The sequence below is a fragment of the Hippichthys cyanospilos genome, chromosome 20, assembly GCF_059441005.1.
Source record: "Hippichthys cyanospilos isolate Australia breed blue-spotted pipefish chromosome 20, RoL_Hcya_1.0, whole genome shotgun sequence".
Classification (NCBI taxonomy): Eukaryota; Metazoa; Chordata; class Actinopteri; order Syngnathiformes; family Syngnathidae; genus Hippichthys; species Hippichthys cyanospilos.
Genome location: NC_142388.1, coordinates 5,628,996 through 5,745,193, shown reverse-complemented (window position 1 = coordinate 5,745,193; position 116,198 = coordinate 5,628,996). Strand labels below are relative to the sequence as shown.

The following is a 116,198-nucleotide window of genomic DNA, read 5'->3' as shown; positions in this document are numbered from 1 at the left end:
AGAAGTAGTTTCAAGAAGTGACCTTCATTTTTTTTTTTTTTTTTTTTTTGCCTGAGCCAGCAAAGGCAGACTCATTTTTTTTTGTCATAGGAAAGTTGTGATTGTGAAGCCATATAAATCAGAAATACAGTTAATAACTGATTAATTGGCTACTAATCAATAAGAAAATCAATAGTAACTTTTGATGTCTGAAAAAAATCGCTTAGCAAAATACAGTTGTGCAAATCTTCTCATTTATTTAGTCCTATATGAAAGAAGACTATCATTGTGTTGAATCAAAATAAAAAAAATTACGTGTTTTAACGATATAATGCAAGGATCAATAACGTAGCTAATTTATGGGAAAAACTTAAAGAAAGAGCGAAAAGAAATAAAAAAAAAAAACATTGTTTTTAATCCTTTGGAAAAAAAATTGTCCTGATTTCAAATAAAGCGATAGGAAAAAAAGATGAATCAGTCTTTCAACAAAAATAATTGACAGATTATTTCGATGATTTTCAACCTTTAAAATGGTCGATTATGACCCATTGAGCATTAAACAAAATTAAGTTCTGTTTTCAAAAAACACTCTAGCTAATGAACACAAACTTTAGACAATGAGTAAAACAAACGGGCAACAATAAAATTGATTTACAGGTTTATTTGATTGATGATATGATGATGAGTATGATTAATTAATGGTAATCAAGTGGTACTGTGAAGAAAAAGGGCTGGAGTCCACTTCATGTTCCAATTAGTTTGCTCTCATTTTGGAAAAAAAATGCATTGAAGCATGTGTTTTAAGTTTAAAGTGAAATTGCTTTAAAATCAAAAGTCAACAATTATTATCTATTGTTCAAATTACAAGAATAATGTAATAATAAGAATGAAATCAAATTTGGCTTCGATTTGTTCAATTTGCTTTTTGCGGGTCGCATGACTTAATGCGGCCGGCCAGATCTGGCCCCCGAGCCTTAATTTAGCCACCGGCGTCCTTAAACTTGAACAAAATCAAAATGGAAGGGCGGAACGGCGTCATAACATGCATCAAAATCAATATTTTATTTTTATGTTTTGTTGTCAGCGCCAAAGCGGGGTAGGCCGAAAATAAAATTAAAGTGCACCTTTATTGGGTGAGTGAACATGTCGCTTTACAGTGTTTTTATTCTTAAGTGAAAACACATTTGAGGCAACCCTTCACCCCGACTTCTCGCTGAGAGCAAACGTCTGCGCACTCCCGCCTGCCCTCTCGCCAGGGACGGCAGGGTAATTACATCATTTGGAGCGGGAATGAAAGCACTTTACAAGGGAAAGGACGTGAAATGCTTTATTGCACGCGGAATTGCCAATTAAAGACAACACCTGGAATGCGCGGCCTTGCTTAATACAGCCAGGCCAGAAAACCAGTTAGTCCCCTGCTCCTGAGAGGCCTCTTGAGAATGTTTTTCTTTCCAGCACTTTTACTTTCTTTGCAAAAAGCCTGACAACGGTGCATCTTTAGATTACACGCTGGCTGGCGGTTTTAAGATTTTTTTTTTTAATGAAATATCTACCCCCTTTGTCAGCAATATAGGCATTCAACAGTACTCTATATAAAACACTGTAGTAAACGGTTGATTCATGTTACAATTGATTTGCTCTTAATTTAAAAAGATGCACAGTTCCTGTCACGAGATTTCTCAGATACCTGCCAAAAAACTGTTAAAATGTTGCATATTCTTTCACATGCATCCACGTACCACCAAGGGCACGACCGAATACAGTGGAGCCCTGCCATACCAAATTAATCCGTTCCGGAGTTTTGATTGTTCGGCGAAATTGTCCTATGGGGCACTATAGGAACCTATGGTAATTAGCTAATTCCTATATATCCCCTGGTAAAAACATCAAAATTGTACAAACATACTAAACATTTGTAAAAAAATAGTATAGTAAGTGCTACTTATATATAATGCACATGTATACAATTAAATAACATCGTAAATAAAAAACTATAGAGGAAAAATGAAATTTGATTTACCTTTGAGTGATATTGACTTGAGCTACTTAAGGCCATAATCCCTAGCCTAGCCTAGCCTAGCCTAGCCTAGCCGAGCCTTCTTCGTATTTCTTGATCTCCAGCTTCGTTTCTATACTAATCATCTTCATACTTCTTGAATTAAGCACTAAAATGCAAAATAAATAAAATAATGTAAGCACTCAAGCGAGATCAAGTCTTGAGCATGTCGGCATCTTAGTGACATCACCTTAGTGACGCCACAACGCCGACCAAGAGCAGATCAACATCTTATTGACGCGTTGCAGTACAGGCAGTTTGACGTGAATAGAAAATAACAGCAATTACCTAAAAACGCCTGAAGAGGGAGGCAAACAACATAAACACAGTCAAATCCACGGGTTGTTGATGCCGTAAAGCGGAAAAAAATCCGTAAAAAGGGGACGGAAAGATCAACATTGCCTAACATCATTGGCTAAGCAATTCATTTAATTATGAAGTAAAAAATACAAATAAATAACTGGAATTGAATGTCTGGATTCTTGAAAAACGTAAAAAATTGTCTTTGGGATTGAATGAGTTAGTTGGAAATCTGTGAGGGTTTTTTTTCTGCCCCCAAAAATCCTTGTACCCCCCAAATGAGAACCGCTGACGTAGACCATAAATCAGCAAGTCATAACATGCTCTTAACCCTATTAACAAAGGCCAGCGCATATGACACAGCTACATCAACCCACTCACAAGAAAAAAAAGCAGTTGTGATGCTTTCCAGTGCCACGTCTCTACCGTGAAAAGCAAACTCCAGCACCACACACCCAAGTCCAGTTCGCTCCTGATCCGTCCCAGATATGTTCCGAGCTCAATACGGCTTTCTGTGAAAAGAAGCGAAAATGTTTTTCTTATTTTAATTGCTAATTACCTCATTGGGTAAAGAGGTATTTCAATGACAATTCATCACGAAGAGCTACGCTAGCAAACGAGTGGCAGGCGTATGTTTTGACTTTGGTTGTTTTTATAAAAGCGGGGAAAGACTTCAGGAAAATCTTGACGGAACTTTTCTGAGCAGGCCTCCCATTTTTATGCATATAATTACTAGTAATTATTACGAAAATGTGAGCGTGGGATCACATTCAAAGCATGCGTTTGTTGTCAGACAAAGACCACCTCTCAAGGTCTCGCTCCGTTCGTTTTGGTATGCGGCCGAGCGTGATAACGCCGTTCACACCTGCCCAAACAAACTGCTTGAATTCAGCTAAACTAAATAAGACGGATGTGAAAAGCAAGGTTGTTCTTTTGCGAAAGCATGGTGAACCAGATAATAGCACGCTAAATGTAGCATTCATGGCATGGGGGAATGAATAGGTGTCACGTTTTTAGTGCCTGTTGAGTGATTTCACTCTAAACGGCAAAACCGTGTCAAGGAAAGTTTGGGGATATGTCAAATTCAGCAATCGTCATCTTTGAAACTCATTCATCATTCGGAATTTAGATGAGGATTGATGCTACTGTGTCGAAATAGAAGTTATAGAAACGCGGAAAGAAAAATGGTTGCAAACTCAACCAAGCGGAAATTCTACAATTTAAATCTTATCGCGACGGTGTGAGAAGTTCAAGGCGTGCATGCTCCTCCAAAATAAGCAACGCAGTAAAAATAATGGTTTATTTTCCAACTTTGACCGTATATCAGCCTGAATAACTGCTTCCCTTTTACTCCCTTTTGCTGACTTTCACTGTCAGGATTTTTCAGATTACATGAGAAAACAAAAGCTGACTGAAGTAATATTTTATTTAGTTTTACTTTCTTTCTTTTATTTCTGTCTTTAGTTGAGGAAAAACTGGAGCATTTTCTTCATATATATATATATATATATATATATATATATATATATATATATATATATATATATATATATCAAAGGCTTGTAAAACCTGTTCAGAATAGAGAGTGGGAAGAAAATGATTTTTTTTTTTTTATATTTTTATTTCCCAAAGTTTTAAAAGTTAAAGACATTTTGCAAGTTTGGTATTTTAGCCAGAAACTTCAAATGAACATTTCGTGGGCCACATAAAACGATGTGGCCGGCCAGCCTTGTTTTTGACGCTTGTTACCTGTCTCTTTTTAACATTATTATTATTTTTTTCTAAATAATTCTTTATATATAGTACAGACAGGAGTTTAATAGAAATCAAAATGGTTTTGTTAGAATAGTTGGGGGCACTTAGCACATTTTGCAAAAAAAAAAAAAGGGGGCTCCATAAAGATCAACGCACTGTGCAATTTGTCGTCTGTGGGTCTGCTATTGTTGTCAAATTAAATGATGTTTAAATTGCCACAGCACTAACAAAATTAACAGTCATTACTTTACCGTATGTCATTACTTTCAATAAAAGTAGCTGCTAATGTAAAATCTATCTTGCAAGTAACTTTCCCAGCACAATGACGGCATTCAATTTTCTTTACTGCCGCCATCTTAACTTTACCTAAACCCCGCTCCTGGTTTTCCATGACTTTTCACCGCCGCAAAGTGTTCTAACCACAACGGAGCGCCCACACGACCATGACAAAGCTGGTGACGTTCTCCTCAAGGAGTAGCGCATTAGCAGCGCATATTTGTGGCGTTTGACGGGAGGCCGTATTTACTTTGGAAATGTCTTTACCATAAGTGCCAGCCAATTAGACTGGAGTCTGACGGACACAGATGCATGGAATATCATTTATGCTTACTGGGTCAAAGCCTTACCAAAAGTGGATGGATATCAAAGGAGATGGATACTCCTTGATAACATGTTTCGCTCTAAATAAGAGAACAGAAATGAGTAAATCTTGCCCCCCTTTGTAGTCAAAGTGGGGCTTGGAAATCGGAAGCGTCCGAGGATAACGGCGCCTCTCAAATCTGAATTTAAATTGTGTGGGATAACACGGGCTTTAAAATTAGCCCTACCGCGTTTTTCTGAAAAATCACACGTAGCGCAGGGTGTATTTTTGGTCGTAAAATGTTGTCTTTCATGGAAACTGGGGGATGAAGCTGTTTGAAGTATGATTCATGTCAAACATTAGCGCGATGACTGGTTACAGACGTGTCTTGTAATTGCGGGAAGAGAAGGCTCAAATGAAACGGCGTTGTTATATTAGGAGATTACCTTCTGACATGCTATGTGATGTCTCTATTGACCATGGGATTCTGCTAGCATGTGATCTTCTAACAATGTGAGTTTTGCTAAGCTAGAATCACAATACGTGGCGTTCCGGGTAATCGGCCTTGCTGACAGATTTGGAATACGGTTAAACACACGAAATTGATTGAGAAAAATACAATCTGAAACAAATTTAAACGAAATTATGTACAGTAGAATGTTTATCGCTAAATCAGGCCTCCGAAGATGAGAACTGAAACATTGATATATTCTAATTTGAACATTTTGGGTGCTAGGAAATTAAACTCACAACATAAGTCTTTGAAAACGCATCACACATTTTATATATATATATATATATATATATATATATATATATATATATATATATATATATTAGGGCACCAAAATATGGCATTAATTATCACTTAATAGAAAACTTAATTTTCAGTTGACTTTCTGAAAAAAAAAATAGCTGACAGTGAAATTTTAACATTTGTTATTTTTTTAAACATTTCGGGTGCTGGGAAATTAAACTCACAACATAAGTCTTTGAAAACGCATCACACATTTTATATATATATATATATATATATATATATATATATATATATATATATATATATATATATATATATATATATATATATATATATGTATATATATATATAAATATATATTAGGGCACCAAAATATGGCATTAATTATCACTTAATAGAAAACTTAATTTTCAGTTGACTTTCTGAAAAAAAAAAAAAACTGACAGTGAAATTTTAACATTTGTTATTTTTTTAAATATAAGCGAGCTTGAAAAAATGGAGTAAACTATCAGGAGCAATTGATTTTTTTAGTTAGTTTTTTTTTTTTATAGCTTCCCGAAATATAAAAAAATATAACCAAGATATATGGTGTCTAAAGTGTATTTAAAAATATTATCTCTCTGTCTACAAATATTTTGTATCAATATCAGCCCTGAAAAAAAAAAAATCATGTTAATCCATGTAATTCCAATACTGTGTTGGAAACTCAATTACAATACAAAAATGTTTACATTACCAGTCCAAATGTTGGAAATATCATAATTCAATGATTAAACATTTTCTGTCCTGCAGATTAATACTTAAGTAATTGAAATTGTATAGATCTATCGATGGAATTATTTACATGAATAAATCAATTTTTTCATGGACTATGATGTGGACGATGTTTCATGAGCTGAAACCATTTACATTTCACAGCTGCGCAACAGCTGATCGTTTTGGAGACCTATTTTAAAGCGACGGTGTTTCCAAACTTTTGAAACTGTACACCGCATCCCCACTAAAGGACACTGTCTTTGTTGTTGCGTGGCAAAAATGTTTGACTGTAATTATGGCGTTTTCTTGACCTCGGCTGCCTTGATTGTCTGATTGCTGTTTGTGCTCATGTTACTTGCATTAACCAATTACTTCCATCAAGAGCACAAAAATAAGATAGGGGAAGAAAGGAGGAGCATTTAGCATGTCAAAAACAAAAAGGAAAGCCTTCCGGCTCTAGTTTTGTTGACTTGATCAGTTCCATGTCATGGTTTTAATTTTTTTCCGCCTACGGCTCCATTGCCTTATTGGTTTAAATCTCGTGTCATCGATCACATATTTGACATGTGGCGCATTGAGTTTCAAAATAGACGCTTATTTCCCATAGGGGAACAAATATTGGAACTGCTTTAATCAGGTGTCCAGAAAAGAAAAAAAAATGTCACCTTAAAGCTTCTCCCGCATCTCTTCCCTGAGAAGTTTTATACCATATGATTCACCGTATTTTCTTGGATTAAAAGCCGCAACTTTTTTTTCATGATTTCATGCAGTTTATAGTCCAGTGCTGTGGTTTTTTTGCCACCAGGAGATAATTTAGATATTATCTATAAAAATTGTATAGATATACCAAAAGTTGTATCCTTTATCATATTAACCAAAAAAAAAGGAATAAAAATAAACAATTGTTGTTTTTTTACAGTGTTTATACAGGTTACAGCTTAGTCTAAAACTGAAAAAAATAATCAAGTGCTTCAGATGCTTCATTGCAATTACACTTCACATGACAGAAACAAAGCCTTCTCCCTGAGGTCATCCCCCCCCCCCCCCCCCCATTTGAAAACCACTGGTATAAGGTGTCAGTTTGTGCAACAACTATGAAGTAGAACTGAAAAGATGTAACTCAATGGCTGTCCTAAATACAAGTTTTAAAAACAAAGTATTCAAAAATATCAAGAATGAAAAATTGAAGAAAATATAGCATAAAAGTTGATATAAAACTTGATATACTATATTACAGTATATATATATATATATATATATATATATATATATATATATATATATATATATATATATATATATATATATATATATATATATATATATATATATGATTGTACTTTATATGTGAATTATGTGCAATGTGTTTATATGTTCACTAAAATAAACAATTAAAGGGAGACAGAAGGAGACACTAAGTATCGATTTTGACTTGGTGTTTTTTTCTGCAGTATTCTGTCGGTGTCAGGTTGAAAATATCCATCCATCCATTTTTTATAATGATGCTAAAAATGCAGGTGTGTACAATATGGATATTGCTGCAAGCAGGCAATTAAAACAAAGTTTTAAATGAAAACGCAAAAAAATTAACTTCCATAAACCATCTTTGGTGCATAAACATATATATTTTTTGCCACCAATTTTTGCTGCTGCGGCTTATAGTCCCGAAAATACAGTATTTGAATGCAAATTGGCGCAGGGACATAATTACACGGGTTTACCGAGAGGTTACAGAAGAAACAAAACAGAGATGCGAAAAAAAAACAAACAAAATCCCAAATCTGACAGTCTGATTCATCACAGCGTGGCTTGGATGCTTTCCATCCACCTGGTACGTCCTGTTCAAATGTTTATCTCTTTTTTCATTTATTCAGCTGTCTCATCATCTCCACAGACTCTACTTAAACACACACCGTAAGGCAGCGCGCGGCGAGGGGAGCACGTCATTTGTCGGAACGGAAAGTAACCCCGGATAGCGCACGCAGCGGGCTGGGAAATTGTGCAAAACATAAAGGGAGTCGGGGATACACAACATTCCTTCTCAAGCGGGAGGATGACTGACACCGGGAAAAAACAACTTTGCGGAAAAATCCCCCTTCGTCAATGTATGAGTCGAAGAATCTGAAGCCGCGCTAGTAGGCAAGCGCGCGTCATTTTATGAGCTGCTCTGAGGATTAAAATGTTATCCGCTAAGCCTGTATGTCACACTCAAATCCTCAATTTTTAATACAGCGGAGCCCCTATGGACTGAAGTCCATCAAGTCGGGCATTTTAGGTACATTCATCGATTAATCGAAAGGCTTTGACAATCGGCCAGAACTAATTACACGATTTTTGCTGATTATTTTTATATTTTATCTTTTTGTACTCCAACCGTTTGCAGTAGTCGTATAACCAGTACCACAAGTGTTGTTTTCTGGTTTTCAACCATTTTTCAGTGATGTACCCCCTGTGAAATATATTTTTTTAGCAAGTACTGCTTAACCAGTGCAAAGCATTTTTGGGTTAAAAAAACATTTTGTCTGATTTTTTAAACTTTAGACCCTTTCAAACTTCATTTGTATTGGTCCACAAAAGAATAATTCACATAAAGTGTCCTCTTTTGGATCATATAAGAAATCTGTTATCAAAAAGAAATAAGTTCATTATTAGCACATATTTTTTTCACAAAAAAATAATCAATATGGTGTCACACCTGTTCTAAAAAAATATAACTACAATCATTATTTGTCCACAAAATAATATTAAATATAAAGCGTCCTGTTTTGGGGTTACAGTAGAGATCTGTTCACAAACAAATAAATAATTAGCTAAATTATTGATAAACGTTTTTCCACAAAAAATAATAAACATAAACTGTTCCCAAAAAGAAATTCCTATAAATAAACATTTGTCCACAGAAAAATATTAAACGTAAAGCGTCCCGTTTTGGGGTTACAGTAGAGATCTGTTCGAAATAATAAATCATTTGTCCACCAAAAAATAATCAACATAAAGTGTTAGACCTGTTATCAAAAAGAAATAATTATAAATAATCATTGTCCACAGAAAAATACTAAAAATAAAGCATATCGTTTTGGGGTTATAGCAGAGATGTGTTCACCAAAATGAATCATAAACTTAAATATTAATAAGGATTTGTCCACAAAAAAAAATCAACTTAAAGTGTCAACCTGTTCCATTTTGTTTTTAGACTTGTCCTTCTTGAAAGTCACTTCAGTTTAAAAATTGTTGGGTCAAATATAATTCAAGGGTTAAATAAAATGGCTTTTTTTAATTGCTTTGTGTAAAATACAGGTTAGGTGTCAACAGTTTTAAAAATGGAGGTCATTTGAAGAATCACATTTGCCTGATTTGAAAGTCATTTTGGATTTGTTGGGTCAAAAAAGAAAAAAATCCAAAAATAAAAACTAAATTTGTGACAAAACTGGGATGATTCACTACTTAGAATTTTTTGATCCAAAGATTAAGACTTTTTTGTTGGTTGGGTCCGTTTCGAATAAAACGCCCATTTTTTTTTTTATTGCTTTGTGCAAAAAAGTCCTTTTTGGGGCTCGTTTTCGACCCAATTTATGCCAGCGTGTACGCTCATGAGCAGAAGATGAGAGTGCATCATGTAGCATCTTTTCTTCATTATTCATTTTTTCCACACCGCAACGCACAGCAAACTCATGTCTGAAAAATGTGCAAGTGCTTTACTGCCTCACCTCACACATGCATACCTGGCCCAGAGGGAAAACTGCTCTGTAAACTAAAGCCAGCTTTTTCCTGTTCTGAAAAAAAAAAAAAAAAAAATCTGCATTACACAGTGGCTTGAATGCAGATGGGGCTCTTTAAGCTGCAGTTTAAATGTGATTTTAGGTCAGATCCACATCTCAGAAGAGCAATGCCTGTGAAGTGTTTTTTTTTTCTCGCAAACATTATTTTGCCATTTGGCAGCACGCCCGTCGTCCATAACGCTCCGTATCCCGCTCCCGTGTTTTCACGGCTCGATCGCCCCCCCCCCTTCCTGGTCCGCCCACCTCGAGCCTGGCACCACCAGCTGTTGAATCAGGCGCCAAAATGGCTCCTCAGCTGCTGCAATGGCACCGACGGAAAAGCCCGACAAGCCCAGCAGCTGCTGGCGCGAAAACCAACAAGGTCAGACGGAGTAAAATTTAGTGCTACCTGCATGGGGCGTTACTTGGCACCGGCTTGGATCCCTTCATCCAAGCCGTGACATATTTCAGGCTATCCTGGCACATATTTCCACGCGCAAATTCAATTTGGAGAATAACAATCGGTATTACCTTTCCAATAAACAACCGTCAGCCGCGGGGTGGTCAAATGTGTCACGATAAATGTCGCTCACTGTCTAACTCTAATGTAATTGCCACTTTATAAAAGGATTAGCGTAACGTCTAATGAGATCAGTGCGGAATTTGTGACTTAACAATCCTGTTAAGTGCAGATTTGAGAAGCGTCCGGCTGATTTAGTGTTTCTGATCCGACACGGTGAATGCCGCCCCGCGGCACGGGCGGGACGCGCTCGTCTTAGTCTCAAACGGGGGGACGGGTATTTCTGGGGTACGTGAAGGATTTCGGGGGTTGCGTGGGATTTTTAACAGAATTACGAATTCAATTCGATGCTTTTTATTGCATTGATAACTGTCCGTGTTTCAAATTGAGAACAAATGAATTAAAACAAGAAGCAACAAATTGCTGAATTCTTTTTTAGTGCTTTCCCTCCGTTTGTTTTGTTAAGTTTTATACGAATGTACACTATCAGTAGTAAAGCAATTTTCTGAAAGTTTCTGAACAAAATATAACTAGAAATATCATGATAAATAATGTTCCAAAATTTAAATAATTATCCACAGATGGCAAAGCATTTATTGTGATTTTGGATTCACTTTATAGTAAGGTACTGTTAAAAGAAAATTATAAAAATACATTCGATAATATATATATATATATATATATATATATATATATATATATATATATATATATATATATATATATATATATATATATATATATACACACAAAATGCTTCAATGACTAGATTCTTAAAAATATGCTAGTTTTATGAAAATTTATTTATTCAAACTGAATTGAGAAGCTGAAAGCTGACCTAAAAAAATTGAAATTACTCACAAATATTAAACTTTTTTAGATGTGTTCAGCAGTACTAATTAGTAAAGGTAGAACGAAAATGTATATTCATTACTAAAAAAAAAAAGATTCCACTTGCTGAGGCACAATTGGTCATTTTGTGAGCCTTCACCAGGTGTGATGAAATTATCAGTCGCAAGCAAATGGGAAAATATCTTTTTAAATGTATTGATTGTACATTAACACTAATTACCCAACTACTATTATTGAAAAAATATTGACTTTTTACTGCTGAAAATGGTAAATGGGTTTTGTATCACCAGTTAGGGTTATGCAAGGTAATCTTGCTTTAATACTTTTTTAAATGTACATTTAATGTATTTCTATATTATAAGGGAAACATGGGACTAATCAAAAACGCACACGCAGCATTGGACTGGGCCCCTTTTAATAAACACTAAAAGGCGTTTTTTTTTCCTACTTAGGCAGGACTATTATTGGGAAGCCATTCCCACCCACTCACTTCATCCCAGCGGCGCTAAAAGGGTGTTTCCTGACAAGTGAGGTCATTTTACGTCTATGTGTTAAGGTTTTAAGGCCGAGGCTTAGGTTGAAATTTTATTGGCAATTGTATAAAGTTTCATGCCGGAGCCGGGGAGACTTTGCCTCGTGTTTTGCCGTCGGGCCACCTTGAGGAAAAGCCGATGTATTTTGATAGCGGTGAGAGCTGAGGCCGTCAAAGTATCTGCCCGAGGGAAGCTCACCTTTTGCATTGCTGACTCATTGCGTAAACTCATGCCGCACAACAAAAGCGCTGCTGTGAAGTACGGTGCGCAGTCATTAACTCCGATGCTGCAATTACTGTTATTATACTATGTTGGGTTTTTTTTACCTCAGCGCCAATGTTGCTTTTTGTTATGCGGTAACCTCCCCAGTGGGGCAAAGTAGCAATTAATGAGGTGGTTGACTTGAGAGAATGTCTGCAGAAGCTCTGATGTTGACACTTTCAACTTAAGCCGGTGTGAGAAATTATTAAACGTTGAACCGGATCCAATCGCTTCAAGCTTTATGGTGTCATGGAATCCTCAATATACACGCTCTTTGTTGGAGCGAAAATATCATTAACAAGACTAATATATATATATATATATATATATATATATATATATATATATATATATATATATATACACCGTATTTTTCGGACTATAAGTCCCGACTTTTTTCTCATGATTTGAGCCCTGCGGCTTATAGTCCAGTGCGGCTTATCTGTGGTTTTTTATTTATTTTTTTTGCTAGCCACCAGCAAGCAAATGTTTGCATCTGTTCGAGGTTTCAATGTATGGAAAAACTGAAAAGATGTTCATCAATGGCTGTGCTCAAAGAGTTTTAAAAATATATATGAAAAAATTACATTTCTAAATTGAATAAGAGAATGGATAACATTTTGGATGAATTTGTGACAGGTAAATTTTATATACAGTACTCTTTATATATGATTTTATTTGCGTATTTATGATTGTACATATGAATTATGTGCAATGTCTTTTTATGTTCACTAAAATAATCTATCAAACAAAAGGAGATAAAATACTATTGAAGTATTGATTTCGATGTTGAACTGCTATTTAACTAACATTATTATGTAATAAATATCCATCCATCCATTTCCTGTAAATATGTTGGATCTATTATTATTATGATTCTATCAAAGAGAGGATGTTGCTGTTGGCAGACAATTACACACACACAAAAAAAAAAAAAAAAACAACTTTCACGTCCCATTTTTTGCGTAAATATCTCACTGGCTTATAGTCCAGTCCGGCTTATCTGTGACAAAAATCATTTTTTTGCTCATATTTTGTTGCTGCGGCTTATAAACAGGTGTCAGGAAAATACGGTATATATTATTGATGTGCTCTCTGGAGCGCACATTGCTTTGGATTTCCTCGAGTAAAATGATGTGATAATATTGCCAGGTCCAACTTCCTTCACGGCGCATCATTTACTATGCAAAAAGTAAAACGGCACGACTGAAATGGAGCCAATGTGTCAAATCCTCTGATCTTCGCAACTATATTTCACCCTAAACTGTTCACCCCTCCGCTAATGCTTTTTTTTTCTGACCTTATTTCCTATCACCTCCGAGTCACAACTCACAGTTTCCCATATCACGGATGGCAAATAAGTGCTGAGACATGTCGTAGCTGCCTGGGGGGGGGGGGGGGGGGGGGGGGGGGAAGTCGGGCTGCACACAGAGCAGTACAGAGAGGAGCATCATTACGGACCATTACGGTCAGTCACCCACCGTTTAGCACACGCGGCCCGTGCGTCCTTGTAGGATGTGCCGTTCCACCGTTACATATGTGGTGGAATCGTGCCAGCTGTGCACTGCCATGCCAAGAACTGGGTTGTAAATGCAAATGGGAATTTACAACTGTGTAATGACAGGAGGCTCATCATGGGTAGAAAAAGAAGTCAGTTGATTAAGGGATGTAGCTAGCATGCATATTACTCAAGTCTGTGGTCCTAGCGGTGTGATATGGGCTCTTTTCAAATGGCGTCATTATGTAAGGGCTCAAATGAGGTCAGCTGACTAATTGGCCATAAACAATAAAGAAATAAAGAAATAGTTACTGAAATGACAATTACTGATTTCTTGAAGTGAAATTCAGAATATTAAGAGGTCACAGAAATCAAGACTGAAACCCGACCCAAGATTCTTGTGTTTGTTTATATATATATATATATATATTCAGAATATGAAGAGGTCACAAAAATCAAGACCAAAACCCGACCCAAGATTCTTGTGTTTTTATTTTATATATATTTATATTTATTTATTTGACAACAGTTGTATCTGATACAAACTCATGAGACATCATAAGAAAGGCCAAAATGTCCCCTACTGAGCACACTAGGACTTTCTAGGTTAGCTTGAATATATATATATATATATATATATATATATATATATATAATTATAACTAGGGGTTTCTTGAAAATGTTGAGATTAAGTTAAGTGTTGAATAAAACAAAAAAAATGATTAGGGTAATACCAGTACCAAACATTTTAGCATTTTATAGCTTTTTAGTCATTAATTACAGTTTACCCGTTTTATTATACAGTAGGAAATGAGATCTTTTTCAGCCATTGGAATGCGTGGTTTCATTCGGGTCTGAATTACTCAAGGCATCGTCAAGTACAATTTGCAACCCACGCCTTCATTGCCCACAAGTCTGTTATTATCCCCAACGCCGTGGTGCTGTAGCCTACAGATAAAGCTAATATGATCCAATTACTTTGCACTTTCTTCTTGCAAGGTGAATGGCCCAATCATTCATGGTTAATTCCACCGGCCCTTCACGCCTGCCCTGTTGCCTGTGGGCGCCATCTTGATGTCGCCGTCACAAGCTCGCCATTGTTTTTTAACTGATGTCAGCAGTCAGTGGATAAGACTAATCAAATTCTTAAAAAAAAAAAAATTAAACAGCAAATGGCTCTCCTTCAGACTCAACGACAACAGCTGGGTACTAAGATAAAAATACAAGGTATGCAGACAGGCCTTGAAAAATAGGGCGACTTTACTATGCAGAGTCCATAGTGGGACGCAGAGGTTATAGCGTGGAGGGCGGAGTACTTGGCATGCTGAAAACACCGTTGAGCCCTTTCGAGACGTTGATGAAGCGGGGTGCCAACCTATTGACCCCGCTGATATAGCCTACTTACCCTCTCTTTGGCAAAGTGTACCTAGAGATTTCAACAGCTTTACTTCAATTCAATTTCATTTGGAAATAAGTATGCTTTTTGGCGGTGTTCACCGAATGGTAATCGTGATTTAAATTAGAAGAGGATACACTTAAAATTCTTTAGACAGGGTGACCCAAAAAACGGGAATTTTGAATTGCTCGACGTGAGAAAGCGGCAACGCTGCGAGACAGTGACCTTGAATAAGTAAATACTTTGACATTTTGGTAGTCATGAATCAGTGGAACGGACAAAAGCGGGCGCTAGCCATAAAAATGTTTTAAAAAATGGTGATAGTTTAACAGCTTTGCAGAGGGAGTTCTGATGTTTTTACAACTTAGTATGTATTGGTGCTGTTCGAGCAAAACATACAATAAAATGCGGTAAAAAAAGATAAAAATGCAATAAAATGTTGGATTCATAACTTTGAAGAGATTGGATATGCGCTAAAAAAAAAACAAAACAACAGGACAACTAAAAAAATACTCCACACGAGTTTGCCTTACAGAGCCCACAGCATTCAATTTTAAATTTTAATCTTTTTTTAAATTAAATTTGGAAATAAAAAAAAATAAAAAAACTTTTAAAAAGGTTGTTTGACTTCCTATTTTTTTTTTTTGAACTCCATTTTTGAACCTCCGTTTCACAACAAACCTTATCAGTTCAGTTTGATTCTGTATTTCACGCTTCTAAACAATGCATTTCATAGAAACCCACGTGAAAAATAAACTGGCATGGCTTTACTGACTTCGACTTAGCTTTTGGGTTTCATCCGTTTCTTGCACACCTGTAAAATTTGCATTTTTCATTCTGTTCAGACTTGCACTCCACACAATAGAGCAAATAATAAAGTAGGCAAGAAAAAAAATCTGCAATAAAGGGGAACATACAGTACGTTATGTTCTCAGATTGATTCATGGCTCTCGGCGTATGTACTGTACGTAATCCGTAATGTTTTGCTATTGCACGTATTATAACATTTTCTACGATTGATTTATCGTTTTCCGTGTAACTACTGCACGTATTATGCATTGTTCTCTGACTAGATTATCTCTACATGCTGCGTGTGTTCCTGCATCAGCGGGAAATGGTTCGACAGTCACACAATATCGTAAGGCATACCGTTGATTATTGAGAATTCAAATGCTTCACCTTATGGTGCAGAAAATTTCTCAATCAAATTTCACAAAGATGATAGAAGGGAGTCTACTATTTCTTGGACTCACTCACGGCCGTTGGCGGATAGCTCTATCAAAAGCATATAACTGCGAGCGCTGGCATCTATTTAATCAATTTCATGAGCGCTAGCGACACTCCCATCGCAAGCTACCGCTACCTCGTCATCTACTTAACGCAACCCCGTTGTCGAAGATATTTCATGAAATTCTTCAAAACGTAATTCCATCACGCCTCACCCAGTGTGACCTAAATCGTTAGCATGCTTTCAAGGGAAGAATGAACACGGCGAGGCATTAAAAAGAGGGACCAGGTGTAGCATTACATGCAGGAGTGCACATCATTATTTGCGGCACATTATGAGAGACAACGCTAGGCCATTGAAATGACTCTACGTTTTTTTCAATCCCTCTGCGGCACGGACATTTCTTCACAACTCTTGCCTGGCTTTTATCCAATGGCTGCAAGGAAAACGGCGTAGGCTGTCACCATGTGGCTGTTTTATGTCAATCAAAGCTAGGCACCCAAGGGTCAAGTGCAGGTTAACCTGTCAGTGCCTTTGCTTCGCTGTGTTTTCAGCGGCCGGTTGGGAAATTCCAAGTCACTTCAGGGTATGCTGATTTGGGTGAAATGGAATGACAACAATATAGAAAAGGCACCGTGGCTTTTCGAAAGAGAGGCATGGGAATGTCGCCGCAACCCAACGAGCGGGGAGGTCTTCAATTGAAATGTCTTGTCCATGAATTCATTGGAATAAAGAAGCAGACATTAGAAATTATTCAAACACTTAATCCCATTACCGATAATACGGTAAATCCAGGCTTTTTTTAAGGTTTTTAAAATGTTGGCAAGACCTACTGTAAGACTTGCTGTTATATATGATAATTTTGTTAAACACTGTACGTAAAAATATTTTTTTTTTGCGGATGTACATTTTTTCCCACACTTTTGCTAGAGACTTGAGTGCTTCAGAAAGCGACTGTGTTGAGCAAAATAGTCTTGAGTCATTTCATGGCATTAGTTTTGGTCTTAAGTGTAAAAGTGTAAAACTCCTAATGGGAGTATTTTTGATTACTTTATTTAAATTTAAAATTCAAAGTATTTCCTGTGAAGAAAGATCAGAAAGTACCACACTCATTCTTCCCTCTGCTTTTATTCAAGTCAGTTTTTTTTCTTTTGTGATGAAAACTATTCTACATAAAAACAGTCCCTGAGCAAAGCTAAAAACATTAAAAGTAATCCCAATTTCGTAAATAATCCTTGTGTAAATCTCAAAACTGTACTATGTGTTGCAAAATATTTATTGAACAAACAACATTGCCAATATTTCATTCATTTTTGAACTCAAAATCTCCACTACAGCTTTGAGTGTCCGGTTCAATGTTAACGTAGCTGCGGTACTGTTTTATGTCTAAATAATTATTTATTATGATACAAATTTTGGATCTTGGATGAATGTGGCCAGTTTAATTAGAAAAGTTGATTGTACACCAAATAACTACCTGACTTCTTTTCATACAAGCAATTAGCATGTTTAGCATCTCCTTGCTAGCGCTACTCATAGTAGGGTCATTTATTCATCAACACCGAGGAGAAAATACGAATCACGCGATTTTTGCTGCTGCCGCACATGGATTTGTATACAGCATAATGTATATGAAACTGCTCGTGTTGCTACCGAGCAAGTTAGCTTAGCCGCCAAAGAAATTGCTCTGAACTCCCTTTTTGAACCCCAGACCGATCACAGGCACAACCTCACAGTGGACTCCCCTCACTTTGACCCCCCCTAGCTTTAAGTATAAACCGAATTTCCCCTTGCGCGACCATTAAGGGATTTCTTCACCCCTACGACAAATACTTCTTCTCTACACAGTAAGAGCCACAAAGGCAGTTGGCGCTGCAAAGCAAGTGCATTGAGGTATAAAATTTATGTCAAGAACAACTCAAAAAATGTTCAACCTACAATATGGACCCAGTATGTCATAATTTGGAAGCTGCTCACTCAAACAAAACATTTAAGTTTCCATAATCTCTGTTTTGACTCCAATATCATTTGACTTCGGAGGGTACTAGACTTTAATACCCCACTGGTGCTGCGGTGTAATAATATGCTGCTTCTTATTGCAGACAGGTGCTTTTTGTTGCGCAGCGCGGTGAAACATACTGAACATTTTAAGCCGGGTGAATCAACATCAACTGTAGGGAAATGTGAGGAGCCTTAAGAGAAACGACAACAATGTCAGAAAGCAGTGGATAAAACCATGAGTCACAAATGGGCAAGACATGAGTTGCTGGAGGAAGCCCATTGATTAACACAAGGATCAGAGCTAACAAGTCCTGGTGGGGGACGAAAAATCAGCACGAGGGTTGAAAATGGGACAACGGAAAACATGATATGACATGAAACAACTACGATTAAATTAAGGCAACGTCAACAAAAAACATGAATCCAACTAACTATCAAGGGACGGCACCGATTTTACAGCGTTGTTGCACTGGAGCAGTCGATTAAAAACGCACAAGCTTTCATCAAAAGAAAAGATGACTTTGGTAATTGATTACTGATTACTTGATGAATCAAATTCATAAAAAACATGCTTTAATTTTGATTCCGGTCTTTAAAAAAAATGTGTTTCAAATTGATGTCACTTTCTTTTTGTCTATTATTTGATTGCTGGTTTGCTTTGTAATGTCAGAAATGTGGCAAAACATTGATCATTGTTTCAACAATGTAAAGGCAGATGTTTGTGAATGTCTTAGTTTTACTCAACGTTTATATAATCATTCATCCATCTCGCAGGACTGAAGAAATATGAAAATCCTGTTCAGGGACTCAAACTGAACATTTCTGGTCTCTAAATCGATAGAAAAAAAACAAACACTTCAAGAAACACGCTAAGAATATAACATCTTGAAAAATTGTTGAAAAAATAAACGCTTCAATAACACACTAAGAATATTACATCTTGAAAAATTGGTCAATGAGTAATAGATAAGACACAATAATACTTTCCCATAATATAAAATAAATGGTACGTAATTAGTCTAAAATTCACATCTATCTATCTATCTATCTATCTATCTATCTATCTATCTATCTATCTATCAAGATCGAGCATTAACACGCCGTTGGATCTATCTATCTATCTATCATTCTGTCTATCTATCAAGATCAAGCATTAACACGCCATTGGATCTATCTATCTATCTATCTATCTATCTATCTATCTATCTATCTATCTATCTATCTATCTATCTATCTATCTATCTATCTATCTATCTATCTATCTATCTATCTATCTATCTATCTATCTATCTATCTATCTATCTATCTATCTATCTATCTATCTATCTATCTATCCATCTATCTATCTATCTATCTATCTACACACATATACAATTAATTAATTAATTATATGTACAAATTGCTGTAAATTTGGCAATTTTTGAGCTACCTCCATGTATTATATATTATTTTGAAAGGAGTCAAGAGTTAGAAAAAAAATCGATGTCTCAATTTCAATTTTAAGACATAAGCCTGATGCACACACACACACCCCCCAACACACACACACACACATGCATATATATATATATATATATATATATATATATATATATATATATATATATATATATATATAATTTTACTTTGCATTTCTACACTATTTCTTCAAAATGACGAGGACACTCTGTCAATGGTAGAGGAAAGGAAAAAAAAGAAAATCACTTTAATCCATGTATTACTGAGCTACCCTCACGGATACATGAATAATTCCGAGTGAGGCCAGCAATTTGTCGGAGCGTCAAAACGTAAAAGTCAGAGGCATAAAAAACAGCTGTACAGTACATATCTCTCATGCTGCGTTATAAAATAGAACATCTTAAAATGCCGTGGGATCACTTCTGGTTACACATGGCTCTACATTCATCCTTTCTATGTGCTGGTTGCCTTTGTCTAGGCTCAAAAGCTTCCCAGTACTCAAGTCGCTAAGAACATAGAGCAAGAACAGGCAAAGTGCACGGAAGGTATCAACTTATGCATAAACCGCCGAGCAACAGCATGCTCGGATTATTTTAGATGTAACGCACATTTCCAGCTTTCCAATCGGATCTGTTGAGTTCTCTTTTATCCGCTGTACACAGACAAAAAAAAAACAACACACACAACAACACACAAACAGATGTATCACACCCCCCCAATCCCACGCTTGACTCAAACCACCAGGCACTTTGTAGACATAAGATAAAACAAGACCTTTTGAAAGTCAGAGTGTAACAGGTGACAGTATCTGGGCCTTAGAAATACAGCAGTCTTGTTTCAGCCCGTGTGTGATGCCTGGTCTTTTTTTTTTTTTTTTTTTTCCCTGAGGTGTTGTGATCCCTTCATCCTGCTCGGCCCCTATGCTGCGAATACTCCACCTGCACTCTGATCTTTATACGGCTGCCGTGCCTCCTTGAAAATGGAAGCTGCAACGGCGCTATTTGGCACACAGAAGCCTTCCCGCTGGTTGCGGCTCGCATTCCAAAATCGGGGTGTCAAAATAATAAGATAATTACAATCGATTAATTACAGTCATAGTAAAAGCGTTTTTTTTTTTAATCAGGTTAATTCAATTTTTAATCTATGCTTTCCGCATGCTGATTAGATCCAGTCTGATTGAATTTTTAGTTTGGTTTTTGGGATTGGAAAACTAAGGTCAATCACACGTTGAGGTGGACACCGATTGGCTGTTTTTGGCATAACATGTTAAGCTCTTGATGTGGATAGGAGGGCAGAAGGAAGACATGAGAGTGGAAGAGCGTGCAAGTTTTTTAAACTTGAATTTGAAAAAAATTGCCTCGAAATTACCTTTGTAAAGTTGAGTCTACCAAACGTGTCAAGCAAACGGTGTCCATGTTTTCCAGGTTCCTCTTCATAGAACACCTGATTTAAATGATTAACCCTTCAGCGAGGTCTGCAGGAGCGTAAAAAATGATCCAGATTATTTGTGTTTGGGAGATAAGCATCAAAATTGTGCAGGATATTGTCCACTGAGGACTGGACTTAACAAATATGGCCTACCGCATAAATGTAAAGCATCTAACAAAAAAGCTAACCTAGCAAAACTAAACTTGAGAACAACCTGCTTTTGAGCAGGTTTGTGATGGTCAGGACCATCAGTAAATGCTTCCAAATGTATGTTAAAAAAAAAAAAGACATAGGAGAAAAGGTTGACTTTTTTGTTGTTCTATATCAATCTATGGATTTACCGTTATAACACAATGTATCTCAATTAAAAAAAAAATAGGGTTTCTCTCTTTGCAGCACTACTCCAAATACTTAAGTTTGTGACATTTTCATCAACACACGTCGAGTAGCCGGATTCTTCTAAAATGTCAAGGTCGATGGCAAGTGAGCCTGAGCTTGAGTGAGTCATCAGCCGACAAGCAGATACTCGCTTTCTGGCTTTAGTTTCACATAAAAAGCTGTTTTGAAGGTTTGAAGTGCCAGGAGGATAACGTTTCACTAATGTGCATGCCCAAACTGCGCACAAAGTGTGTGAGTCTGCCACCGGAAAGGAGACGAGTCAACCGCACACGGTGCCTGAAACAGATTCACACCGCTCACTTTCTGTTACGTATTTGTTCAAAAACTAAATAATAGTTGAGTTTTTATAATTGTGATGTCTCTATTTTTTTATATCCCAGCCTATTCAAATGTGTCCACAGGAGTGGACATTTGTTTTGGATGTATACCGTATATTTTGAGGCGTTGTGTGCTAAGGTTATCTGTAATAAAAAGTGGTTAGAAAAAGTGTAAAAAATGCAAGAAATGCAGTCATACATTATTTAAAAACTTTTAAACGGAAAATAAAATGAAACAATTCAAAGGTTTTTGCTAAAGTGTGCACACCCTTTCATTCGCATGAGTTTAAATTGGATTTGTAAATTCTCAATATACCGGTTAAGAGTGTTTGCACTTGTATGCATTTATAGCTCCGTTTTTAAACAAAGTAATTGCATCTCTCTCTCTCTTAATAAATAAATATATATATAAATATATACTGTATATATATATATATATATATATATATATATATATATATATATATATATATATATATATATATATATATATATATTAATGAATAATGAATGAATGAATGAATGAATGAATGCTTTATTTTGAACATGCAATTATACAAAACAAAACAAAAAACAATCAATGGATTTTTTCTGCCAGTTTTGGTCCAATACTTACCAAAAAAAAAGATGAATACTATTAACTATATCTTCCATATTATCCTTTTTAATGTGTTATTTATGAAATACTGAGGGTATATAGAGTAAAAAACATTTTACAATCTCTGTCTGCCACCATGACAATTTGAGGGAACACCGCTGTCACCCTGGCCTGATTTTATTCAATTGTACAAGGAGATTTTCAAACCAATATAAATAATATGAGATGATAGATGATACTTCAGCAGATAAATGATATTTCCGTGGATGTGGGCCCATTGCAGTGCCACGTAGCGGAACTTAATACAATCTCCCTCTGTCATAACATAACTGAACAATCCCCATTACACCCAATTAAGAAAATATTACATGTCTGCCACCGCATGTGTTCCGAAGCAGGGGTATCTTAATGTCCTGAACTGCCACTTTTCTTTTTTTTCAATATATTTATCTTCTTTTTGGTAATGAGATGTTGTGAAACATTCACCAGATGGGACTAACGTGGTAGCATATGTGGGAGGAAGCGACGAGCAGAAAGGGCCGACGCGAAGCAAACATGAATGCCGAGAGGCCACAATAGAGATTCTGCGGGGAAAAATAACAAGCTCCTTTCATCTTTTGCGTCGTCTAACTCCCAGCCTCTTCTAGGTCATGTTTTCACCCCGTTTCCAAAACGTGACCTTGTAAAAATCATCATTTGCATATAGTCGTTGACCATCTAAGGTAGGTAGAGTCTACTAATCAAAGAAAACATCCCATAATGCATACTTTAAAATTCTAATATGTTTTTCATTATCTATTATGTTTCTGACGGCACATTTAGGGCAAGGTTGGAAGTAGCAAAAGTAGTGCATGGCAACATCTTCCATCTCCTCCCCGATGCTGAGTGATTAAAGAGCAAGTTCTCCTACTTAATAAGTGACTAATCCCTGTGCCCTTTTGCTCTGTCAGTCCAAACGGATGACCCAGTAAACCCGGGAGATTCATCAAGGTGTGATTGCTTTGCTTTTTCTTTTTGGTTCAACAAGAACTTCTCCAGAATTCTCTTGCACACGCAAATACAGTGTAACCTACATCACCTTGTCAAATAAATGCTGAATTTACTGAACTGACAGATTTAAAAAAATATGAAAAAAAAGCTATATATATATATATATATATATATATATATATATATATATATATATATATATATATATATATACTTATACCATATATATATATATATATATATATATATATACACACTTATACCATATATATATATATATATATATACATATATATACATATACATATATATATATATATATATATATACATATATATATACATATACATATATATATATATACATAAACATATATATATATATATATATATAATATTTATTCAAGACTTTTTATATATAATATTTATTCAAGACTTTTTAATCGCCCGCTTACAGCAACAGTGTCGACATATAAACACATTGCAAATAATTCATTTAAATGATCATATATCAAATTACAAGTCACAAATTGTTATCCAAGATCGTATTCATTTTATACATAATTTTTATCTTTTTAAATGCTATACATTGGTCAAAATGACAAATATTGGTGGGGATTGCCAATTATATATATTTTTTAAAATGTTCTTTTTTTATATTATATAATTCATTCAAATTTTCACCTATTTGGTAACTTTTTTTGGTGCAAGATAGGGTAAGTTTCTGTAGTTGTGTTTCACCATGGTTTTTTTAATGCAATTATAGTACCCAGGTCACAATTTTACTCCGCTATTTTCCACATTCGATGCTAGCGCTAAGTATGCGTTTACACGAATGGAGTCTACGAAAGAGCCCATTACTCCCGTGAGAAGTTGACAGACAATAACGATGGGTTTAAAAAAGGCAACCTAAGTGGGTCTTGATTGTCACAGCGATACAGTTTCATATATTTTGTTTCACTACATTGAGTGACCTCTCACACACCTAAAGCCCTCTCTTAAATCAGCCGCTGTGATATGGATCTCATTCTGGGCTGTTTACACTATCCCCCACGTCAGACGGTGCCACAAGCCTTTCACACCTGTCCTGTCACGTCCTCGACTAGAAACGCTGATACATTTTCCGAGAGCAACAGAGAGGCCTTTGTCTGTGAGTGAGGGAGCAGGGAGATTAATGCGCAGACATTGACACAAATTAAAAAAAAGAAAAAAAAAGTGCAAAGCCTGAGAGATGGCATTGGCCCACACATATTCACACAGACACACACTTAGCGAGCTCTCAATCCATCAGAGGTTTGGATTATGGAGCTGCTGAATGTGTCTGAACACAGAGGGGAACATTCCTTTGCTGTAAGGAGTGATAAATGAGGGACAAATGAGGAGGAGAAGCTCTTAGGACTTCAGACTCAACACTTTGGCAGTGGAGACACATATGTGCTGTCATCTGATTGCCGTGCTCGCTCTGGAAACTTTAGTGGTGGTAGTGTCGCAAAATGTTTGTCTCAAAAGCAAGTCCGTGTGAGTCGTTTCTCAATTACAACAGCAACAACGTAAGTACTATAAAATGAATAAAAAAAAAAATGTCCATTATGGATAGATGATCCGCTGTGCTGATCGGTGCTGATATTCAGCATTTTAACCAACATTGGTATCAGTCTGTTAAAATTTAGGACCAAGATCAATTGAAAACTGTAAACCACAGGGAATTATTTAAATTTCCAATAAACTGTATAAAAATGCTACTGACACAGTGTCAGTGGTGGGGCCTCAAGGCCAGCAAGGCCTTCTTTGCTGGCCTAAAATAACCTGACATTATTCTAATTATAATAAAAGTCCATTTCTTTTTAAATGTATTTTTCATATGTATAATTATTCTTCATATTCTGTTCCCTTCGTGTCATATTATATCCATTTGTTTACACTCATTCCGGTGTTGTAGTTTTAGGTTAGAGTTTTTTATCCAGTCAGGATTCAGGTAACTTGTGTCGCCAGGTTGAATGAAATCTGCCTGAGGCTTTCAGAATCATCAGTATGGATAGGCGATTGTAAGTGGACGGGAACAAATAGTTAATAGACAGTAGCGAAAGCGAATCAGATCACAAGTTGGTGGCAGTAAAGCCAGCTAGAAGGCCTCACGTTGGAAGCACTTTGTGATTGGATGGGAGGCAGCAGTACGCAGATCAACAAAGCTACAAGGTTTCTCAATAACCTTGTTTTGAGAAAAACATGTTAAAGTTTTAGCATCTTCATCTTTCAGTTGTGAGCCTTGGCATATTTTGGGTGGGCATTGTCTGAAATTTATGTTTTATCCTCAGGTCGTTTTGAAACGTCATCAAAGAGATGCTTCAAAAGAAAATTTCAGGGTTCTCACCGTGTTGAAATATAATTTTCAAGCCTGCGAAGGCGCATAGATTGTGCAAGGTCTCTGGAAATAATATGGTAATATAATGAAAATAAAATATATAATTAAAAAAAATACCAGCACCCTTTGGTGGACCAAATAATATATAATTAGCCTTTTTGGTCCAGCCATTCATCAAATGCTATTGTGTGTGATTGGTTCTTCTCTTCTGTTTTTTTTTTTTTTTTTCCCAGGCACTGGAATAGTTTTCATAGATATTCACTTGGCCCCACCTCTGAATAATCAACAGTTTTAAAGTGATGAAAAAATGATGAAGCCCAACTAATAAATCTTGAGTTGGCACACGAATCCAACATTTGGAAAGCTTTCATCGGGACTCGATTCCGTGAAACTCAGTCAAGCTTACTGACCCATTCATCAGTTTAGGGGAATAATATAACATTTGCAACGGACTGCGCATTCATGTCGACTTAACTTTTCATCTGGCACCTTTTGTGTATAAATTATGAATCAGGCTACATTTTTGGTCTGAGCCCACCGAGCCTGAGGGAATCATATACAAGCACGGACTTGACATACATGCTGGTTTTGAAGGCCAAACACAACATAGTTAATACACCCCAAAGCAACGGGTTTCATCGCAGGCTATGTTTACACGGACAGCAATTACCTAACCGGCCTGAATAGCCCGTACTTGCATTGGATTATTTACAGCAGTTGCTTAGGGAATATAACATGTATGATCCTCTTTACATGTTAGATAATGGTCAGCTTACAGCAACATTATGTCCTTATATTTGTGCTCGTTCTAATTTGGAGTTTTACTGCCTCAAAAGTGCTGTTTTTTTTTTTGTTTGTTTTCTGTTTTTGTTTTTTTTACTAAATAAGCTCATGTCGTGTCTTGCAGTGCTTATGTTCCTGTTGGATTTCTCTCCTGGGTTTAGGCGCCACATGTCTGCTTTGCCATTCAGCCTCTTTTTATTAAAAAAACAATACAAATCAACTTTCAACAACAGTTGATCATCATTTTACAGTGTGTATATGGGTTACAGCTTAGTGTAAAACTGAAAAAAAATAACCAACTTCATCAAAGTATCTGATACTGAAAAAAATATGAAAATTGAATTATTGTTTTGTTGCAATTACACTTCACATGACATAAATAAAGCCTGAGGTCATCCACGCCCCAAGCATCACACACCCACTAGACGTGCTGACTATAAATAAGATTATTATCTATGAAAATTGTATAAGTATACAAAAAAGAAAAAAGCAATAAACATCAACTTTCAACAACTGTTATTTTTTTACAGTGTTTATACGGGTTACAGCTTAGTCTGAAGCAGAAAAAAAATAACTCTAAAGTACATTTAAGTGCCAGAAACAAAAAAAAAGGAAAAAGGATAAACATTCCTTTTTAATTGCGATACTGAACTAGTATAGTACATTACTGTTGCTTTCTGGCCTCAATCTTGCGATGCATCTCATTTTGTGTCTCATCCCATTACACCCATACAAAATCGGCAAAAATTCCACTAAAATAGCCTCCATTCGCTGAAAAGATGTTCGTTTACTCTCCGAGTAATCTTTCATTTTACACATGTATCACATGTAAGAGTTACTTAACACTTGAATGCAAATTTGCTACTTAATGTGACACACCCATTAGCTTAGCCGCTTGATCATTTTCTGCCTCGGAATGACACGCACTCACTTAACAACTGTCCATTAAATCGCACACTTATTCATCGCTCGCCCACACGTATCAGCGCGGCCGCCTCGCCGCCAATCCATTTCTCATCGGCCCCACTCAACACCGGAATATTGGACTAATGGGTCTCATAGCACGCCCACCGCTATTGCGGGAATCGGCGAGTGCGGTGGAATAAAGGACGATGTGCCTGCCAGTACAGCAGGTAAAAACAGCAGGTGTAAGAGCAAAAGAAGAGCGATTGATGATATGAACATGCCGAGAGCTCCACAAGAGATGCTGGATAATGAGGGAGAAAAAAAACGGAACCTAAAACTGCTAGTCACATTGCGCCAGTTAGTTGTCAGCGCATCTGATGTATAATCAAAACATTCGCAGCTTTTGATTTGGACTGGGAGTTTTTTTTTTTTTTTCCACCATCTCATCATGCCTTTTGTTTGGCGCTCAAAGTAAGTAATGAAGGATGGAATGAAAGCAGCTGAGATGATCTTGAAAACAGTCTAAAAAAATGCACTTGTCTGGATGGACGTTAAAGTTAAAAAGGGTAAATTGCTTCGAGAGTAGCAGATTTAAAGCATTTATTTCTCGTATGTGAGTCAAACATTTAGGATAGCATTATTGTGCTTGATAGCCTGCTGTGATGTCATAGGTGAGGCTAAACTGGACTTAAAAAAAACAGTCACACAAAATTCGAATAATTTGATATCGATCATATTCACTGAAAAAGAATCAGTGTTTTGGACCAAGGATTTACGATTGAATGCAGGAGAATTAGTGTTTGAATTGCGTTGCTAATGTGAAATGGTGCATTGGGTTATAAAGATTGACAGTCTGCAGGTTTGATGATACAGTATTATGATGATGTTTCTTAAAAACAAAAACATTTCATCCACTCATGTCCGAAATGGTTTATTGTTCTAAAAAAATGACTGGTATAAGCGGTTGTGCCTCATGTATGGATGTCTGCTTTCCAGATTGTCGTTTATTCTAATACTTTTTTATTAACTTTCACCTTTTTGCTCTGAAAAATACATTACTTGACATCTGTCTACACATGACTGCATACAAAAATGCTCTCTCAATAAGGCTAAATTCAGATCTGACGTGTTTCACTAAATTTCTGTACTGTTATTATAACCCTTTAATGTTTGGTAATGTGTCTTATAACCTCATAATGTATCTAAAAACCCATTGTGCCTTATAACCCCTTGCACCTCCACCCTGATGCACTTTATAAGCAAGTGCACCTTCTAACTTTGTGTGCCTTATAACCCCTTGCACCTCTACCCTGATGCACTTTATAAGCAAGTGCACCTTCTAACTTTGTGCATCGTATAACCTGTTGCATCTTCTCACCTAGTGCGTCTTATATCCCGTTGCACCTTTTAACCGTTGCTGCTTTTAACCTGGTGGTGCCTTATACCATGTGCAACCTTATACTGTAACTCGTTGCAATTATTACCCCGATGCACTTTATAAGGTAGTGCACCTTCTAACTTTGAGTACCTTATGACCTGTTGTATCTTGTAACCTGGTATGCCTTCAACTTGGTGAATCTTATATCCCGTTGCACCTTATAACCGTTGCTGCTTATAACCTGGTGGAACCTAAACCATGTGGCACTTTAAAACCCGTTGCACCTTATTACCCTTTGAAGCTTATAACCCAATTCCTGGTGGCACCTTAGAACTTGTGGCACTTTATAACCTGTATCACCGTATAACCCGGGTGCACTGTTTCTATGTGAAATTCCCCAAAAATACCTATTAATTGAGAGAGCATCTTATAGTCTGGTGCGGCCTATGGTCAGAAAAATATGGCAATTAATCCGAGAGCTACCGTTTCTGCGTGAAATGACTATCTTTTATAGCTGTGTGAGACAAAACTCAATGGATTATCAACTGTCCGTTTTGCATGTATTAAAATGTATTTATGTACAAATGTAAAACAGGAAGAAAAAACCCCACAATCGAACCGATGCAAGCACCTAAAGCTGCTTATGAGCTTGATTTTGAAGGTTTACTAAAGAATAAGCGTCACAATAATGAAAAACTGTTTACTTTGATCCTACATCTGTCTTCGAAACAAATGCGTTTCATGGATGAATTATTGCTTGTATGCTCGACTTGATTGCTGAGGGCCAAACGATACACCATTTTTCCTTCTGACTCATTTAGATGTACACCTTCTTTTTCCAGCATAAAATAACCACTTCTATCAAATGCTTTAAAAGAATTAGACCTGAACTACAATTAACATTTCCTCAATCACAAATTACCTCTTGAAAATTGCAAAGGAATGTTTATGGAGCATTTTAATTCTATCAATATTACTTTCATATACTACTTGTAATGGGTTTATTTTTTCGGTTTACTAGCTGCAGTAAATATTGATGTCATATTAGTTTTTCTCATTTTCAGTGTAGACATTCTATATAATAGATTCAAAGGTTAGATTGCTGCGCAGTATGTTCCACTCGAGACTCTCCTTTAAATTGCTGGTATTCATCAACTTAAGTGATGAGTCTGCATGATGAATGGACCCTCATTAATATCATTATGCTATTAGGTTGCATCTCGCTCACTCCGCTCTATCAAGAATATATATGCAGACTGCCTTGGTAATACATTCATATTCTTTTTTTTTCCCTCTGCACATTTTTTACCGATAAAGATTTTGCCTCTCATTGTGTATTCCACTGTATCCTGGCAGTTTTGAACAAATAATTTTTTTAGCATACATAGCATCAAGATAATTCCGCATGCTAGCTGACTACAAATGTGTTTGGATTTTGAGGCAGGAAGTATTGGGGGAAAAAAAAAAAGATAAGAAATGTTTGAGATGTTTTTAGATAGGAAACGGTTCGATGATGTTTGCGCACAAAAGTGATGTATGGCTAAAGTATATGGCAAAACTAAACATAAAATGAATAAACACTTTGTCTATTTCAACACAGCCACATATTTTATCCTCCAAGTCAGTCTGCAAACTAAATGCTAATGCTAGCATCTGTGCTGTGTTGCTGTAACCTATTAAAATGACTGAACACAAACAGTGCGGCAACATACACTGTAAATATAATAGTGTTTGCAATAATATATTCTTTATCATCTGTGTAAAATGGCTAACAGTGCCGTATTATTGAGGTCTGCCTGTTTTATACTGCTTTCACTCATTTCATTATGTCATTACTGTTTGTTTTTGTAATGTGTAATGTGGTGTAGATTGCGCTAAAGCACATCAATATTTTTTTTCAAGATTTTTTTTTTTGTTGGGGGGGGGGGGGGGGGGGTCAGAAATTAATTTCCATTCAATTTAGTTAGAAAGATGATTTGCGATGAGAGTTTTAAGTCACAAGTTGTCTCGGGACAAATTAAACTTGTTTTTTCTCAAAGCACCACTGTAAAATCGATTAAACACAAAATTAGCGGTAACAATTGATTTGTCGACGACTACTCAATCAATATGATCATTTAGATTATTTTTTAAATTTAACAAGTCAAGTGCTTAGATTTTTAGAAGCCATCCAAATAAAAACATCCATCTTACTTTTGAGCCAAAATACATACATTTGCTTTTACTTTGAAAAACCACGAGCAACATTATTGCTTATTTCCTGACGTTACAGCAAACTGGATCAATTCAAATGTTTTAGTCTGTATCAGATTCATCTATTAATTGAGAAAATAATCGAATGATAAAACAACTGTTAGCTGCAGCCCCTCACAACATTTTGTCAACTATCGGTTAATTAGAACCACTTTGCTGGATTATTCACAGAAACCTAAAGAAAAAGCAAACCGTACAAGCATTCGGTGCATTCAAATTTTCACCGCATTTCCTGGAGGGAGCATTCGGACCTCTCCGGCCCCATCTTTCTGTCCTTAACAGCTGTTTTTTCAACCTTTGCAGACCACGGGCCGGAAGACGCCTAATAATTATGGATATAGACAGATTGTGCTCATGATACAAACTGCCATCATTGATAAATGGCCTCGAGGCGTGCTGCATAAAGTAGCGGAGCCATTATAGAAACCTCTCGGCCCCGCAGGGTCAATGGCACAAGCAAGGGTTTAATAGGGGGGCGTCTAACCGGGGCGTCCATCTGTCCACTTTCTCCAACAAGGCACACAAGGGTAAAATGTCCAAGACGGTTAAAAACCATTCTTCTTCTCCACGTCGCAGAGGCATTTAACTGCCGGTTTTTTTATACAATTTCATACATATGTAACATTTTATGAATAATCCTACTCCATTTATCCAGGCCGCAAAACGCCTTTGGATTATTTATGACTCGGAGGCCCTGTAAAGGAATGTGGTTACTGTTATACCAGGTACCAGCGAGATGATAAAATATGATCTAGACAGTTTAGCTCCGGTGAAAGATTGATAGTTTGAAGATGTACACATGCGGCAGATTTGTGCTTGATATATTGAGAAATTATACAGACAGACATGATGGACAATCAAGGAACGGTGACTTGTAAATATGCGTTTAGTTCATTCAAGTTCACCAGACAACAAGACGGATGCGGTCTAGGTCAAACATGAATCGCTAACGACTGGGCGGAGGGAACTAATAGACTTTGAAGCAAATGAGCGAGCGTGGTCATGATTCACTGCCCTCCACTGTCAATAAAGAAAGACGCAATGCCGACTCAGACATGCACTAATGTCTTTGTAGTGAAGGTGATTTTGCCAATTCCAGAATTCAAAATCGCGTATTATCACGGTAAGCCGTTGGTATGGTTTATAAGATATGTTTTGGTGGGCGTGTGCTACATCAGAGGCCGTTGCTGCTGGTAAACTAGATTTAGCTCATTCATGCTGTATGTTCTGAGAGTGTCCGCATCAAAACATGTTTACTATTTTGAACATGTGTATTGATTTGTAATCTATGTGCGCTACTCGTCCGACGTCGGCTCGGATAGGCTCCGGCTCACAACCATAAGAAGGATAGCCTCCTATTTTTTTTGTTGCTTTATAGTAGAATGTCGCTATTGAATGGTTTTAGGATCAATTACTCTACCGATTATTTCAATTAATTGGATAATCTGACAAAAAAAAAATGTTTTCATGAATATACTACAACCATAAAATCAATTTCCCCACCAATTTTGCTGTTTATTGAGCAATTATTGTTTGTCATTGCCATATAAACTAACTGGATTGATGTACACACCAATCATTGTCATTGTTTTCCAACGTAAACACAAATGTCTTATTTTAAACACATACAAAAAAAAGGTCACAAAGGCCTACAAAAATGAATTAATTATTCTTGCATGTCTGAAATCAAAGGATTTGAGCAAACTCAAGTGTAACAATTGCTCTAAACGATTACCCAATTGTTAAAATAGTTGTTGAGTGATTAAATAATCGATTAGTTGTAGATGAATCAATTCTTTTTGACAACTGTGCAACGATTTATCAATAACTGTATTAATAATCGATTTAATCCTTTTTGATCATCAATTTAGCATTTAGAGACCCAAAATTGCCTAAATCTTAAAATTTCAGCCACATTTTTTTTTTAATTATCCGATTTCTTTCATCCAAGGGACAGACGGACAATTATCATGTTGAATCAAAATTATTTACAATCGTAGCTCATTTCCGAAATGATGCATCGTTGACGGATCACCCGCCTTCTACGAACACTTCCGATTCCGGCATGTGTTTAAAGAAAATATACCTTGAAAAAAAATAAAAGGACTTAGTACCAGGGCCAGTAGAGATGGTCCTTCCTTTCGATTGGGCCATTGTTTGGCCAGCTCTGGAAAACAATCCAAATTTTGCCAATCTCCTGAGGTGAGGGACAGCTTCAGCTGTGTTGTACAGCGGTAATATGAGAATATGACTTAAAACGTGTTATTGCTGCAAATGGCAAAATATTACAACCCTAAGCCCAAACTAAGCTCTAAAGTTAGTCCCTGAATTTCTGAGACTATTACAGCAAAAAGCAACACCGTGTATCACCGACGTTCAATATCTATTGTAAAATGGGTTGCAAAGAGGGACGTTAGCGCAAATCATGCAAGGAGATGTAATGGATGAAATGTTGTTTGTAATAACGTCGCGGAAAATAGTATTTCCTTCCCTGAGTGTAGCATATGCGAAGCATTAAGAATTTGATCTCAAAAACCTTCAGGAGTCCAAAATGCATGTTATTTGAACATAACCATCAAGAAATGACAAAACCAATATACAACTTCATTTTAGAAAATAGAAATGAGGATCGCAGATGGTTTTGGGCCACGGTGGCAATTCTCCGGCTATAAACACTGCACACGTTCTGTCTGAAAGCAGTCTGGTCTTTAATATCCGAGCACGGTTTCAATGTCGCGCCGTCGTTTTCCCCCTCATCTAATATTCGAACTGAGGTTGTATGACATTCCTCAGGGCATGTGGCTGACATTTGGAAGTAGACTCCTATAGATAGAGTAATAATGTCAGAAGGGCTGTGGGAGTAGTTTTGCCTGTAAAATCTAGTGTAACAACAGATGGGCATGATCTAATGCGGTGAATGATATAATCTGCAGACAGAAATAACCTCAGACTTTATTGATTTTTCTGCCCACCTTAATTGCGAAATACTATGCATACATTAATAGGAAAGTCACCTGCAAAATGAGCAATGCCCTATGAACTGACAGGTATATTATTACATTATGGATTAATTATGGTACGGAAGGACCGAGCTGCCGATGTGCAAACTCATTCAAACTTCCTTGCAAGAGTGTTTGAATTTAATTAAATATATTCAAATGTGTTCCAATCGTTAAATGTTTGACCATCCCTGCATATACGATGTTCAAACGTACTTTGAGGCTAAATGCTAAAATCGTAGCATTTTTTTTTCCATAATGCCACAGGACTTTTGTATATGCATAACCACTTACAGGAGCATAACAGGAAACATGTTAAACAGACGTAATAATACACCCAGAAAAAATACTCAGTAATTATCTTTACTTACTTCATTTTTGAACATTTTTATATAAAGTAGGTTTGAACATATTTGCAAATAGATTTGAACATAAATGAAAGCACATTCAAACAAACATAAAGGCTAAATCCTAAAAAATGGGAATTGATTGCAATTGATGCATCTACAATGGAGCATCATAGAAAAATAGTCAAAGGGACATAAAACAATTACTACTAATAAACAAAGTTTACTTCTTTCATTTTTTACCGGATTGGCATAATGTTGGCCACACGCTAAAGATGTTACTTTTAACATTTTCAAAAATTGACCCTACACACACACACATTTATTATGTATTTTCCACACTATAAGGCGCACCCTCAATGAATTACATTTTAAAACTTTTTCCATATATAAGGCGCACCTGATTATAAGGCGCACCATCAGCTTTTTTTTAAAAAATGAGGCTTTTAGGTGTATATATAATATTCACCAAACTAGTTACCTTTGTGGGATCTTAGTAAATTAGGCCCCATGAAACTAATCAGATCATTTATTTAACCCTAAGATTTTATGCAAAATGATACATACAAATCATAACGCATTGTAAACCATTTCAACAGGAGATTTACTGCTGTGAGGGTTGTTTACCGTTGAGAATACAGAAACGCAGAAGATGCGGAAAACTCATGGTTTGTTGAATAAGATTGATTTTTTTTCCCTTTTTTCTGCGATATGTCTTCTGCAGGAATGCAACAATATTGAAGCACTGCGTATCAGTAGGAGTGTGCAAGGGGAGAATACTATTTGTGTACCGTGTGTTCGCAGTTCTGTGTGGGTGTTCTTGTGAGTATACGATATGCGTGTATATGCGTGTCTCTGATAACTGGCATCTGATAAAAATATGCATATGTTGCTGTCAGCGTCGGTTGATGGATTGGGTGAAAATATCGTTTATTGACATGTCTACATGTTTCAGACACCATCAGTCAGATACTATGCCCTTCTGCAGCTAGAGACATTTACAAGCCACACACGAACACACACGCACACACACGCTCGGTGCTTTTATATGTTTGCTCCCCATAGATGTGACCTTCATCCGTTCACTCACTGCCTTTTAGCCTAAATGAATACATGTACAGTACATATTTCAAAAGGACACCTCCCTATCATAGTCTGGAGAGAACATAAAAATGCCAAGAAAGTGTCCTGCCAGATAGCTTGTGATTGGAATACCGGAGAAGGTTATCAGTCTTGCCGTGGCCTTTTCATGAATGCCTCAAAATACTATCGTAATACTTTTGTATAGCCATTCAACCCGACGGTGATGATTATAATTCATTTAATCACCGTGATTGATTCAGACTCAAAATTCCACGCCGTCGTCAAATCGGGACCGCCATCTGCCATACTGTGTACGTCACATGTCCAAAGATGTCTCAATTTTGCTGGCTTGTTGAGACGAAATTGTCACAATAGTGGACAAATTAATAAGATGGGTTTCCAGGTCATGCACTATAAAAGGAGGAGAGAATCCAATTCTCGGTTGTAGTGTTGAGCTATTGGTTCAACAACATATAGCTCGCCTCAAAGTCTGCGTTAAACAAAGCAATATCCTTGACAGGTCCACTTTATTTTTAGCACAAAGTAGCTCAGTAGAAGAACGTTGTCCAATCCTTCGAGCTTTACGTCAAAGGGATTTCACACCAAAGGCAAATAAGACACTAAAGGGAGCTGAAATTTCACCCGGATGGTGACAACATATCAAAGTTCAACATGATGCGACCACTTAGTTACCACATTTTTAGGACAAAGTATCTCAATAGTAAAACTTTGTCCAATCCTTCGAGCTTGTCGTCAAAGAGATTTCAAATCAAAAAGGAAATAAGACACTAAAGGGAGCTGAAATTTCACCCGGATGTTGACAACATATCAAAGTTCAACATGGCACGACCACTTAGTTATCACTCTACCAAGGTTGTCTCATCCTTTAACTCTAAAATACTGCAAGTATTGCTTGAAAAAAATGACCCAAAATGGTTAAAATACTGCACAAGGGTCAGGGCGTTCTTTTTTATAAACAGCCTCCACGCTACACATGATTCTGGAGTAATAGCTCAAACCAGGGATCCAGCTAGGTCAGGAAATCATCTACTGAAGACACTAAGACTTAGCAGGGAAGCGCAAATGAGGAAGACCCCAAAAGACCAAAAATAAATGTCCATTATGTTCAAAAAAGTACAATACATACAAAAAAGTACCAGAGAAACTGCCCTCACAACACATGAATTTGTGCCCTTCTGGCAGTCGGTGAAAGATTAACAGTTAGTAGTCATTCACTTTTTTTTCTCTGGTGGCTTTGGGCTTATTTTCTTTGGCTCCCTACAGTCCCTCCAACTCTCATACTGTAAACAGCCAAGAACTGTTCCCCAGCCACAAACCCACCAACATTTCCAACAAAACAGCAGGACGGTTGCCTTGCAAGCGTGCTCATTTTGTCAGTGATACCAGGTGAATCCTTTATCAAAGAACTTTGGCAGTGCAGCGGATTAAAATTTTCCCCCTTTGCCCCTCCCTTATTCTAAAAAAAAACCTTGTCTTGATGATTTGCAGCTCATGTGTTTGTGAAGCACGCCACAGCAACATGATGGAATATTTTTTTGCTCCTCTTGCTGTTCCAGGAGGAGAAAAATGGAACAAAATGAGGCAGCGATGCAAAAACCGTGGAGGAAAAAAGGAGAAAGCTGTCATGTTTTAAAGCTGTCCTAGGCTTACCGTTTGGGCCTCCAGCTCTCGTCCTCGCCACGGTGTCCTCATTAGGGCTAATATGAGACTAGTGGCAGGGGGCTGTCTAGGGGTCTCAAGGGAGTAATGATGTGGGCCTGTGGGCAGGGGACCCCAAGGGGGAGTTTTGTTGGGGGTGATTCTGTGCTACTTATGTAGAAGCCTCAGAGGTCACGCACACATCTTTCTGCTTTGCCCTTGGGAGGGCAAATGCAAAGGTTGAGGAGCAAATGGGGAGCGTTTGCCTAGGCAGATTCCACACCCCATCCATCTCCAAGTCTAACCCCAATCCAGCTCACCCCACCACGACTACCTGCATCTCTCCCTCTCGCCACAAAGACACAATCATTTCTCCCTCCGCTCCGCACATCGGTTCTTCCATCCGCTCCCTCGGGTGCATCGGTCCAGTCTCGGTTCAGCGCAGATATAATCCTTTAATGCCTTTAAATGATCCAGAGGTTGAGTGCTCCTCCTGGTTGCCAATGGGACCTGCTGGGCTCACACCTGCTGAAGCAGGTTAAGATAAATGCCAGCGGCCACTCGGGCATCTGGCCCCGCATTAATATTTAACAGTCCGACTCTCATCTCTTCCACGCTGAAGGTGTGAAGGTGCCAAACCCCGAAGACATATCACAGCTTAATATGGATTTGTGCAAACGGGAAAGGAAATGGAAGAGCGGTGATAGCACAGCGAGAATTGAACTGCATTTTAAGTTTGAGGCTGTCGAGTCGTACCAAGGTGAACTTCATTTTTGGGGAGAAAAGAGCAAACTTGGATAACGTTGTGAAAAAAAAATACATTATTTGTCATAGGACAGAGGCAATGGGTGCCATTTATCAAAGTACAGTGGAACCTCTAAGACGGGACTGGTTGTTCAACACCATCTTGATTCTGGGACCTGTAATCCATTTTTTGGCACAGCTTTTCTGGTACACTATTGCTTCTACCTGTTTATGACACTCTTCTTTGCCTTTAATCAGTTTTCACCCTGGTCTGGTGCGCTGTACTGTCTTTGGGGTTTGTGCTAGACCCCCAGCCTCTTGAGCTTATGTTCTAGTGCCGTTATTAGTATCTCTGTGAGACGCTTTATTGATGTTGGCCACTCATTCAATATTACAGTGGTAACTGCCATGCAAGTGCTTGTCCTATGACAGCCCATCTGGCTCCTTCTCACTTCATTCAAAGTGCTGTCACTTGGTCAGGAGTAGAGCTTCCTCCATGTATCATTTTAAATGAAAGTAAGTAGGGAATTAGACAATATCAACATTTCAATTTTTGTTATCATGGATACAAGCCTGATTTTAGTCAAAACATCACAATTATACAACAAATAAATAAAACTAGGGCTGTTATTAAAATGTTTACTCATTTGATTACCACAAAATTTAGTTTGAATGCACATGTGCCTTTATCTTAACCAGATATGGTTATATTAAAAGGCTGCACAGGTTGCCATAAGGTTATAATACCTGTTTAATCACGAGTGAGGAGACTGGTATGCTCAATTGTGAATTCCAATTCAAAAACCACCCCGATGGGACTTAAGAAAAAAAAAAGAAGGTCATTTCCATATTGCAACTTGGTTTTTATTGAAGCATGACAAATTGAACATGCCACCCTTAAGCCAAACATGTTTTTGGGGCAATCGCTAGCCAGAATGCTAGCAGTGAACCGAAAACAAATTTAAAAATAATTAACACTTCGCTCGTAAAACTTGGCAGGCAATTTTTCATGTATTTTTTTTATGAAGCCTTTTTAATATATATATATATATATATATATATATATATATATATATATATATATATATATATATATATATATGTATGTATGTTACCTCCCAACAACCCTGAGAGGAATTAAGTAGCTTTTTGAGAACCTATTCAGATCTTATTTTATTAGCTTAGTGATGATACAAAAGGACGGCTCTGTCATGATGTGCCGAGTCTCATCTTCATGCTTTCCTTTTATGCAGTGTGGAGTTGTGTGACTGTCAGTCTCCCAAAGAGAACAAAAGATTCCCAGCCTATACAAGCCCTAAATGGACGATGTTAAGAATGCAATCTGACAGTTTCAACTTTCTTGAGGTCAGTTTGTCTCTCTGAATCACCATATTGCCTGACGTAGCAAATTGCCAGACAAGGCAGGAGGGATTTTAACCTCCAGAAGAGGGTTAAATGGTTCACATATTTACTTGAGAAGACTCATCTATATTTATAATGAAAAAATGGCAAGACCTGCTGTATATTGCAAATGGTATTTTCTATGAATGACAGTGATTATAATAAACGACCGTGCTTGTACAGAAAATGTCATTTCACCCAGAGTTGTCTGATTAAAGCGGATATTTTGTGGGTTTGGATTAAATTTAATAAAGTTCAAGGGGAGTCTGGATTGACGTATCTTGTTGTTTTTCCTTCAAAGACCACAAACAAAGAAATTAGGCAATTGTGTTGTAAGCGGGTGTCAGGTTCACCTGTAAGACATTTGTGAGAAACTATACATAAAGGAGAAAAGTCTTTTTTTTCTCATGCATGAGGAGAACGAAGAAGGACCGCACAAGTACAATTCTACTGTGCCCTGAAGGATTGGGGAAGACATTTTGCAACAATGTAAACAATTGGTTTATGTTGGTGTAGAATGCAGTTTAGAGTACATGCTGCTATCTTATTCTTCAGGAACATCAAGCGTAATTGTTCTGCTTTTGTTCTTTGTCGGGTCACAAAGCCGTCTCTTTCTTGCAACTGCTTGAGACGCTCAATTCCTCTTCTTCACAACCAACGGTAACAAAAAACATTATTTCTAATCTGCCAACATACTGATCACATAACAAACATACTAACTGACTGCATCAAACATACTAAGTGATTCCATCGCAAATATGGGATAACCTATTTGCAATTTTTCTAACAGCCAGGTAAAAAGCGGAAGCACAGGACTGACGGCGCATTCGAAGAGGCACCAATTCACCTCGTCACAAAGATCAGAGCATCCCAACTCCAAACCTGTTTTCAAACAGTTTATTTTTCATCATGCGTGCCCTTGAGTTGAAAAAGTGTTGAATAAAAAAGCACTCACAAACCCTTGAAACTTCATTGAAAAAGCATCGGCAAGTTGCTGATGTTTTGTCAGCTTCACGTGCAAAGACGGAGTTAAAAGTGTGTTTTATCTCCTCCAAGGAACAGCTTCAGCTTGTTGCTCTTAAGATAATCGTGTATACCTCAAGGGTGCCTTTTAGTGCCACTGTCTCCTTCTGCTGGTCTGTGGCCTGTCATGCAACAGCAATATCAGTTCGTCCCATGGTAATGGCTAAGCGCCTCGGAGACAGCTCAGATTGAGATCACTTTGAATTATTTATACGCATTCTCCGCAAAGGGCCAGGCGGGGCGCAGCTCCCTCTCGTCAACACAACCCAGTGTCCAGATTGTCACCGAGCCAGTGTCAACAGTCCCAGTCCCACAAACCGGGCTCTCCCGCACACATGCATTCATTCAGGGTGTGAATGTGTAACCTTCAGCAAAAAAAAAAAAAAAAGGACAACACGAATGCAAATATACTTCACCTTGTGTGTCCGAAGAGATACGGACATGAAATGGTACATTACGTAAAAATTATGATCAGGGATGTTGGACCAATCTTTCACATTTTTTTTCCTCCATATTAGGCGGATCTGATCGCCTTTATCATAATGGGTCATTACATGGAGAATCGGGGAATGGCTAGAACAAATATATATATATATATCAATACATGATCGGAAGAATAAATAGCCTCAAAACTCTAACTATGACTGTCTAATGCACACACACACACCTATATTATATATATATATATATATATATATATATATATATATATATATATATATATATATGTGTATATATATATATATATATATATATATATATATATATATATATATATATATATATATATATATATATATATATATATATATATATGAGTGTAAGGCAATGAAAACAATGAAGGCAACGTCGGTTGTTTTTTTTTTTGCATTATATACTATGAAATTCACTGTTTTTAGTGTGAAATACAGAATAAAAACTGTTTTAGAATAAGAGAGATTTTTCGCTGCAAAAGTGTGTTCTGTGTTTCTTAAAACGAGGTTTCTATTTCCCAGAGTCGCTGAATAAAATACGTCTCGAGATAGCGACACAAATGTCATGCGGAGTTTATTAAATCAAAAACGGATGGCATAGCAAATTGTTTTTCTGCCCATTTGTACTTGGCGTGTACTTGTAAAGACTGCTTGTGATGCAAACAAATTTTTCTATGTGGATTCAAGAGCCGTCTCCAAATCACTTTCACCACAGGACAATCCATTGCAAACCCTAAGCTGCGGCACTCCATGTCTCCAGCATGCAGAAGTCACGAGTCCCCGTCCTCCCCATCCGAGTGTCTCTATTGTCTCGCGGCGAGCCCGCTGCGTCTATATCATGTACGACAGCATGTTTTCCCAATGCGCCGCCCGCGTCAGCAACTCCGGAGGACGGCTCCAGTCGAGTCCGCCTGCTACTGCTGACTCCCCCTCTCGGGACGGCGTCAATGTCTTCACCTGGCAGGCGGCAATATGCTATACACTCAGCAGTCCTTCAATCAGCCACCCTTGCGCACCAGATGGTGCCCGCTGTGTGGCTCGGAGATTACCTGGAAAACTACCAGGGTGGGGGGGGGGCTATTAAAGCTTTTTTTCTTTTTCTTTTTTAAACTACATTTGCTTATGTAGGCATTGCTTTTAATAGCCGTGAATGCTCGGGAGCAATGAATTAAAATATTGTATTTCTCCATGTAGGTTAATTGTGCCGATTAGAGCGAACAAGGGCGACCGTTTTTTGGTGGTGCACAAGAGCTAGCAATACTTTTATTGCGGCTATATTTTCCAGAACATTAATTCAGAGCACCCCCTTCTTTTTTTTCTTTTTGTTTTACAGTATAACATGAAAGCAGAGCAGCACTGCGCTGTGTGAAAGTCATTTATTAATGAGAGATCATAAATAACCTGAAAAGGACGACTAAACATGATTTGGGGTTCGGGGTACATTTACGTAGCTTGGTGGCAGGAAATTGTTTTCCCCACAACGTCATTTTGATTCTTTGATTCCTACAGCCGCTTCTGTTTTTCTAATACTATTTTTCGGGGGGTTACATTTCATCATCATCCAGCGATAATAACTCATGGCCTGTTTGATTTAGTGGTTCCATTGCTTTTGGAGAACTGTGAAGCGCATTTAATATTTATTTTAGGGTGGGAAACACAGGCACCGCAGAAAGTAGACTTATAGTTGGAGTAAGAATGAACACACATGGGTTCTATTTGCATGTATGTATGCACTAAAAAGAACGAAACATGGCTGCGGAGGCTCAATTTTCGTCAGTCTTTTTGCCTTTTATTTTTGTAGATATTGCTGTAATAACTTTTACACTATGAATCTGCTTTTCAAATGTGAATATAAATACTTAAGTGTCGGTGAAACCACGTCAGGAGTAGGGATCACAAAATCTAATTAAATGCGTTTTGATGCTGTGGATGGAACTGTACATTTGCCTTTTTTAATTAAGAGCAAATGAGTTGGAACATGAAACTACTAATGACTTCTTTGGGAAGTATGGTCATTAAAGGGACTATGTGTAATAGACAGTTTTCATTGCGGACAGCAGGAGGTGCTGCAGTCATCGTTGCAGCTATAACAGACATGGCGGCCTCCGGAGGAGTGCCACCCCTCATGTAATGTAACTAGACCTACGTTTATATTTAAAAAAATGCTGTTGGTCGATAAGAACACATTTATTCGCTAGGTTTTTTTTTTATATAATCATTTCATGTATTCCTTTTTAATAAAACACGGTCTAAATCTTACACAGTGTCCCTTTAAGGTAATTGTTGAACAGCATTAAACAAGAAAAAGACAGAAAAGCAGTTTCACCCTCATCCCTTATTCTTATTTTCTATTCATATTGTCCTCGACAGGCAGGAAATGAGACATTATCTTTCTAACAGCCATTAAACGGCAACGTAAACCTCGTCGCCGTCATTGTCAATCATTGGCTGTTTGTAGTCGAGACGGTTTCCGTCAGCGCTTCAAGGATCAAACAATTTCCGCTCAGCAAGACAATTCTCCGTTAAAAAAAAAAAATTAAGCGGGCGCCACGCCTGCATAGGTCGTGTTGTGTTTGGCATCTATGAGACTTTCAAAGTTGTGATCACTGCTCAGGTATTTCCCCCGAGAGGTAATTAGACCCAACCCGTATGGAGGAGAAGACGATGCAGGACCTTTAAAAAAAAAAAGCAGCCAAGCCTTAAGAATGCTGTAAATGGCTTGTTTTGAGTAGACCCATTTTGCATCATATTATTTATTTTATTGACATTGAACGGTCATCATGCATTTGAATGTATCTCAGCTCCAGTATATTACAACGTATTTTAGACACTTTGCACTTATTTATGTTCTACTTGACGCTGGTGCCGGCCTCACAGTGAGCAGTCGCGTTTTGCAAATGGGTCTTAAAAAAAAAAAAAGATTTCTGTCTTCAAAACAAATACAGAGAGCAAGTCAAGTATGAAAAAAGCTGCGGTGTGTGACAAATAACTCCAAGTATACCAACACTATAATGATCCTAGTATTTTATTTTTATTTGTAGTATTTTTATTACTATAATAGAACAGATTTTTTTTAAATTCTAAAATGTAGTGATGTTATGCCTTAGATTAGAGCAGTGCTTCTCAATTATATTTTTTTCTATTTATGAATTATATTACCTTTCAACAACTTATTTTTACAGCGTTTGTATGGATTACAGCTTAGTCTAAATCAGAAAAAATTGCATCTAAATGCCTGCAACTAAAAAATTATTTTTAAAAAAAGATGAAAAAAAATATGATTCTATTGCATTTACACTTCACATGAAAATCTGATGACTGATTAAAAATAATTTAAAACTGACTTTTAGGGAATTCATTTTTCGACTTTTCAGTCAACTTTATAAGAGATTCTGCGGACTAAGGACACTCTGGAGGAGTCTTTTTTTGTTCAAAATGAAAACAAAGATAAGTAAAAGTCTGCATATAATTGAATTAGACCTACATAAATGTATTGAGCAAAACATGTGTTATTTAATTCATTATAATTTTCAATATTGACAAACCAAATGATCTGTATTTGTTTCTGACATAAATGGACATATCCATATCAGTCTGCTATAATTGGTATCAGTATCAGCCCAGATGGAAACATGTTTATATATTTGTAGCTTACAATGTGTATTGTTGATTGACTGATCATTTATTAATATTCTGTTAACTCATTTAAGCCCAAAGACGTATTTATCCGTCTTTTCGGAGTTGGGATATTCAAATCCAGGCACTTATTTACAGTAATTATTTTTCAAAACATTAGGGTAAAAAAAAATGTGTGAATAGCGCTGGCACTGAATGAGTTCATGTCTGTAATGTAAAACTTGACTGTTGTTATACTTATTATACTTAATATCATTACAAGTAAAGTTTGATGGTGACAGTTTGAACACCAGAGCAGACATTATTTTTCCGTCGGCGTATTCCCTGGAAAAAATAAAAACTAGAACTAGTAACACACACACTCACACACAAACACGAAATGTTTTAAAAAAAAATTGCCAGAGTAGATTGTATTTGACTTTTGACTTATTCGACTGCATGCTATACTTGGGGACAAAAAAAAAATAAATCTTAGAGAAATAGCTTGAAGGAAAGCAGATGGGTGGGTGGGTTCACAGGAAAATGAGATGGCGTCCGCTTGAGCAGAGAGGATATCAAAGTATTTTTGATCAGCATCCTGGACACACAACAGATCTATGCTTTGTGTTTGTGGGGGGTTTTGCACGAGGATGATTCCAGAAAAACAACCCTGGTAATCTTGACAGCTAATCCACATGATGGCCACGGGGCGCTGGAGCCTATCCCAGCTGAGCAAAGGAGCCAAAAACTGGTATTGTACTGACATTAAAATGAGCTAGAGAGCCCAAAAAAAAAAAAACATGTGTCAAGAGACCACACACAGTAAGACCCGTTCTTCCTACCAAATTGGTCACCTTGGGAAACCGGGTAACAGTTTCGCCTAGGTGAATTATTTACCACAAAAATTGATTGTCTGGATGTGTGTGGCTAAACACAAATTTTTTCCACCTTGACATGTTCTACTTTAACGAATAAATGAGATTGCTGTTCACTTGGCAGACCCGGTGAAAGATTTCTCCTTACCGACCCCGGAATGAAAACAGCAGTGAAAAACCTGAAAGTTTCCTCGGATGTGTTGGGCATGTACTGACTGACGCGTGGGCGTACAGAGGCGCTGTAGAGGCGGTACCAGGACCTTCATCCTTAATGCGACGTGACAAAAAGTGACAAGAACAAACGTCCCTTTTATCTTTCAGGCTGTGGCGGTGTTGAAAAGGCAGAAAAAGCAAGAAATTCTTAGAAGGAAAATAACACTTTCGGGGAGAAATTAACAATGTAACACGGTTAAAAGTTCCAAAAAGTTGAATTTCCATGATACAGGTCCTTTATTGTATGTTTCTTGGGAATAATCAAACCATCCTCGGTCAATTTGATCCAGGGTGACGTGTAATTAGCTAAAAATTTCAGAAACATGCATTTGCTAACCAACAAATCTTGTGATTCAGTTTTTTACCCTTAGAAACAGCAGTAATATAAATGGGTCATTTTGATCCAGGTTTTGCTTTTGTATCAAAAAATGTTGCAAAAAACGTGTATTCAAATTTGAAAAGGGATTCTCTCAAAAAGGTGTACGGGTATGTGGATTATACGCAAACCAAGCGTAAATCTTGAATGGAAACACGACATTCGACATTTTCAAATGGGTCAATTTGACCCTGGAACATAACCGGAGGGTTAAACCCTGCTTTCAATGGTCTATTTATTTTATTTTTTCTTGACAGCTATAGAAGCGTGTCAGGTTACGGCTGTTAAAAAAGCCATATTTCCTGATGATGCTCTGTAATGATGGAAACACTGCTGTGCAAAGCTAGCACACATGCCTGGAAAGGAAGCTTATGTTCCCATTATATGCCACATAAATCTGGGGACCATGGAAAGATTGGAAAAGGACCCCGCTTGAAGTAAAGGCACCTGCAAATGACTAAACTGCTTCTCAGCGCTCTGTTTATTCCCTAACGTTTGAAGGTCGTGGCTGGAGAGTAACATGAGCTCAAGCGATAGTCATATATCATGTCGCCCTCATAGATAATGTACACACTGAACAGGTTGTCTCTGTAACCTTGTAAAGGAGTTATAGAACATGAAAGTGCAGAAGAATCCATATGCTTGGGAGGAACTTACTGCCAGATGTTGTATTTGTAAGTGGGCTACAAATAACTTTGATCATCAATTATGTTGATTTTGTGAATCCATTATTTGGATATCTGGTTATTGTAGTTGATCACCACTTTTCCTTGTTTAACAGAGTGCTAAGGCCGAGTGATCTCACTTGATAACATCTTGGCCTTTACGATCTTATCTCATGGGTTGGTGTTGTATTATTTTTGTGTATTACCAAGACAAAATGGATACAATTGTGGAAAAAAAAATGGTTGGGTATCAAATGGACTGTCCATCTGGCTCCTTCTCCTTGGTGGGGACTGGATTTTCATGCTCCATTACAAGAAAAAAATCCGTAACTAACTATGATCAGAAAAAAAACGCAATCCCTGCTTTTTGCAGTTTTTGGTCTTTATCTTTGGACTCATTTGAGCTACCCTACTAAGCCCCAGTCAGTTCACTTGATAACGTCCTGGCCTTTCCAATGTTGTCTCATGGGTTTGTGTGGTATGACATTATCTTTGCTATCTTACTGAAACAAAATGGACAGTTGTGGAAAAAATTGTGTCTCAGATGGGCTGTCCATCTGGCTCCTTCTCATTACTGGGTACTGGATTTTCATGGTCCATTACAAGAAAAAAATGAGGTACCTTTAACTATGATCAGAAAAATTTGAGATTCCTGCTTTCGGCACAAAGTGGGTAAAAAATATCCTAAACCAGGTCATCTTATACAACTTCAATAACCTAACAAATGAAATTATAAATGACTCCAACAACTCAAGCGATCCCATTTTAAGAATGGAAAAAAAAAACAACCAAAGTCCTAAATTACAAAGGCGATAAGACACGCATGGCTGTGACACAGTTTTGGTGCTCTTGGTAGTCAGATCCTTAAAACAAAGAAATGAGCTTTCAGCGAGACCCAGCAAAGCGTCTAGCAGCCATTCATTCTGCTTGCCCCCAACGGTGGTTTGTCTGTCACCGCCTGTGTCCGTCTCATATCTCACGTCCTCAGACACCTCAATGATAAAACGCTTTTGTCCTCGCTGTCGGGTGTTGCGTGTCTTTGTGGGGAGACGGTGGAGAAGAATGGACGGACGAACGGATGGATGGGTTGGCGCTTGGGGTTTTCTCTTCAGCTAGCTTGATCGTACTTTAAGTGACATTTCAGCAAGGTACTTGATCAGCCAAATATCATTACGAGACCCTCACCCCCCATCCGCCCGAATCTATAATTCACCCGCAAGACAGTCAGCTAAGAATAGCCGTCCGACTGCGCCGTAGAACAAGAGACAAAGTGACAGAAGGAAGAGCGATGGCGAGATCGGTACAAAGCCGGTGTAGCGCCGTCTTTTTGGGACATACAGCAGCCCGCCATTATTCTTAATTACCCCACAAAGACAGCGGGCAGGCCGCGTTTTCCGTTTGAAATCGGCGAGAGCGTGTGCCAAGCGGCAGCCGTCTCCACCCTCTTTCCTGTTTCATTGTTTCAATCTGCACCCTTATCGTTCAGGAAACAACACTTTGTCAGATACGGATGAGTCAACCTCGTTGGTTTTTGTCCGCCGCTCATTGTTGCGTCCTTCCCCCCGTGTCGCTCAGCCAGACCAAAGTCTTGTGGCTCCGATGAGGCAAACCTCACACAACGGTCCATCTGCAGGATGTTTAGTGTACGCTAAAGTGTACAGAGGAACTGTTTATCTGCACAAATGTGTATTGTATCAAAAGGCCATGACACACACACACTAAGGCGAGAAGGATGAGACAGGGAAACACAGTTGAGTCAATCTGGGCCATTCTTTGTCTACACAGATGGTCCCTTTTTCCGGGGTAACAATACAGACTTATTTTGCCGTTTGAGAGGTCGGGCTCAGCGTGAATCGCGTTCCATTTCGAGACGGAAAATGTTTTGAGCCTCGCATTTTTTGTTGCTCAACTGAGAAACCCTTTGGCCTAATTGAGAATTTATTGTCGTTTAATTCCATTGACATACTTTTACGTTTTACGTTTTCCAAGAGTTCAGACTTTGAGTCCAATTCATCATGGATTCAACATCTTCGGAAATGTCACATTTCCCAAGCTATTATTTTTCCCATCGTATTCCCATGATTCCTCATTTTTACCCATTTTTTTCAGAATTTCAAAATAAAAGGCTAAGTGTAAATGTTTTGGGTTTTTCCACTTCTAATTTCTCTTTTTTTTATTGATTCTAAACATTCCAACCTCAAACAGTTCAGCATACTGTATGCCAGTGTAATATTTAATTTCAACAATTTCTCACGAGAAGCTAATTTTTGCCTGATTCAAACAGTTCCAACGGTAAATTGTTAAGCTCATGTTTACAAATATTTGCCGATAATGTCTTATAAACATTTCTTTATTATTCCATATAATTTATTTTCCATGCATGAGTCTACTATGTACAGTAAATAAATATTATTACATTAGAGATTACATCCATTACATATTACATTATTACTATTATTATATTCCGGCTTTCCAAAGCATTCCACATCTTTTCATGATTTTTCATTCAGCTTTTCACATTCACACAAAATTAATCCAGAAATTGATTTTTTTTTTTAACCTTAACGCTCTATATTTGTTGGCAAGTTATGAAGGAAACATTAACTTATTATCATAAAAGTTTATTCATGCTATCGCATAGTCAATTTGAATATAGCGATGCACATCTATTTTCATCATATTTGTTTTATCGCTTCATCAACAAAATAATCAATTATCGAAATAATAGTAGCTGCAGCCCTACTTGTAAGTTTCCATCCGACCAAATCGAAAGAGAAAGACGCCCACTGTTATTCTCACATTCCAGTCCAGCAAAAGCGTCATACTGTTCACTATGCAAATGATTCGGTCACAGGACAGGAAACTCATCTTCTGATGCAGTTGAGATAAAAACAACAACAAAAAAAAAAACGTGAAGGTTTTTGGAGACAATGAGGTCAAAGAGTCATCGCTTAATACATGCATACCAGGGACATAATGCAACAGTAATGCAATTTTGCGTGGGCCAAATGCCCAGTCGCACTTATCTAGACGTTACAGGCTTGATTTGCCTCCTTAGCCCTCGGGCCGCCATGCATTAAAGAGGCCCTCTCAAATACCTCGCCAACTTGGAGGACGCCGGTGCAATTATTAGATGTGACTGCATGATAATGAAATGGCGTAATGCCATGTCAGAGCGGTTGACACCACACAAAAGGCTCCGGCTGGTGAAATTCCTAATCAGCTCAAAATGTCAAGGGCCTCACCTTGGTCTGAATCACAGCCCGCAGGAAGATTAGTCGTCAAAGTTCACGTGAGCTTTCAAGGATGTGTTTTCTCTTTGGCTCAAAGTTTCCCCCACGCTGGACTAATCTCTCTTTAGCGCCTCCTTGACATTCTTGTCGGAGTGTTTGGAAGGTATGAAATAAGACGTATCATGGCTGATGTACTGTATAGTAACTCGTGAACAATCCATGTATTATTTTGATTTCACGGTATATTGAATCGAACGCTTTCACTTTAATATGACACGTCCTTGAAGGTAGACCGAGGCCTGGGTCCTGCTATAAAATCGAGTTTTGGACGGCAGCTACGGAAAAATACTATTTCACAAAAGATGAAAACTCTTTATTACACATGTATTAGGTGTAGTATATATAGATATAGATAGATAGATAGATAGATAGATAGATAGATAGATAGATAGATAGATAGATAGATAGATAGATAGATAGATAGATAGATAGATAGATAGATCTAACAGCCTGTTAATGCTCGATCTTGATAGATAGATAGATAGATAGATAGATAGATAGATAGATAGATAGATAGATAGATAGATAGATAGATAGATCTAACAGCCTGTTAATGCTCGATCTTGATAGATAGATAGATAGATAGATAGATAGATAGATAGATAGATAGATAGATAGATAGATAGATAGATAGATAGATAGATAGATAGATAGATAGATAGATAGATAGATAGATAGATAGATAGATAGATAGATAGATAGATAGGCCATATAGGCCATATTATTGCCTGCTCACTCAAGAGAATGATCTTGAATGTGTAAGAGACTACAATTGTGAACTTAACCAGAATATTAATTTAGTATAAACAACCATCCATCCATCCATCCGTTTTTGCTGGTTAGGGACGAAAAACCATTCACGCACACAATCACGCCTAAGCACAATTAAGAGTGTCTCCTACACCTACCATGCATGTTGTTGGAATGCGGGAGCAAGCAGGAGTCCCCGGAGAGAACCCACACGGGCACGGGGAGAACATGCAAACTGGAATTGAACTTGGGACTCTGATGTGTAAACTGTGTGCTTACCACTGCTCCACCATTTAAAAAAAAATCATTGCAGGCTAAATTAAACATACTTTTCCTTTTAGTGTTTTCTCAGTTTGAAGGATACGGGAAATGCCTTTTCTCTCTCACTCTCTCTCCCTCAGGACCATGTGTTTCCGTTTACAGTCCTACATTCCTTCCTGTCACCCTGATTGGCTGCCAGAGCATCATATCTCTACAACTGCGGGTATTTGCGCAGTATCCCATGAAGCCACAACAGATGAAACCTCCCATGCCTGTCCATAGGTACGTCTATTCGTCTGTCTAAAGAAGCTCCGTCGTTAACAGATGCTAATGTAATAAGATGACATCTTGACCCCGTAGAGTAGCTGCCAAGCAACAAAGTCTTCACACCGGATGATATGTTAAGTGTGTTCTGGACAGCTTGTCAACAAACACATAAGAGAAGCCAATAAATGGTCGGCGCTGCGGTTGATATAACCTCAGTAGGGCAAGCTACATTAATCACAGTTAAGGCAGAGACGATGATGAGGTGTTAGGCAAAAAACAACCATGCTCTGGATTGCGCAACATGCAATCCCACCGGACTGCGGTAACGGCGCAAGGTTCGGAGAACGGCTGGAGGGATATTGGATATTGTTTGGTTGCGATAAAGGCGACAATATGATTTATCTTCACGTTTCGCACTTTTGTGATATCTAAAGAATTCATGTGGTTGATTTCTGTCACCCCAAGGGGGCTTTTTTTGTCTGGCCTCGGTTAAAAAATAATCGGCGATTTTTATGGTTCCCGAAAACTAATGTATGCTCTTGCTAACCCATCTGCTTGCAAGATTAGATAATCAAAATCCCATGCATGTCTTGCATTTACTGTTCCATCTGCGACATGTCAAAATGATGTGCGGTGGATCATAAAAGGGACATTCCCGTAAAACTCGGAGAAAACTTTTGCGATCCTCAAAAGGAAACACCGACACTGGTCGGACTATAGAAACTATAGACCCCCTTACGAGGCGAGGTAGGTGCACCGCAAAACCGACACGCGTGGGTGATTGTTTTCGCAGCGGCTAGCAAACGCAGAACATGAGAGACGAGACGGGACATTAAAGTTGCAGTTCCGAAAGACAGGAGGAAGACGAGGTAGGGGGAGAGGAACAGGTGTCAGTTCTTCAAAGCTAGGGGGTTCTATGAATAATGGGAGATAATGTGCCTGCTGTCCATTACACGGGGTCCCACTGGCATTGGGTATCATTCTTTATGGACAGTATAATATACTTTTCCTTCTTTTTGAGGCCATAAATAATACAAAACTGCACACGGTCAGGGTAAAAATAACAGGGCTGCCTTGTTGGAATTTGTGGTTGAGGAGACGACTTCCCTTTGCCGTCTGAAATTAGGGAACACCAGTCAAGAGAAAGCCAATGAACATTGTCATTCCTATTCTATTTATGTGCAGTATTCCCCTACTATAACCGTTTGCGGTTTCTTTTTTTTTTTTTTTTTCACGCCTTTTCCGAACGGCATATGAACGGCATGTGCATTGTGTGAAAGAATCCTAATATATATATATATATATATATATATATATATATATGGGAATTTGCATACTGGCCCAGGATAATGATGAAAATAGGTGAATTGTATTGGCCTTTTTTGATAATTCCGGAAAGATGATTCTTTTAAACAAAGTTAGGAATTTTAAAAGGGTTCTTCAGCAAGAGAAATCTGAGAAAATGTGAAAGAAAATCACAACTCTGTGTGGAGAGGGCATTATCTTGCTGACAAACATATAATAAAAGAAAAATATATACACAAACAAAAAAAATGCAGTGTAAAAAAAAATATGCCATGTCAACCTGTATTTTAAGTCATTTTTTTTCTATGAGTTTAGTTTCTGAGTCTACTCCTTCCAGTTGGTTTGCATTGAATTTTTGAGTCTAAATATCTTCTACTTTTCCACTTGCGTGTCCTTTCTGCTTCTGGGTACAAAATCTTGTCGTCACGTGACAATAGCAGATATTTTTTTGTTTCTAGAACAGCACAATAATTCTACAAAGCTAATGTGGGCACTTGGATTTGGTCAACTATTTAATTTAAGAATGTTTCTTCTCAAAAATGTCTCTTTAAAAAATTGAGGTTTTGGCTCAATTATGGAACAATGATTATTCCATCCAGTCCAACACACACATTTCATCCATCCCTTACATCCTTGGAAGCAACAATCGTCAAATCAACTGGAACTGGTATAAAGCCTGGTTTTAAAATGGTTGGATTAAAGTAAACACTTATTTTCCTCCAAGAACCGCAAAGAATTGTTAAAAGTTGGCTCATACGCTCTTTTGTCATGTAATTCCACGTGATTTTTTGTAAAGTTTTGAGGGACATTTGCAGAAACCACTCTAGTGTTGATTTGCTGTTGAAATGTAAGAGGCCTCCTCCTCATGTTGTGTAGATTTTTTTTTTTTTTTTTTACTACAATGCATCGTTCTTTCTCGTCACAAGTCCCCCAGTCTAGACTTCTGTTGCAAAACCGCTCCACAGCAGGACACTGCCACCACCATGCTTTGCGGGAGGGGTGCGATTAGATGGCTAATGAGGTGTGCCAAGTCTCCGTCTGACAGCAAGCTTTTCTTATGGCTGGGCTGCTTTGTTTTTTTTTTTTAACTATTTTTCTTCTGTTGTCTTGAAGAGGCTGGCGTTAGCTTACTTGTTATCCTGCATTTTCATTTTGGACCATAAAAAGCAGCTGATTTTTGTCTCCATGAACAGGTCTACTTTGTTAGTCCATTTTGTCTCAGCAAGACAGCAACTTTAATTGCATCCATGAGGACAGGATGACCTCTAGTGAGCACAGTAAGAGTTAATAGGCTAGCTCAAATGGGTAAAAAATATAGAATAAATAAATAAATAAGTAATGGCAGAATAAGAGTAATGGGAGTCATAGGCGGAGTCAATGAAGGAGCCTGTTTGACCAATATTGAAATGAACTGGAATCGTCAACAAAGCAAAAAATGTGTCAAGAGAGCACTTGGCCATTTCATCCACTTAAACTTTGTAACTAATAAATAAAACGTTGCTGTTTCTCCAGGAAAACTCTCTCCTGCCTAACTCCGCAATGAAAACGAAAGTAAAAATGCTCCTCAGATAAGCCGGGCATGTATTTACTCTTGCGTGGGCAGTAGAGGGACAGTGCAGAGGTGCAATGAGAGCTCGGAATAAGCAAAGAATTCTGAAGGAAAATAACACTGGGGGGTTTGGGGTGTGAAATTAATATTGGAACACGTTCAAATGCTCCAGAAGTTGAATTTACTGCATCAGAGAGAAAATTTATTGTACTTCATTTCCAGATCCAGCCCAGTTAAGTTTGTGATTTTGCTGATATGTACCGTGATCATTTGAAGGCAGATGATGGAATGACAGTTAATGGATCAGTCAAATCAAACGACACACCTTGAAGGATCAAAAACAGGAAAAATATATCGAGATTCAACCAACCACCTTAAAGTTGGGAGATGATTAACCAAGCTTCACCTGCTTTTGCTACCTCCAAACGCAATCATCAAACAGTAATGTTAAATTCTTCTTACAGCGCCACTGTCTGCTCACTGAGACCACAACGCTTATTTCCATTTCATTCAAAGAACTTTGTTCAACCTAAACAGCAACGACTGCACTCTATTCCTTTCTGCTCTGTTTCCCTTTATATGCTTATTCAGAGATCTCCAACATGCACTTCCCATTCTCCTTCAGGAGTATTGAGAAGTTTAATTACAAAAACCAAGAGACCATGAAGAACAAGACCACCGGAGGATATGCGCATATGTTGTTTAATATGCGAAAGTGCCCGTGGAACCAAAGTTCAGCAAATGCGGTCAATGTAGGATTTAAATACTCAAGTATGCATATGATCATTTAAGTCTGAGCATGCATATGAATGAGTGAGAACAATTTTGACCAGCTTGTGGACTTACAGGTGTGATTTCACTTTTCCTGTCATAGCCTGGAAGATCGCTTGGGTTTTTTACCACCCGCCGGTTTATGATTCCCCAAACCTCCTTTCGGTGGATCAGTGTCAATGTGCGATATATCATCTGTGCCCGTGTTCTTCCATCATCTTATATCTGCTCCTAGTTCTTTTACTACTGCGCCCTAAATTTTATGTGCCAGAAGGTGTTTGTCTGTGTTTTTCGCACGTGGACAAAGACAAATTTTGTTCGTCTGTATGCAGGCGCGCGAGGACCAGTACAAAGGTGTTTGTTCACACACACACACACACACACGTCCATTAGTGTGGGAAAACCACAGAGGGAGACTGTGGAGCTTTTACAAGGTCGGCGTCCTGCAGAGCGGAACAGTTTGAGGGTGATAATAATAGCCAGGTCAACATTCAATTATTTGCCTAGGGATTAACCTTATGGGGTATTTTGCTCAGGTCAAAGGTTTCCGGCCTCTGCACAGATGCCTGTTACAAAGTTTTTTATTAAAGGTTAAGCTCCCTGATCCTAAAAGTGAAGCCGAGAAAAGATACTGTAGGTAAGAATGGCCGTTGGTAAACATCCCACAAATCTAATGACACCACCGCGTATGTCAGTGACAAATGAAGCATCCATGGCTAATCCACCATTGGAACCCTGCTAACAGCGAACATGAAAAAGATCATCTCGATTGGTCCTACCCACATGTCATAACGCACACAAGATATTGTTGAATCATCTTAAGGTGTTCCTTTTGTATTACATTGAATGGAAAGAAAACTGTTTTAAGCCGTCAAAGCATTTCTGGATAAATGGCAAATCATTTTGTGACAAAAAAAATGTTCAACCTAATTTCCCATGAGGATAAAAATCACACACACACAAAAGTAGCAACAGGAAAATGAGCAGATCAGTGCAGTTAATAAAATGTCATCTTAACAGGATCTTCAGAGTTGTTTATGGGTTGAGACCAAAAATTCCAATTTTTGCTAATGTTCATCTGTGAAGACACAGGTGTCAAACTCAAGGCCCGGAGGCCAGATCCGGCCCGCCACATCAATTTTTGTGGCCCGTGAGATCCTGATCAAACTTCAAGTTTCTGGTTAAAATACTAAATTTGCAAGTTGTCCTCAACATTTAAAAAATTGGGGGTAAAAATAACAAGCATTTTGTGTTCCCATGATCTCTTTTGAACAGTTTTTACCAGGCTCTTATTTCAAAACTAGTTAGAAGTGTGACAAACACACCTAAAATTGATTTGATTTCACAATCATACTGGCCCTCTGACAAAAATTATAACTACAATGCGGCCCCTGATAAATATGAGTTAGACACCCCTGTGTTAAGAGGTCAAACCTTCTCAGCCTTTAAAGGCTAAAAATCTCAGATGATTTTTTTGCTACTGAAATTTCAAGGAAATTAAGCGTAGAATTAGAATATGCTAATAACTCAATTCTTATTTTTGGACACATGGGGACCCGTTTATCAGAGCCCGACACATATTTCTTCTTTCCACATATTTTCTTAGTGGATTCCTAGCTAGTATTTTTTTTCTGCATTTAATCCAACCTTGAGCAGCGGTGGGTAGAAATCAACTGCAGATTTTGTATTGGTGCCTTATCAGCCTGCAGCATAACTCAGACGAAGTCACCTTCCATGGCAACCACACACTAAGTAGCTTTTAAAACTTTCATGCGCACGGCTCATTTACGCATTTTATTTCAAACAAAGCCTCACCATGTAAATATAGCATTTGTACACACTAACATTTCCAACTCCGATTCATCCCTCATCTCAATCCGCGCAGGGTCATGAGAACCAAAATCCCGCCCGCCATTTGGCAAGATCGCCCGTCGATCGTCCAGACGGCCAAGACTTAGACTGCGCACGGTTTATGTGAAACCCGCAAAAAACCCACATGCATTTTCACTTCATCGTTGATTTGACAACAACGAAAGCGAGCAATTCTGCTACATACATTAACACGCGCGTTTGCCAAGCGAGCTGTCAGGATCCAGCCCAAAGTCGCGTTCTCACTGAGTGCCGCGCGCTAGCACCCTGCTGGCATTACAACACAGTTTTGGGAGATGAAAGATGAGACAGAAAAGTGAACTTTACAAGAGAATTTAAATGGTGGGGGCCGGTTGACGTGTGAATTAATCATTAGTGACTACCCGCAGTACTTATGTGTGAACTCATAGCGGAAATCATGCGGCATGAGGCTGGAAATGAATGTGTTGATGAGCAATGTCCCGAATACGTAACAGGCCAAAATCCAGGACTGGAGGCTGTTCGACTACCTGCCCGTGTGATTTTATTTCTGTCTCCTTCCTGTCTCTCCGGCTTTAATTCTCACTCGCCCGAAGAAGTCTTGGCTGAGGGATGAATAGCAATCACGATGCCGTTTGATCCAGCTGCTGTTGTTTTGTCAAAAGAGCCTTCTCCCGATAATCAAAATATGCCGCATGGAATCAAAGCCAAATTTGTTACGTTTAACACAAATCTATTATAATGTCCGAGCGCAAAGTCTGGACACGATCACTCCATAAGCACAACAAAACTGACTGTCGTGTGCTTCTCTCGTTTCATTTTCCTGTCAGCTTTCTTCGTATTTCCCACAACAGATTTTTCAGTGAGGTGGCTTTGATCAAAAAGTTTTTGGAAGTATAACATTGTTGGGAGTAACATTCTTTCATATCCCACATTCTCACTTAACTCTTGTGCACACAATTTGCAAACTATGCACATTGCATTTTTTTTCCCAATTTTGTAAATGTTTTTAAAGGTGTTATAATTAAAGTTATTCATGATTTTTTTTTCTCACTTCAACCTCACAAGTTGTTCAGTGGCATCAGTATTATCCATACTCATTTTTATCCATACTTATGTAGGTTAAATTTATTAACACCCTCAAAAAAAAGAGAAATTTCTGTGGCATGATTAATGCACTTTAAGACATCGCCATTAAGTGGTCTTTTCCGCCACATACCGTCTTGAGGTGAAAGACAAGTCAACAAAGAATCTCCTCTTTGCTGACACAGTTTGACCGCCGCTCAACGGAACGTAACAAAAATTGTAGAAAAAAACGATGTCATAATTTCTATTAAAGTGCATCTCAAATATTGTAATTGTAATGGTTTTATATGGTCCAAAATTTGGACAATGACTATTTTTGTACACAAAATCTTGCAGGTCCAACTGCAGTCACACAGAAAAGTCAGAATTGTTGCATTTTGAAATTTTAGATGTTTTAATCATATGCTGGAATCATATGCTGGACATTTCAGCTCCCTAGTGTTTTTTTTTTTTTTTAAATCTTTACAAGTAATTCATTTTCTTTAAAACTTTATATGCAGTAAAATGCAAGTATCTTCAAAGAGCTGCTATTTCTGACTGGTCAAAAAAGGCGACGTGACCATTTGTTATTATATAAAAAAAACCTGGCACAGAAAAGCAGAAAGAGCTCCAGGGATTTTCATTATACTTGTACAACACTTTGGTTTTTCATTGTTCACCCTTGTTATGATTCACAAAAAAAGTAAAAGGCTTTGCGAAAACCAGAGTACAAAAAGGGCCAACAGTACAAGTTTCGCTATTTCACACTTGAGCTATACTTAAATGAATGCAATGCTGAGTGGGTTTGTATGAGAATGATGAGTGAAGTAGCTTTGTGGGTAAAGGAAAATGCAGAGGTGAAGTGAGGAGCTGCATTTTAAGTGTGTGCCAAGTAGCACATTGTATTTCAAGCTTACTGCGTTTTAGAACATTTGGATGGTACTTTTCAGAGATTGGTGCTCTTAACCATGAATCCTGTCTTGTTTCTAAAAAGCAAAATAGCTGCAATGTGCCTCATAATTGCTTCAATAACATCCCAGCATAATACACATGGATTTGTAAAAAAATAAAATAAAATACTATGACTACTACCACTACTACTACTAGTAATAATAATAATATTAGTCTAATAATATTAATAGCATTTATATATGTTTACTGGTACCTAGATGTCATAAAAAGGTGTAAGTTCATTCCAGCATTTTTTGTGTATGTAAAATATGTATGTAATATAAATGACCTTGTTTAAAAAAAAAAAATGCTTTGACTGTGGCTGAAACTAGTCAAGTCAATTGCGCATGCTATCAAAAATCTAACGCACAAAGTGGTGAGGTGAACTTCAAAATAAAAACATTCTAGTTAGAAATATGAGCACCTTGGTATGATTTTATTGTAAAGTTATTCCATAAAGTGGATCATACCATAATGGCCGACTTGACTTGTTTTACAAGTCACTGTAGTTTAGCTGCCAACGTATCAACCTCGACAAAATAGCTGTCTTGAAATCAAGTTCAACCGCTAGCTAAAGACACTAAAAAGCTGCTTAACGATGCTGACGTATTATATGGCGCTTGTCGCTAGCATCTAGAGTGTTCGCAGCTAGCAGCGCTCAAGGAGGCCAGCAAATCAGGGAGCAATATTATACACAAGTACCGAGAAAAAAAACCAACTGCTTTTTAAGGGTACAAATTTGTTGTAAACCGTTGCTAAAGAAACAGATGAAAAATTAGATAACACAATCGCTAGCAAAACCCATGTTCCCTTCAAAAACGTGAGTATGCTAACCACTTACTGTTCGGTTAAAAGTTATTAAAAAAAAAAGATTGTCACTCAATTACTGTATCTTCAAGTAATTTGCAAAAACAGAATAGAGTCATTGCAAGAAAACCAGGGTTTGAAACCAACCCTGAGCATTGTTAATGTCTTTTTATACGTGCTTCCCTTGGCTTGGACTGGTAAAAGAAAATCCGCTTCATCAGTTCCATTTTCATAGCTTTCATCAACTGGTGACTGGATTGTCACAAGCCAAACGGTAAAGATGTCAATTTGAGGAAGCAAACCCTGGAACCAGTCATGTGGCTGCACTTTGTTGAAACTGTAAAATGCCCTATAATTGTGTAATTTATGGTGCGCAATAATCATATATCATCTTGAAAACGCTGTGGAAGAAGTGACTCCGCCCAAGCAGCATACAATCTGCTTCCTGTCTGTTACCGAAGCGAACAACACCGTATAAAAATCCTTTAGTATCCCACAGGAACCCGACACAGCTCATCAGCCTCTTTCCTGTTTGACAAAGACGACTATGGGAGCTCGGGGAGCGCGCGTTTAAACGCGGCTACGATTAAACGGCACAAGTCTTTTTAATTCGCTAACCCGCTCTAACCTCACCGTGTCGGACAAATAAAATATGTCTACCCTTAATTCCAATTAAAGATTTAATGAACGCGTCGTTCGCTTGAATAATAAAGCTTCATGGGCGCCATGGACACGAAGTGGAAGTCACTTTAAATGTCTGCCATTTTCCTAATTAGTGATGGGCTACAAGTTTTGCCAAAGTAGTGACATTTAGGCCGTTTTGCTTCTTTAGTTAAATACATTAAATTTACATCTAAAACCAACTGTTGCTGCGTTCATAGAAGTAGACCAAAGCATTATTTTAAACACCATGTGTTTTAGGCAGCCCCATCATCATCATCATCATTGCAGGAAAGCTGCTAAATACATAATATTTTTCTTCCTCTTATGCACAGTTTCCTCTGGCACAATCTATTCTGTAATATGCTAAGAATATAAATCTATTCATTTATTAGTAGTTCATTATTACTGCCATTATTGCCCTCTTTTTTCTTTTTATTGCCTACCTTATTATTTGCTCGGTTATGGAATGTAGTCAAACGGGGGATTGTGTGGTATTAATATATATACAACAATAAAACTCTTGAATCTTGAATCAGTCCAAAAACTTTATTCTGAATTATATTGTGTTTATGACGATTAATTAAAAAGAACACCCTAACCCTAACTTTATATCTTTCAGGGCGCGGCCATTTTGCTACTTGCTGTCGACTGCAAATGACATCACAGTTGCTAAAGTCAATCGTGTCTCAGTTTGAGATTATAGTATTGTATCATAGTAAAAAAAAAACAATTACTGTAATTAGGTTCCTTTGTATGTTATGTTACTCCCAACACTGCTGATTGGTGTTTACCAAAGCAGAGTTGCAACGTTAGCAAACACGGCTTCATGAAATTGTTTCTTTACTACGGAGCGCTTCTCAAATGGGGGTAAGTGTTCCCCTGGGGGTACGTGACGACACTTCAGGGGTTATGTGCGATTTTAACAGGGATTCTGCACATATCAGCAGATATAATTTAATGTTTTTAATGCCGGTACAAGAAAAGGACATTCTATTTTTCAAATTAACCATTTTAGCGCCGAGGTAGAAAAATTTCTCATAGCAACATTTACACAGTATGCCTTTACCTGTAACTATTATCAAGCTACAACCTCCTCAAAAAGTGAGATAAAAATATATAGAAAAAAGATTCTGGCACCTAAAGCATTAAGAACAAATTAAATGGAATCTGAATACATTTTTTTTCTAAAATATTGCTAAATAGATGATAATACACAATCTACTGAGATTAATCTGCATCTGTAAAGCAGTCTTCCCATTAAAAAAAAAAAAAAAAAAAACTAAGGATAACTGACAATAAAACAATTCTGCCAAAATGTGCAGCCATCATCTGCTGAAAGAATTAGGAAACGGTTGGATATCTGTGAAAAATCCTCAATTTTCATATAGAAGTTCAGCAAGTGACATTTTCACAGCTGGGAAAGTCTAACTTGGTGAATGTCTCCTGTGCAATGAGAAAGGATAAAGGATGATCTCAAAATTTGCGATAGACATCATATACAAGATATAGGATATGTCTTTAACGTACATTTCTAAGCACCCTGTTGGCAATTGACCCGTGTGAATGACTTGCGCTGTTACGGGATCAAATAAAACTAACAGCTGGCATTATTGTCATATTCAATAACAGTCAGGCAGTCATCTATCCACTTTCCAACTGTGTACTTGGTAGCATATAATTCAATATTTAAACATTCTTTCCACCCGCAGAGTTTTCACATCCACTCCAGGGTCATGCAGAAGGAAGCGTTGGAATGGCATTGTGAGCTGCCTGACATGTCATTACCAACTTTTGCAGCAGCTCTGCTTCAAGTCGAAATGCAGCTGCTTCACAGTGTTTCTAGAACGCGGTAAAAACTGTGTGTGGGTTGTGTTAGTACTTGTGGTCGGATGTATGAAAAAGAAAAGAAAGAGTGAAAATACTGTTTGACTTTAAGGCCCGTATCATTTATTACAGCGGTTCTCTTATGGGGGTACATGAAGGAACCATGGGCCGAATTGAGATTTTGAAAGGATTCCTTCATGAATCACCATTTTTTTTTTCATGCAGTGAGAACATTCAAATAAGGAGCAAACACATAGGAACTTGGAGCATCTAATTGTTAAATTGTAAAAAAGTTCTATGGCTATATATATATATATATATATATATATATATATATATATATATATATATATATATATATATATATGCATGCTCATGAGAGTAGATTTTATGATCAGTTGGAAAAGTACACCCAAAAGTGAACACTGATTTGCCGTCATTGCGTTTGGCATAACCTGATAGGCTCCCATCGTATGTAGGAGGGCAGAAGGAAGGAATGAAAATAATGATGAGAATGATGGCACTTTTGGTAAAACATAGAGTAAGATGCTTTCTGTGTAAGTAGGAGATTGCTTATCATGGAAGCAGCTCAAGTTTAGCCTAACTCATAAATGCAAAGCACCTAGCAGTGAATGCAGTCACAGCTAATGATAGCAACAAAGATGGCAATGTATCGAGCCAGAGCAACATTAAAACGGAATTTGAGAACACCTAATTTGTATTTCGGCAAGTCTACAAAAAAGAGTGAGGAAGTTAGCACCATTTCAAAACTAAAGGCTGCATCCAACACTTGGAACTAGTCTCAAATAGCAAAATACAATTTGAGAACAAGTGCTGTATTGTATTGAAACATGAAGAAATCGCCTAGAAAATAATCAGGAAATTTAGACAACTACGCCATCGAGCTGACAGTTGAATACCTACGAAGCCAAACCGGATCAGTTCAAGGTCAAAGTGGAATTTCGTGCATCGTGAGATGAGACGTTCCCGGGTTCAGTTTAATACGATGGCCATATCATGCTGAGTTAGCCCTCAAAGCCAACCTCCTCGACTGATGAGAGACCACAGTCAAAAGCTTATGGAATGACCGAGTCAGCTGAAGTCAGTCTTTCCCGTTATAGCTTCATATACGATATAATTTAAATCTCGCATAAACAATCATTATCTCCACCCAGGGAGATTACCCTGCTTTTTGAAATGCGTGCGCCTTTGAGGTTAACACAGATTTTCCTACTGGCGTACCTCACAATCTTTACAGGAAAATAATTAATGCTAATTGGTTTGGGTGTCCCTGCTGTCTTGGAGTTTTGTTTTTTTTTCATTTTAAACATAACGAACACACATTGGTGGTGTTCTTAATGACTTTCAAAAAACCCACAGCTGTAAAAATATATCTGGAGAAAGGATACAAAGCTTGACCTCTGTCATTTAACAAATAAAACTGTTGCCAATGGATTTATATGACCTTTAAAGTAATATACCAAACTAAAAACGTTCCCCTGCAGAACATTGTCGCGTCCTTGCTTCCTTTCTAGCGCCGGTTAAAACTCGCCTTTCTTATCAAAACGGCAGCAGCTCGACTTTCTTCAGCTTGAAGGATTACGAACAGGAGAGGCCTCATTGAGCAAATGTTAAACAGGTTTTTAGAAGAGAAAGTCCAAAGCTTCTTAATTAACTTGCCAAAGCTTATTTGTTTATGCGTTTAGTGTACTTCAGCAACTGATTGAGTTCTCCTTTATTCATAAACCCATGAGGAAAAGCTTTTCCAATGCCTAGTCATTAATTTTCCAACAATGTGCAGGACTTGATTAATCATATTATTATTGTTATTTTTTTTTTTATAAGCTCAAGTATTTGATTCAAAATTACCTTCTTTTATTTCTACACAGGGTATTCGCGATCGTAGAAATGGAAAAGGAGATTTTGGGACTGCTAGATTGAGTACTGTCGTTAACCTTTAGATGTAATGCGTTGCCGAGTGCAGTATATATTTTTCTCAAAATGTGAAGGTCACGGTGTTGGCAGTTGCTGCTTTATGTTTTCGCTTAATCGACAGATTTCCTGAAAAAGCTGTTTTTGACCTGCTGAGCAAGAATCTTTGAGTAAAAGGTCCCTGAATTGCAAAACACACTACATTAGCACTCTTAAGTTTAGCCAGTTTACTCGTAAAGCCTTTAACAATAAATAACACACTCATTATATATATATATATATATATATATATATATATATATATATATATATATATATATATATATATATATATATATATATATATATATATATATATATATATTGATGCGTTTCAGTCAGCGGCAAGAAAGATACAGGGCCATGACCCAACCAATGGGAACACAGCTTCATGACCCGATCAAAGGGCAAAAGCAGAACGAGGCATGCTTGATTTTACATGGAAAGAATCCAGCAGCATGGACTCGAAATTGCATTCCTCACGACTATAAACGGATTGTTTACATTGTTACCAAATGTCTCCCCCGACCCTTCAGGGTAGCAGTGAATTTTGCAACCGGGGCCATACCAAATGAATAACAGAGAGATGGACAGAATTTGTAACCAGACAGGAAGGAGCTTTCAGAAGGTGAAGGTTTCTGTCCGCTCTCCTCGCAAGAAAGTTTGTTATCCTCTCTGCTTTGTTGCTTATTAAATTTGTTATGCCTCAATTCACAGGGGTATGATGCAATGTATTTATTATTTTTTATACATTTAAATGAACTTATCAATCGGGTTCCTTTTTACATTTCTAGCTGAGCCCCAGCCTATTAATTTGTGTCCACAGCTGTGTCCATTTTGTCTTAGCAATAGAAATTGTTAGGGTACCTCTAATAAGTGAATAGACCAGAAACTGATTTCCACGACAGTGGACAGCATTTTATGCACTCACATCCTTAAAAACAAACAAACAAACAAAAGATTTGCAGTTTCAAAATGTTTTTTGTAATATACATTGTGTTTGTGCATGCGTTTGTGTCAGTAGAAGAGCCTGAAAGTTCTACCTCCTGCACTACTTATAAAGACAAAATAGAGAGAGAGAGCTATTCAAAAGTACATGTAAGATCTCAAAGCATTATTATGATTATTATACATTTTACTGTAAATTTTGTAAAGAAAAAAAAAAAAACAAGGTACCAAACCCAGTATCAGGTGAGCGATTAATTTACACACCATAATGTCTCTTGGACACTTTTTGTAATAATCTAACTCAGTCTATTTATGATTATGACTGTCAGTTTTTTTTACCAAACCTAATTGATTTTTTTGTCTCAATAAGTATAATAAAAACAGTAAGACATTATAAAAACCTCATCCTTTAAAACCAATCATCCCGAAAATGTCTTTTCTAAAGCAAAGCCCGAAACATACGGGCTACACAGAGTGACAACCGCTGAAGATGAATATCGTCGAACGCCTCTGAACGGTTATCTCTTGCTATCTCTTTCTGTCCCGTGTGATCACGATTGCTCGATAAGCGCGGAATGCGGCGTAACAGGCCATCGTCTCTCGCTCTGCTCATCTGTTTCAGAGGAGCTGATTAAGGGCTTCACACAGTGATAGCGGGCTAAGAAGGCAAAACCAGTGTGCGGCTGGATGACGATTGATTTCAGAGACCATCTTTGTTTCATCCCGTCTCTGATACCCTATCTGTCTGTGTGTCAGCCTTCATAGAGCCATGTGAGATCAGGACGCCAGACGCAGAGCCGTGCTTTGAATCCGGACCGACGGGGCCTTTCAATCACACGCCGGATGGGAAGAATGCCCTTGTGGAGCGCTAAGACTCGTCGGCAATATTTATCCCCTTGAAGGAGCTATGCAAACTTTTTTGTTATTGTTGTAAGAAACTCTGGAGTTCACATCTTGGCTGCCTTTGTAGTTGCTACCAAAGCGTATTAGCCGAGAATACAGAGAACAGAGCAATAATGTCTAAATGCCACTAAAGGGAGTTCTGGGCGGAGGAATTGAATTTCCTCCTACTTAAAATGCTCAACAGAGAACGGAATCACTCACAATGAGTTGGAAAACCACCTGAATCAAAGTTTGAGCCAACAATGCCAGAGATTTAAATCAACAGTCCGGGTGCATTTGCGTCAAACAGAAACACGGTGATTGGAGTTAGAATGCGGCAACAATGTATTTGTATCAAAGAAAAGCACATTTTTTGTGTCCACTGAATTGGGAAATTTACCATGACAAAAAACATACATATGTGCGCACAATCACCAGCTTGTGGGCGGGAAACAGCATTTTAAATGCAAAAGATGTAATATGCATTTTTCGGTAACAAGTTTGGCCTAACACATCAGTGCAAAACACCCAACGGGGACTGCAGCCCCGGCTAACAATACATTAGCAAAGCGCTTTGCCAAACTAAACTGGAGAACGCCTAGTGTTTGAACAAGTCTGCAACAGGCATGATTGACAATGTTGTATTTTATTGTTATTTTCCAATGATTTGGCAATTGACGCGGGAAACCAGTACCATATTTCCTGATATTTGAAACTAAAGGCTACAGCCAGCACTTGGAACTGGTCTCAAAAACAGCAGAATGTACTTGTAAGATTGAGAAAAATAAATGGCTAACACCTCTGGATATGAATCTGTTCATCCATCACAATAATACAATAATTGCATTAAACACTGAATAATTAGATTAATTAAATATCTTGTTTATTTCTTTCAATTTTTAAAAATATCTCGACTGCACTTCTTACACATCCTCCGACCCAACCTACTCATTTTTGTCCGCTATTGTGGACATTTTGTTTTTGGTCTATAGTTTTTGACTCATTTGATCTTACCTACTAAGTCCTAGTGTTGTTTAGCATGCTAGCCTTTCAAAAGATATTTCAAAGGTTTGGATGGGATGCAATTAACTTTGCTGTCTTGCTGAGACAAAATGGACACCTAAGCGGACACAAGAAAAATCGACTGTGTCCCTGGAAGATATCAGAATTGTACTCGGGGCTTCATAGTTGAGCCTCACTCTCCAAAGCAACTTTGAAGTCACGTCAGGAATACTTACCCTCATGTTTAGTCAAACTGCAACAAAGTATTGCTTTGCCTATAAATGTCTTAACTTTCCGAGACATTTGGAATCACAGAGCAACGGCAGCAGCCCCCACCTGCCTAATGTGAAGTCGTGCGGGCCGATTTGGCAGGAAATCTTTGAAATGGTAATAAGGTCAGGACGAAGCGAAGTGGAGGTTTTGCTGAGCAGTTCTCTGGGTCACAAAGATGTAATGATAGGCTGCAGTGAGCAACTTTTTTTTTTTAAACATCTGTCATCCCTTTACACTTTGAGGCCAATGTTTAATTCCCCATGGAGCAGATTTGCTCCCATTGCTAATACGAAATTAGATTTTTTTTTTCTACAAGTGATCGCTTAAGTGTGTTTGTGTGTGTTCCTGGAACAAAATAGTTCCTTTTTTTCCTCAAAACATAGTATGTGCCTTAACTCCCCAGGAAAGTCAGTGTAATTATGAAAAAATGCGCATAAACAAGTCAACACCGGTGAAATTATGGAGAAAAATTGCTACGTTTTTAAGATTTAGTCAAAAAATACATTCAGATATTGTTGTAAGTACATTTAAATGTATTCACTAATTCTTGTAAACAAATACATTTACACATATTTGCAAACATCTTTCCAAAGATGTTTAAATGTACTTGCAAAAATGCTTTTAAAAGTTTATAGCACTAGCGCACAATAGTGCACAAATGTTTGTTTTTCTCTAAATAATTCGCAAACATGTTAAAATATTTTTGCAAGCACATTCAAGCATCATAATACCTTTTAAAATATGTTTTACAAGTATGTTCAAATGCATATATCAAATCTAATTTTCCGGGTAGGTTGAAAAGTTTTTTGAGAAGTATGTGTTCTGGCGGACTTTGACCCATTATGAAAAGGGAAATACGGCTTGCATTCTGCATTCAAGACAAAAATGGTTGAAGTGGGTTGAAAGGCATGTTGAAAAGTATGCGTCCCGGCAGACTTTGACCCATTATGAAAAAGAAAATGCGGCTTGCATTGTGCATTCATGACAAAAATGGTTGAAGTAGGTTGAAAGGTATGTTGAAAAGTATGCGTCCCGGCAGACTTTGACCCATTATGAAAAAGAAAAGGCGGCTTGCATTGTGCGTTCAAGACAAAATGCGAGCGCAGTGGCATGGCGCGCGTGGATGTGAGCAGGTGGGCGAAAAACACAGCGAAGCGCAAAGGTTCCACATGCTGATCTTGCCACAGTCCAAAGAAGGCTTCAGTGAGGCCACGGGTAGACTTTTGTGAAATTCACCCAAGGACGGGTGGCGTTATACACAAGTTCGACTTGTTCACAGAGAAATACAGTCAATCTAACGTGGCTGAACCTCTCCCTTTTCTACATTTTTTCTCATAGCATCATTAGAATCTGGAAGTCATCAGCTCACCTTCCTATCTCCGTGTGGCTAGATATGAAGTGAGCTCACATTCTAAACACCCAACCTCACCCTCCAAATAAGTCACACTGTTCAAACAAGCAAAGAGCGCTGCTCCACTGCCTCCAATTGTCTGACTCTGAGCTATTGACGCTGCACTTGACGATTTATTATAGGCACCTTTCCCGAGTGACCGATAAGCATTGTGATGGATGCATGATTTTTACCGTGCCAAAATAGCTTTATCTCTCCCCTCCAAGCTACTATCTCCACCGGGCTGATGAGCTGTGCTTATTCTCTCTTCTCTGACTTTTTCTTTTTTTTCCCCCCCTCGCTGTTTTTCCCCCCGCCGCTTCTCTCTGATGGCAACCACTCTGAACCCTTCCCTCCAAAGACCCAATTTCAGCAGGAACAAATGTATTCCATTATTTACTGACTTAGTTTTCTATGCGCTTTGTGGATTCTTTCATTCTGGCCATTTTATTTGCGACTCTTTATCTGGATGCGTCTGCAGCATTTGTCAGCATTTGCATGTACATTTACATGACTTGTCAAGCGAAGGCTTTTGTACACGTTGCTGTGCAGTCTCATGCTTTCATACACGTTTCACAAGAAATGTTTGTTTCCGTGAAAATTCTGATGAGAATTGTATGACGGACAAGAGAAATGGTTCAAAAATAATATAAAGCACCCCCTTTCTGCTTACAGAATCCATTGGAATTATGATGCTAGCGGTAACATTTCAAGAGTTACAGCATTTAAAAAACACGTCACATTTCTTGTCTGCAGGGACACAAGCTTAGCTAAAAGTATTTTCTTATATCGATTTTTGGACATTCTAATTTGCATCATACTAAACGGAAACCCCTACACACACATTTATATGTATATATATATATATGTATATATGTATATAGGGATTTGCGTTTAGTATGATATATATATATATATATATATATATATATATATATATATATATATATATATATATATATATATATATATATCCAAAAGGCTTACAGGGTGAAGTACAAATGTTGTATCTTTAATGTTAGCCTTGTTTGCATGGAAGTCCCACAATGCAGTGTTTTTACAGGCATGTGTGGAAAAAGTAGTTTTGAAGATAAGGAGGCTGCCATGAAATATTTACCTCATCTATTATTAAAAATGAAGCTCAGAGTGACGAATTTTCCATTTCACTTGATTTAATGTTGTTTTTCCCTTTAAAAAAAAAATAAATGATTTCATAGAGCTCTACCGATACTATTTTATAAATAACACTGAAGGCCCCCTTCTCAAATTCTAGTATTTCAACTCCTTTTTGTTAACCAGCCTCCAAATATCAAAAGGTTGCGAACGGTTCAACAAATGCTTAAGTGTGTCCCTGAATAAATCTGAATGGTGCCCCACATTTTTTTGACAGATTGTCCGCTTCACTCATCATGAAGTGCACAATCAAATCTAAAAGTTCCTTAGAAGGTCTCGGATGGGATCGCCTCAATTCTTCACTAGCATGCTGAACGCGTCTTTAGTACTACCAGTTGAGTTACATCAGAGAAATTCCGTTTGAAATATACTCAGGCTATAGTAAAGTTTATAGTCCCATCACACACAAAATCCAGAATCAGAAGAATTATTTCACATTCAGAACACTAATAACCGCAAAGGTCACAAATGCTTATTTTTTGTTCTGAATTACGGAGACCGTATATGAGGAAGTCATATATGTTGTGACGTGATTGTGAGGACCAATCCCGTATTTTTCAGCTCAAAAGGCACACCTGAGCATAAGGCGGAGTTCCAATGAGAATGTATATATTTACAGACTTCCATTTAATTTGAGAAGAAGACGTTTCAAGTTTCAGCACATTCATCTTTCGATGGTGTGCGTCGGGTACTAATCTTATCATTTCATACATTTCAATTACAATTTCAACCTTTTTGCCTACTGGAAATTAAAGTTGAACCCTTTATTAGGTTGTTTTTTTTTTTAGACGTTTCCAAATGAAAATCTGAGTGGAAAACTCAAAACTAATCTGTGGTGACCTAAATCTGGTTTTGTTAAAACACATCACATATACGGTGCACCCGGTTATAAGATGCACCGGTTTATAAGGTGCATCATCAAGATAGTTTTTTTACTAATAAGCAACCATTTCTTGACGGGAGTAAAGTATCGTAATATTCAGCTCATACGGTTAAAGTAAATACTAAAGAAATGTAAATTAACGATAAACTAAAAAGCACGGTTACCATTTATAAGGTGTACCTGATTAGGAGGCACACCGTAGACCGTATAATTTATTTATGTAAGGTAGCTTTAGGTGTTGCATTATTTGAAGAAACATATCTTAAATGTTGTATTTTTGTTTTAAATTGTCATCTGATGTACGTGGTTATCATAAAGACATATAAACACACCAATCGTGTAGTAATCCATCCATGTTTGTCCGTGCTTTCACTTATACACTCATCAAAGTCACGTTAAATATTTTTCATCTGCCAAATCCAGATGGAATTCACAGCTTAGATTCGAGATCATGCGGTGGTTTACGAAAAGACATGGTAAGAATTCTGTGTGATTGGCGAATGGCAACAAACTCGGATTACGATTCAATCTACCACGAGTCACCCAAAAATGGAAATAATTTTTTTGGGGGGGCATTTGAAAAAATATGGTACATAATTTTAAAATCACATGATAGAACTAGAATTAACTATGTATCATAGGTTAACTATCAGCAGTTATTTGTCACCACCATAAATCGCGTTTAACAATTTTAAGTACGCTGGTGAGGTCATAGCAATGCAGACTGGTCTTTTTATCAAAACTAAATTTAATACAAAAAAAAAAGTGTTTCCTTGGATGTCTAATCAAAGCAAGCTGAGCGAAGATAAGACTTCATTTATAATATGTTAGATTTGGTTGGAACGCTTCCTTACACGACTTCATCTACACTTTAAAATGAAAGTTGTGCAAGCAGGAAAGAACGGATTTCGTACCACTGTGTTGTCATGATAAGAATTCTCACAGCATACTTTTTTTCCCCTTTCTTTTATTTCATTGTTTATTTTGCTTGGAGATGAATACCACGCAACTCCCTCCAACCCAAGCCAAAGCTTTTCATACTCAGTTGTCAAAGATATGAGGTTCTGTATGGAATTACTCATAAAGGCAATATCTTTTTCACTACGGTGGAGTACACACAATCCGGTATGTCAGTTATGATTTTGTACAAGGCCTCAAATGATGTCCCAACCACTATTTTTTTTTGCATGAGTTTCAAGTCACCCGATTCTGAGGATTTGCCGACACCGAGTCAGGATTTGATACTTTGTACAATGTATTAAAGGGACACTGTGTCAGATTTAGACCATTTTTCATTAAAAAGGAATACATTAAATGATTATACATTACAAAAACTGGCAAATAAATGTCTTCTTATGTTTTAAACAGAATTGTAAGTCTAGTTATTATCATATTATATTACATTATACTATATGGGGTTGGCACTTCTCCGGAGGCTGCCATGTTTTTTATAGCTACAGACAATGGTATATGCAGCACTTCCTACTGTCCGTAGTGAAAAATTGTCAAATCTCACACAGTGTCTCTTTAAGGACATGTGTGTGTGTGTGTGTATATATATATATATATATATATATATATATATTACTAATATTTATCTTTTCCACTGTAATTGAACAAAGATAATTATTGTATTCTCTCTGTTAAAAAAAAAACAAAAAACTTTAGAGTGACTTTCTTTGGTGTCCCACACACCTTATCGTATCCTTTAATCCTCTCAACCTTTTTTTTTTTGTCTTAACCGGCCATAATCCTGAGCCCGATTTCCAATCACGTTATCAAGATGGAGACATCCCGACTCATTACACTTACTTATGCTAATGTTATCTTTATTTCAATTACTCCGGAGAAAATATCGATATCATCTTAATAAGGGCATGGCTGTAATCGGTGAAAAGTAATTTTCTAGTGAATTGCCACTCTTGCGCGTTAACTCACCAATGAGGTCATCTTTTATAGTAAATAAGTACATCTCCGCCTTAGTGTAATTACAAGAGTCAATGTGCGGGATCAGCTCATTTTGGACCTAAAAGGAGACTGATGTTTTGTTCAGTTGTAGTTCAATAGCAATAGTTCCTCGCTTGCGGGCCAAATAAAAGTGCAGCCATTGAGAAAACGATTGTTGTCATGCGCTTGAACAGCTCGGCTTACATTTATATTCATAAGACGCAAAAAAAAAAAAAAAAAAAGCTGAAAGTGCATCTCTGACTAAATGAGGGAATTGTTCTCCCGGTCTAACTTCCTTTTCGGTAGACGTCCACTTGAGCGTTTCTACCGTGCTGGAGTGTGCGGGTGCGGCGGCCGCTCCATGTGTGGTACGGCGCGGAGATAAACAGGACATGCTCCGAGAAGTGGGATGATGGCCAGTGGACACAGCTGAGGAGGCAGCTGTGAGGAGGACAAGCGGCGGTAGGAGGGGAAGATGAGAGAGGGAGGGAGGGAGGGAGAGATGGATGGATGGATGAGAGGAGAGAAGCACGCTGTGGAGGGCAGAGTGCCCTGACGGCCCGGAGTGCGAGCTCTCCAGGCTTGACAGATGGGCGGACAGAGCTACAGTTTCTGACTCCTGATGCCGGGGTGGCGGCACAAGCAAGTTCTCATAATCAAGACAGAAAACGGCGAGAAGAAGTTCCGAAAGTTTTCGGCACTTGAAGGAAGTACTCTTAAGGTCGCGATTTTCATCTGCCAGCTAAAATGTTCAAATTGCAATCGGGGTGTATGTAAAATAAGGGATTCGGAAATGATGCGCGTCATTAATATGGAGGACCAAAAGGGCCAAAATTCAATAATAACCATTCAATCATTCAATAAAAGTGTCATTATAACATGTAATGTTTCATTAATTAAGTGTTATTAAATAAAAAACATTAATTTAATGAAATATTTATTTAATTAATTAATTAAATGTTTCATTTAATTAATTAATTAAATGAAACATTTAATTAATTAATTAAATGAAACATTTAATTAAATAATGGAACATTTATTTGAGACGTTTAGTTATTTAACGACATATTGATTTAATTAATGACACACTGTTGCGGCGTTTCATGCATTTAGTTTTATTTATTTATCTGTCAACCTCGCTCGACAGCTTTGGATGGGCGGGTTCGAACACCTGATGGGTTACCCTGCTCTGTTTTGGTTTAAAGAGCAGGGTAACCTATCAGGTTTTAGGTCCCGCCTTGGTTTGAAGAGCGGGGTAACCAATCAGGTGTTAGAACCCGCCTATCAAACTTTGACGAGCAAGGCACTTTTGGTCCTCCGTACATTAAAACATTAATGTGCCAGAATTTTAAACCTGGGATTTTCACTAGGCAACATTTTAATTGCTGCAAATTTTCAAAAAACTCCTTGTATATAATTTTGAAAATATAACAGTGTGTTTAGGTTCCCGTTTCCATTCAGTTGTTTTCAGGTCTTTGTTGAACTTTTGCTGTCATAGTAGTTCTGTAGCCTGTTGTTCCTGTCATCTATTTTTGTTGTCTTCCTGCCAGTCTATTACGAGTTCTGTCTCTGAGGTTTTTGTAATTTATGAGTCCTGGTTTTTGATGTGTTACTTTGGTGAAGTTTGTCGACTGTTTAGTTAGCTGATCCTCGCCTCCTTAACGGAATACACATAGCCTACAGTATTTTACAAAGTCTATTGTATTTTGTGATGTTATTTTCAATGATTTTAGTTTTATGTTTTACTAATTACTAATAACCTCCTTTTGAGGTTTTGGGGCTTCAATTCTTGAATGGTAATGCTTATGCTTATACCAGGGATGTCCCGAGATGGGAAAATGGGCCTAATCACTTCATTTTCAGCTGAAAAAGATCGTGGCTTTGAACATTTCATTCCCTTTAATATTATATACATACAAAAAATTGGATTAGCAATGAATGATTCATGCCACTTAGTTTGAGTCACAACTTCAGTAGTCAATAATAAAAGGGGATGTCATATACTTTTAACACATACCCGGGACTCAGGATCGGTAGATCCTCAAAATCAGGTGAAGCGGACTCGGATCTGGGTGCCAAAGGATGTGATCGAGACATCCCTTTAATTCACAATACTATATGCTACATAAAAAGAGTTTAATTTTACTGAAAAGCCCAAATGATCCTTGGCTAACAGTATTATGTGGTAGCAGGCACAAACTTGATAACTTGGTGGAGTTGTCAACACAATGGCTGCTTCCACAAGTAATATAATGTTTGCATTGTTTTAATGGGAGCTCACTTTTTCTCCACACTCTGGGCTGCGCTTCCACAAATAGAATCCACTGCGGTCGCAATGTCAGGGTTCCGTCCCCGGTCGTCATGGTAACAAAAGCCAGACTCAGCCTGACATGAGACAGGGCGCTTTCAAAAAGGATTCATCTCTGTGAGACAAGAACTATGGCGTGAAGGCTTTACTAGAATTCTTTAATCAGTGGCAGTTGTGGATTTTTTTTTTTTTTAAATCAACATTGACGATTGTTTGAATGATGTGAGTTTGTTGCCGTGATGAATGTTAATGAAGAAGAAAAACTACTAAACATTTACTGGCCCTAAGAAAAATAAACCTCGAAGACCCACAACAGCATTAGATTAAGTTATGGTCACAAATGAAAACTCGCCATAGAGTAAACCTGCAATATACAAATTTGAAAATAGCAGGACAAGAGGATTGCGTTCCAACTTTTTTGTTATTTTTGCATAAGAGAGAATATAGGTTTCAAACTTCAGTCACCGAGGGCCGCAATCATACATGTTTTTTGATGATTCTGTCTTAAACACACCTAATTCAAATCATAGGCTCATTCTAAAACTCTTTGGAGTTATTTTGTGCAAAACAACCCAGAAAGTTGGGTCAAGTTGACCCAAATATTGGGTCGGTCCTTTGCTGACCCAGAATGAGATCATTTTAACACATTCAGATGGCTATAGATAGACAGTTGCCCCCTGGTCAGCGATACAGGGCTCAAAGAAGACGGAAAACAGACTCAAAGACCACTTTTTCCCCCAGAGCTAATAACTCTCTGAATAAAAACAAAACAAGGACACACAGAATATAACAACAATTGCACTCCTACTTCTATTCTTTTTAGTCTTATTACTACATTATCTATTCTATGTATTGTTCATTTTAATATGCACCAATCGGAGCACCCGTCCTAATTATTTTATATACATGTATACAATGACAAAAAAGGAATTCTATTCTATTCTACTTTTTTTTCAGAGCTGATAAAAGACCAAGCATTAGTAGTAATAGTAGTAAACAAGGAAGCCAAATATCACTAATTGGCACCACTAATTGTTCCATTTTTATGATTAAAACGTATTAAGACGTATTAATAAAAATCCTAAATGACTTTGTTGGAATTTTGAAGCATAATTATTGAAAAGCTTATCAGTGGCGAGAATGTTGATTTGTTCTTTTAAATGCATAATACTGACCACAAAAAAAATGTAGACAGCATACATCCATCGTAAAATTCTAGCAAAAAGCTTATGCCGGCTCTCAGCCGATAACCAGTCCATCCCAACTTTTTGGAATATCCTTATTTCAACTCGCCAGCTAAAAACCACACTTTGAGGTGTAAAAACCGGCAAAACAGCATCGGCACCTCTCCCACTGTCCTGCAGTGTAACACAAGGGTGAGCGAAGAGCAGTAAAACGGCGTGAGACAGTGAGCGCCAGATGAAAAAGGAGGCGTGTGGGAAGAAAATCGAGGACTGGTGCAGTGATACCATTTCAATCGATTCCATGAGCAGCGGGACTGCATCCCGTCACACTTTCGAGCGGCAACCGGCCTTCGCCGATCCCAACATATGAGAAGACCCAGGGCCTGGTTTTTTCTCTTCGGTTTCGAGCGAAGGTATTTTCATGGCGGCTTTTCCGTACCCGTCTCGCTGTCTTATCTTCCGCACTGTCACAACCATTCAGCTGTTGCAGGCTTCAGGAAGGAACCTGATTTCCGCCCCCCCACTCCACCCCGAAACTGAAAACCAGTACTCGGGACTCTTTGATGCCTCCTCTATTTTCCTTCACGTCGACAGCTTCCATTTCACTTTTACCCCCTTTCACTTTCGGTTAATGACTTGTGCTCCCCATCACCTCTTTCTGTCCCTCGCTGTCTTTGTTCTTCCTCTCCGCTCGCTTCCTCTTACTTGAGTGCCATTTGACGAGGGCCCGGATTGAGAGTGTCTGTATATCGGTGTCGTGCAGCAGTGCACCCAGGAGGAGATGTCAGGGAATGAGACAGGCCCCTTTCGCATTAAATATCATCTGACACCTAATTTGCTCCACCTTCTGCGACTATGATGGGAGGAAGCGGATGGAACTGTTCTCTCGCTCACAAAAAAAAATAGATTGGCCTCTTCCTATTCACGTTTTGTTTGTTGACAGGAGGAAGAACGCGTCATGTAATTAAAAGATCAAGTCAAAAGCTGTTCGGAACCTCATGTTCTTTGAACGCACACATTCGGAACATAATCAAAAAGGAGTATAATCAAAGCTCGGTGTAAAAAAATAAACATTTTTTTTAGAAAAGTACCAATTGTTTTACATGTAAGAATGTGCTGAGTGTTGATATTCGTCCCTAATGTAAACTTTGCAGTCAAATGAATCCCATTTGCAACCATTTAGGAATCATCGTTTGGTGCCGTTTTGAACTTGTTTTGACAATCTATAGTAAATTTTTGGCCATTTTTCTCATTTTTAGTGTTTTTTCTTAGATTTGTCCAGATCAAAGGCAGAAATTCACACCTAGCGGTTAAGGCAGAAATATGGCTTTCCAACTGAAACTTAAAGGGTACCGACAACCAATGTTTGTCTTTACGAGCCAAAAGTTGGAGACAGACTCATCACAAATATCCTTAACATATGCCGTTCACACCTTTTCAGTTCTATTTGATAATTGTTCCATAAATTGACACCTCGAACAGACACACACATTTGCTTGCTAGTGTCTTTCGAAATAAAACAACAGATAAGCCGCACTGGACTATAAGCCGCAGGGCTCAAAACATGAGAAAAAAGTTGCGGCTTATAGCCCGAAAAATACGATATGTTGAAAAATTGACACCCGTCCTCTTCCGAGACGATGCGTCACCTTCTACACGTTTCGTCCGAAGGTTCGGACTTTGTGCATAAGCGCGAGTAAATGCGATGTCATTGGCGATCAACCCTATTACGCCACTGACATTAAGCGAAGAAACGCCTCGCCCACTTTAAGGCGTCCTGCCCCCCGGCCCGCTCCCTGTCGCTAAGTTGTCACTCCTTGGCTTTGTCTCAATACATCACATGGCTGATTTGGCAGCCAGATCGCAGGTTCACAGCGGAGCTACAGGGCACCGGCCAAGAAAATAGCACTTTGGGGCTGGCCTCGCAGCAGATGCAAATTGAAAAATGAATGAGAACAGACAAGTCTCGGTGGGAAATCAATCTCATGGAATTGGTTTCCAATATGGAAATGCTGGCGAGATGATCACCTGGAAATATGCGCGGCATACTTCTGATGTTTCATTTCGGAGCTAATAAATTGGTTTGTCCTTTGGGGAAGGAAACCGGCGTCGTCAATATCAAGCAAAAGCTCATTTTGAATCCAAAGTAGCTATTAAAATTAGCTTTATCAGTCAGACCAAACTTTTCATGGTTGACATGTATTTCGCCAAAGACCTTACGCGTCTCGGCGGAGTAATTTGCATTCTGGGTGTCAGTCTGACAGTCCCACAATGAATTCAAATGTCATGCGCATTGCATATGCAAAAATGATCCTCAGGAAACATTTTTTCGCTGCCAGAGAATCCGATTCACAAAAACACAAGACAGCCAAAGGAATTTTGTTCAGAAATTGCACACAAAAGTCGATTAATATCAGTAACGTCTCACAATAATTTAATCATTTGACCCGGAGCAAATTTAAATCTATAAATCTCGCTTTGGACGAAAGAAAAACAATCAAGTTTCAAGAACGGTAGCGCGACAGGGAAAATACATTTTTTCATCGTTAATCTGCACTCATGTTTGTAATTTATTACTTTGACGGCAAACACGTGTTTTTTGTAGTCAAGAAAATTGATTTAACAATAGCTAGAGGCTTGAATTATATACAATTCATGCTAAGCTTACTATTGACCCAAGCTACCTTAAGCCTACAACTGATATTATTGGTATTTTAAAAGACTGACTCATATTGTGGCTGATTGCAATAAAATCCATGCACATGTATATTCATATGCATATATATATATATATATATATATATATAGATATATATATATATATATATATATATATATACAGTATATAAAGAGAGCGATAGAGAGAGAGAGAGAGAGAGAGACCTATCTTTCCATATATCCACTTTCCAACATCCATCATTCTATCCAGCCTTTAGCCATATCCATTCATCCATCCATCCATCCATCATCCATCCATCCATCCATCCATGCAGTCATTAGCCATATCCTTCCATCCAACTATCCATCCTTTCATCCAGTCATTAGCCCTATCCTTCCATCCAACTATCCTTTCATCCAGTCATCAGCCATATCAATCCCACCATCCATCCATCCATCCATCCATCCATCCATCCATTCATCCATCAGCCATATCCTTCCATCCACCATCCATCCATCCATCCATCCATCCATCCATCCATCCATCATCCATTCATTAATCCATCAGCCTTATCCAACTACCTATCCTTTCATCCAGTCATTAGCCATATCCTTCCATCCAACTATCAATCCATCCATCCTTTCATCCAGTCATTAGCCATAACCACCCCACCATGCATAAATAACTCTCCCATACACCTGGAAAAAAACAGACAAAAAACACTTGAAAGGAAGTTCATTCAACTCAATCCTGGCTTCTGACTTGTTGATTTCCTTCAAGGTTTTGTAATTGTCAGGTGGTCCTCCACCCTGGCTGTTTGAAATCTTCCAGATAGGTCGCCCTACCTCAAAAGCATCAACGTCTGGGAGTTCATCACAATGCCTTCCCACCTCTATCCGAGCCATTTGTTTCTGCCACTCTAACGCAGACACAACTACTCTTAATCTCTTGGAGGGAGTCAGCCATTCTTGGCATTCTTACACCCAATCCATCACAAGATTTGCTGGAAGGAGCACTTCCACAGCTGGCTCTAAACCTTTAGCGCTTGACTCTTGCATTCTGCTCGTCGGTGAAGGACAAAACTCTCAGGTTGTCGATTGCCGTCAATATTTTTAGGCACGCTTATCAATTAGGACAGTCGCTTCCGATGTTGTGTGTGTCTTCTTGCGCTCATCTTTTTTTTAAGCAACGAACAAACAAAATCTTTAGTTTATACTGCCAGAGAACTATTACTCGAACGGTACATTTATAGTTGTTTGTGTGGGTATCAGTGCAGTGCAATCTATCAATTAATCAAACAATTCTCAATCGATGGTTTGATATTATTTGTTGATAGTTGATCAATTGATCCTGAAAATTTCACCTTGTCAAATAAAAATATTCACCTCAATGAAAGCAGTCTGATGATAACTGTGTTCAAAATTTGCTTTTACTTTGAAAACAATCAGAATTTTTGCCAAGCAAAGCATTACCTAAATCGTCATAAATCTTATTGATTATTCTTATATTCTTATTTGACAAAATAATCAACATTACCCAAGTACTATTTATTGAATGATTCCCTTATAAGGTAGCCAAAGCAACGGAAATACTTCTTGATGGAACATTTTGCGATGTAATGCAGGAGAGCAGATAAGTTCAAATACGAACGATACCTTTATAAAACCTTTTATTAAAGATTTTGACTTTGGTTAAGATTGTGCAGATGTATCACACTTTTTTTTTGTATGCTTGCGCGACATAGACTCCAGCTGAATGGAAGGTCACTGGTGCTTTATATTGGAAGACAGTTTTTTATTACCCCAAGAGTGACAATAACACCCAAGAATTTGCTCTGTGACCATCACTGACTTTTGACCTCCCTGTGGTGGCGCGAGAGCAAATATGAGAAAAATAACGACTGGCCTCTCACCACAGAAGTTTACCCTCCGGTCTACGGTCTCCATAGAGTTGTATAGCATGTGTAGATAGGTGATAAATGCGTAAGACAACATGAAGGGGGCGGGCGGTAGAAAGCAACATCTTGGCCTGTGTCAAAAGCGGTTAAATCACTGCGCATTGGAGCAAAGTGGCACTTATGGCACATTAACGTCACTTGGAATGAGTCAGGCTTGGGTGGCAAGAATAATATCCATTTTGATGCGTCTACGTTCCTTGTGGGGGCTCAAAGCCGAAGACGCAATCACATGGTTTCATTTAGCAAACAAACTCAAGTCACGGAGAAACAAGTCATAAAGCTTTCATCTGACAACTTGTTTTAGAAGAGTGATGCTCAAATATTGCCTAGGGGGATGAAATTTGCATTTTAGATGCACACATGTATCCAATACACTAATGCGTGCTCAACAAGGAGCGGATGTGGGCCAAATGAATCTGAAGGTGTTTCCAAACTTCTGAGTAGGATTGTATCTGAAACGACACTAACATGTTTTGATAATAATGCATAAAACTATGACATTTGGTTATTACGCATGTTACTGCGGTTGTATAAACAACAGCAGACATTGAGTGACAAAAATGGCATTCTTAATTGATGTGTTGATGAAATTACAACACTGATGAGCGAACGTGATTTTTCCTTGTTTTGCTAGCCTCCTCTTTTCCTTGATTGGATCTCTGGTGGGAGGGGCTAATATGCAAGCACATGAGTTGGGCGGTTGATGTGCAAGAAATGAGATGTGACATGGAAAAAGGCTCTTGCAGCTACTTCAAAAATGTATTTCTCTACTTAAGCACGAACCTTTAATCAGTCCAAATGAGCATGTGTCATGTGTACAAATTTCTTACATACATATATACACACACACACACACACACACACACACACACACACACATTATATATATATATATATATATATATATATATATATATATATATATATATATATATATATATATATATATATATATATATATATATATATATACATATATATATATATATATAAATATATATAACTCCTGCCCTCACTGGTCGATGGTCCCCAGGAGCCAATCACGTGTCTTGTAGGAGGCCCCGTGAAGTGATTGACAGATTGCCTGACCGTTGAGTACAGTACTTGAAGCGTTCTCCGAGTGAAGATCACACGCGAACGTTGCTGAAGGGAAGCGGTGAGGATGAAAGTTTTGGGAAGCTATTATCTTTTGTCATAAATTGGAATTTAAAGTGTAAATTTTGCTTGTTATCATGTTTGGTCAGCTACTGGCTCCACTCCAGTTTGAGTTCCCCGACCACAGCCAAGGAATGGAAACAGGAAGGGATAACAGTACACTTACTGTATAAAGTCGAATAGTTTAAGATTTAAGTAAATATGTGTACTGCAGCAATACTTTTCACATTTTCACAAAAATTCTGGTACCCACATACACATGCATGAAAATTCCTGGTGGTAGGAGGGGTCCTACTTTGCGGATTTCACTTTTAGGCGGGGGTTTTACTCCTTAGTAGCCGCAACAAATGAGGGAACACTGCATTTGTTGCATACATTCTTGGTATAGTGTCTTTCTAGGTTTTTAAGACCTGACAGGGTAAATATAAACAAGCTTGTTGCTTGTTGAAAAAAGATTCTCTCATGAGACAACCGCAGGATGTCGAGTGATGGCTTTGCCAGCCTTATGTTGCTGTGGTTGCGGGGATGCGAGCGAGCATCTGTATGGGAACGCGAGCATGTGTGTGCATGCTGTTTATTAATGAGCACACATGTTTGCTAAACATCTGCTCTCTGCTCCACTTTGAGTGTTTATATAATAAGCAGAGGTTAAAATAACTAATTCAGAAAGCCATTTGGAAATACTTAAAAGATATTCGTGCACAGAGATTACAATCACCGTTATAACGGATGTTCATCATTTCCCTTCATTTTCTCCCTTTTTAGCATAAATTATTCTCTCAAACCGAGAAGTCAAACTAAGAGAGATCCCGCTCACTCTCATCTTTCTAATTACGGGCCGCAAGGTAGTATAATTCTTCTATAAAATATGTTTCGTGTAAAGACAAAGGGCGGAGAACCCAATTAGTGTCAGAGCAAAGTGAATGCATGCTGCTGCTTCTCAATCGAGTCAATTATAAGGAGTGTGTGTGAGGGAGTGGGATAAGCCGTTTGGGACTCGTGTCCACCACAATCGACAGAATCACACAGCAAGTGCACGGGCTGTAATAATCGCTGGGTATTAAAAAGTGGGCTTCAGAAAATTCAGCTCATTTTGACTTCAATTGACCAGCGAATGGAAGAGGACAATAGATTTGGACACGTTTGCAGCACATTTTATCTTTGCATGTGTGGAAATGATCGTACGTTGGATATAATTTTACTCTTCATGTGCCTCCCTATTGTTCTTCCTCAGCTGAGTTTCTGAAAGTGGCAATTAGGTCTTATTTAAAATGAGCTATTACGTCTTGAATGAATAGTACCGTATTTTCCGCACTATTAGGCGCACCGGACTATAAGGCGCACATTCAACGAATGGCCTTTTTTTCCCCAACATTTCGTATATGAAGCGCACTGGATTATAAGGCGCATGGAATCAAAGCTACAGCGGTGGCTGGGGCTGCATTTGCATTCTGTTGTGTATCCACTAGATGGAGCTGCACTCAAGGGAATGTCAACTCAATGATGTCAGCAGTTTATGCAGCCAATATCAATATGATTGATATATAAGGCGCACTGGATCATAAGGCGCACCGTCGACTATTTAAAAAAAATGTGAGGCTTTTAGATGTGCCTTTTAGTGTGGAAAATCTGGTAATATAACAATTCAAGGTCGCATTAGTGAGATTTGGTAAAATGGCAAAATATTTCATTCTTTTTAGTACACTCTAACTGTTGGGTAAAATAAATAAAATCACCCAATTATGTGTTGAAAAGGGACAACAATATTTGGGTTTGTTTGCAAGTTCCGAGTTTGTTTTTTTGTCTACTATTGTCTCCTTGGTGGCTAGCAAAAAAAAAAAAAAAATCCAAAATACCGTATTTTGCACAATTATTGACATATTTTAAAACTTTTTTCCATCTATAAGGCGCACCGGATTATAAGGCGCACCCTCAATTAATGACATATTTTAAAACTTTTTCAATCACAATATAGTAATACTCAAAGTAAAAACAATAATAACTCAAATAACTAAACTCTCAGTAGCATAATAACTCAATGTCAATATGAGGAACCTTGTTCAACTGTAAACACACAAAAGAAACAGGTAAAGCTTACTTTATCAGCCCGTTCCCCATCTACAAATCCCAATCTCAATATTGATCCATATATAAGGCGCACCTGATTATAAGGCGCACCATCAGTTTTTTAAAAAAAAAATCAAAGCTTTTAGGTGCGTCTTATAGCGAAGAAAATACAGTACTAAATATTGTCTCCGATAATCGGCTCGAATGATAATCAGCCTGTCCATGCTGTGATATAATCTATTTTTGCAAAAACAGGAGACAGTTGATTTAAAAAAAAAAAAAAAAAAAAGAGCGTCTGATGAAGCAAAGGGTTCATTGGAGCGCTCAGCAGCAGCCCCCGAAGAGGTGATGACACTTGATGCTAGACAAAGTTGTCAGTTTTGAGTTGATTGCATGCTTCCAGCCTCTAACCATGCAATCAACTCAAGATGGCATTAACGCCCAGCCTTGACAGGCCGCTATCATCATTCATCAAGTTAGTCAACAATGCGGGGTATTCTCGCTCTGGGTTTCAGCGCACTCTAAATCCAAAGTTCTAGAGTCGACTTCCCCCAAATTTAAATTGTGGTTATTTGGGTCAGCAACAGCTGATCTGAATTTGTTCACTCAAAGTTGTATTCGCTAAACCAGCATTGCAAAAAAGACATCATGAGGGGTAGTTTTTTTCGTCTCTTACCTTGTGGAGAATCGAAGGTTGTCGACAGATTCGGAGAATCCTTATAATCAAAACGTAGATCATTTTTAGTTCCTCAAGCTTTTTATAGTTCTTCTCCTTTTAATTCAATGTAGTTTACAGGAAAGAAGGTTCTGGAACAGACAGCAAGAATTATCTTTTGTACAGACATTTATTCCCAGGTACATATTTAATTTTTTTCAAAAAGATTCAAGTATAAGGGTCAAAGTGTGTGAAAATGGCTGTTGAATGAATTAATATTGTGGAAAATGAACCAAGCAGCAAAATTCAGTGGTTTTATGCATTTTAGGAGGCAACTATTTTGTTATTTGCAGTCTTGTTATTTGTTATTCCCCATTGTCATTTGCAACTTGCACGCTATTTTGTCAAATTATTTAGTCTTTGCATCAAAGGCATCTCATATCAAAGGGACAGCATTAAAAGAAGAGACTAGGGAGCTGAAAATTCACCCAGACATTTCAAATTTTATCTTATCACACGTGGAAGAAATTGACCCAAAAATGGTCAAAATACTGCTTAAGGGTTAAATACCAAAATACAAGCATTTGTATCTAAACAATTCCAGTAAATCACTTTTGTAAACGATTTACTTTTTGCTTTTTTTTTAATCATCGATTTTCAGAAGGACAAATAAATTAAGTTGATTGCTCTTCCCCAGTCAGCACATCATACAAAATTCACGGATCTGCAGAAACTGTCAAAATCTCACCGCCCCCCCCCCCCCCTGAATTGCCCTTTATGCACCCCTAGGGGTTACCCAGACCGCCATTCCCTATAAAGGTACAATAAGGTACAATGAATGACCTTGGGCCCGCTTTAGAAAAAGGTCAAAATGAATTTCATTCAAAAAAACATGCTCTACATTGAGCATAAGAACGTTTATCCCCGAGACAACATCCAGTCAGTTGTTAATCACATTCTTTCATATTACCCCTCTCTTAATTTTGCACCTGACTTGGCTCCACCACTCCATTTGCAGGTCAACGGTTCTATTGATTTACACCCCTAACCTAATCACTTCGGTAACATTTCCCCGGCGGCTGCTTTTTTTTTTTTTTTTTCCCCTCCGCCATTCCCATGATTCATAGCCAAGCAGTGAAATCTCCCAGTTGCTGCTAATGAAGCATAAGGTCAGTCTTTAATCATCACCTGCTTGTGTCGTACAAGCGCCTGCCCTTGCTGATGCGAAAGAAAATAAAAAATGCAATCTGTGGCGAGATGATGCCTGTCACATGGTCAAAAAGCATGTTCAAAATGTCAGAAGGGATTATGTTCGTACTATCCTTTGTGGGGAATATTAATAGTGATGAGTTGGATCTCAGCACAGCTTGATTGAAAATTATGTCAGCACATTTTAAACTGATAATGCTTCCCCGTAGTCCAGCAACTGGATTTTCGCATCCACGGTTCAAGAAAATTCAAAAACAAAGCGGAAACGAACTGATTGGTTGACACTTGAAGCGCAGATAAAATATAGCTATGATTAATAATCACCCAGGAGAAGAAAAACAACAAATTTGACTTTTGCATGTGCATTCCCGTGGCATTATGGGATATAATGAAAATTAATAATAAAACCATAATATCTATGAAAAATGTTTCCTTTCATAAAGGGCAAGTCAACACAAATAGTTTCACTTATTACACATGTGTAACAAAAAAAATTTGTGTCGTGGAAAAAGAATTAAAGAGCAAAATCCAGCAGTTTTAATCAATCTCGGGTGTCGCCATTTTGTCACTCGCCGTCGATTTATTATGACATCACAGTTGCTCAGGGCACAAGGTAACGGCCAATCACACCTCTGCTTGTGAATGTCACATGACCGAACTCGCAAAACAGCTGAGATATGATTGGCCAATACCCAAGCTCTGCGCAGCTATGATGTCATTTTCATTCAACAGTGTCAGAATGGCGTTCTGCTTAATTCATATTTTACGTTTTTTGGATGAAGTATTATTTGTCTATGAATCTGTGCATGAAATAGTGCTAAACTGGGCGAAAAATAGATGATTTAATATGTGAGTATACTCGTATAAACATTTTTCAAAACTGTGTTACTGAAAGACAACTGTACATGTATAACTTTCCAATGTATAACATTATTTTCCGTGATTTTCCCAGAAATGATCACTTTCAATATAGTTTCTATAAATAGCAAGTTCCATGAACGCTCACGTTGTCTGACCCCCTACGAAGCACTTTAATACCCGGAAGTCTTTGATTGAAGCAGTATGTTCAGAAACCTGGCTCCGCTAATATCTGAAGTCATTCAGAACTGCCGTGTCGCCATCTGCTTCCCCTCAGGTTGAAATTAATTCATGCTGTGATTCAACCTCAAATAATTGTTGGGAAAAATAATTGAAAATCTAAAGAAAACAGGACGTAAACTAACTGCTATACGATCAGAAGTAACATGCTAAATGTACTCCAAATGGTTTAACGGCCTGCGTACATACATAATGCTCTGTGATTGATTTATCGCTGCTAGCATACGCACTTCACATTTTATCTAATGTTCTCTGATTGGTTTATCACTGCTAGCGTACGTAAGGTGCATGTCAGTCAAGCAAAGTCGCACAAAAACATTTTTAGAGTTTTCGGGAATCAGTGTCCACACATGGCGCACCAGATTATAGAGCACACTTAATTTTATCTGCGCCGCGTGGTACAGAAAATATGGATGTCGTATTTTCCGCACTATAAGGCGCACCGGATTATAAGGCGCACTCTCAATTAATGGCATATTTTAAAACTTTTTCCAAATAAGAGGCGCACCGGATTATAAGGCGCACCCTCAATTAATGACAAATTTTCTAACTTTTTCAATCACAATATAGTAATACTCAAAGTAATAACAATAATAACTGAAATAATAACTCTAAACTCTCAACAGCATAATAACTCAGTGTCAATATGGCCAACCTTTTTCAACTGTAAACACACAAAAGAAACAGGTAAATCTTACTTTATCAGTTCATTTCTCATCTACGAATCCCAATCTCATAATTGATCCATATATAAGGCGCACCTGATTATAAGGCGCACCATCAGTTTTTTAAAACAAATTAAGGCTTTTAGGTGCACCTTATAGTGCGGAAAATACGGTACTAATAATAACGTATGCGCGTTGGTGGAAAAAGTTTGGGAATGACTGTACTAGCGGACCTTTTAATTCAGGAGTGTCAAACTAATTTTTATCGTGGGCCACATTGTAGTAATAGTTGCTGTCAGAGGGCCGGAATGCATGTAAAAATAGTCTATAAAAGAATCCTTAACAGTCATTGCTGAAATTTTAACGTACCCCCGAATTTCTCTAAAATCCTGAAAATTTATAGGACTTAAAAATAGAAAAAAGTGTCTAATAAACGCCGTTTTTGCTTGTTTACATCCCTACCTGGTTTTGAAATCAGAGGCTGATAAAAACTGTTCAAAAGATAGATTTGGATCAGAAAAGTTTTTTTTTTTTTTTTCAAGACAACCTGCAAGTTTAGCTAGAAACTTGAAATCAAATCAGCATTTGTCGGGCCACATAAAATGATGTGGCGGGCCGGTTCTGGCCCCCGGGCCTTGAGTTTTACACCTGTGTTTTAATTAATCAGCCGTTCCATTTGCCAGCAGAATATGCTCGGCCTTCCACAATTCAGTCAGAACAATTCTATTGTACATTCAACACAAAGAACTTTGGTGACTCTAAGTAATACTCCAACGTGAATACAATATTGGCCCGGGAATGTGTTTTGAATGCCGATCTTTCACCTAGTCCGACGGAATGAACCCTCACAGCTTTGAGAGGCAATAACTGGTTAGATTTCCCCAAAGGTTCCGATACCGGCGCTGAAATTAATTGCGCTCTTCTGAAGATGAATAAAAGCATTTGTGTTGTGATTACGGAAGCCCCGAACGCCATCTCCCAGCAGGTCTGAACCGGCGTTCGGTAAGCCCACAGCACCGCCGGCGTGATGGCCTCGGAGCCTGACTGACATAAAAACACACACCTGTGTACAACCCCCCGAAGAGACCCACTGATGCTTTTATCCGGTCCAATCATAACACTCAGCGTGCATCTCGATACACATGCTGTATGTGTATCGGTTATGGAAAGAAAAAAAGAAAAAAACACACGTCATTTATCAAACAGCGGGAAGGGTTCCACAATGCACACTGCATCGTCTGTGATAACGCGTTTAATGGAGGAGCAACGGCAAAAAGCCTTTTGAATGAGACTGTCAATGGCAAGACCAGATAAGAGCATATTTACGATACCGTACACACAATCTGACTTGGTGTCAAAGTGAATGGAGCTGTTGTGTGATTTTAATCGTTCCTCTGTTGTCAACCGTGCAGCCGAGTTCCGCGGCTTCTGGGCGCATTAAAATGCTCAAATGACAGCTGCGATATGATGGAAAATGTGGCGAGTAGTGGAAGATATGAGGCTTTTTATGAACACAGCCTTCAAATTTATGACGAGAACGTGGGCAGAAAAGTCATTTACCGGCAGCCTAAAATACACTTAAGAAAAAGATGGAAATCAAGTCATTACGCAGGCAATACAGGGTTGCCTGTATTTTAGCTTTTAAATGAGCCGATAATATTATTGAAACTGATATAACATTGTTGCGGTATTTTTCGGGTTATAGGGTGCATTGTATTATATAGGCGCAGTTTAACGAAATATATTTTTCTTTTATTTCCAAAAGTAGGGTTTACTGGTTTATAGGGGCATTGCTGCACGTAAAGGTTAAAAAAAAGACTTTAAAAACAGTGCAACAAAGTTTCTTCGACTTCAAGTCGACATCCATACATAAGGCACAACGGATAGGCGCACTCTCAATTTTTGAGAAAAGGATTTCTAGTGGGTCTACATGCACGAAATAATTATGTTTAACATATTGTTTGGTTGTAAGGAGTCGTGTTTTATCGGTTAATTTCAATCCTGCTCATCAGCGATGGAGATTGGTCCCGAAAATTGTGCAAAATAATTGTGCAAAATCTACTTTTATGGATTAATTTTCAAAGAGAAGCATCTTTTAATTTGTTTTTTTTAGCTCATCGATTCTTAAGCGGCATTTACGAAGAACCAAATGGCACTTTTGAACAATGTTTTACTTGGCTCCGGAACTCCGTTTTTAGTTATGAATAATCGAATTGCTCGTATGAGGCTTCGGAAACTCAATTTTTAGGGACATTCTGAAAAACCAAACGACACTGTTGAATATTATTCAACTAGGCTCCACTAACTCAATTTTTAGGGGTCTGAATAACTAAAGGGAACATTTGGTCAACATTCTACTCTGCCACTGCAAACTCAATTTTGGGGCATATTCTGAAAATCATTCTACTTGGCTTCTCTATTCCATTTTTAGGGGTACTCTGAAAAACCGAAAGTGACTTTTGAACAAGATTCTACTGGGCTCCAGTACTCCATTTTACGGAAAATCTGAATAACCCAATGACACATTTGATCAAAAATTCTACTGAGTTTGGTACTCCGTTTTTAGAGATACTTTGAGTAACTGCACGGCAGATTTGAACCATGCTGTGAGTGCATCCACAGAGCTTAATTCGCAACATATTCATAATTAGGAAACAGGGATTTTGGACAGTGGTCTTTTTGCAATCAACGTTGCTGTTTTGATGAGACAAAATGAACACAACAGTGGATACAAGTGAACAGAATGTGTCTCAGAAGGATACTGTACAGATTGTGGAAAAAAAAAACAAAAAACAAAGCGGTAATAACATGAGTATTCAAATTTACTTGGGAGTATATCAGCGTGGATCCTGAATGCCACTCTGATCTTGAATCAATCATGATCCCCCCCAGAGAAGGCTACCAGGCTTTTTTAAATAAAAAAATTAACTCTCCACCCATGCTGTAATCTTCAAAAACGTCATGAAAATAGTCTGCAATGTCATCTTGAAATAAGCCGACGGCGGAGTGGCGACGAGAACAAAGGCGAGTCAAGGGAATAGAAGTGTCACTGTCTAAACAAAGGCACGAGTTCTGACTACTCTCAAGTCATCGTAAACGGCTGGGTGCTTCTGCTCCGCGTGTTTCAAGGTTAATCGTGTACACGGTGACACGCGGGGACATTTTGCTGGGCCGCCCACTGAGTTATGGCATGTAACGTGACTTTTTTTTTGCCGCGGCTGCGACACAGCATGCTAACCGCTGACATGCAGAACAGAACAGAAATCTTCACAAGGTGAGACGTCTTAGAAGGTGCAACGGGAATCAAGACAGCCCATCCATCAAACGACTGACCGTTTTGGTCACGGAAGCCGTTTTGCGACAAACACGGACAGATAAGCTTACATTGAGAACCGGAGCGAAATTCCATTCAGAGATCATCACGGTTGGCGGTTCGAAGATGTATGACATAAATATGACACAGGCTTAAGATACGGAGCCGTTAACGTTACAAAACACACATTGACGACTTTCCCTTTGCTTTACTTGCCAAATCCTTTTTTTTTAACCCCAGAATTTGCGAATGATTGAAAGCTTTGAGACAGGAGCCTGCCATTTTTCTTCATTTATCCCCCATGTTTGTTTCCTTGCGGCACTTTGCAGCGCACTGCGGTTTCCATCCAAACGCCTGCCAGACTCGTCACCTTTCATAATTCTTCTGATGGCAACCACAATGGGAAATAATTCCACTTTTGTTGGTGATTTAACGCAACTGTTGCATTATTTAAAAAGAGTATAAATTATTTCCTGGGTGAAAAACACTTTCCATCTTGTTTTCGGAAGGTCTGGGATTTTTTTTTTCTTCTTTTATGAATGTGCCACTTTTCCCCATCCTCTCCTTGCTGCATCCACATGCAAGATTGACAAAATAATGGCGAATTAGCCTGTCTATAAAAAACCTCCTGAAGTCAGTCAGAAGGGTGCCCCGCAGTCAAATGACATTGAAAGCAATTACCGTATATTTCAACACCCTTTTCAGAGAAAGAAATCTGTCTTGTGGGCCACTCAAAAGTCATATGAGATTATTTTGGTTCATATTACCATATCCTGCCACTGTGGAGCTCTGGCATTCACTGCCATACGACATTTTATTTGCAGAAGAGCCATGTCTGAGGATGATGAGCATTCAGTGGCGCTTCTGGCATGAATGACTCCCTGGGATGGCGGCCACAATGATCCGTCACCGCCACCCCCGCCACTGCTTACCAAAGGCAGCCAAACAGCCCAGAGTACAAGAATTTTTTTTTTAATAATCTCGCTGGAAGCAAATTGCAACCAAGGTGAACGATGACGGCTTTAAGGTCGCCATCTTTTTGGCTTTTTTTGAAGAAACCTATGCAGTATGTTACCATCCATCCATCCATCTTTTACCGCTTTATTCCGGGGTCGGGTCGCGGGGGCAGCGGACTGAGCGGGGAAAACCAAACTTCCAACCGAGAGACATTCTGCCCCCTGGAGGAGGAAGCAGTATGTTATTTATACCATAAGCACGATTTACTTTGTAGCATTAACCGACGTCCTCACAACGTTTGGCTTTGACTTTGACTCATTGCTTCCCTGGGGATGCGCGGGGTGATGCTAGAGGGGAGCGGATGACCCCAGGGAAAAGACTTTATTATTATTATTGGTAATAATCTTATACAGTCAGCGCGTTGAGTGAGGGTGATGATTTCTTTTTCCTGGAGGAAAAGCTCCAGGTCGTAGCTTGACGGACAAGCTACCAGCATGACTTTTGTTTTTTAGTCAACAAGTTGGGGAATGATGCTAGGCTAAACAGGGCCATGCGAGTGAAAGGGGGAATCAAATCGAGTAAAAAATTGAGTGTGCAAATCTTTTTTTGTGGTTTATTGTGCAGAAGCGGTGAATTCAACTGATAACGTGGATATTGCTGTCATTCCTCTGTAGAGGCATTGTTGAATGGCACAAAAGGTGATTTTTAAAGGAACAAAAACATGATGCTTTGATAAGTCTTGATCCCAACTTCCCACGCTCACCAGTCCCCCGCTTCACACACTACTGCGCACCCCCGGTTTGGCCTTCTGATGCTTAACCTTTGCGTAAGTTTACCGGTAATTGGAATCAGACGATTGTGATAATACAGACTAATGGGCGTGGTTTCTTGGCTTCTTCCGCGGACCGAGCTAAGAACAGTAGTCACACAGAGGAGCCCGTGTGGGAAAACAGTCTGCTTTGCATCTGTTCGGCAGGCGGTTCAGCCTGCGGGAGGAGAAGGAGGTCACAGAGTCATCGGTGCCCCAGGGATGATGTCATCCTCCTGCGCTCTGAACCTCCTCGTGCCTCCCGTGCACGTGTCTTTGCCTCCGAGCATATACCTTGTCACATTATCCTGCTGAGTCAGCAGTCGACGTTCTCTATGCCTCTGCGTTCACTTGAAATGCGTGTTTCCATCAGGTGCAATCCAAGTATTTGCATGCCAGCTTCTGATGTTGCTGGGGAACTGGATTCTAATATATATATATATATATATATATATATATATATATATATATATATATATATATATATATATATATGTATCCCTAAGTAAATATCAATCAGTAGCGCCAGAAGAAAGGAAAATTGTATTTATGACACAGCTTATTCATAATGAAACATACCAGCTTCGTGTTCTAATTTTGCTCCTAATAATTTGTAGCTAATTTGAAAAAAAAAATAAGATCCCTTCAGTAAAAACAAAAGCATTTAATTTGATTTTCTTATACTCTGCAGAAATGTCATTAAAGTTACGTACTTAGCGTTTTTAAAAAAGCCAAACAAATTACACTCTGAAACAGGAACCATTTTAAGAACAAGTCGTTATTCACTACTGTATTAAATAAAAAATATTTTAAATAGTTTCTTATTATCTATGCATAATGAGCTACAGCACAGAATCCGATTTATAAGTCGGAATACCACTTTTTTTTTGTATTACTCTCGCCCTTCTCCCTTTTTTTTCTAAATTAGCCCATAATTTTAAATATATGCTGCAGGCCACTGTAAAATGAAGAGTGGGCCGCAAATGGCCCCCCAGCCATAGTTTGGACCACCCAGCCAGCAAAAAAGTGGAAATGTACGAATGATATGTGTTGGTTTGAAAACAGGGGTCATGACAGCTTTATATAACTTTTGTTTCCATGGATTTTGTGTTTGTTTGCAAAGCCCTTCCAACTTTGACTAAGATGAGAGAAATTCAGCGTGTTCTTGTTTGAAGCTAAATGTATGTTTTGGCTTGCTTTTCTTGCTTCTGGTGGCGCGAGGAATGCAAGTTTCCATCTTTGATAGAAGCCAGAATTAACTAAAAAAAAAAAAAAAAGTGGGGGCAGTTTAAAAAGAAAAAAAAAGCTGCCAAAAACGGAAAGATCCACAAAGGGGGCGGTGCATCAAAAGCTGCACATTTGTTTTCAATTTTACACAACGATCCCTGAAAGAGGATCAGAGAAATTTCAATGGACTAAATTGGCTCCTAACAAGGTCTTTTTTCACCCTATTCTGCCTGTCCAAAAAAAATCCTATTTTCTTCCCTTGGCAATGAACATTTTGATCACACTTTTATAAGAGACTACGAAAAAAGTTGCACTCCTCCTTTATTTCATCCTTTTTTCTAACCAGACTTGCTTTCCGTTCCTAACAGCTGCTCTGCAGAGAACCGGAAAAATCTCAGATGTGGGCAACGCTGGCCTTGAATCTTCAAGTAAAGGGTCAAATTATCTTCGACTCGGTTTCGGCGATGAAGCTGTTCTTCGCCTTGATCCACAAAGACAAGTCGCCCGTTGGTGCGGATCCAACATAGCGGAATGTGCAACCCAAGAAACATTTACAAGATATAATTTTGGCAAGTCTGCGGAGACTTGAGGGAGTCCAAAGCAGAAGAATCGGAGAGCCCCGCAACAGGTTTTTCAATTCTTGGCGGATTGTTTACAAAGGGCCATCCCCTCGTGACGGAGGAGAACGTTCTCTGAAGTCTGCCCTCTTTGTTCTGATGTGGAAGCTTCAGATGATATACGCTAGGGCTCAGGGCAGAAATGGATTGAAATTGAATGTAGGCGAGCTCCGAATTCCAACTGCATTATGCATTTCCTTCGTTTTTGAGGGTCGCTAACACATTCTGATGGTGGACGGCGGAGAGCGCTTTGTGGTCCAGATGGACCCCTTGGAGAAAAACGGGCAAGTCTGTTTCCTGCCCACATTGTCCATGTGTATGACTATCCTGTTTATGCAACCTGGATAAGCCAGAGAAGAATGGATGGTCGCTGCGTTATGATGACGTGCAATGAATGTAGGAATTTTTGGGCTGAGAAGGAAGACTCAACCTTCCTTTGTTTGTTGCTGATATTTTCAAGAGCCTCTCGGTGAAGGATGTCTCGCAAGGGGCCATTGCAGGCGCCACCCGATTTCCCTCAAACCAGACGGAATTCAACCCTTTACTTCAAAATAAAACGATGGGCCGCAAGAGAAAACTTTTTGTACGCCCCCTCCCTCACTCAACGCGCTGACTATAAATAAGATTATTAGCCATTAAAATGTATCACCATACCTAAGCCTTTATCCTTTTTAACAAACAAATGAAAAAAAACAAGATAAATCAACTTGTTATTTTTTACAGCGTTATTACAGCTTAGTCTAAAACTGAAATAAAGTGTGTGAAGGCCTTTGTTATTCCTCTTTGTTAAAGTTATTCATTTTATTATTGCAAAACTTTTTTCATCCGATTCACCACTCAAATTTTAGCATCCGAGCGAATATATTTTCCCGTTTCACAAGTCTTCACAATTTCACATTTTTACCCCTCCAAAAAAAAACGCTGATTTGCAAAGAGAGATTTATCAAAACATCCATTTTATTCCCCTTAATTTCAAATCATCCCCTCGCTCAAACAAAGTTACTTTTTTTAGTGATGTTCCTTTTTTTTTTCAGCTGCAAATATATTGTAAGCAATTTACCATTCATGATTTCTTCTCTGACTCCAATTTCAACATGCTCCAAAAAATCATGCAAATCAGGGCTTCTATTTGTCATTGCAAAAATTCTGAAATTTCACAAAATGTAACATTTCAACACCAAAAATCCAATAACTGGGACACATTCTGCTCTTACGTGAATGATGAATAATTTCACATAACGAGGTCACCTTAGTTTTTTTCCAGCATATCAAAAATTCATATTTACCACAAATTTATAATTGTCACCCATGAGATACCTACCGAAAAAACCTAAATTTCAACCAGCTGTTTTTTTTCTGCTGTAATTTCCAAACTTTTTAATCAATTCAGATTTTACCACCTCCCAAAAATTGATTTATATTTTGCCATTTTAAAAGCCACAAATAAAAAACGGGATTTTGTTATTTGTAATTTCTACAATTCTCAATGGATTCGAACCTTTAGGTTTTCAAACACAATTTATCTCTGGATTGTATTATCTATCTAGGTACTGTTCCTACAATATTTAATTGTTTAATTACAATAGCAGAAACCTAATAAATGCATGCTACCGTATTGTTTTAACTACAAGGCACAATTCAAATCTTTTTCTGTAAAATTGACAGTGTCCATTATAATCTGACGTGCCTTAAAACCCCGTGAGTCCGATAAATGGGGATTTTAAAAAAATAGAGACTGCATCTTAAAATCCAGTGTGCCTTATAATCCAAAATGATGTTAGTGGTGTTGGCAAGAAAAACAGCAGTCAATAATCAGCTACTTTTGGCTTGCGGGGGAGTTCTGAAAATGTTCTGGAACTGAACAATATGGAGGCCTTCCAGGTTCAATATTCTTGTTTTTGTCACTATTAGTTATGTTCCTCAGTTTATAAAGAAAATAATCCATGATATAAGACCATTCACATAGTTTTCAGGAGGCGATTGCTACATGGAGTTATTTTTTAGGATTGATGGATTACTAGACAGAATTTACTGGAGAATGAATTATAAATCATGGCTGAACTGACCTTTCTTTGCAAAATGAAACTCCAACAAGCTCCGGTTGGGCGGTATTATGGGATTTGGTTCTTTTTTTTTTTTCTTTTTAACAATCACAGCACTGACGACAGGCAGTTGATGGTAAAGACATGTGTGAATAAAAGCTATGCTCTTTACCTTTATTATATGAAATGTGAATGCAATATGAATCATCCTTGGATGAGTGTGTTATGGTGAATGCTTATTTCGTTTACATCCGTAGTGCTCAATCTTTTTTCACTGATGGATCTCCTGTGATCTCTTTTTTGAATGTTTTTGAGGATTAAAATGACTTTAAATATTGTGCCAATTTAATACACTTTGGATCCGCATGTGTAGTTGTATCTATGCATTTTATTTTATAACTTCTGAACATTTTTTTTAATGATTATTTATGGCTTACTAGCCAGAAAATTGTCACTAATAACAATGAGGAAGTCACTACAACATAATTTTGCATTTAAGAAATGGTACAACTAATTTGCTCATAAATCATTCAATCCCAAAGACTTAAAGTATTTTAACTTTTTTTTTTTTTAATTCATATATTCAATCCCATGTACTGTGTGTCCGCCATTTTAAACCCTCCTTCAGCCAAACATTTGGAGAAAAAAATGTCAAAAATACAAATACCTAAGTACCTGGGATTGAATGTCTGGAGTCTTAAAACAAAAGCGTAAAAATACGTCTTTGGGACTGAATGAGTGCATTTGAAAAATAAATCACTATTCCAATCACAGCATTAAAAAGGAGAAACTAAGGTCTGCTGATGCCTTCAGAAACTCTGTTGCGATCTCACGTAATGTCTTAAGTACAGATATGCCAGTGTGTGAGAATCGAGTAGATGAACGGACAAGCATCAAACAACATGTTCCTGAATGACTTTTCATATAAAAATGGAGTCACTTCCATGACTTCATGCTGTCAGACTCAACTTGATGTTTGGAAGCTGTCCCACAAAGTCAAATTTCCACTTAACGCATAATCGCATATTTTTGGTTTTGTGTTACGTGCGTATGATGTGGAAGAAACGTTTTGGCTTTTCCAATGTGAGGAAAGAACAATTTGATTGGTTTCTGAGACAAAGTGGCTTAGTAATATTTATGGCGGACCGCCGTTTGGAATTCTACTTTCTAGTCTTCGACTCCATTTGATTTTAAACGGATAATAAAAGAAAATCTGTCTTGGCTCGTCCACTCCGACGAAGGGAAAATATAATTTTGAGGTTATCCACGCCGAGTGTTAAATTAGCACAGAATATCAAGGCCTTGATCCAAATCTGGTTTCCCGCTAGACTCCACCGTTAATGACAAAACGATTAGCAAAAAGAGCCTTCATAACGCGGCCAAAGTTGCGGGGCCCCTTTCGGACGAGTCTAGTAAAAGTCGGGTTCACTTTTCTCATTAGGTCGGCGTCGGCTTCCATTTCCTTCGCAAGTGCTGAGTGGCGGGCCGAGGGTGACTGTTCTAAATGTAAATCATGGCCGAATGGAATTACGCCGACAGTCAGACATCTGTATTTTAATTGGCCCCTGGCCACTGCCACCCTCCTTTCCAGCTCCTGGCAAAAAAGCTCCCGCAAAAACCCTAATTTATGGCCGAGGCTTAAGGAATACACCCCATTTGTGTGTGTAAAACAAGAGTGAAAGAGCCAGTGGACTCAATGGCAAAAACAATATTTAGCAGATGAGATCACAGCTAACCATCTCGTCGTGGCCTCAGCATGACAAGACGCCGGCAAAATATTTCGCTTGGCGGCCTGCAAAAGATTTTTTGCCCCCGCGCGTGTTTGTTTTGACTCGAGGTGGCTTATTTTCACTCCGGGCTATCTGACCGCGGACTGCTAATTGTGAGCGGATCCGGACGGAATGTTTTGTTTTGAGGAGAGGCATTATTTCAAATTAGTCAATTTGTCCAGTCAAGTGTGTGGTCAAGCGGCCCACACAGCTGGAAGTGAAACGGGGCGGAAGAAACGGGAGAGGAAATTTGAGAAATAGAAAATTGATTCATGTGGATATGAAACCTGTGTGGACAAACGCTTGGTAAATTTGAGAGATTTTATTAGGATGCGTGCGGGGAACACGACAGCGGAGGGAAAAAAAACAACCAAGAAAAATCGTTTTTCTGTTGACGCAAATTGTTGGCAAATCTTGGTGCGTTTGGAGGGAGGGGATTAGTCCGATTAGCGTCCCCTGCTGATGGAATGCGTGGCACGACTCCAACGTTCAGTATCGCAGACAAGCAAATACGACAAACAAGAGGCGAGCGATACCGACTGGAAGTCCCGACGTCCGACCGCAAAAAGTCTTCAGTTCGGCTAAACTGAAACAACTCAAGTCTGTGGTGAATTTGCAGTATGGGTTTCTACTTCTTGTGTACTTCCTTTTTTGCATGTATTTATTTCCCCGATGTTTTTTCTACCCTCTAATCTGCCATTTGCCGCAGGATTTACATTCTCTGTATTGAGTAGACCCAGAGAACCACTCAGCGGAATAAGTCCATTACTCACTCAATTACTGGAACAGCAGAGCATGCTGGGTTGCCTTTGGGGAGAAGCAGGAAGGAAGGTCTTGTGGCTACTGAATGTTTTGAGTGTGTCAAAGGTTTTGACTGAATTCAGCCGCCTGTCTTCCTAGAACTTTCCTTTCCTGAACAGGAAGTGGTGTCAAAGGGGAAGTCAACCCAAACGTTTTCTTGACCATGATATTTTCTGGATTCAATAGTCTTCACTTTCCATTCAGATTCATATTGTATTTGCGAGGTGTGAATTGAACAGGAAAATTCTGGGTGAGTCCATCTCAAGGGGCGGCCATTTTGTGGCCTGCTGACATGGTTTTTCTGTTTTTTGAATCATTAGGGTGTGACATTCGCAAGCTTGGCCCTTAGAAACTATGATGTCATTTTTAGTCGCCGGCCAGAAGCAAAATGGCCGCTGCCAAGATGAATAAAAGCAGGTGGATTTTGATGCTTGATTCAAGATTTCACTTTAGAACTTGGAATATGTTTGAATTCACCCCTATGCATTTTCATGAAAGTTCATAAAATTAAAGGCAATTTCCAAATTTTTGACTGGTACTGCATATATTTTCTATGGCTGTTGTTTTGCAAATATATAAATTTTCTTAAGTGAAATAGTCCTCAATTTGACAACTGAACAATGATGACAAATCCCAACGCATCTTTTTTAATTTGCATTTTTGGATGACTACATCTGGAACATTTACGTTAGCTTAATTTTCACAAGGACATTTCTTTTTTAATTTGACTTTTTTTATATTTATATTTTAAGTTTAGATACCAAAAAGGCGGCTCAGTGACACACTATTAAGCACATCCGCCTCATAGTTAAGGGACTTTGGGAAGTTTGAATTCAGCTAGCACCTTCCTGTGTGGAGTTTGCATGTTCTCCCCAAGCCCGCCTGGGTTCTCTCTGGCTTCCTCCCACACTCCAAAACCATGCATGGCAGGTGTTTTGGACATACTAAATTTTCCTTAGGTTTAATCGGGTGCGTGGATAGTTGCTCGTCGTGCAATTAACCTGCAACTAGTTCTCCCATTGTTTCCCTCGCCTAGTGCCCAAAGACAGCTGAGATAGGCACCAGCAAGCCTGCGAACCTCGTTAGGATAATCGGTCATAGATAATGGATGGATGCCAAAATGTTTTTGCGGTTCCCTTGTGTTCATTTTCCGCTTTAGGAGTAAAGTATTCCGACCCTTGCTCTAACCTAGCTACGCCAAAATATAAACATGCTATGTTTAATTGAAGTAGAGTTTGTTGTGATGAATAATGCCATGCCTTTGTGCAGGCATTGTGTTGTTTTTAGCATTGTGTACTTTGATACATTAATTACAGCACTGAAAATGTGATTTATTATGGAGTGGCGCTTTCCCCAAGGCTCTGGTGAACAGCTTGCCATTGTTGCAATATGTGTGATACTAAAAAGCAAATTCACTGGGGGTTCCCCCCAGTATACGTATGTGAGCGTATATACAGCGATCGTGCGTGAATAGATTTGCTTTGTGCCTCTGTGCGGGAATCCTTGGAGTCAAATCTCAGATTCTCTGTTTTTATTTGAATGGTGAGGGCAATCAAACACTAGCTTAGTTTTCATCTTCAAATCATTTGAGCCAGGGCTTCCGCTCTTTTAGTTTGTCCAGACATCTGCCGCAGTCGACTCTTGGTCCAAAAGAACGACCGGGGGGGGGCTCGTAGCGGTGCAAAAGCACTGGCGGCGGGTGCAACATAAATCATCACCGGGATCAAAGATAATAGATAATGGCAGTTCCCACAGTCTGCTAAATCAAACTGCTGCTTCCTCACTCTGTTGAGTAATTGCAGAGAGGGTTGATCAGATTTTGCTGGGGCTACGACGCAAATAGAAACAGACAGAAATTAACATGCTAAGGGTGCACTTATTACAACGACAGATCGAAAGCATGAATGCAATTAATTGAGGCTTTTCGAAAGCTTTAAGTACAAATGATGACGTGAGGAAATGTAAATTGCTCCGATGTGAATGATGGGCCAGTCGTTGTTCAAATAACCTTCACTCTTTGGTTGTATGGTAAAAATAAAGTCTCGTTTTAATAAGATGCTTTTGTTGGAAAATAGTATGGGAATAAAATTTGATGTATGTCATTTTAGTGTACCAAGGCTAATCATTGTAGTCAAACGGGGGGTACAAGAACCCTTGAAAGCACGTAAAGGCACTTCAGGGGGTATGGGAGATTTTAAAAGGGTAAGTCGGCGCTTCTCGATTCCTTTTTGCAAAGCCCCACCCCCCCTCCCAGAAAAAGAAAATCTTTCGCATCAACTGCTCGCAGCATCAGCATATTTTTTACAGTATTTATACAGGTTCTAGGTTGGTCTAAAACAGAAAAATTAAGCAAGTGCATTAAAGTCCCTGAAAGGATTGATTAAAAGGCAGATTTCCGTTCCTTACTTTGAATTGCATGTAGGTAATATCTGTTTTGCCATCCAATGGTCACAGTTATCACTCGTGTTCAATTGATGATTGAGCATTAGTCAAGGGTGTCAGCTACCCATCATAAAAAAAACATATGACAAGAATTCTATTATTTATTTTTGTTATTTTAAAAGACTTGAATTCTCATCCACGGCACTGAAAGAATTAGGAATAAATTAATTGGAACATGAAGCAATTCTGTTATTGTGATGTTAGTACAAATAAACGTGGTTTCAAAGTTTGTTTGCTGATTCATGGATTCATTACAAAGCTTTAAGTATTTCCTTTATCTCTTTGCGTTAGGTTGGATTTTACTGGGGAAAAAAAAGAGATTTGCAGGGGGTACATGACTGAAAAAAGTGGAGAACCACTTGAATAGATTCATAAGGAAGAAAAACCCTGTAGTCTGCCACGTTTTCCTCCTGAGACGCAGCCTGTTCATTTGTGTCCACTGTTGCGTCCATTTTGTGTCAGCGAGACAGCAAAGTTAATTGCATCCCACCCAAACATGAGACAACATTGTAAAGGCTAAGATGTCCTCTACTGACCACACTAGGACATAGCTTGAATGTGTCAAATCATAGACCGAAAATAAATGTCCCCTACAGTGGACGCAACTGAAGCGGCTTACAAATACAAACAGAAGTCATTTGTTTTCAATCATAGAATAATTTAGATAGAGGCTGAAGGTGAGTCAAATTCGTGCATTAAAATGCTATTTCAGTAACAACGGGGGTCAGGACACAATTCTCTCCCGGATTCCAGAAAAGGATGCTGCTGCCGTCTTTTGTGCTCCATAAATATTTGCCTCAAACAATTCTCCCCAACAGTACAGGACAATGGAGGGATTCTCTCACAATAACAATGGCTGAGCAAACATCAGGGCTGTCGATGCAATATTGTTAGAGTTTAGCCACGTCCGCAGAGTCCACCAGTTTTCGTTTGAGCAACTACTGATATCCTAACACACGTGACCGTTGGTTTACTCTCCTTTCAAATCGGTAAATCCACAACTTCACCAGGCAGTCGCATACATGCTAATGAGCAGAAGCTAACGCTAACCCATGCTAACACTATAGCTGTACATAATGTTTGGCTTCAACACGTCGGAAATGATGAAATTGCATTTTTTGAACGGGCCAGTGTTTTTATACACCCGGTGATTGGCAGGTGACCAATCCTGTTTTACGATTAAATTCATTTTCACGAGCTTCGCGGTCCACAGGTCGTTGTTTTCGGTTTCCATCTGACTCATTTACAGCCAGTCTAGTAAAAACGGATCTTTGACATGAATAGCCCCGAAAGGCAATGAGTGATTTAAGTTCTATTAACTTTTGAAAGGTTCATGACGAATACGCATTTGATCCAAAGTTTGTTAGCTCGGAAAGATGTGGAAATTTTGGAACAAGTTAAAATTGAAAGACTGCGAGATAGCAAATACAAAATGCAAGAGTAAGGTTTTCAGTTTGAACTTTGGCATAGATAGACAGCTGAGCAGTCATATTTTTATCTACACAGAGTAACTGCTTGGACAAGCTTGAGCTTATCACAAGATGATTTGTTGTATACAGAATAATTTGATCCGGGCTGTCTCTCTTTTTCCGCCCAAAAGTTTCCTTCCATATCCACAGAGAAGTTTACTTGCCACAATTTTCAAATATTATCTTGCAAGTGCGTCACGGTTGAATTGAAGTTTCCATCGGATAAATGCTCCACTGGCCTTTATTGTTGGTTTGCATTAAAAGCCATTCCTGCTGATTTTTGAACTTCTAATACTTTTCCAGTAAGTGGCTTTAAAACACCCAGTGGAGTGGCAGTAGCAATATTTCATCCAAATCCACTCCAAGTTATAGTAGCAAAGAAGTATTAGGAAGGTTTGGCTCTTTGCAAACTTGCTATTTAATCATCTTTTCAATTATCTTCATTCTTAACTAACTAGATCATCCATGTAATTTTGAAGGATGACCTTTATACACCACAAGATACATTTCTTTTAAGAATACAAAAAATGCATGGCAATTATCTCAAAAATTCTTTTCTATTTAGACTGCATCTGATGAAAGCTGTGAAAGTCAAATGTTTCTTTAATCTGATGATGCATTTGCAGTGATAGTAATTTAACATTTTCTGATACATGTTTTGGCCCACTGCGGCAAAAGTCTGAGGGAAACAGAAATGACACCCTGATTGTATTCAGACACAGATTTACGGGAATAAAAATCATTTGAGATTGATAGCGTGTCAAATAATCAACAAATAAATGTCCACATTAACCGTATTTTCTGTACTTTTCGAACAATAAGGCTCACCAGGTTATAAGGCGCCGTTTCCCTGAAGAGGTCTATTTTTGGAAAATGTCATTATATACGGAAAACCACGTTATAAGGCATATAAAAATGGCAGTCGATTTTGAAGAAAATGAAAGGATTTTAAGTGAACTTTAAAATCGGAAAAATATGCTATGCATAAACTGGGGGTTTGAAGATTAAAACTGAATAAGAAAAAGAACTTGACGATACTTACCGTAGTTGACCTCGCTTATAAATCGATAACAAAAATGTGCTTATAAGCCTACCCCTGACTTTAGCGGTTACACCTATCACGGCTGTCCAATTAAACCACATGTTACACGTGTGTAACGTATGTGTTATTAAAACGACAAAATTAGGGTACTTTTAGAGGCATTTCTAGGTTGTATATAACATACTGTTGCGGTTATGGGAGAAAGGGGTGGGGTCTGTTTTGAGTAATGCGGTTATAAGTAAAAAAAAAAAAACAATCGGAAAAAAGAACCTCTACTTGTATACTCGGAGAAATACTAGCCGCCCGCCAGAAGTTCTTCACTCGACCTCATTTAAGAGCAAAGAGTGAGGCTTCTTAGATTCTTTCTCTTTTATCCAATTGAAAGTAGGGACAAATAACCCAATCGTAGGAGAGGAGTTTGTTCCCATTTCCTTTAAGAGCCAGAATGAAAAGACAATTACCCAGTTGTGGGCACTTTGATAGGGGAGAAAACCACTCAGAGTCCATGTGGGATGTTGTGCTTTTTACTAATCTTTCTTCCCAAGTAAGCCGCAGCCGTTCTGGTGAAAGTTAAAAGCATTGCAAAGTACTCTTTGTTTGAATTTAAAGATTGGGTAAGGCTGGAGATGAATCCATGTTGCTGATATCATTGATATCATTTTGGAATCAAAAAAATAATAAAATCAATATTACATAAATAAAAAAATATATAAGAATAATTTTACAATAATAAAATAAATCAAATCAAATAAAAATTCTCATTTTTTTCAACTTTTGAGTTATGTTTTTAGTAAAAGCTCGCAATGTGTTTTTTTTTTCAGCAAAGGAGTCACTATCACACAATTTAGCGTTTGAGTCATGTTCCAATTAATGCATTCTTAATTTGAAAATATGTACCATTCCTGCCACTCTTTTGTTGCCAAGCGTTATCAGAAAAAGAAACTATAGCGGGCCAGGACATTTAGCATTTTCACTCATCTTTCAAGACCGACAGAATATTGTGTGCTAAGTCTATGTAAATATGGGTGGTATCATATGCAAAATTGATTAACATTCCTTACTTAAAACTGCATGTAGGTAATATCTGTGTTGTAAATGTGGAAACACTGCCATCCAATGGTCACAGTTATCACTACAGTGCTCAATTGGCTTAGATGAGGTCAGCATTAGTCAAGGGTGTCAGCTACCACGATATAAAAAACATATTTGACAATAATTTAATTTTTATTATTGTTATTACTATTTTAAAAGACGAAAATTCTCATCCATGGCACCGAAAGAGCAAATTTGATTTGCTACTACATGCAAAAATGCCTTTTGACACCTATTTGAGAACCTCTGATAGCGTATTAATACAATACAATTTTAATGGGGAAACAAAAACCTGATGAGGAACAATAACAGTCAAGCAGTTTGACTGAAGTGACCTGAAGTCAGACGAGCAGACAGGCTTCCAACTGCTAATGGAGTGTGCTCCTCCCTTTTTTAATTACAGCCTCAACTTAATTAAAAGTTTCTGTGACATTTGGTATTGGCAAGTAATCACGTTGGTTTAAACTTGATTGGTACCACAAGGGCAGGGAGATGTTGGCACACTCAAGCGAAATGTCACTTCCATTTAATAGAAGCCTTTTCAAAAACAGCATGCTCGCTATACTGTATTTTTTTTCAATACATTTTTGCTTCTTTTGTTGAGAGGCATTCCGAGGAAGCCAACTGCCATGTCTAATACAAGCAACACAATCGGTATTTGCTTTATTGCAGCATCCATAAACATTCAATTTCAAGCACGTATCCTGCGATGGGCCTTAATATACTTAGGAAGGCAAAGTGAAGTCACATGCTCCAATACCGACTCATTTTCAACTTCAAACACGCACCTCATAGGGAGAGCTCGAAAATGGCCCTACAGTTATGTTCAAGAACCTCTCAATGAACTCTGGGGTTTAATTTCTTGTCTTCTGGATGCCAAGCCATTCAGGCAATTGCCGCGCGGCTTACTGGAAATGTTAGCCATCGAAATACATCAGGGATGGGCTACCCCTGGTTTTCGACCGTAAGGAAGACCATTAAGTGGAGTTAAGCTTCAACATGTGTTTGCAAATGTCTTCCCATCACAACAAATCAAAGCGAGCCCAGTCCAGGTATCCCCATTGAACTCTTGACACTTGCGTGAATGGTTCCTGAGTGACTATCATAAAATATGGACCTTTATTATCTTGATGGACTATCTTGAGTTTCTTTGAGCTCGCATATCTTCAAATTAGACAGCTTACGATTTGTAATCAGGTCGGAAAATTCCCAAATGAAAGCTAGGCCTCGCAAGCTTTCAAAGACCTCGGACATAAGCGATAAGTTTGGGACGTCTGTAAATAATTTCAAAGCTCGAGGCCGGCAGCTCTTAGTAATGGATGATTGACCCAAACTCAGGTTGATACATAGGGCGACCGCCAGAGTCCACGAGAGGACCTCTGACACACAAATATAAATAAGGGAGGGCCTAGATTTACAGAGCGCTTTTCCCCTGAAACCTCTCGGAGATCAAGACAGGAAATTTATGTCGCCCTCTTCGGAAAGGACGAGGAGAAGGGATATCGTTGCAAAAATAGTAAATCGGGCCCAGCCGAGGCAAATCAGCAAATAATGTATATATACGTTAAGCTCAACCCAGTCAAGGCAAACAGATGTCAGCCACTATCAGTCAGTCCCATATAAATAGCATCATTTAGAGATAAGTTTCCACCGGGATTATAAAATAGAAACACTTTGTCCATTCTCACTCCCGTTTAAGTCAACTGTCTTATCTGGGATGGATGCTACAACTCAGACAGTGAAAACAAAATTGATCCTCAAAGGCTCCCAAAGCAGTTTTCCGACATTTGCAGTCAAGATGTATTCTGTAAAATGTCTCCATTATCGTGCGCTGTGTACTTTCATCATTCAGACAATAATCAGGCATGTCTAATGTCAGATATGTTTGTGTCTAGTTCATAGATTAGGTTCGTTTTTTTACGGAACCTTAAAAATTAATATTTTGGACTAGGAAAGTTGTTTAAACATATTTGCAAATGCGTATACGAAATATGTTCAAATATTTGGATCAAATGTAGGCTAGATACGAAAGATTTTTTTTTTCCTTGATGCCATTGGGTAGTGACTTATTTCAGTGCTTTCCGTGTAATGTCGAATGATGTAGAATGCCAATAATGGAAAAAAAGCCATATTTAAGAACCTGTTTTGAACTAGTTTGCGAATTCAAATGAGCTTGCATATACAAACTTTGTAAATAATTTATCAAGTTTAGAACTTTCTGATTTGATTAACTGATCAATACTACGCTTTCACACGCAAACTCATTATTTACATGAACTAGAGACACATTAGGGTGTGAAAATTTAAAAAAAAGGAATGTGGTGCGCTCGTCAATTGTATTTATCTTGGGCAGATTTTTTAAATCACGCTCTAACTCCAAAATGGCAGAACTCTGATGGATCTTTTTTTTTTTTTTCCCGCGCATTCTATTATTGATTCATCAGGCTTATCTTCCTCTGTGATGACCTACAACAGCAGAGGTAGTTCCACAATGACAGTGCACTTCTGTGTCCACCTTAGCTCTTCCATCATCATGTGACGTGTGGCAGCCACTGCCAAAAACAAGGGCAGAATACAGCCTATCATTTGTCCCACTAGGAAGGTGAATTGCTGCTTATCTGACTTTAGCTCCAGGATCTTTACGCCTTCATGACTTTGAAGTTAGTGGCTACAGTAAGATTATAGTAGCTGCACCTTCCCGTAACAAGTCGCAAATCTTTGGAAAGGCTTGTCTTTTATACAAGTGTATTTCCGCTGTAGGTAAAGTCAATGAAAATGTTGAAAACACACATATATATATATATATATATATATATATATATATATATATATATATATATATATATATATATATATATATATATATATATATACATACACAATTAGGATGATAGAGGTCAATATATTATTAAAATATTAATATTATAAAGGCTAATATTATTACTTGTATTGGATAACCTTGTAACCAAAATGGTCTATTTTCACATCGCACATAACTCAGTTTAAATGTTAACTGACCAAGCTGGGAATTTTTTGTTTTTTTTCCCCTCAAGAACTTAATGTTGAACAGTGGATTAGAAATGTTTTTTTTTTTTTTTTAATAACTCTACACTTAACATTCCAAGAACAATTTTGGACCCATTGACCTCCATGATAAAACAACATTTTAAGTACACTTTTTTTTTTCATTTAAAGCATAGTGTAGATAAACATGTTTGTGAAAATTCGATATACAGTGCACACACATTACAATATACCATATTCAGTGAAACAAAATAACTCTAACTTTATCCAACTTCAATTTTAGTGAAAAAAAGGTTGTAGTTTTGCTTTTATGTAGTCATTTGTACACTACCATATTTTCCGGCCTGCAAGTTGAAAGTAAATAGTAGAAAATTTGACTTAAATATGACAACCAAGTCACGTATAAATGCTAGGAGATGCTTGTAAAATTAAAGGATTCAAAGTGTGAAAAAAACACTGTAAAAATACATTATCCTGATATCTTATAACGCTTTCCTAAAATAGACATTCTGTTGCTATTACTCAAGAAATAAACATGGCTAAAAATCCAACTTTAATATGATGAAATTGTACTCCTGCAAATGGTCACGATCTTGGATGACGATAACTGCTTCCAAACTTGAAGAGCATTCATTTACGACAGGCTCTTGAAATGTGCTTAAAATTGCCCACATTTTAGGGTTTCTCCTCCCAGAGCGCATCTGGCACAAAAGTGCGTAAATGATGGACTTAAGTTGACAGCTCTCTGGGTACATAGAGCCCATATTCAATGTGATTTTCCATGTTAATTGACAATTTGCTTTGATTGTCAATTCCGTCTTTTTTATTCCGTAGCTTGTTAAATTGCTATCATATGTGTATATTGTTAGAATAGGCTTGAGAAAATAACATAGCGGTCACCTTATTTGGCCTGTGTTTAACTGTGTTCTAAACTGCACCCCCCTGTTTTACAGACAGCCGGAGTGGAGTTTGCGAGACCAATCAGTGAGGATTTAAGAGTTGAATTATAGAGATTTGTTTAAGCTTGACGATCGGTCTGGGAGTATGTCCAAATGTGTTCGCACTCTATGGCGTTGTCTTACATGACCTGACTGTGAGTGAAACGTGGCACGTGGAATAAAATCAAATTAAAAAGCCAACATTTTAAGATCAAGATCAAACAAATTCATTAAAACAAATGAAAATCATTTCAATGCTCAATGCAGTAAAAGCAAGCAGATGAATATCATCTTCAAGTGTGTTTTAACTTGAGTAAGTTCAAGCGTGAGAGTGTTTTCGTTGATTACGCACTTTGACTGCCTTTGTTTTAAGGCACGATGACAGGAAGGAAGGAAGGAGTTGACGTGTTACCTCATGCTGGAGAAAATGCATCAGTGTTTTCATTGTGTATTCAAGTATGCTGTTAATCACTGATGATCCTATGTGATGGTGTGTGAAACATCCTAAGCTATACAATATATATATATATATATATATATATATATATATATATATATATATATATATATATATATATATATATATACTGTATTTTCCGCACTATAAGGTGCACCTAAAAGCCTCATTTTTTTTTTTTTTTAAATAAGCAGATGGTGCGCCTTAAAATCAGGTGCGCCTTATTATATATGGATCAAAATTGAGATTGGGATTCGTAGATGGGGAATGAAGTGATAAAGTAAGTTTTACCTGTTACTTTTGTGTGTTTACAGTTGAACAAGGTTGCTCATTGTGACATTGAGTTATTATGCTATTGAGAGTTCAGTTATTATTTGAGTTATTATTGTTATTACTATATAGTGATTGAAAAAGTTTTCAAATATGTCATTAACTGAGGGTGCGCCTTATAATCCGGTGCGCCTTATATATGTAAAAAGTTTTACAATATGTCATTGATTGAGGGTGTGCCTTATAAACAGGTGCGCCTTATAGTGCGGAAAATACGGTATATAAAATATTAAACGAGAGAGAGTAGAGTGGTATTATGGTAATATAGGCATACGGTTTTACTCTAATACACCAACCCGCGGCATCTAAAAATAGACTTTCAACACCGACATAAACTAATTGACATGAAATAAGTTTTTTGATAGTATTTATAAACGTGTACTCTAGTTGTACTTTTAACTTAAAACTACGATCAATTTTGAAAGCAAATAGACTATGTATCGATTCAATGGCTGAGGAATAACATAGTATTAGTCACGTGACAGCCCAGATTTTAAAATGAGAAATATAAAAAAACAAAATAAGCCATGTTCGACTCAAAAGAGTAAACATTTTCGACTACCTAAATTTAGCTCGAGTGGAAAGTATTACCATAAAACGTGTCATAATTTGAATACTGCAAAACTAACACACAATTTACTGTACATACAACCAGCCCAAACTTGTTAAAATAAATGCGTTAATGTATTAACTAAGTCAGATTTGAATTGCCTATAACATTTTCTTATGCGTTTGTTTTGTGATCCATGACGTTTAATACCTGACGATTTGCGGACCCGTGCAGTGACGGCACCGATAAAGGCCGGCGCTAATGTGGCTCTGAAAAGCAGTCAGCTGCAGTTATTAATATCCTTACCATTGAGCATGGATATGCTCGTTAGTATCTCAGCTTTTTATAGCCCTGACAACTGCCACCATCTCGACACCTGAGGGGGGTCTGACAAGCGGCCTGCTGCCACACATTTCCAACCCAATCAATGTCAGCCCTGGTTCCTACCTTCAAAACGTGGCGCCATAAGGATGGTGTGAATAAACGCGTAAATGAACGGAAAGGAACATCTAAGCTGGGTATTTTCTACAGACTGGTGATGTGCAGAAATTGAAGAAAAATGACCGGTGAGAAGAGAGGAGCTGCAAGAGCTATTTCATACTCCCCACTTAGCTGTCTTCTGTTAAGTTATGCCTGGATAAGAGCCACTCTTGCAAAACTATTCCCAGGCCCTAGTCCTCCCCCCCATCCAGAACGTAGAGGTTAACAAACGAGTTCATAACACGACCTTTTGAACATCTGAGTCAGCGCTGACTCCCGCACCCTGACCCCGACCTCCCCCGTGTCTCCTTCCCTCTTTTCTTCTCGTCTGCCAGGAGGTGTCGGAGGGCCGAGCGGCCGCCTGTTATCCGAGATGAAACAATGCTGCCACATCCTCGGCCATCGCTTCCTCTTTGCGCTCTTCTTTTCTAAACTCGGAGGATTTGACTGCCAAGAAAAATCCCTAAATCACTCCCTTCCTCTACAGGTTTTTGTCTTTTCTCTGTCATCCTCAAAACCGGGAGCTCCCCAAACGCTCCGTATTTCAATCATCGCTTCCTTGTTTTAGCCTTCCTCTGTCAGTGAGCGTTTCTGAAACCCGCGTGTTTACCAGTGACCTGTAGTCGCCCGATCCCTGCCGAATCCGGCTTCCTGTGGAGTACATTACGACACAGGTCAGCTGTCTTAACCTCTGATCCCAATGAACCGGTTTTAGTACTTCAAATTCCTCCCGCATTTGGAGGAACCATCGAGGTAACAATGAATAACAAGTCGGTAAAAAAAAAAAAAAAAGTGACATTCTAACAGTATCCTTACACATCAAGCAATACCAATGGCAACTTGTGTTTCGAAATGGATTCAAATTGATTTAAAACAATCACATCTGGACCCAAGCTGGTCCTCTGAGAGTTATTAGAGGTTATCACGCCTGAACGCTACCCTCACCGTGCGCGTGCATGAGGCCCGCACTCTGAAGATGCGTTTCCACGTCCCGCATGAAGCAAAGAGGCTGCATTGTTCCGAGCTTCACCCCATAGGAATTCTTTACATGCTTGTGGCTTCACTGTAAAACATCTCACTTTCTGTGCTGACTGTGTGTCCGACAGCAGGAAAAGCTTGTCTGGGGTTTATTGGTGATTGTGTATCTGCGGATGATGGATGCTTCAGTGGAACAAGGGTCTTGTAAAAGGATGAAAGGTCAAATTACTGTTAAAAGTGTCCGTTTCTTTCTGCGCGTTGCCGTTTCCTGTCTTATGTCTCGATTTTGTTCCGCTCAATTCACCTTTTTATACTGCAAGTCGTCGTCAAATATTCATTTAGAATTTTTCTCCATCCATTTTCTATAGATGCCTATCCTGGTTGCTGGCTTGCTGGTGCCTATCCAAGAAATTTCTGGGCAGTAGGAAGGGGACACCCTGGACTGGTTGCCAGCTAACAGCGAGGCACACAGAGAAAAACAACCAATATCATTTATATTATTTGTGAATTAGCAAGGAAATTAAATAGTCATATTGCTGGTGTGAAAATGATCCGAATTAAATAATTATTGTTTTGTACAGAACGTTCAAACAATCAACATTGATTGTTTATAATAGTTAATGTCATGGGAGGGGCTAAAAGAATACATATTGTCACTAATGAAGGGTTTGTTTGCCTGTCAAATTGCATTTAAAAAAATATTACATCATTGTGAAAACAGGGGTGAGAATGTGACGTGTTGAAATATGACTATGACAATGTTTTCCTTTTATTTTCATTTGAATGATAGTCAATACTGCAAATGTGCATGGATCTGTCTGATTAGAATAATTTGATACAATTTGCTTCAATATTGCTTTGATTGTGTGGCAAGTACAGACTGACCTTAGCAATTTAGGAAGATGTCTCGCTGTCATTCTCAATGACATTTGGAGATGATTAAATAGGGTGATGTGGTTCTCGGAATGAAATCTTCCATTTTTTCCACATATAAGAGTGCATATGTCAAGGTGCCCTTTTAGTGTTCTTAATGGGGGCCTTTTAATCTTTAGCCAAAACCAAGAAGTCAGAATTCGCATACTGTATGTCACCATTGTATCAATGCCAATATGGTGTTAAAAATACAAAGTTTCAGTAAAATGAACTTACCCTCCGTGTACACATCCAAAGAGTGAGTCACATAAGTTTTCAATGATGTTTTTTTTCCTTGCACAAATACAACAGTTTGTGGTCATAGAAGCCTGAGAATATATTTTATTTACTTTACTCTGGAACTAATAAAACTGTCTCCATGGAATTTCTAACTAAATTAAAATGTCATGTGTCCCTAAGCCGATGACATAATTGGTATTCCTGTTAATTCGTCCTCTAAAAACTTTTGTGGGTTCATGTTATATTTGTGTTTTCATTTGTTTGCCACAGTGCTCTGTTTCTAAAATGCACACGCTCATAAACTGTCAAGAGTGTTCCTCAGCGCCGCGTAGTACGCTGATGCAGAGACAGAAAAGAGTTAGTAAAAACTGATTCAATGATTCAATAAAATCATTAAAATTTGTGTTATCTTGTTGGTGCATTATATTAAATTTAGTGTTAAATCCAATCACATCTTTGATTTAATGGTCAAAATTGCTGCGAGTCAAGTTTCTGGCAGGGTCCGGCATAATTAATTATAACGTGTTCTATTTTACCTTGCAATGTTCGCATAACAACTTATGCTTTAGCCACTAGCATGTAATCAAAATTTAGTTCATTATGTATATTAATTATAAATCCTCGAGGGAAATTCAATTTACATGCGCTACTTGCATTTGCATGTTGTAACTACGCACTAAACAGAGTTGGGGGGGGTGAAAACTGATTTTTTACCCCTGGTTTGAGTATGGTTGTTTGAGGCTTTGCTCAAGAGCACCTGGACTATGCTCCGGATGCAAACTTGCATCGTTATAACACGTCATTCGGTTTAGGTCAATTTAATGGAAAATATACAGATGCTCCTCTACATATGAACATTGGATTTACAAACATTCAGCGATATATATTTGCCGGTAAGTCAAATGCTGTATTTGGCATATTTTTAGTGATACCAACACCGGGGATTCCATACGTCTTTCCCCTGCTGATAGTATAGTGCAGCGATGCTGAATAAAGCTTCGATATTTGCAGTGATATCGCTAAACAAAGAGTAAAATGAACCAGGCAGGATAGACAAAGGGGAATGCTCTGTCAACAAAGCCTCTCCATTATAGTTAAACAGGAAATGATCTGAGAGGCCAGAAGGAAATTTTCTGGGAGGCAAGTCATCGCGATAAAAATAAAGAGTATTATGTAAAAGGTCTTTTATTTTGAAGGTTCTCCCGGAAGCATGCCAACGGTGGCCTTGATTTTACCCCTGCAGAGCTCATTGTCAATATAATAAACAACACAGCATTTTTTTCTGATTGGCATTCCTTTTTGGGCTGATTTTTTTCCGACTAACAACTTACGAACAAATTCAGCTCATGAACCGCTGCCCGGAATGTAACTCATTCATATGTAGAGGAGGGTCTGTACTGTATAAAATCTGACTACTTTTTGATACTGACGGAATAAAAAATATTTGGGACTGTCAATCAAAAACTGCTGTTTTTATGATTTGGACCATGGCGGAATTTGAATTAGCCACATTTTGGTCTCCCTGCTACGTTAGAACAAACTCATGCCAGACCTAATCAAGTATTTCTGCACTGCTGTTACTTTTCTCATCCGGTGTTAAAGCCAATTTTAATACGGTTATTATATATGTTGCCCACCCATGTCTAACAGTAACGACATAGCTAGTCTTGGACATTTTTATTCCAATGCGCAATAATTACAGCTAATTTGAGAGGTGCGATGTGACACATGCATATATTGTTAACAGAATATTGTTTTTGCACATGTGCAAAGCAATTTGAAAGGTTCTTATAGCGTCTTGGATAAAAATTGTGGTTTGTACAAATTAGCTTTTACTGCTTTTTCCTAAATTCGGTTTTATTCCCACTTATTCACACTTCATTTCATTTCAAATACATAGCGTCTGACACTGCACTGCAAAGATAATGACTCGAGTGTGTTTTTTTGTGCGTAGCTAATCTTGCGTACGTAAGAGTGTATCTCTAAGTGGGTTTCGAAACTCAGTGCCAGTCTGACGCCAGCGCCACGGGGTGTCTGGTCCCAACTCAACATCCATTTCTTCACCCAATCTAAAACACAGCTGCATTTCAACACACACACACATTCACACACTTCTACTGGTTGCGTTAATCCCATTGCTATGTCCGAGGCAGTGGTTCAGACTTTCATCAACCTTCTTGTCAGCCCCCCCCCTCCTCGGATCAACCCACAAGTGACTAAATGCAAACATGTAGGAGGCCCACCGCGGGGATTCATGCAGCCAAGACAACTCTCAGTCCTTGTGTCTGCTTTGTGGTGCGCTCTAAAAACAGTTGGGTCCAAAATAACCCAAATTGGAGCAAAAGAGGACCAGAGCAACTTTTCAAGTTATTCTTCAGCTAAAATGTTGACTCAGGCCATTTTTATTCAGACCAAACTGTTTGAGTGCAATATTTTCAACCAGTGTTTTTATACTCGAAAAAAGTTATGACCCAAACTGGGTCAAAAGGATCAAACCAGCTTTTTAAGTTACTTATTTAACCCGTAAAGTCATGTCAGTTATGTTTTGACCCAATTTGGGTTACTTTTGTAACTTAGTAAAGTAAATTCTCTAAACTAACTTTATTGACACACTAAAAACAGTTGGGTCAAAGATAACCCATGAACTGAATTTGGTTAACAGTGGGATAAATCACTTGACCCAATTGTTCTTAGACTCTGTCATATACTTTTGGTGTATTCAGAGCAATAACTACACACATAACATACTATTTTTAGAATTATAGTAAAACTGCAGTACAGGCCAATAACAAACTTCGAATGAAGAAAATAAGTACAAAAATAAAATAAATAATGATCATTTTTTAGTAATTCCTTTGTTCCAGTTTTGAAAATGTTTTGAATTTCTTAACTGCACCAGGGACCAAACAAAGTCCAGAAAAGTTGAGTAATGCTTGAATAATACCTGCTTGGCACATTTTATAGGAAAACAGGTGTCATGATTGCATATAAAAGGAAGCAAAGCAAAAGCTATAGATCAACAAACTATAACCCTGTTTGGGCATGACCTTATCTGATATGCAAAGTGAAAAAGCGCACTGTGGTCTGACGAGTCCATATTTGAAATTCTTTTTTTTCTTATTGCTAACAAATTTTGAACAGAATCAAAATGTTATTTTTACTTTGTTAGTTTCGACTGAAAATGTTATTTTAAAATGAAATGAATATACAATTGTTTAAATTGCTAGTGAAAGTGGCACAGCGGCCGCTTTTGGCCTGGATGTCCTCTACTGGTACACCACGACTTTTTTGGGTAGCTCCAATGAGTCAACAGCAATAGACCAAAAACAAATGTCCACTACAATGGACATAGA

General features: G+C 38.1%; 1 long non-coding RNA gene across 2 annotated transcripts; it reads left to right on the top strand.

Moving 5' to 3' along the window:
• Positions 1–27,799: 27,799 nt before the first annotated feature.
• LOC148407070 (uncharacterized) lies at positions 27,800–112,171 on the top strand. Of its 2 annotated transcripts, none has more exons than XR_015863874.1 (3): positions 27,800–27,944; positions 51,022–51,163; positions 112,062–112,171. It is a non-coding gene; the product is annotated as an uncharacterized LOC148407070 (long non-coding RNA). The 2 variants fall into 2 exon arrangements; XR_015863873.1 differs by lacking the exon at positions 112,062–112,171 and adding an exon at positions 65,607–66,481.
• The last annotated feature ends 4,027 nt before the right edge of the window (positions 112,172–116,198 follow it).